The sequence below is a fragment of the Cupressus sempervirens genome, chromosome 4 (genome assembly GCF_028749045.1).
Source record: "Cupressus sempervirens isolate cs-2001-9-10 chromosome 4, ASM2874904v1, whole genome shotgun sequence".
Classification (NCBI taxonomy): domain Eukaryota; kingdom Viridiplantae; phylum Streptophyta; class Pinopsida; order Cupressales; family Cupressaceae; genus Cupressus; species Cupressus sempervirens.
In genome coordinates, this window is record NC_143121.1 from 283271378 (window position 1) to 283415556 (window position 144179).

Here is a 144179-nt window from a genome sequence, read left to right on the forward strand (position 1 = left end):
ACCTTTCTCTAGCTGCTATTGTTATCTCCTCTTTATCAATCAACTAAATGATTCCTTTCAGACCAAAAAGAAATTGTCACACTAGCAGGTAGAAGGTTTGACATTGTTGACAAAATAATAATTGTTCTAATATATGTTTCTCACTTCAAAACAATCTTAGATCAACATAGAGGAGAGAGACTTACATAATATTACATGTTGTTTATGGATATGGGATGATTCCTTTATGATGCCAATATTTCCTCCTCCATATTGAATTTCTATATCATCAAATTGCTAGACATAAATTGCTAGACTTGGTTTTCTAAAATTGTATGGGTTACTTGGAATTTTCAAACTTGAACTGTGAAATTGTATGGGTTACTTGGATTGTACATTCAGATTGATGAACTGACACTTCAAATCACTAGTTTCATGGTCAAAACCTTAGGCCTTTGAAATGTGAACCTTGATTTTGATTTGCGTGCATGGACTATTATGAACCAATAGACACCTAAATGTTCTTAGAGACATCTAAAAACATCTAGACAAATTGATATGAACTATTCAATCTAAATTACAGAGTTTTTGAATCTCAGTACTCTAATCCAAGCCAAGAGCCTTTTGAACATTGACACCACTAAACTACCTAGAACACTAAAATTAATGAACATATAAACCTCCTTGAACTAGTGGAACCATTTTAAAATAGGTTCAATGTGGTTCAAAACCCAAGAGGGACTAAGATATAAACCTCAAACAAGGGTTGTGTACTATGGTGGAGTAGGGGGAAGATTGTAGTGTGAATGGCTAATTAGGCAAGTTGCAAAAACTTAGGGTGTCAATTGAAAGTAGTTTCATTAATTTGATAAGGGAATCAACTTTGAAAGTGGGATTATCAAAATTGGCATGCCCATCCTTATGATAGATGTCTCTATCTTAGAATAGAAAATTACCTCAAATGACAAATGACAAGTGACACAATATTAAATGTATGGAAAATTAGAACATTCACCTATATTATTTTTTAAGGATAAAAATATAATACAAATATAATTTGGTGGGAAAATCCATAAGCTACGTGGCTCCATATTGTGGCTATTCTATCATCCAATAGTGGAAACTCTTCACATTAAATATGAAGATCTTGAAATTAAAAATGATAACTATTAGATATCTATATTTTTTTTTTGTGATAACAAGAATATAGTCTAGTTTTAAGAAAAATAATAGTCTTAAATGTATATGATTAAATAAAATAAACAAGAGCACTAGTTATAGCTATAGAATTCTACTATTACTAATAATGTTAAATATAAGTATGAATTAGCATAAGTGGATCATCTTCTTGATCCTATTACGACTTAATGTGAATTCATCTGATCATTACTTAGATGATTTTATGCATGATATCTTTACTCAATCACTAAAAGATAATATAATCTATAACTACAAATTTTTGCATACTTAGTTTATTATGAATAGTTTCAATTGAATGCAAGGATAATTGCTCGTGTAAATTCAAGACATGAATGATTAATTTAATTTATCACAAATACTATACAAGTGTGTATGTATGCACGTAAAGTAGTTCACATTGTGAACTAATATACATACACACATTCACATATGCATACAATCATCATAATTATTTATCCTTGAACCTGACCAAAGCTATTATATATGAACAATAGATACATGTTTAGAAGGAAAAAGAAAAGAAAATTTAGATAGGTACCTCCTTCCCTTAAAGAAAATCATAGATCAAGGGCACCGAGATCACAAGGACATGACATGATAACAAAATGCAACAATCACAATGGAATGACAACAAAATCCTAGATCTCCACTAATCTTCACCAATGTTTAGAGCTCTCCACCCTCTTTCATGCACATCTCTCCACAATCATTCAAAAAAAATGGGGAATGATTAATGTCATCTTTTCTTTTCTTTTTTTGTTTATAGTCCATAATCCATAATCCAAAAGATCTCTTTCTATATATATACACATACATACATAGACACACGGATATGCGTGTGTGTATATGTATGTATGTATACACACATACACACACACACACACACATATATATACATTTGTATATATATGAATATATATATATATGTACATGTATATATATACATATACATGTACATATATATATATATATACATGTACACATATATATATATATATACATGTACATATATATATATATATACATGTACATATATATATATATATATATATATACATGTACATATATATATATATATATACATGTACATATATATATATATATATACATGTACATATATATATATATATACATGTACATCTATATATATATATACATGTATATATATATATATATATATATATATATATATATATATATATATATATATATATATATACATATGAAAGCAACAACACACTTTCTAAGAGTTTACAATTGTTACAACAAAATTAATGTTTTACAATAAAATGCACCTAAAGAACTATTAGCTAAGAAGAAAGAACATGGTGTTGAAATAGTATAGAAATTACTTGACATGAGAGGTCCACAAGTGAGGGTTTTGACCAATCTTCAAAACTAGAATGCTGAAATGAAAGTTGTCAATGATGAAATACCTATGCTAGAGCTACAACACACTGTGAAGTTGATTTTAGATAAGGTGGATGCATATATTTAGAATGTTGATAATCAATGTTTAAGGAAAAAAAATAAATGACAAGGAAAAAATTTAGAGAGAGACTTCATGATAGAAACAACAACTAGACAACATAGAGTATATTTTTTAAGCCATTGGATAAAATCTAGGAAAGTGTCATGGTAGGTACTATGCCATTGGAAACACTTGTTAAATTGGTCTAGTTGTTGATTATCTGAGTTGATTACTTAATTATTATATGATTAAATGGTAATGTTAGTTATTATCTTGACATACATGAAAACATTATTATTATTCATTATTATACATACATATATACATGAAAACAAAAATGCACTTTCTAAGAATTTATAATTGTTCAAAAAAATTAATGTTTTACAAGAAAATACACCCAAAGAACTATTAGCTCAGAAACAAGAACATGGTGTTGAAATAGTATAGAAAGTGCTTGACATGAAAGGTCTACAAGTGAGAGTGTTGACCAATCTTGAAAACTTGAATGCTGAAATGAAAGCTATCAATGATCAAACACCAATCCTGGAGTTACAACACAATGTGAAGTTGCTTTTAGATAAGGTAGAGGCATATATTCAGAAGTTTCATAATCAAAATTTAAGGTATGCGAGTGAAGGAGAAGGAGTGGCTTTAGAAAGAGAAAGAGAAGGAACAACTTTAGAAAGAGACTACACAACATAAACAACAACTAGAAAACACAGAGGATATTATGAGAGCCATTGGATAGAAGCTAGGAAAGTGTTGTGGTAGGTACTATGACATTGGAATCACTGGCAAGTGTCTTTGAGAATTTACTATCAAAATATCAAATTCTTATAATGGTTTTTGAAGTATTGGCACAATCCCCCTATGATGATCCCAAGCATTAAATTATTATAAAAGTGTAGCAAGGCTAGGAATGAATTCAACATCCTTTGTATGGTTTAGAGGTAATTTCCTTGTGGAAAAGGCTTCTACAAGGGAATGAACCTCATTATTAAGGCATTTACATAGAAGTAGAACTTTCTTCTTCAACTCTTTACACTCAACTCTTCACTGAAGTTATTCTTCAAGTAATGAGAATGGCTGCTACAAATTTCAAGGATCCAAGGGACCCTGAACCTATGCTATATTTTCTAGAGATATGGGAGAAGTTACTACTGGCTTCATTACTCAATAACATTCTGATCATATAGTGATGCCCAAATTAACAACAATCATAGATACTTGGGATTCTTACAAGGAGAGTGTGCCAATGCATGCATGGTTACATCCTTGATTTCCATTATTGGGATAGCATTTAGAGCCTTTATATCCAACCATTCATTATAAATTGGGCATTACACTTTATGCCTAGCATTCAAGTAATGCATCTACATATGTGATTTTATCACCATGGAAAACTGCATTTGATCCCGCTAGTTGGTAACAACTGATTCTTTGTTTGATTGTACCTAATCTACTTACTATTCTATAAAAATTTGAAATCAACCTATCTAATTAGAAACTAGACCCATTTAACTAGGTTATGGCTAGTTTCTTTCTAAAAATATATTCTATGATATATTTTTGTAAAATATCTTCTGAACTCCGTCCATTTTTCTTGGTCTACATTATTTTTGTGGAGGTAATTGAGGTATGTCAGTTAGCATGGGTTGAGTGAGTTTAATTTTTATTTTTTGGATTTTGGAATATGTATACAGTTAGATCAATTTTTCTATCATGCTAAGATGTAATAAAAACCTTAAAAAAGAACTCTGAATATACATGTTTAGAAGGAAATATAAAGAGATACTTATTTAGAAGGAAAATAAATGAACATTTACATAGCCCTTGAAGAAAATCATAATGCTAGGGCACGGAAAAAAAATCCTAGAGCAAGGGAATGACATGATAATGAAATTGCGAAGGAAGCACATATATATCACAAGGGCATGACATGGAAAAATAATAATAGAGCAAGCACATTGCAACGAAATTGCAAAGCAAGGGCACATCAACAAAATGTAGAGATCGTAGCAATGAAATTGTAGGGAAAGGGCATGACAATAAAATACAAATATCATAGCAAAATTCACAACTCTCCACCCTCTTTCATGTGCATCTCTCCACAATAAAAAAAACATAGGGAATGATTTATGTCGTATTTTCTTTTTATTTGTTTATACTCATAGGGGTGTCACAATTATGATGCCAATGTCAATATTGCGATGGTGTCGGGGATAATTGTAAAAAAAATATGAAAATCACCACAAATTACACTATCATCACAAATTATCATCACAATTTGACCTGATGTTGTAGTGAATTGACTTGATATCTTGGCTTGACTATAAATTTAGGTGGTAATTGAGAAACTAAGTTAAATGTTTGTAATGTCCCCATTCCTAGTTATGTTGATTATAATTATGATATATCTTATGAATAGGTCATTTAATTCTAATATCACTTATAATAATACTTGTGAGACTTGTTTGGGCTTAATTATATCTTGTCTCTTACTACGATGTCAAATTGTACACCATCAACTTGTCACTATGAAAGTAATTGATTTATAGATCATAGTTCTAAATTGGATTTGCATACAAAAGGATTTGTGAAGTAATTGGTGATGACCCAACCTCTCACTCACATTGATAATAAATGACTTCTAACTTGGAAACATACTTCTTTGTCATCATTATAGTGTATTACATGTGTTTCATTCTCCCAATTAGATTTTGTAACTATGCTTGATATCTATGCAATGTCAAATCTAACAATCTATAAATATCAATTTTCTATGTTATGTTTCTATCAATGAAAGTATCATTTATTCCCTTATGTTTGTTGCCAACTATATCTCTATAAGTTGGTTCCAATACTTGATCATTGGTACTATTTTTGTTGCACATGGGGAGTGTGATTATGATTCTCTCTACCTTTTGATGTCTTCTATGAATAGAAAATATCGTGTATTTTGCACATATAAATTTTTGGTTGTTTATAATTATGAAAAATGTTGTATGTCTCTTCTATTGGTTCTTAGTATCTTCTAATATCCTTGAGTGAATATATACAAGTCTAGCAACATCAATGTGTCCATCAGTTGTTTACATTAGATATCAGTCCCTTTTTGTTGTTCCAGTTTCCCATTCTATTTGGAATGTTCCTTATATCTATTAATTGTTTTCTCATTAGATGCCCGTCATGTGGGTGCTATGTAGAAATGATTTCATTTTATCTTGTTATAGATATTCTTGTTGTGTTTTCTATGTGAAGTCCATAAGTCCCCACTTCCTTATAACCCTGGGCATGATAGGAAGGACGATGGTTTATGAAAAGCTCATGTCATCCATGTGGCAAATGGTCTAGTTTAAGTACATGAACTCACTAGAAACATCCATTCCTTTCAACCGTTTATTTCTCATATACGTGAGTATAGTATCTAGTCTACAATTACATTGTAGGCTATAGCTTTAGAACTATAGAAACAATAGAATACCAAAATCTTAGAATACTTATTCAATGTTTGCCACCAAATTTTTTTAATAATTTAGTAAGCCATCATAATTGCTGATGTAGGAGGATCAAGATTAAATTTTTGTGGAGATATTATTTTCATGATTATGAATGTGTTGGAGACACATTAGGGAACCTTTCCTCACGATTGCATAGAGATTAGATGCATTGAGTTGAAGTTTGAGTTGTTTGTACCTTGCTATTGGAACTGTGTTTTATGGTTTCTATGTGCCTATTATAGGGCATGTAACTAATTTTATAAACTGAGTTAGAGGCTATGCTTGTTAGAAATGACTAGGGCCTAGATTAATATCTATAGTTTGAAGCATAATTTCTAATTCAATTAGAACTAGGAGATATAGCAATTTTACTTGAATATCAATTTTGGCCATTTAATTTCTATTGGAGGCTAACTTGTGGCATTTCATTTATGTATGGGTATTTAATTTGCATTTTGCGATGACTTGTGGCTTAGATTAGTATAAGTAGGGGTCTTTTGGAGTCTTTTTTCATTAATCCATGGTGGAGAGTAGTTGGAGAGAAAGTTTTCCTGAGTCTATGGGTAGAGCACTAAATGTGAGGCAATTTACAAAAAGATTATGATTTAGTTGGGATGGAATGAAGGATAGATACAAATTTGAGTAGAGCTAGGGCTATAGCTAGAAAACAAGGAGATTTCTTGGTGGGCTTACGAGCACAAGTTGAGATTTCCTTGGTGGTTTCTATCAGATTGTTGTTATGTTGTAGATCCAGACTGGCTAGGATTAGTGTTGTGAGTTGGATCTTGAGGGATCTTGTAGAATTCATTTTGTAATTGTTTTTTTAATTTGGCCCTAACCTGAAAGGCCTTATACCTAGGCATATTTCATGTAATTAGTTATATTTTATGAAAACGTTATTATAATTTTGTATCAGAACTTGCATTGTTATTCTATTTTTGTTCTGTAGTTATTTGCTTACGGATAGAACATCTCCTTTGTGGATTCTCTTGCCTTGTACTACATCAAGTGGTATTAGAGCCTAGTTGTTCCTAAGTGTGTAGAAAAATCATCAAAGTTGAGGTGGTTTACACTAGGACTTGGGTTGGAGATGTTGATTTGATTTGACTTTGATCTGTTGGTGGATTCTTCTTTCTAGAACTCTAGATCTCTTGGTTGTGAGGTGACAAATTATGGTTCTAACTTGTAATTATAGAGTGCTCATAGATTGATTGATGGATTTGAAGATGGAAGACTAATCTCATTATGGAATGATCAAAGAGAGTTTGTGTATTGCATATCCATGGCCATAGACTTGTGATTTGGTTCTGAATTATTTGTGCAAGGTGACAAGTTGTTATTTGACTTGCAAAAAATTTGGGTTTATCACAAGGAGTGTGGGAAAGATTTGTTGCATAGGGTTTGCAAAGATCTTAGAGGATGGATCTGAGAGGATTGGACCCTAAGATGATTAAGAATCTTTGTGATGTGGTGGATAGGAGGTTTTTTGAGATTTTTTCTTAGTTTAAAGCTAGCTTGGTTGATCATGTTAAGGATAGGGTGAGGAAGGCATTGAATGGGTGTTTGTGGAGTTGGAGTCTACCGACCTGGAAGAGAGTTTTCTGGTCATTTTGAAGAGTTTTTTGAGAGAGAAGATGGCATAACAAGGTCAAGCTGGAAGAGGTTGAATTTTTCTATTAGTTTGTGAAGTCTTATGTAGAAGGAATAGAGATTGGTTTTCATGATTAGTTTGTTGGGTCTAACATGGAAATTATAAAGCACTTGATCATGGATGATCTAGATGCTGATTTTGTTTTGGGTCTACATGATACTATGTATCTGTATGTTCCTAAATTTCTTATGGTTTACATGGCTAGGGATTTACATGTTCTTCTTATTGGGGAATTTAATCTAAATGTTTCTACTAATTTGAAGTTTGTTGCTGCTAGTGTGGATTCACTAGTTGTTGATGTGGATGAGGGTTTGCTGATGAACCATTATGTTCAATTTATTCTAGGGTATGAGCATGTTGATTGGGATTTTGATATGTATTTGATTCTAATGTTTTAGTGGATGAAGCATAGATGGTTTATTTTCAAATTTTTTCTATTGACTTTAATGAAGTGGAAGCCTTTGGTAAAGATGAAGTTGGTTGCAGATCTTTCTTTGGGCACCAAAGTATGGGACATACTTTTCTATTTACCTGGGGAGTCAAATGCAGGAGCATCGAGATTGGATTTTGGTGGAGATATTATTTTCATGGTTAGGAATGTGTTGGAGAAACATTGGGGAACCTTTCCTCATGATTGTACAGAGATTAGATGGATTGAGTTGAAGTTTGAGGTATTTGTACCTTGCTACTAAAACTATGTTTTTTGGTTTCTAGGTTCTTATTGCAAGGCATGTAACTAATTTTTGACAATGAGTTAGAGGCTATTATTTTCAAGAATTGAAGAGGGCCTAGATTAATAGATATGGTTCAAAGCATGTGTTCTAATTCAATTAGAGCTAGGAGATATCATGATTTTACTCAAATATAGATTTTGTGCATTTAATTTATGTATGGGTATATAATTCTCATTTTGGGCCAACTTGTGGCTTAGATTAGTATAAGTAGGGGTCTTGTGGAGTCTTTTTTCATTGATCCATGGTGGAAAGTAGCTAGAGAGAAAGTTTTCCTAAGTCTATGGGTAGAGTGCCAAATATGAGGCAGTTTGTTGAAGGATTATGATTCAGTTGGGATGGAATGAAGGATAGATACAATTTTGAGAAAAGATAGGGCTATGGATAGAAAATAGGGAGATTTCTTGGTAGGCTTGAGAGCACAAGTTGGGATTTCCTTGGTGGTTTCTACAAATTTTTGCTATGTTGCAGATACAGACTAGCTAGGACTAGTGTTGTTTGTTAAATCTTGAGGGATCTTGTAGAACTAATTTTGTAATTGTTTCTTGTATTTAATCCTAACTCAAAAGGCCTTAAGGTTGAGCATATTGTATGTAATAAATTATATTTAATAAATAAATTATTTCAATTTAGTATTAGATCTTGCATTGAGTTTCTACTATGTTGCTAATTGTTGGGGGCTAGGACATCTCTTTTGGGGATTCTCCTACCTTGCACTGCATCATTTATGATGGCTAGTTTTGATGGATAGTCATCAGTCCACTAACATAACTATCACATACCTATTGCAACTATGACAAATAGTCATCACACCCATGACAATATTATGGCATACCATTACACTTGTGACTGATACTTTCAATGAATGGTTGTCAGCCCTATAGCACAACCATCACATTTATGGTAGAAGACTAAAAATGTAAGCCATCATAATTGTGATGGTCTACTATCATAATTGGGACAGCCTAAAGATGAACCCTTTCCCTTTCTTCCAAATTGTGACAACTTTAGGCATCATAATTGTGGTGGATGAGTTTTCCATCATAATTTGTGACAACAAAAATCTAATGCCTATTTGAGAAGAGTAAATTCATGGTTCTGTCACTTGGGCAATGGGTGACTGTCACAATTGTGATGGTCCACTATCATAATTTAGGTCCAAATGTAGTAGTGAGCTCATTTAGGTGTCACATATCTTTAGGTGTCAAGTACCTTCAATGACACAATTCTTTCAGAGAATGGCCATGCCTAGCATAGCCAAGCAACAATCTACACTAAGATCCTTCAAAGAATGAGTCCCTTACCCAACACTACAACAAAAAACTACTAAATAGTGATCAAGAATCAACACTCTAATCACCAAGTCCTCAAAATCCAAGGTCAAGAAAATTCCAACATGTAGGATTGTCAACTTCCTCAGCATGCTCCTTCATCAAACATACTAGGTGCAAAAAAATGTTCTTAACAACTCAAAGAACATATTGCATGAGTGAACACATAAATACGAAATGGGTTCTTCACATACATATCCTCCAAGTTATCAACTTTCACAATCTTCCCTTTGTTCTACTTCTACCAATCCTTTCACCAACAATCACATTTATGGTCTTCTTCTTCATATCATTTCTTTGTACAACACAAGTGTATTTTCCATGCTAATCTCTAACCCTCTTAGAATCCTTTAGCTCATCTCGACTCCCAAAGCTCAAGTTCTTCCTACCATGTTCTTCATTCTACAAAAGAATCAGTAAAATCTTCCTACCACCTGTCTCAAAAGTAATTAAATTCTTAAAGAAATCATGTACATATCTTCAGTCATATTACCAAGGTGTATTGAGAAATATGTGACAACTACTGATGTCTGTAATATAATAGAACACTTGATCCTTGTACTACCTAATGTAAAAATAAAGAAGAAATCACTCACTCACTTCCAAGGCATGTTCATCTTGTTGGCTCTTGATTTGACAAGATTTTAGCTACCTTTTAAAAATATAAATAATAACTAGGAATCAACCAAAAATTGTAATAGGTATTCCAAGAACAAATCAAAAGGATAGACTATTAAGATGGTTTGATTCTTCTTCCCTTTGAACTCTAAAAGATTCAAGTAACTGACCCTAGAACTTATAATATCTCTTCCTACTAGAAATACATAGTACAAATTCTTACTTAGTAGATAGATGCCTCTAATTCTTCTAATTCAAGAGTTAGAAAAGGAATAGAAAGTGACTAATTCCTTGTATCCTAGAAACCCTTGAATCAAGTAGAGGCTTACCAGATTCCATCAACCTTGTTGAGTTGTCATTCTGTATGATGCTTAATGGCAGGAATCTTTTTGAACTCCTCTCTTGAAAAGTTAACCCAAGGATCAACTCAAGGTTCTAGGTTATCTTGTGACCTACTGGAATCCACTTAGTTGAAGATAAATTGAATGTTCACAAGGAGGCCTTTGCTGGTTCTAATAAATTTGGATAAGATGTTGAATCTATTCGTTACTTCAAAATAAAACATGCAAAAAGGACTATATTTTTGTATTTTTTTTTTCAATGAATGCAATCTAATAATGCAACTAATATGAATTCCTAAATTAACCAACATGTTACTAAAGAAAATAAGATAAAAAATTAAATCCTAACAGACATGTTAGCTATGGAAACAAAGCATTTGTGAGTTAAGCTTTTGAAAAGATTAGTGGGTAACCAATCAAAATAGGAGCAACACTTCCTTAATTCCACTAATGTAGTCATTCGTGATAATTTAGTAATCATGTCATGTTTCACTTCTCATCAAATCATGCAGCTATGGAAAGTGAGCTCATGCAAGACAAAAAGCTATGAAGCAACAAAATGGTGATCACTTCTTGAACTAGATACATCAACAGAATTTGTAAAACTATAGCAAACATCAAAATGAAAAGATCACACAACCAAAAATAACACAATAAACTTTTAGCTCAATCACATTCCATGAACATACATTCACAAAATATAATATGCTTAGGAAAGAATCACTGCACTCCAAATGTGAGCACCAAAAGCATATATTATTGCAAATTAATTGTAGCCTTGATTACATATTACAATCCTGTATTTATAAGAAATAATCTCCTCAATTTTTATTGAGAGTAAGAGATATCTTAACATAATCATATGCTTCTAAACTAATAAAAAAAAAAATTTATGTACAAACTTACTATAAAATTGGTGCTTAGTAGGACTCCATCCATTTTTATAACATTAATTGGATGAATGAGCCTTTACATGTCATAAAACAAAGAAATTATGAGAAAATAAGAAGATGAGATCCATGAGTTGATGTCGGAGTGTCTAGAAGTGCAAAAAATAGAAGCTCCATCTTTACTAGGCATCCATGGGAGTTAAACTACTGTTAGAATGTGTTTCCCATGCATGGAAAGCTCTAATTTTGGACCTAGTAGTTAATTGTCAATGCACCTCAGAATAAGAGCACCTCGAAAAGAAGTGCACCTCTTACTTCTCCAAAATTCTTCCAACACAGTTCTGCAAAAAGCATGCCACTACACCTGGCACACTAGCATAGCAGTGCACCTCAAGGGTCCAAAAAATGCAAAATTTCACTGAGTGTCAAACATGAAATTCTAGCTTCTGGGTTTTGTTCCCCTTCATGCTAGAGCTATGTTTGGGTGTTTTCCCTTGAATTTCTATATTACCTTAGTGACCTATGCCACATCTGATAAATCTAAGGCATTATATTTATGTTTTACTTTTTACTTGTAATTATATACCTCTATATAGGTTTCAGCAAATTCCCTAAGTCTTGTATCAAGCTCTAACAAACCTTCTTCTATCCTAAATGCCTGTTGAATATCTTCATCATTAGAAAATTCATCAAAAATTATTCATAATCTTTGAACTACCACTTCTATAGGTGTCAAATTTTCTTATGCATGATCTTCAAAAATGTCCAAACATGCATCATTATAGTGCTTCTTAGCTTCCAAAATTTGCTCTCAGGTTTGGTCCTTAAGCTGGTGGATCTCTACATGTAGTGACTCCATTACTTTATTGCTATCTGCTATCTTCTCTATCCAATCATCCATTAAATATAACTCCTCTACCATATATACATCCACAAGCATCCAATACCTTTGGCCTTTTATCGCTTATAACACCTGTAAATCCTTTCCCAAGGTATGCAGCTCATCCATAATACTAAAATCTTGATTCAAAATTACTACTATTTTATCTACATTCTCGTACATGAAATGTAATAGCTTAAAATTTCCTTACATCATAAGTACATATTTCTCCTAAAAAATCTCCCACCATTTTTTATAGGCATTCAAAAATCAGTCCATTTGCACTGCTCCCCTATCTCTCCTTTGAATCGTTGCATTTAGAGTCTCCTTGGGGTTAGTGGGATCCAAAGGGCCAACAACTTCCCTCAAATATCCTTTTGGGATTTTATTTGTTTCTCAAAGTGTTATTAACTCTACCCATCCTATTCTAGACTCCTAAAAACTTCCTTCATCCCTATAGTAACCATTAGCTTGATTGATTCGAAAGTTGACTTCCCAAGCAAAACCTCCTAGATCTAATAATCCTTAGGATTCAGTTCTTCAACATTTGATCCTATAGGAGGGATAGAAGTGTGAGAAAAAAGGTCCTGATTTTGGTCACTCATGATGAAGGCTAATGCTCTTACATCCTTTGGAGGTGAATCAAGTTTCCTTAGTACTTCAATTAGCTCCATTCTATCCTCCTCCTTAGTAGTGAACTGTTGTTTCTTATTTATGATCACTTCCTTTCAAAGAAACCATGGAACATTATGTGCTAAGGACTTTCCTTTTGAGGATGAAGGATTTTTTTCATCTATGCTCTTCCCCTTATTTCTCAGTTCCAAGGTCTTTTCCCTTTGTGATAGCTCCTCATTTGTAGTCTTTGTTTCTCTTGAGCCTATAGTTTGCACCTTAGTGTCCTAGGAAGTTTGCTAAGGTTGTTATTGTATTTTTCCCTCTTTCAACACTTCCTTGATGAATACTTATTGTGCCTCTTCTCCTTGTACTTATTCCTCTTCATTGTTTGGAGGTAGAGGAGTAGTTGATCCCTTATTGACACAAAATGTGACTTGTATTGGGATGATGGTGCTATTTTAGGTCCTTGTGATTCAAGGGGCATCTGAGTCTAATCCTCCTATTAAGGTTGATTATGGGAAAATCTATGATCTTTCTCTTAATCAATTCAATACCTATGAGCATAAAATCAAAATCTGACATCTTAAAGATATTAGTGCCCTCTACATCCTACTCATCTATCCATTGCTACATTTCATCTTCTGATGTAATGATTTTCATGGGTTCATCGGAGATAGATGGAAATGTAGTTGTGGAACTTCTCCTTCATTCCTCTTCTATGGTTCTAGCCAATCAAGTCCTTTGGTTTAAGGGTAAGTTATATTTTGACTCCTCACTATCCTCTTCTCCTTCTTCTCCCTCTAGGATAAGCTTGGGGATTGATGGGAAAGGGATCACCTTCTTGAACATGTTATGTCTCCCTTTCACTAGAGTCTTAATCTTTCTTCTTTTTGGTGATGAAGGAGATGCCTATTCTATTTAATGGGGTGGGGAGACCTCTTGAATTTCAACCTCAGCCCAAGTTTTTCTTGGTGCAACTGGTGGCACTTGAGAACTACCCTGGGCTTGTGCAGCTTCAGTACTCTCTGGTCCTTGTATGTTTTCTTTTCCCTATGGAGGCATTGGGATTTCACGTTCTTAAAGTTCCATTCTTTGAGGAGAATTCCTCTTTCTTTTTCCCTTTCCTCTACCCTGTTGAGCATGATAGTATCCATCTAACCTATCAATTTGGTACATTGTTTCATGCCTTACCAATAATTGGGCTATGAATGTAGGTATTGTGACCTTTTTCCTTCATCCTTTAACTAGGCATGCTTGTGCATGGAAGATTACTTTTTCCAAAACTAGATCAAGCTTAAATGGTTTCTTGTGTTAGTCCTACATTATTTTGATGATATACCTCACCATATGGTTGATATCAGAATTCTCTTCTCTATCAACCTCAGCATTTATAATGGGTCATTCACCAATCTTATCTACATTGAACAAAGGATCAAGTAACTACTCAGAGTCTTGTTGCATAACCATTAGTGGCACCTTTATTTTTAAGGCCTTTTCTACCAAATACAAAGTCATCCTACAATAATCCCTAATGCTAACATCATAGTCATTTGTCGCATTCATCCAATGATCTTCAATAGCTTTTTCATGGCTAAATGCTTTGCCTACTAAATAATGTACTCTCCTGATGCTACCAAAACATGGACTTGGAGAATTGTACTCTTTTAAGGGATATTGATCCCATTCACATTCAAAAGATGAAATATCTTGCTTTTGATGCACCTATAAAGGTCCTATGGTTAGAAGCCATGTTGGACATGTGTTATGTTGCTTTCTAACGCTATCATATGTACACAAGAGTTGTCAAGAGATCTCTAGGAGAAAAAATCTATCATTATGATGCCTAATGAGCTTCTTAGGGTTGAGAAGTGTACCTAGTATCCTCAAATATATAAAAGTTCTGAAATAGATATAATAATCCCTGAGCAATGATATCTATGCCACTGCATCATCTGATAATGTTTTCGCAGAATCCCCTTTTTTGAATCAGATTATAGAAAATATGTAGGCATCATTAATAATTCTATATTCTTTGCTCTACTTTGAGAGCCTCTTCTTTACTAGCTAAGGGTACACAATGTATGGCTATGCATTAGAATCTTGCATGATACCCCTCTTGTACATCCTAGGATAGTCTATCACTCTCTTGGCTAACAAGCACACCAATTATGATGTCATGTAAAATTTCCTTTTGTTCTTTGCTACCTCCAACTATTCACACATATTTTCACTTAAAGTAGAGGTCCAATCAAGTGGCATCTTTTCCATCTTGATTTTCTTGATAAAATGTAACATAAATATATTTAGATGTCTAGTTTCCAGCAAACCCATAACCTTACTCAAAAGTATAATAAAGTATCTAATGTCTTCTTTCATGTATCCTCTATTCATGTCAACTTTTCTAGTCTTCTTTCCCAAAGGATTCTTCTCTATGAGGTAGGATTATTGAATGATCTTAGAGGCCTCCTCAACATGTTCTCGGTACCACCTTTCTACTTGCTCATAGGTAAGCTTGATGAATTGATCTATATGTGGGAGATGAAATACTTTCTTGATCTTGTTGGGTTAGAGATCAAGAAAAATCTCTCTTTTTATGCTCTTCACAACCCTATCCTTAGGGACAAAGTGTTCTACAAGTGTCATAATGAGCTTTGAAGATTATACTAACACTGGGTGCAAAGTTGTATTCACTAAACCCGAGTGAATCAAAGTGGAGACTATAGAAGACCTCTCAATGGGTTTATTGCATATCTTTAGAAATTCCCCTAAATCTATATGTCCCAAATCAGTATCTCTAATGTACCAATTTTCATCTTGAAATCTTGACTTCATTGAATTCCTTGGAACTTAAAGATCACAGGTTTTGGCACCATTTTCTCACCCAAGGAAGATGGAGAGGATGCCATTATATCTACAAAATAAGATGTCCATTAGTTTGGTTTTAAGGAAACATGATTAATTTACACCCTACTACTACACCAGACAAAACCAAAAAAATCTACAATGTTCGAAAACACAAAAATCCCTATTAATGCACTAAATTGTAAAAAAAATGCATGTGCCCATTTTGGGGGAAATTTACAAAGATAAAGTTTGCATCAACGCACCTCATGGGGTGTACTAATGTGCACCTCACTTTTCACTTGGATGCTTTTTTTCAAGTTTTTTAAGTTTATAAATGAAATTGGGTGTGCATTAGTGCACCCAGATAGGTACACTAATATGCACCAATTTTGTTTATCCTATTAACTTTGTTTCATTTGTTTGTTTTTTTATGGTTTTTAGGTAGAAAATTTGGTGCAGATCAATGCACCTATGGAGGTGCACTAGTGCACACCTAATCTTCTTAACATTTCATGTATTAACTTTTCATAGGTTAATTGGAGCAAGGATTGAAGTAGACCTCATGTAGTGCAGAGCTGCACTTTGGGAGACTTTGGCACAAGTAAGTGAAATGAAAATTAGAAGTGGAGAATGAAGGTAAAGGGGGGAGTGTTTATGTAGCTTGGAGTGGTTAAAGCTTCGATGTGAGGTGCATTGTTGTGCAACTATGCACCTAACACAACTTTCATTCCCTCTATAAATAGTTTTGGCACACTAGCACACCTCATAACGTGTGGTGGTGCATTTTCTTTTTGGCAAAAAAAGGTCATCTTCTTCCTTCACTCTTCTTTTCAGAATCTTTGAACCAAGACCTAGACTTGAACCAAATAAAATTCTAAAAAAAAGACTTGAACCTTGGACTAGGGTTCTGACTAACCAAAAAGGAAAGTGGGGGGTTCCCATTTCTGATAGGAAATGGGGCATGCATTGTGAAGCCACAACAAACCTTAGAACATGACTAGTGTTTTATCCATTTGCATTATTTCTTGCAAAACTTGACACATGATATTAGATCTATTTTATCACTTTTTGAAAAGGAAAGCAATACTCAATCTAAATCTCATTCTTATAATAATATTCTTTTGACAATTCTCAATTCTCCAAACTGATATAAATCATTTACATAATCCATTAGATTATTAAAAAAAATGAACTAAGATATAATTCAAAGTGAATTATAACTAAAATTTAATAGACTTTGTAACCAAATTCATCAAAATTAAAAGCAATAGAAGAAGAGACAAGTTCTAGATTAAGAAACTAACTAGTAAGTTCTTTGTATGAAATTCTATGAAAATATACAATTTAGTATAAATTTCTATGAGAAAACCTATACAGACTCAATAATTTAGCTTTGAAATCCCATTAATGACATTTCTAGAGAAAATATGACTATACAACAATGGATTGACTTAAATATCATAATAAATTCATCTCAAAATGAAAACTTGGACCCCTTCTCTAGCCTTGGGAACTCATTTATATAAGGTGAATTGCAACAAGCTTCAGGCTAAGAGGGAAAAAGGACAATTGTCCTTAGACAAAATATAGTTCAACTTGAGACAAAACCCAATATCAACAAAATCATGGGACAATTGATCCTAAATACATGTGGCATTTACTATATTTATTGAAAGTAGTTTCATAATTTATTTCATAGGTACAACCCCAATTGATGAACCACAAAAGTAAGGTATTGAATTATGATAATCTATTTTTTCTATTTTGATAATCACTTTTTGTCATGCATCCTAGTTGTCAGTGCTTTCTGGTGGGGCAAGAGCCTCTTCATTTTTTATTTTTTCAAGCTTTGTAATAACTGTAGACATCTAAATATGATTACATCAATAAGTAATCATATTTAGTCATATCCTAAGACATTATTGATTGAATATTTATTATTTAATTAATTAATCATCATCCTTTAGTTAATTTATTTATTTAATTAACTATAGTCCAATTGATAAAATCAAATGATCACCCAAAATCAATTTATCAATTTAATCCCAATTCCTCTATTAAATTGGATAAATCATCAAATCTATTCAATTTAATTCCATAATTCCATTTTTATTGAATAAAAAATTTAATAAAATATCTAAAAGTCCAAAAAGCCTTCCTAAATCCTATCCTAACCCCTAATCCAACCCATTCACCCATACTAACCTCACTTAGCCTCCTAAATAAACCATCCCATCAAAGCTAAATCACTTGCCCCCTAACCCATCTTCTAAGCTAATCATAATCCTCTTTTAATAATGTGCACAATCATAAACATGGGTTAAAACTTGCTAACCCAAGCCAAAGTCAACAAACTCAACCACACCTCTCACATCCTCAAAATATCTCTTACATCCCCCTTAATGACTCTTACAAAGAATTTATGGAGCCCTTATCTCTTGAGCCTCCTTTTTTGACCATCCACCTTGCCTTCCCTTCATCTAAACCCCCTCTGACAAGTGCCATCTCCCCATTGGTGCTAAATAAGCACAATCTTTGTGCTCTCTTTTGAGTGCATCCTGACACTCCCTCACCATCTCATCATCTTGACATCTTGACCATCCATTCCTTCAAACTTTGGCCTATACATTAAACCTCCTCCCTTCACAAAGTGAATCCACCTTCCTTGCAAAGTTATAATGCTATTATTAGAGCTTATAAACTACCAAAATACCATTATAATGTTGGAATCACTCCATGAATTCATTGTTGAAACCTTTCTTCATTCACTTCATCCATCCATCTAAAGTTTGAGCATAAACTTGTGAGCATACATATCTTAAATTAGGGACAAATCCATTGCATCATGATGTTATACCATTCGGAGCCTACCATTCTTGGTTTTCTTCCTTTTGTGGTGATAACAATCGGTCCTATCTTAAGTGTTTTCTTATTTAGTTTTGTTAATGCTTTCCTTAATAGCTAGTATTCATTTTACACTACTAAACTAGGTGATATAACAACCTCTTGTGCCTTTTCTTCAATATCTTGTGAGGCCACCTTTTCATCTTTCTAATCTTGTTTATGCTCCTCTATCTCAACCTATGAGTCTTTGTTTGATGGACCATATTTCATAAATCATTCATCAAATACTAAATCACTTGGCCAACCCAATTCAATGATCACCTTGTCTTTCATCATAATATTTTTCAACATTCTCTTTGACTCTTTGATCTCAAGGTTGAAAGAATAAAAAACTATTTGGATAAACACAATTTCTTCAACTATCCTAGTGAACAAAATGTTATCTTCTTTATTTATGATGGCATTCTGTAAGGTCACTCCTTGTATGTACTTATTGAATATGAATTTCTCTATTAAATCTATTATAAGAGACTAGAATAGATATGAAGTAATGTTTTTATGGTTTAGATGTCCTAATGAAAATTGAGATTAGTTGAAACATTCATGTTTAAATACTCCATGATTCAAGAACTACTACATTATCTCAACTATTTGAACATTATTTTGCACTAACAATCATATGAGGAGTTTCACCTTATTATGATAATGTTAATTATGGTACCTTGATGACAAGGTTATATGCATTCAAATAGTTTAGTATTTCCTATTGATGGTGGTTATGATGTTTAGGTATATGCATGCTTGATGATGATAATTCTAGTATTTTAATTCAAAATGATGAATAGGTTATGTTATATTGATTATGCAATTACTGGTGATTAAATGTTTGCAAAAATGAGAAAGGATGACTTAAATGGAAGTTGATATTTTGATTAATGTGATTATTGTAGTGCCTACCCCTAGGTCACATTTTTGTTATCATTTTCAAACTCTTTTAGGTCAATTGTATATTGATGACTATTGACATTATTTTGAGATTATCAAATATTATTTCAGATTCAGTTGATCATATGATGGGATTACTTGATACTCCTTACTTCATGTATGTATGATGATTATTACAGTATTTGCAGTTATTAATGATGATTAGATAGATGGTTTATTTTGTGGATACTTACCTCATACTTGCATGTGTATAGTGTGCATGTTTGTTTTCCTTATGTATGGCATTTCTAATGTGGTTAAGGAAGGGAGTCATAGTCACCTGCTAGTTGGGATCTACATGATGCACCACTTCCTGCCATTACCTATTTAGCTTAATATATATTATGTATGCACATGCATGAATTTTATGTAGGTTGTAGGTACTGGGTATTGACTTCCCTGAATTGCCAGGATGAGCGTACCCTATCGTATTATCTCAATGGTAAGAGAGGGGATATAAATTCTCAAGTCCAAATCCAACCCTTTAAGCCATTTATCCTAATTGACAATTAGGACAAGTATCTGAGTCGAGTACTTTCTGAATATGTCAGATGATGTAATTCGTGATATTAAACCTTTTGATTTAATTTTGTATGTGTTTTGCTATGATGGGTTATTATATTTTACTTTATGAGTCTTTGGTGTATTTTTTATTAATTAAGTCTAATTAAAATATTTAATTAATTATTTAATTTAATGGAAAATTATTATGATATTTTAATATTTTATTTTATTTTATTAATTGGGAAATTAATTAAATAAAAAGAATTAAATTTGAAGATAAAAGTTACAAGTTTAAATTTGGAATGTGATAATATTTATTTAATTTAATACTAATATATTTAGAGTACATTTTTAAATAAATGGTAAATAATATTATTATTTAAGTTAATAAATATTTTATCAATTAAGTTTCATAAATAAATTTAAAAGTGGAAAAGAAATTAAAATTATTAAAAGATTCTAGATCACATGATGCGTGCATGTGATTAAAATATATTAAGATAAAACAAGTGGATTTAATAAAATGAGTGCATGAGATTTGAAATTAATAAATTAATTTTAAAAGGATTCAACTGAATATTAAATAAAGAAATTTAATTAAATAAATTAACGTGCATTCACATAGGAGTATATGAGCTCTTAGGAGTTGTCATGTTGACAACATAGGAGTTTGCACTCTAATTATGCACATGTTGTCTACACTTAGGAGCTAGCACATTATTTGAGCACATGGTGTCTACTACATTCTAGACCCTCATCATGTTTATCTTCTTATTGTGGAAGATATGTGCTTAGTTGTCATGCTTATCTCCTAGTTCTTTCTAGACACATTCTAGATGCATCTTAGAGGCCTTTATATAGAGGCTCTCCTAGTGTGTATGGACATCCTCATATGCTTCTATAAGCACTTCTAGTCACTTGGACGGGTTTTGGTCCTTGCAGGAATTGTGAATGTTGGAGAAGGTTCTAAGAGGAGGAGCTTCTCTACAATTTTTTGAGGCGTAGAAAATTAGCATCAATGTCCAGGTAGGCACTCGTGATTATTTTGCATATTTTATTATGCTCTTTCTCTTCCTGTCTTCATCATGCCTGTTATGTGTGTCTGAATAATTCTCTATGAATGAATCTTCAATTTTGTAATTCGGGCATGCATATTGTTTCATCTAGTTATGGGAATTAAAAATATTATTGCAATCTTCCCTTAGTAGAATCAAAATTTGGAAATTGATTCAAGTTGGGTTTGAATTAAAATAGAATCTTATTATTATGCATTAGTTTTATATGATTTATAAAGTAATCTAATTAAATTAAATTAAATTAAGATTAGTTAATAGTAGAAAAAGTGTAATTAATTATTAGTCAATTTTAGTAAATGGATTTTTAAATGAGGGAAAATTAAAAGAAAAGAGATAATAATAAGTGTTTAGTGGAATTAAATAATTGAATTGATTTTACTTAAAATCAATGAAGATTATTTTAAATAAATGTTTGTCCTTGAAGTGTTTTAAGGAAATTGTAAACTAATTAGTTGAAAGTTGATAAGCATTATTCTAATGTTTGAATAATGTGAATGATTTTATCTAAAACTCAATGGGAACTAGTTCAATGATTTAAATATGTAAATAATTATCTTCTGATTATTTTATAAAATTGCTTTAAAATAATAGAGGGATAATTCTATGTTTTATTCGAAAAGATAAATGGGTTGATTTGGAAATTAAACGAAGAATCTTATACACTTGAAGCATACTTGAAATGAAAACTAAAACTTCATATTTGGCTTAACCATGTGATTACAAAAGCAAACTAAAATATGTGTTTGTATATTGTTCTTTATGCTATTCATGTTTGGAATTTAGGTGGTCCTAGAGTGTTGACTAGTTAGGACATCTACCAAAGGTTTGGGAGTTATGCAAATGTGATGGCATGTTGATGTTATTTGATCTTGATCTTTTTAAAGCCCAACCATGGTAATGTGATGGTATGCTTTATGAGATGTTTTTATTTACTATTCATTGATTCTTTTCAGTCTTCTTATGTAAAGCTGAGGTGTATATATTTGTGATATTTGACTTTACCATTTTTGAATCATCGATCAGTTATACTTGGATTACTTTCTAGTCACCTTGATGGGACTAAAGTATTTGATTTAATTCTTGATGATGTCACGTGGTGACATGTTTTGACTCAACCATTTTGGAGTCTTTGATCAATATTATTTTCTTTGAGATACTTTTCAGTTGCTTGTTGAGAATCGATGGATGTTGTGATTTATCATTGATATGGATATTGAGATTTATTTTGGAATACTATATAGTTGCTCAATGAGAACCAATGGATATTGTGATTATCATTAATACCTTCAGTTGCTAATAGAGAATTGTTGTGGTCATTATTATCAATGGATGCTTTTCAATTGCTCATGGAGATTTGATGTTCTTATTGTGGATTATCTTTTGGTATTTTTCCAATCGCTTGTATAGGACCAAGGTGATTTTGTGATTTATGATTCCATGAGCCTAGGGTAGGTTATCTACTTGTAGTGTTAGGAAGTGGCTTGCAATGGGGGTCGAGGTCCTAACTAGCTACTAGGGTAACTCATCGTAAGTTATTTAATAAGTGAAAACATTTACACTAAATGGGAATTAAAATGAGCCTAATAAGATAATTGTATGTTCTCACCCATGCCTCGAGTGCTAGTACAGACTAGGATGGGAGTAGAGAGAATGCTTGGTTGCAACCTGGCATTTTGTAGTATGCCTTGTTAATATGAGAGGATACAAGTGGCCACATAGGGATCACTAGGGGGCCAGGGTCTATTGAGAGACTACTAGGGTAACTCTAGCATGATTCGTGCAGTGACACTTTCCCACTTAATTAGTAGGTTTCCTACATGTCTTGTGTGCCTCTGGGTATAGGTGTTGACCCTTTATGTTGGAACCTTTGAGTTAGCATACTTTTAGGATTCATAGACTTAGAGAGTACTTGTGATCTTGTGTTATGTGATTTGATATCCTGTTTAGGACTTGAGACTATCTCCTCAGCATGGTGGGAGTGGGCCATTTAGGTTCCACACGGTCAGGTGGTAGTACCTTTTCACTCTTACCATTCTGTCTAAGACACCATGGCTAGAGCATTCTTGGTTGGTATTTACCTTCTTTCTATTCTTGGATCATTATGATGGATGTATTTACTGACATGTTTCTTTAGGGTGATGATTAGCATGTGATAGATGATGTTATATGCTTTGTAGGATCATCTTATGCTTTTTTCCTCGCATATTAGATCTCTTTATGCATATGTTGTAGTATGTTTAGGAGTGACATCCCTATTATGATAATGCTGATGATCCCTTCAGTGACTTCGGACGTTACATGCAGAAGGATGGCTAGGGACCACGATGGTCTAATGATGCTATTAATGGTTGGGAGAAACCGCGCACTTAGTTAGTTGTGTTTTACAATAGATAGATATCTTTTATGATGTTTGATATATCTTTATTGATGGATGGATGTATCATGTATGTTAATAGTTTCATTTACTTTATTGTACTTGTATCATGGATTCAAGGATGATGATGTATCTTTATTCTAAATATGTATGTTCCTTTTAGACTTTCATACCCTGTGACATGTACAATGGATGATTGAGCATTCTGAATTTAATTACCAAGAGGAATTTAGAGAAAATGTATATTATGGACATTGGAATTTTTAATTATTCTCTTATGTGGATGTGATAGTTGTTAGTCTTAGTTTTAACTAAATTAAATGTGACTCAACATCTTGGGATCCTTAAGGAATGTAACCTATTATGTATGCTTATAGTTGAATGTATGGTATTTCTTCCACTACTATGTGTCTAATGTAAATGGTTTATCTTTCATGATCTTTAAAAAAAAATTGTTTGGCAAACTTAGTAAAAATTTAGGTTAATTCTTTTGGATCTCTTGGTGGGGCGTTACAATTATCCAAAAGAGTTTTAAATATATGCATGTGATTTTCTCGAGCTACTAATGTGTGAATTGAGTGTGTAGGATTATTAACCATGAGATCCAATCGAGAATCAATAATCAACTCTATGTTCAATCTGTGAAACTAAGGTTGAGTCTAATGAAGAGATGTAGACCTGATAGTTTTCTATTTTATTTGTATCATAATCAGAATATGTGTATCATTCTATAATCGTAAAGTGTTTAATATTTTGTAATAGTGAATCTTATGGTGTCACTTGACACTCATAATTCATATATGTATATCAACATGATAGTTAGGGTTAGCCAAGTAACTTAATCATCTAAGATGGACTAGGTTAGTAACCTAAGACTAATTAGATAGTAACCTAGATTAATTACCCTAATTAGGGTTTAGTGGTAAGTTTGCATTCCTAGGTTTTTTAAAGGTTTAAATATATCAAGCCAATTTAATAGGTGCTAAAATGGTCCTAGAGGTCAAAATTAATGCAAACCAAGTGCCTAGGGGGTATGTGTATGGGTTGTGGGCATTTTCCACACCTCTAGACCCTTTTGTTGACTTTTATGACCACCTAAATATCTCATTTTTTCTTTAGTGCCAAAATTAATCTTCTTCATGAGTTTTCCAAGTTTACATTCCACCAAAAAAGGTTTCCTTAATGATGGGATCAAGTTGGAAGACCCTAAAAGGCCTTAGTCAAGTTTGGAGTTATTGCAATTTTTAGGTGGGTGAGTTAGAAGCGTATTTAGTTGCAAATTTGAGAGTTGAAGAGTGTTCACCCAATCTCTACATTTAAAGAGTAAATCTAGGATTGAAGGAAGAAGAAAGAATAGCTCTTCTATAAAATTTAGTTTGTCATAACCATTTATGAAGGTAGAAATCCTTTAAGTTCTTGTTCTTCATGTTGTGTTTTTTTTCATTGCTTAAGTAGGCCTTCTATGCATGTGTGTGTTTGTATGCATGATCAAACATGCAAGGGATGGGATTGTTATGAGTGTCTTAATTTTTTTCTTTTTGTGTTTTCCATTTTGTTTTATGAGGGAAACTATAAGGGTTGAGTTGGTATTACTCACCCTCGGATAGGGCATAAGTGGCCATTTATAGGAGGAGGGCCTTAGTTGGAACTTTGGGTCAGTGCAGAGTCTCTCCTCATGGTGAGGAGAGGGAGAGAGTAGGGTGATATGGGCTCCTAATTGTCAATACAAACCATTTTGTGTTTTGGGAATTAAGAAGTGAAAGAACAACAGTTCTTGTGATTATTAACTTCAGAAGGGGTATCTATTTTGGTGTCGTGAATGAGTTCCTAGTTTGGTTTGATAATGAACCTGTTATGCAAACCTAGGATGGGAGTATTTGGTTGTTTGTGTCCTTCTATTGAATATGATTGTCTCCTAGTCAGTTTCAATTTTTCATGGTTACCTTGATGTGATTTGCAGATTTTATAATGGCTACCTTGATATGGAGTCAATCTAGAATTCAATATTTTGGTGTTTTGATTCAGATGTCTTGGAGACTTCTCCTTAGGATAGTAATCTTGATGTAAAAAATTATTTTTAACGTTATTTCTAAAACAACTATGAAATTGGGTTTTCTTCCCTGATTATTTCCTGATTGAATCTTTGAATCAAGATTTTAATAAAATGATAGTTCCTTATAGGAGAAAAGTTTCATTAAATTATTATAATGTTTCATTAGTTCTCCCATTGTGATTATTTTTAGTAAATGGAAATAACAAATGCACTTATTAAATATTGATTTGTATCATATCGATAACTCATTGCCTTGTAATTTTGAATTACTACAATGAAAATAGAAGATTGACATTAGTAAGCTCATGGTTTGTGCATTAAGGTATTAAAACCAAATAAAGATAGCATCCTAAGGTTCATGGTTACTTCAATACTCAATTTAATACATTTGTTTCATTGTTCATTTTAAATTTGGATGAATAGAGCTACTTAATAAGTCTTTAAGAGAAAGAAGACCTAGAATAACTAACACATTTAATCCGTGAATTTTTTAAGTTGTTAAATTGATTTTTTAAGCCTTTGAAAATTTAATTTTATTAGGTGAGTATTGAAAATAAATTGATTTTTTCTCAATACTCACCTAATAAAATAAAATAAAAATCATGTAATGCTTCCTAGGAAAGGAAATAAGAAATCCCCTCAAAATGAATGTTACCCATACATTTCCTAGGAGAGCACAATTGCTATCTAGAAAATGTATGGGAAAACATTTTGTCTCCAAAAAGTGTAGCCATAGAATATCTCCTCCTAACAAAATATAATATATTAGAGAAGTGAATAAAATAAACTCGGGCATACATCTCCTTTTAGTCAATATTCAAATTCAATGTGTTTAAGACAACTAAATAAAAATTTATATATCAAAAACAAGTTGGAAGGGATGAGTGGGTCCCACACCACCCATCACCCTCCATCCATCCAAAGACCTCATTGGTTTATGAATTGCAAAAATTAAAAAAAGTCAACAAAAAAAAAATTGAAAATGAAACATTTACCTTCAAACTTACCCACTCACCTTTGTCATTAAAATCACCTTTTTGAAAAGGCCACTCTTTGTTTCATGGGTACTATAAGCTACCCCATTTTAAAGGACATGTCACACCTTGTGTAAGCATGGTCAAACTTGGATAATTGTGCACAATGCTTGGGAGATGGGTTGTGTAGTGGCCAAGTGGCCTAGTTTAGGTTGTAGGTAAGATTTAGGGTTGGTAGTGTATAGGAATATATGTAGGTTATTTTTAAACAAGTTGGTTTTTTTAGTAATTACACCATAGGCATTCCTTATTTAAATGTAAGGACCTCAATTTTACATCTAACGGTAGAAAATCGGGGAGAGCGAATGACTACCATCAAGAGGATTTGAGACGTAGATCTTCCCTTTTTACTGTTCAACAAAAAAGGAGGGTGGTGACATGGGGACCGTTTGTTCATTCAAACTGATGACTATCAAATGTTTGGCCATCGAAATTCATAGGGTCTACTTATTTCCCAGAGGCAATCAAGTTCTATTTTATTCAGCTTCAGTAAAGCTGGCATAGTATTTTGTTGGTATTTTTATGCATTCTAGATGAATATTACTACATATTAGATCATGCGTTACCAATGGTATTTTTAGCTGGACTTCTTGGCTGAGGGGACCAAATATTTCTAGGCAATTCCAGAGCATCTGCTACTAATTTCGAGTTTGATTTGCCTTGAGAAATTTCAATCCAATGTTCTTTTTTTGTCGGTTGATAAAAGTTTAGCTTCTAAGAATGTAATTAAAACTCCCCTCTATCTGAGTTATCTTTCAGTACACATTTAGGAGAGGAACTATCAATTGTCAAAAACCTATAACTCATGTAGTTTTTTTTGGATCAATCAAAAGAAAAAATTCAAGGTTGGGTAAAAGTTGGTTCAAAATATTAGAAAACATAAGAAGCCAAGTAGGGTTTTTGAGTCCTCACGTCAATTGTTACAAAATTTGGATTTGGTTGAGCTGATGTCTCCACTTCTCTTAAATTGGGAGTGTTTAGGTTGAAGTATAGAGGAAATTCTGAATGATCCTTCTATTGATATGAAATTTTTTCTTGAGCCATATTTGGAATACCATTTTGCCTCACCATAAGTGTGGTTTTGGGAATATTTTTTCGACCACACAAGTATAGATTTTGTCAATGGGTTTCAGACAACTTTATTGAATACACATTAGTTTGGTTCAGTCAATCATAAATAGAATATCAAATTTGGACTGTATTGTCGAATTGATTATGTGAATGGTGGTTTGTAGTCAAAACTATTGCTTTTAGTGTCACCTAACTTGGGGTATAATCGGAATAAAAATATTGGTTGGTGATATATAGAAATGGCAGGATTAGTGGTAGCCTAGGACTTGCCTATCCTCCATGGAAGGGAAAATTATGGACCAAAGGGGATGATTCATACTAACACCTATAGTAGATTTGGTGGGCCAAAATTAGAAAATTTGCTAGCACATAGAAAAAGTTGGAGTTTACCAAAATTGACTTGTGAAAGAAGGAGACATGGTGCTATTAATATGTCTTCTTTTATTTCTCTTGTAATTGATAGATGGCTCTAGATTTGTGGGATAACTACAATGGAAGAAAATTTGAAATGAAGCTATCAATTGAAGTGTTTTTGACAATCTAGGGCAATTGGTGCTTATGCACTATCAATGGAAAATACAACACAAGCCTTTTCACCAAACAACAAAAAGGAAAAGTCTAGAAGAGGGTATTCTATAAGATGTAGTGGTTTTAGCACAATACCTAGACCTCCACTCAATAGAGTAGATGATCCATCATTGGCCAATCCCTTACTATAATGGGAGCATACAGGTTGTGGTTGGTTTTTAGTGATCATAGAGTGGGAGGGGGTGATAGTTGAAGATGATTCTGACTTGGAAAATGAGTCATGGTTAGCACTTGTAGAGGAGGAAGGTTAAATACCTCCATAGGCTTACATCTTAAAAAGGGTGGAAGGAATGAAAAGTGAGCATGTTATATCTGAGGTGTTCTGCGGGTCAAGGGATCCATGGAAGTGAGAAAATTGATTGCCAGGAGAGAGGAATTGTATCAAAAAATGCAAGGTGGTGTTCAACAGCTTCGCCCTGGCTCATATGAATTCATAGTTACATTGAAGGATTATAATACACTAATTGCAATTGACTCCACTAGGCCAAGAGAGTAATTGGAAGTAGCAATTGAAGCTATTGGTATGCAAGGGTTCTTCAATGTTGTTGTGGCAACAAAGAATGTGAGTAGGGGTAAACCGGACCTAGAGATGTTCATGTATGTAGCACAACTTTTAAATTTTATAACAAAGTGTTGTATTGTTTTTGGGAACTCAAACACAAGTGCGGAAGCAGCCCATGATATTTGTATGAAGTGTGTTGTTGTTGCACGCAAATATCCTGTGTATGAACTTGGAGCAGCTGATTTGGTGGTGATAGACTTGGATGAACTATCAATTGTTGACCTTAAGAATTTGGCTGATATTGATTCCCCTAAATTTGAACTACTAGAGCCAGAGCCAGAGCTGGAGCCGGAGCCAGAATGGGGACCTAAAGGGCCAATGAGAATTGGGCATCATTATGTTTCTACTGAGGACAGTTGGTAGGCTTTTCATAATTTTATTTCAAAATTTTATAACCTGATAACAATCACATTACTGTTTTAAGGGTCTTTTATTTTTACTTCTTTGACCCTAATGGTGTCATTGGGTGGGGATAGGTATGCACAATTTCTTTGTGCATGGGTCGCCCTACCATTGTAAATAGAAATTGTCTTTTTCTGACTTTCTTCTGTTACTTTCTATAATATATTTTTATCAAAGGGTGCTGATCTAACCATTTATAGTGCCAACTTAGTTTCTTAATTGTTTTCTATGGGCATGATGCTATAATTTCACAGTCAAACTGAGATTCACATGCAAAGCAACAAGCTTTGTATATGCCAAGCAGCCTTTGAGAGTGTTGTAGAAGGTTGCAACATGTGCTACCACTTTATGACATCATAACAAGTATCAAACTCTAAATTGAATAAAAATGTAATTTCAAAGTGGGGATAAATACTACCCTCATGAACATTCTTCAGTAAGAGCAAATAATTTTTAATAAAGGAAGAATATAGCAGTATGGCTTTTTTGTGGTGGCTGAAATGCATCTAGTACAAATTAATAGTTATAAATGTTTTTGTGTCATTATTTATATGCAAAGTGTCTACATGGTCAAGATGGATTGAGGGACTATGTTTCCAAAAGAAAAATTATTTTGAAGATAGAAATATACTCTGATATTTGACTATATTCTATATTGCTACCAATTAATGTATGTAACATGGCACCAAATCTATCTAACTTTCCTTTTTATATTTTGGTGTAGATGCTACTATATCATCTATTATTAAGTATTGGGGGGGATCAACAGGGTGCTAGCATTCATGCATTCCCCTACAATTTTGTGGTGCTTTGATAGGGTGAAGGTCCTTAATCAATAGGGAGATAGCATCTATATGCTCTTTCCTAAGGTAGCGAGAGGGGTTTGGGAAGGGCACTATCACCACTGGTCTTCATTGATCTCCCATGTCACTCTTCTGGTTTGGTAGATGTGGTATGAACCTATTGGTGTTTTAAAATGCACTAAAACTACTAAGCGACAAAATGCTTAATACCAGGATGACAATACATACACAATCTAAAGACTAGCCAATTCTTATTAAAAATTGCATATGCAAAGTATTTGGACCCAACTTCAACAAAATCACAGCTAGTTTTCTACTCTTTTGGCTCTGCAAAACTAGGGTGGGTATACCCAGGTATGATTCAACACTAGAACAACTGTATGAGGAATACTCTTAGTTTCATTCTGATTCTCATTTCACAATCCTCAAACATATACATAATTCTTACTAACTTGATAAACACATCCCATAGAACAAATATGGCCAAGAATTCTTCTATAGATCTACAGATGTTCTTAAAAATAGTGGCTAACTGAAGCTAAAACATTCCATTCAGACAAGTGTTGGCCAGCTTTGAAGATCTACAGGAAGTAAAAGTAAAATTTGATTTGATGTTGTATTTTAATAATCATTTATGATATATTTCTCCTTGAGCTGAATCAACTTGATCAGTGCCTAATCCATTGGGGTTCAGAGTCTATAGCAAGTTCTTAGATCTAGTTTGTTGCCTTACAACAAATTCTATCAGCAATTCTTATCAGAATTCATCATTCAAAACCCTTTCCACTACTAAAGAAACCTTATCACATTCATCAAAGATTTTATTTAATCTATTGAATTAACAGTAGTGATAAATAGATATACAACCTAATTAGATTGCATTCAATTGCACAAGCCCTTACTTATACAATATCAAGACAACCAAGTAAATGGAAGGAGACAAGATTCAGAAAGAACTGATATGGGGACAGTTCACAATTTGTATTCATTTTCTTTGAAAATGGTATATCCTTTACAATAGATTTAGAATGACCTTCAAAAAGAAACATAGCTCATTCTATATTCATATATTCTCAGAAAATTGACAGAGAAAATACATCATAAACTTGCTTTCAAAATTTGGACCAAAAATAGACTAAGCATATTACTTAGAAAAATAGAATTTGGACCATTCTTTAGCCTTGGAATCTCACTTAAATAGTGTGAGATACAACAAACTTCAGGCTAAAAGAAAGTGACAGGTGTCTTCTAAAAGATACTAACATACATCTGTCATAAAAGACAAAAGAAAATAATAGAAAGGCTATTACATCAAACATTCCTTGGTGGGTCCCTTTCTGTTATGCTTCCCAGTTGTTGAGACAAGAAAATATGATCCAATTCTTCATTTATTCTTCATCCTTGGAGTAAGTAGCCATAAGGGTAAAAAGTGATGTATCATCTTCAACTACCTGCAAACTTACTTTGATCTAGGGATTTTCCATGTCTTCATTACTAACTATGAGGGTTACTTTTACCTTTGCATCTTCCTCCTCATCATCTTCTGACATCTATACTAAGAACTGATTTTTCCATTCATTATAAGTAGCATCATCTGGCTAATCAAAATTTAGAGCCTCTCTTTGTACAAGCACTAAAGAATTTGCCAATTCCTCTAAATCATCAAGCTCTTTTCTAATGACATTGTAAAATAACTGTATCTTTAACAACTCTTCATTTGTCCTTGCCCAAAACCAATGGCTAGTTTCACTCATGATGTTCTTGATCCTTTCATAAAATATTTCATCTAACTCCTTTTTCCACTTTTCTTTTTCCTTTATTGTGTCAACAAATTCTAAGGCACAAGGAAATAAAATGAAATTTTCAGCCATATACTTGGAGAAACAAAGTGCTAATCTTTTTTGCAAAGAATCCCTTTTATCATCAAAATCTACTAGCTTATTTAATAAATAAAAAAATTTCTCTACTTGATGACAAGGCATTTGAATGGCAGATATACACATGAATGTGATATCATTGTTTCTCTCCCTCCACTTCTGTGCCAGAGGAGTTAATTTAACCTCATCTCTGTTCAACTCATCCATGAGAGTTGTAATTCTTGTCAACTGATCAAAGAAGGTTGAACATTGTATTTTATCCCTTAAATACATCACACACTACTTCAATTTTCCTTCATATTGATTCTTTAATTCTACCTACAACTCATGTAATTTGATTTTTTCTTCTTCAAAGTCCTCTATAGTATAGAATTGGGGCCTTTCAGGGGTGTCTGGTATTTCAATGATAGGGGTTGCTCCAACAAATGACTGTGAAGGGTAGGAAATTCTAGGTGCACTAGATTCTCCCACTTTTCTCTTCCCAAGAATCTTCTCCATTTGAGATACTTTGTTTTCCAGTGACTGTATCTATATACCCCTTTCCTCATATGCTTTTAAAACTTCTTCAAATCTAACATTGAGTTGGGTAAATCTATCTTCTTCCTTGCCAGATACAATACCACCAAATTTTAGCACTTCTGAGGCCATTCCCATTATTTGCTTGCTACTTACTTCACTAGCCCTGTATACTATCAATGTACCAGTATGTTCTACAGTAGAGATTTCCTGCATCCTAGTTTTATCCCTTTTCTCAATTGACCAAATTACAAGGGCTTGGTGATCATCACTAAATTTGACTCCTCTATGAGCTTGTAATATCTCTTCTTCAGTTTGTAACTAAACATCCTTTTGTTTTCTTACTGAATCAAAAACCATAGCATTCACTATATCCCATTCAGGTAAGATAAGAACTCCTGATTGTTTAACTAATTGCTTCCCGGCCTCAAGTGTAAATTGGGAAAAATCATTCAAAAATTTAGATTTTACCTCTTCTTTAATAACAAAGTCTGGTTTATCTGGTTGCTCTGCTTTTATCTTTTTACAAGTATTTTCAAAATTCCCTATATTTAGCCTCCACAAAAATTGTGCAAATGCTCTAGATTTCACAAAATTTTCATCATCTACAAACCTCTCAGAGTCTTGGACAACTATAGGATCAATTTCCTTACCTTTTTAGTCACCAACAGTAAGTTCCAAGGAAGGTGCAAGGGGTTCTTGTGGTTCCCCAATCTCCAGATCTATGGAAGTAACAATTATATCCCCTTCTCCTCCAATTTGTTTCAATTGTTCCCCTAAAGATGCCTCATCATCTATCCTAATTGGGGATTGGCTCGGGAAGTATTGTTCTGGTAGAGAAGAAGAAGATCCATGTTCTAACTTCTACCTTTTTGGAGCACTGGTTGTAGATAGACTTCCTAGTCTTTTTTCTTCATGAAGAGGTCCCTATTGCACACTCTGAATCATTACATAACCTAGCCTTTTCTGCAAGGTATATTGGCTAGGAGCTACTATATTTTTACTATTAATTCTTTTTTGCACTTTTGCAGCCTTGTATAGCTATGCCTTAATATAGGTAACCCTTTTTTCATTCATAGCTTGTGTTATCTCAGCAAAATTATTCATCAAGGCCTGCATCTTGGCTCCCCAGTATTTCTTTTCCTTCAATGGGTCATAGTGGGGATCAAAAGCATTAATGAATTCAAGAGTTTTGCTAAACACCATCCACTTTTCTTTTCTCAATTCTTGTTCTTGTAAGGTGAAAATGTTTCTAATCACATCTTCATGATAATAGACTTGTTGGATCATGCGAGAAGCTTTTATTCTCTCCCTAAAGATATCACAGAAACCTTCAGGATCAATAAATCTTGCATGAGATTTTGCCATGTTATATTTGTCTAAAAACAACTTCAGATGTTTCCAACCTTTCCTTACAAAAACAAAATCATGGTCCATAGTGACTATTGGAAAAAATGTGCCCTTCCTAGCCAACTCCCTCTCATCTATGGTACCTATCTGCCATAACAGCTCAGCAACTCCTATCTTCAAAGGCACATGAAATGGTAGCACATGAGGTTTTCCCAAAAAACCATACACTCTTATTACTATTGAAACATTGTAGGGAATTATATCCCCCCAGTTATGACTGACAAGTAGCCCTTTAGCATGGTCCTTGGGTCTGACCAATTCTAGCAATGCTTATGGGATTCTAGGGCTATCTCCTCTTAAAAGTAGTCTAAGCTTTGATGCAAAATACCTATCAAATCTTACATAACTAGCATTTGTGGCTTTTGAAGTCATATCCACACTCCACAACTGCACTGGATTCCTCTCTCCATCCTTGGTTGTTTCCAACTCCATACCCTTGGTGAAGAAAGTATATCCTTTGTATAAGCATACATGCATCATCAATGAATACCAATAGAATGGTTTGTTTACTTTTTCGTTTGCTATTCCAACCAAACCATTGTGAATCTCTTTTGCTAGAAATGTTACAAAATCCAGGATAGAGCTCATTCCAAATTGAAGGGTTTGTGCCATGATGAGGACAATTGAGCCTAGAATTTGTTCTGCCTCATCTATTCCAAAAATCTTACAAAGGGAAACATATAATGCCTTAGCCCTTATGTTGAAATGTCTTTTTAATAATGGCTCTGGGGTGCTGATAGTAATTACAGACAAATTACCAACCTTGGCAGCATGCTCCTATAGTGGTCATCTTTTCAAGTAGGTTAATTGTGCATCATATCTAGCTTGCAAATCATCCATATCAATGATTTCATGCACAACATGGTTAGGGTTAAGGTTGAAAACCTCACTGAACAGCTCAGGAAAAACCCTAAAAAGATTGACTCCAGAATGATTTTTTACCCATCCCATGATAGGATCATACTTCTTTGCTAGGTCCATCAATAAATCACTATCAAAGTAAACAGTGGGGACTATCAATTTTCCAATATCAAATTGCCAAACATTGCTCATAGAAGTATCCAATTTTCGCTCTGAAAACCACTTTCTAAATAATTCCAAACCTCCCATGGATACCTGAGCATCTCTTATCCAATTGGCCTTGTCGTAAAAACCCTCCGCTATAGCTACTCTAGGGTTTTTAGGAATTAACTTGCTCCCCTTAGTTATCTTATGTACTGACAAAGGAAATTGTTCCAGAAAATCATCATGCACGCCCCTTTTTGAATATTCAGTTAGAAATCCTTTTGTGGAGGCATCTTTAAGAGTTCAGAAACTTTATAACAGCAAATTCTTAATTCTACTAGTTATAGATCACTTACTTGCCAGATTTTCCCTCCTTTCTCTGAAGTTTCTTTTGTGATTTATGCTAAAAACTTTGAAAATTTCGTGCCCTAGCTCTAGAAATCCTCTCGTACTGCGAAAATCTATAACTCTGCTTTAACAATGGAAAATTTGCGTGCTATATCAGAGTATTTAGGTTGCACAAAGGAAACTCTATATCATATTTATTCCTACAACTGCTATTTTCATGTTATATCTTGAATTTGAATTCTACCCGTTGATCTCCCATGCATCGGACGACTTTATTTCAAAAGCAAAAATCCTTTTAAAACTTTAGGATCTCCAGACATGCATTGGAAGCCCGCTTTCTTGCATTATTTAAAACCCTCACATATTGATAATGCGGGAATGCGGGCACCATCAATTTTACCCTGATCAATGGCAAACCAAGATTTCTTTATTTGGCAGCCCACTAGATCAACTTGACCAATGAAAACTTATCCTTTTGTCCACATGCTTCTGACAGCAATTAAAGTTTCTGTGCCCTTGATATTGCTACTTCCAACTTGGCATACCTATCACCCATGACCAATGAGCGTGTTCCATTTCATTTAGTCTTTTTCTAGAGTGGCATGATTTGGCGTACTTCTTTAAGCTTTGTCCAGGTCCCACCATGCCTGCTTGCCTGCATTATTTAAAACTTGCCCATCTTGATAATGTGGGAATGTGAAATATATTGATCTTTCTTTAATCAATGGTGATTAGAAACTTGTGATGATTGTGCACCCATTCAAAAAGAACGGACTAATGCAATGCTTTCTCTTCATTCCATGTCATCTGACAATCGCCATGGAGGACATACTATAATTACCTTTCTGCAAAAGGCAGGCCCATGATGTCACCATTGTCACATGTCGTAAGCTCACTTGCCTACATTATTTAAAGACTATGCACTTTGAAAATGTGAGAATGCGGGAACTGTAGATCTAAACAAGATCCACAGTTGACGAATATTGCTCATCACATGAAGTTTCATTGATTTAGACAACCAATGACAGCGCAGGAAAATAAAACATGTCCTGAAAAATATGACAAATCTGCAAAAGTGTCTTGATAAATGCTGACATACCAGACCTTTTGCGACGTACTGAATCTCAAAAACCATCACGGGCTACGTGTCACAAATCTGTTTCCCCGCATTATTTGAAGACCTTGCAACTTGAAAATGCGAGAATGCGAGAATCCGTTGATCTTGAGAAAATCAACGACGTTGAAAACCATTTCAACTTGGCATCCTTTTTGAAATAAAATGTCCAATTTGAGCACATAAAAGGTTTATCAATAAGGATAAAAGGTATTTTGATGCAACCAAAACTTTAAGATAAAATGCCACACCAAATTTTTTTGAAACAATACCCTTTGAAAATTATGAAAACTAGGGCAACACAAAACAAAGGTATAAGGGTTTTTCATGCACTTAGGGCGCTTTTATGGATAATTCTTAGGGCCAAGCCCTGAGAAATTAAAAGGAAGACACAACCTACAGAACATGGCATAATTAGGGTAATCTAATAATTTTTAGGATTTCACACAATAAAACCCTAGTCTGCAAGAAACAAAGACTTAACTGATTTTTCATCCAAATATCAAAATTTTTCTATACTGTGAAAAATCACAACAACAGAACTGATCAGTTGGTTCTATCCTATTTCGATAAGATAAATCAGATGGGTAGGGTGAAGGTCCATCTATATTGCCAGATATGTAGGTAGATACATTCTAGCTTGATCCATCCTAACTAATGCTTTTAAATATGATAGCAACAGATAAGTAGATAGGGCTCCCCACTCACCTACCTAGTAAGAAAAAAGAAGTGGACTAAGTCAGGTTACTAGCTTTATACAAGTACTCCCTACTGTTTAGGATGAAATTCTAGATGGTTTTGAATTTATCCTAGGCTACAATCTAGGACATAATAGTTTTTTCAGAATATTTTTGTTGTAGAAAATATTTCAACGAAATAGTTCACTAGTGTCAAAATTGGGTTGAAGATCCTTGATATCCATTTTACAATCTTCAGAGTTGTAGATAGATATACATAGAGATTGGGTACATATGTAAAGAGAGGGGGTAAGGTGGGGTAAGGAGTTTAAGATAAGGGAGGGAGATAGAAAGGATACATATGTAGGAAAGGGGAAAGGAGGCGAGAAGAGATAAGGAGATAGAGACAAAGGAGGGAGAAAGAAAGCCTACATATGTAGGCAGAGGGGGTGGGGAGAGGTAGGGAGATAGAAAAGATTTGTATTTAGGGAGATAGGGTGGGGAAAGGTAAGGAGATACAAACAAGGGAGAGAGATAGATTGGAAGAAAGAAGTAAAGATAGATATGATACAATTTTTCAATGGTGGCTCATTCAGTATGATTTGAAACATTATTTGACTTAAATAAAATTTGAATAGTTAAATGCAAAGCCTACTCTAAATAATATATAGTATAGAATCTAATGTCTTGATATTAATTTAATTAATACTATATAGAAAATATTTGTAAAGGAGACACAAGGAAAGAATGAGAGTGAAAGACAAAGAAAGATGAAGATGGAGAGATGGAGAGAGATAGAGAGAGGGAGAGAGAGGAAAAATATAGAGGGAGTGGTGTAGAGGGAAGAGAATGAGAGAGCAAGGGGGTAGAAAGATGTGTGGAGATGGAGACTGAGAAGAACAAATAAAATGTCTCATTTTTGTTAGTTAAGAACAAATTTTACACCAAAATATGACATACTAATTGCACACTAAGGTGCGATTGCTAGTAAAGTATAGTATGGTAAATATATTAAGTTAGTAAGTAGTTTAGGAATGTTAAGTTAGAATTATGAAATATTAAATTTGGGTTAGTAATATACTAATCATAATTAGATTTTGTTATGAAAAGGTTGTTGTGTAGAAAATATTTATATTGATATTTTGGTATTAAGTAGATTGTTTTATGCTTAAATTTTGGTTAGGATTTAAATAAGAGGGATTAGTATCATGAAGGATATTATTATGTGTAAGTTGACTCTTTTTTTAAAAGTTTATTATGCTTAAAGATTCATTGGTGTTAATAAAGAGTATATAGTTAGTAACTAGTTATGGTTGCTAAAGAGGGATTATGTGTTTAGATTTAGATTTTGTGGTAGAATATTTGTGGAAATTATATTGTCTTATTAAGGAAAATATTTTAGTAATGTGTCTTAGCAATAGTATGTTTTTTATTTGGGGTATCTTAGTTAGAAGTAAAGGTTATATTTAGAGATTGTTTTAATTGAAAAATATTATTAAAATATTATATTATTTTACTAAGGAAATTATTTTAATAATGTATTGTATTAATATCAATTAATTATAAATATATTTTTTAATTAATTCAAAATTTCTAATGTTAAAAGATTGAAGGGTTATTGAGGGAGTATTTCATAGGCGACATGGTAATTATTTAGGGTTGTTGTTAGGAGTTAATTTTAATTCCATAATTGACCTAATACATAATAATAAATGTTATTTGAATTCTCATAGGTTTATCTTTTAATTGGAACTCAATACCAGTATGTTGATATGTCAACCTACAAGTGCATATTAGTACACATAGGGGAAGTGTAATGAATTAGTTTAAAGGTATCAAATCAAACCTAACATAACTTATGTTACTAATCAAATTTTTCTTGAATACAACATCACACCTTATTAAACATGAAATTATAGTTTAATTAATCAAATTAATCAACCCAACCTAATTGTTCCTATAGAAATAAGACTTAGGGTTTCAAACCCGTAAAGTGAGTTGAGATACAAACTCTACATCATCATGAGATGTAACCTAATCTCATTTTTTTGGCCTAGACCTCATGAATCAAAAACTAACTTTATCATGTTGTCATATATCGATATCATTTTTCATAGATTATATGTATTAAATATACGTATTACTACCTTTAAAAAAATTATGGTGTGTTTTTGCCCTAATTTTTGGATATGACACATTCATTCGTTGGTTCAAAACTTCTTTCACTTCATCTCTCCATGCTTCCTTAGGTTAAATATTTGTTGGGCTATTTATGACATGAGGAAAAAGGTCAAAATTTCTACAAGCATGTATGGAGAAAAATTCTCTTTTTTCTCTATAATATTTCAATGGTTTGAACATATGTTTTCTCAATGAGTGTGTTCATATTGATTTTCTCAATTATACTAGACATAGGATGACCATATCATTCTCTCTACCAATCCATGTATCCAAGATTTTCCTCAGCAAAAATTCATTCTTATTTACATCAATCCACATGTTTACTAATTTAGACATTGTATAATGAAGTAATGGCCAATTAACACGGTCAACCAGAAGTAGAAGTGTATCCATAATTTTGTCTTCATATCTCTGTAGCACTTCTACTTGTTTAGCCTTGAGCCTAGCTTTCTCCCCCTCTATATTTATTTTAGAATAATCTTCTAGGTGTAAAGGGGTGGCTAGTATCTCCACAATTGGTCTAGTAGGAGGAGGTGGGGCAGGGGATGATGAAATCAATTTTTCGGAAAATTCCCCTACCTCTAACTACCTAATTTGTTGTCCCTTATACCTAGAAAGCTCACCTTAAGCCTTCATTATTTTCCTTATTTCTTCATTTTAAGTCAAAAGTATTCAAAAATTCAAGAACTTTACAATAGACCCTCCATTTTTCCTTTTTAACCTCTTGCTCTTACAAGCAAAACATGTTCTTGATTTTATTTTTAAGGTAATAGAATTTGTGGTCATGATTTTTTGCCTTGGTCCCCTTTTTGAATGTTTCATAAAATCCTTCAGGATCACAAAATATAGAATGAGATGTATCTATCTTATAGGGGTATAAAAATTTGTATAGGAAAATCCATCTGTGTTTTGTGATCACAAACTAATGGGCTACAATATATGTAGGGAAAATGATACCTCTAGATCTCCTTTTTAGTCTAGCTTCCTCCAAGCCCCCAATTTTCAATAAAATTTCTTCTATTCCTACCTTAAGAGGTATTTAATAATGTTATACATGAGGGGTCCCCTAGTATCCATATATTCTAAAATAGTAGAAAATAAAAAAAGAATGACATCACCCCAACTATGGGAAACCTACAATACATAGATCCTAGAAATTCCAATGGTGAATTTGGAATCTTTGAATTATCATCAAACAATGATGTTCTCAACTTTGATGCAAAATACTTCTCAAACCTGACAAAACTGGCATCATCTACATCCCAAGACATGCCTATGCTCCATAATTGAGTAGGTAAAACCTCTTCCTCATACTTTCTTGTCAAATGCATTTTTTCTTTGAAATAAGTACCTCCTTTAAACAAGAACATGTGCATCAACATAGAATACTAGCCAAAAGGTTTCTCAACTCTTCCTTTTGTAATTTTGATCAATCCATTATGAATTTCTTTAGCTAAATATGAGAAAAAAAAAACATCAACTCCAAAACTTAACAAATGAACCATCATATACATGAAGCTAACAAGCATATAGATTTTTTCAACCTCTATAAAAACCCTACATAAAGATATATACACATCTAGGGTATGTGAAATGAAGAGTTCCTTCTTAAAAGGATCTAGAGTTGAAGATGTAACCAAATTTGTGCTTCCAAGAGTTACCGAATGTCTGCTTCAAAATCAATGCTTGATGTAAACCCTTTGAGCTTCATATATTTTCTCCATTTTATATAAATCAATAGCCTCATGGTATTTAGAGAAAGGATCCATCCTAGAAATTTCACAGATCTCCTCGGGCATTATCATAACTATATAGTCTTCATTTATACTTCTCACACATCTATCAATTAGATCATGTGCTCTTGAAATTAAAGTTAAGAGGCCTAAATCCATAAAAATTATGAGTACAACTAATTTTCCAAGATCAAAATTGAAAGCATTTCCATGTGGAACAAAAATCTTTATCTCTGAGAACACTTCTTAAAATGTTGCAACCCACTTTTGGTAGCCTTCACATCCAAGGTCCAGTTACCCTTGTCGTTTAAACCCTCAACTACCTTAAGACATGGAGTTACATGGACTATCATCTTGTCCTGTGTTGCATCATTCATTGATCCATCCAATTGTTCCAACAAATCATTACACACATTCATCTTTTGGTAATCATTTTTTCCCATGAAGTCTCTTCTGGGCAGAATTTTGAATAGTTTCAAATTTTACTCTACAAAAAGTTCTCTGTGTTTCATTTGCTAAATATTAAATTTTAGGAAAGGAGTGATGATTTACCAATTTGTGACCATAAATCTCCAAACATTCCTAATTCATCGCTTTGACAGCCACCTCCAAATTTCCTTAGCTCTATAACTTTATTTAATTGTATTCACTTTAGAGATGATCTCATTTTGTAGTACAAATAATGTACTTCTTCAATTTTCCTTAAATATCAATCACATTCATGGACAACTTTAATGTAGATCATTTATCGAAAGGACACCAAATGATCCTAATTGAAACTTACATAGATGATTCATTTTCCTTTTAATGATGAGGAGGTCAAAAAAATCACTTCATGCCAAATAGAAGCTTTTTATCTTGTGGACCCTCATCTTGTCACTGAAGACTTCTTGAACAAATGACACATTTTGTCTATGTCACAATAAGTAAAAATCGTGCACCTAAGCATAGTAACATAAAGATTTCCATTGATTTAGAAAAGTGCATGAGTTTTTGTAGAAGGGGTTGATCATGAGAGTCTAAGTCCATGTGTTATACAAGAAACACAAGCACCTAGGAAGATTGGAGAATGAAAAATGTGCACATATTCTATTTCTATCAATAAGATCAGAATCAAGTATAAATTTCCATTGCCAGGGATGGATGATATTATGGATGGTTTTAGTATAGTTGTATATTTCACAAAGATAGATCTGAATAGTGGATACCATAATATTCACATCAGAGAAGGTGATGAGTGTACAACTACTTTCAAGTAAATAGAAGGACTTTATGAGTGGTTAGTCTTACCTTTTGGGCTAACCAATGCACTGAGAAATTTCATGCAACTCATGAATGATGTACCAAAGGATTTTTTGAGTAAGTTTGTTATTGTTCACCTAGACAAGATTTTGACTTTTAGTGAGATGCTGGAGGAGAATTTTTTTTATATTCAAATGGTCTTTGATAAGTAGAGGGAATAAAAGTTGTTGATAAACCTAAAGAATTGCAGTATTGTCACTACAACATTTGGGACCAAATTGTAATGTCAGGCCATTGCCATTGCGATGACTACCAATCGCCCAAGTGATAGTACCACAAATTGGCTCCCACATATGCATCGAACTTTTTTTTCTCAAATTTCAATGGTATGGATGCTCATCATGGATGTGAAGAATTAAACTATTATAACTTGGAAGAGGGAAAGGGAAAGATTTCATCTTCACATTGTCCAAATTGCAATAGTAGACTATCACAATTATGATAGTGTAAGATTTTAGTCTATCATCATAATTGCGATGAATTTGTGATAGTTGTCTTGTAGAACCAATAACTATTCATCAAAAAAGGTCATCGCAAGTGGGACAAGTATGGAATAGTTGTATTGTATGTGAGATGGATATCCATTGGAACAAGTTGTCACAATTGCAAAGGATAGATGAAATATTTTTAAAAAAATTGTTGCGTGTGCAATGTGGACTATCAATTCTTTTTTGCAATAGTGAAGATCGCTTATACATGACTGACCTATATATTTAGTGGGCAGATGTTTAATGTACAAAATACCATGGGATCTAAAAATTTAAACCTATTTGAATTGTAGTAGCACATTGAACTATGGTGACCATTTGCATTGCCTAAAACCAATAGATTCACACAGTTCGTTGTCATGCAATCATAGGTTAATGTTGAGCTTCATTTGGTTTCAAGAATAGTTTAATATTCTCTATTAATTAGGGCTAACGACATGAAGGTGAAAGCTCATTTGCACTCCTACCTCCTAACATGTAAATTCCCCATTAACATCATACCATTGTTTTGATAACTTGTGAATTCTACTCTGAATTAAGAATGCATGTGAAGCTACAGTCTATATGCATGGACAATAGGTGGAGCTGAAAAAATACACCTCATTTACATTTATTTAATAGGTCTATGCAAACGTCTAACAAAAATGCAAACTTGTTGAATTTTTTTAGCTCCACCTAATTTTGTATGCATATGAATTAAGATTAGATATTGAACTATGGCATCCTTCTACATTTCCTAAAACCAAGAGATCCACGAAGTTAGTTACCATGCAATCATAGGTTAATGTTGAGCTTTACTTGGTTTCAAGAATAGTTTAATATTATCTACTAATTAGGCCCAACCATGTGAAGGTAGAAGCTCATTTTGCCTCACACCCCACCCCTACACAACATCTAAATTCCTTGTTAAGATCTAAAATTCATTCATTCCATTAATAAATTCCTTCTTAACATCATACCATTGATTTGATAAACTTGTGAATGCCACTATGAATCGAGAATGCGCATGCAATTGCATTCTATATGCATGGACAATAAGTGGAGTTGAAAAACCCCATCACATTTATATTTATTTAATAGGTCTATACAAACCTCTAACAAAAATGTAATCCTATTGGGTTTTTTCAGCTCCACGTTGGTGGCATATACATATGAATTGACATTGCATATTGAACTATGGTGCCCTTGTGCACTGCCTAAAACCAAGAGATTGACAGAGTTAGTTGTAAAGTAATCATCTTTAAAGTATAAAAAAAGGTTCTAGACCTAAAAAAGTGACATCACTTTCCCATCTTCTGGTGCATGTCATTTTTCCTCATATCCAAAGTAATATTATGCCACTCTTAAGCGAGAATGTACATGTAGTTGCATTCTATATTTATGGACAATAGGTGGAGCTGAAAAAATGCAACACAATTACATTTATTTAATAGGTCTATTAAGTTTTTAAAATTATAGATCATCATGAACATTAGAACTCTAGTGACTATGGCCAATAGAATTTCTTCAACAAGCTAGCACATAGAAAGTATTGATTTTCTTGCATGCTGAGGACATTACCATTGCCTATAAGAGTCAAAGTTAAAATGTTTGTAATGGTCTATAACTTAAAATTCCTAATTAAAGACCTATAAAAAAAAGGCAAACCTATTGCATTTTTATGCTCCACCTAAGGTCATATGCATATGAATTGAGATTTTATATTGAACTATGGCATCCTTTTGCATTGCTTGAAACCAAGAGATTCACACAACTAGTTTTCATGCAATCATAGGTTAATGTTGATCTTCATTTGGTTTTGAGAATAGTTTAATATTCTCTACTAATTTGGGCCAACCACATGAAATTGGAAGCTCATTCCCCCCCAATATCTAAATTTCATATTACTCTTCATGAGCAATGAAGATTGGCTTCCCCTGAGAGTAGCAAAAGTGATGAGGAAATTCTGACTACTCCTAGGGGAAGTGCAACTTCATTGCTCATGACAAATTTGTCACAATTCTTTAGTCATTTTTGTACATCTAGCATGGGTACATCTAGGAATGTCCTCATTACATCCTGCATAAAATGAATCCAATATTATAATGTTCCCCCTAAGAAATAATAGTTCAAGTGAAATAAATACATCAAAAATGACAAATAAAAATAGGAATCTACTTACCAAGAGGCATTTCCATCACATCTATGGCCATGCTATGTGTTGAGTGAGTTTTATTTATTTGTTATTGTGCCAAGATCTCTATGTTTATATACATACATATATACATACATACATAGACACATATATGCGTGTGTATGCATGAATATATACATACATATATACATATACATATGTATATATATGTATATAAATAGATACATACATATACAGAGATCACAAGGGCATGACAACGAGATGCAAAGATCACAAAGACATGAAAACAAAATGCATTGATAACAAGGGTACGATACTAAAGTCCTACATCTTCATTGATCTCCACAATCAATAGTATCTCTTTGTATATACATACATACATATATAGACACACACATATGTGTTTGTATGTATGTATATATAGATATATATACATATACCTATTTATATACATGTATATACATACATGCATACATACATATATACATGCATGCATGCATGCATACATACATATATATACACACACATATATACATACATCTACATATGCAATTTTATCACTTTGGAAAATTATATTTGATCCTACTATTAGGGAAAAGCTAATTGCTCCTGCTATGATATGTTTTTGTAAAATTTCTTGCAAACTCTGCCCATTTTTCTTGGTTTGTATAATTTTTGTCCATGATCTTGAGGTAAGTCACTTAGCATGGGTTGAGTGATTTTTTGTTATTTTATTATTTGGATTCTAGAATATGCATGTTGCTGGATAAATTTTTCTATTATGCCAAGATCTCTCTCTCTATATACATACATAGGCACACATATGTATATGTATGTATGTATATATACACATATATATATATACATATACATATATATATGTATGTATATACATACATACATATACATATATATCAATAATAGTAATATATCTATTGCATGTACATTTGCTTTTCCATTGCTTATAAGAGTGTTTCAAGGTTGGGAACCACTTCAACATCCTTACCATGGTTTAGAGGTAATGTCTTTGTTCTAGAGGCTTCTCCAAGGGAATGAGCCTCATGACTATGTGTTGAGCTCTTGTTTTACATGATTCTAAAAGTCAAGAATTCTTGGGAACTCCTCTCTTGAAAAGTTGATCTTGTGAATTGACTCCAAGGTTTTGAGTGATCTTGTGACCTACTGGAACTCACTCAGTTGAAGATAAATGTGAATGTTCATGAGGATGCCTTTGTTGGTTCATTTTGATTTTGGATGGAATGTAGAATCTACACACTATTTTGAAACAACACTAAAAGAAAACTATGATTTTGTATTTTTATGTTTTTTATGAATGCAATCTAACAATGCAACTAATATGAGTTCCTATTCTAACAAGAAGTTAGCAAAGAAAATAATAGACCTTGAAATCAAATAACATGAAATTCAAATCAAATAATGTGAAATTTAAATCCTAATAGACATAAGCTATAGAAAACAACATGTTGTAAGTTAAACTTGTGAAGGAATTGATAGGAAACCAATGAAAATAGGAGTAGCACTTTGTAGATTCCACTGATGCAATCATCGATGGGAAATTTCAATAACCAAGTGATGTTTTACTCTCCATCAAATTGTAAGGCCACAGAAAGTGCACTCATGTGATACAAAGAAAATGATTTCATCTCAAGCTCATGGCATAGTTTGGTGATTTCTTCTCAAGCTCGATACATTACCAGAACTTGTAAATTTGTAGCAAACACCAGAACTAAAAGATCGCACAACCAAAGACAATGCAATTAACCTCTGGCTTAATCACAATCTCATGAACAAAATTCAGAAAACAATGACACATTCAGGCAAGAATCACTACACTCCAAATGTGATCACCAAAAGCATAATTTTATTACATAATAATGGTGGCCTTTATTACATATTACAATGGGATATTTATAAGAAATCATCTCCTTAATTTGTGTTGAGAGTGAGAGATATTCTTCATGCAATTAAATTACTTTTAAACAATAAAAAAAACTAAATATATACAATTTAACAATCTAACTGGTGCTTAGAGGGACTCCATCCATATTTTATTCATTAATTGGATGCATGAGCCCTTTACATGTCAAAAACAAAGAAAATATGAGAGAAGAAATAGGAGGAAGCCTTCAATCAAAGTAGAAGTGTTCAAAGGTACCAAAATTAGAAGTTGGTCCTTCACTAGGCATGTGTTGAGGTTAAACTGCCATCATAATGCATTTTCGATGCATGGAAAGTGCTATTTTTGGAAGTGAAACTCTAAATTCTAAAGCTATGGACCTACATACCTGCCAAGCTATGAACCTTGATAGGGTAAAAATCTCAAAATTTTATTGAGTGTCAAAATTGAAATTTTGGCATCTAGGTTTTGTTCTTCTTCAACCCAAAGCTATGTTTGGATGTTTTCCCTTGAATTTCTCTATCATGTAAACAATTTTGGCCACATCTAATAAATCCAAAGCCTTATATTCATCCTTAACCTTTTGTTTGTAATTTTCTACATCAATCTAGGTTTTATCAAAATTACCAAGTTTGGTATCCAATTCTAACAATGCTTCTTCAGTCCTAAAGGCTTGTCAGATGTCCTCATCATCAGCAACCTCCACAAAAATCTTCTTCAAATTCTCCACTACTGTCTCTATAGATAGCAACTTTTCTTGTTCCTCATCTTCAAAAATATTCAAGCATGCATCACTTTAGTGTCTCTCTACTTCCAAAATTCACTCTCTAGCTTGGTCCTTGAGTTGATGGATCTCCTCATGTAAGGTTCCCATTACCTTATTGATATCCACTATCTTTTCTATCTAGTCATCAATCATATCTAGCTCTTCTCTGGTATATACATCAATCAAAACCTAGTATCTTTGGCCTTTTATGGCTTGTAGAGTTTCCAAATCCTTACTCCAAGCCCATACTTCATCCATAATATTGAAGTCATGCCTCAAAATTGCTATAATTTTATTCACATTCTCCTATGTAGCATGCAGTAACTTCAAATTCCCTATGATGATCATAACACCTTTTTCCTCAAAACTTTCTTCCCACTGCTAATAGGCTTTCAAAAATGGATCAATGTGCACTCCTCCTCCTCTAAGAATAGTATTCAAAGTCTGCTTGGGGTGCTCAAGACCTAGAGGACCAACTACCTTGGCTAGATATCCCTTTAGGATCTCAACCTGCCTTTTGAAGTGCTTGAAGTTTAGCCTCATCCTATTCCATGTGCTTGAGGACATCTTTGACTCTCAAGGCCATCATCAATTGGGTTGAATCCCATGTAGGCCTCCTTGACATAACATCCTTCAGTTCATAATCCTCAAGACCAAGGCCTTCTGCATCTATGTCTTTAGGAGGGAGATCCACTTGTGCAAACAATTCTTGGTTCCATGTGATGGTGACAAATGCCAATGGCATTGTCTCATGTGATTGAGACTCAGGTTTATTGAAAATCTTTGCAATGTCACAAATTTATTCTTCTAAAGAACAGAATTGAGGCTTAGTACTCCTCATTATGTCCTTCCAGATCCATCTAGGAATGCGTCCTGCTGAGGACCTAGCTCTTGATAATGAAGGAGTATGTTCTACAAATTCCTTCCCTTTGTCACTCCTACTCAGAGTTGTATCCTATTGGAAGGCTCTTCTTCTATAGCCTTAGTCTTAGTAGACCCTTTAGCTTGAACCTCAATGTCTTGGGAAGGTGGTTGGGAATATTTCACCATTTTTCCTTCTGACACTTCATTGGTCACCATTTGTTCTAGTTCCTCTTCTTGTGATGGTTCCTTCTGAACCTATTCTTTTTCTAAACTCAAAGGTAGAGGAGTAATTGAACCTTTATTTACCACCATAATTTGTGGTGGAGATAGAGGAGTAGGATGAAGACTTTATGTATTTTGTGGCATCTGGGTCTAGGATTCCTATTTAGGTTCACCTGTAGGAGTGTCCCTAATCTTATTCCAATCTATTCTATACCTACAAGCATGAAATCAAAATCTAACATTGAAAAAACATCTGTACCCTCTTCACTCCACTCATCCACCCACTACTATACTTCATCTTCTAACGAAGAGAGTTCTAAGCGTTCTTCTTGGGTGGATGGCGGGGTACCCATAGAACACTTTCTCCTTTGTAATTTTGTGGCTCTTGCTAGCCAAGTTCTTCCCTATAGAGGCACTTGTTCCTCTTCCTCTTCTAATTCTTCTTCTTCCTCCTCTTTGTCTCCCTCTGGAATGCTTTCAGGAATAGATGGGGAAGGTACCAATCTTTTGTTGATCCTTTGCCTCTTTTTCATCTGGATCTTAATCCTCTTCTTTTGTTTCTTGGAGGTAGGAGGAGAAGCTGGATCTTCTTGTGTAGGAGGAATGGAAGCTTGTGGAAACTCTCCCTCTTCTAGTTAGCTAGGTACAATGGGAGGCAATTGAGGTTTATCTTGGACTTGAGTAGCTCCAGTATCTTGGGACCCTAGTGCACTCTCTTCCTATTGCTGGGGAGGCACCCATTCTTCAACCTATTCTATTTGAATTCTTTGAGGAGAGGTCCTCTTCCTTTTGTTCTTTCCCTTCCTCTTTGGAGGGTGATAATATCCAACTGAGCAATCAAGCTAGTATACTATCTTTGGCCTGATCGGAGACTGAGCCACAAAGGTAGGAATTGTTTCTTTCTTCCCTCTACCTTTTTCTAGGTGGGCATCTACATGGAAGATTACCATGTTAGGAATTGGATCAAGTGGAAAAGGTTTCTTGATCCAATCCTTCATCATTCTGATGACATGCCTAGCTCAATGATTAATATCATTGGCCTCCTCCCTGTCAATCTCAGCATTCATGATGGGTCTTTCACCAATTTCATCAGCATTGAATAGGGGGTCTAGTAACTCCTTCTTTTTATCTCCTCTGAGATGTTCAACTAAAGAGCCTTCTCTATTAGATACAAAGTCATCCTACAATAGTCCCTTATGCGGACATCATAGTCATTTGTTGCATTCATCAAGTTATCTTCAATAGCATCCTCATTATGGAAGTCTTTTCCTATTAGACTTTCCACTCTCCCAACATTATCAAAATAGGGCTAGGGAGAGTTGTATTCCTTAATGGGATAATTCTCCCACTCCCACTCAAATGACAAAATATCTTGCTTTTGCTTCACCTGATATGGTCCTATGACCAATGGCCATGCCTAACAAGGTCTTCATTAACTCTTTATTTTCTTATATGCCAACTCAATTTCTTGGACAATCTCTAATAGTACCAATTTTTCACTTGGGTATCTTTTGAGCTTCTGAGGATTGATGGAGGCATGAGCTACCCCCAGATATGTGAATGTTTTGAACTAGATGAAGTAGGCTCTAAGAAAGGTAATTTGTGCTTTAGCTTCATCACATAACCTCTTCCCATAATATCCCTTAATGAATTAGATGATCTTAAAGATGAATGCATCATTCACAATTATGTACTCCTTGCTTTGTCCCGAGAGCGTCTTCTTCACTAGCTAAGGGTAGACAATATATGGCCAAGAATTAGGATCCTACATATTACCTCTCTTGTACAAACTAGGATAGTTTTTTGCCCTTGCTGCAAGCAAGTATACCATGTAGGAAGTCATGTAAAACTTGATCTTTTCCTTTACCATCCTCAATTGCTCACACAAGTTTTCACTTACTGTAGTGGCCTAGTCTAATGGTATCTTTGTTGCTCTTATGGTCTCAATGAAGTTGACCATGAAAGTGCTGAGGTGGCCTACTGCAAGTAAGCCCTTGACTTTCCTCAAAAGGATGATAGAGTATCCAATGTCCTCCTTCATGTATTCCTAAGTCATGTCAAATTTTCTTGGTATCCTTCCCCTAGGAGGCCTCTTATTGAGGTAAGAAGATTGTATGATGTCAATCGCATCCTGTTGGTGTTCCCTATACCATCTCTCTGTTGCTTCATATGAGAATCTTATGAACTAGTCTACTCTTGGGAGATGGAAGACCCTCTCAATGTTATTGGGTCAGATATCCAACACAACTTCTCCTGTGACACTCTTGACAACCCTTTCTTCAGGAACAAAATATTGTGCTAGGACCATGATTAGTTCAACTGATTGTACTAATAATGGATGTGATGTTGCATTTACTAGCCTAGAATGAATCAATGAGGAGACCAAAGTTGATCTTTTGGTGGGCTTGTTGCAAATTCTTAGGAATTTGATGGAGACACAACCCAAGAATAGAATGGACATAACAGAAAAGGGAAATTGTATTAACTAAAAAATAAGCTAGTACATTTAGTACAGAGAAAATAAACTTCAAAACATGCCCTAAGGGTTTACAATAGCATAAATGTGGAGATAATTTCTCCTTTTAGTACCTCCTCTCAAACTCCACTCCGAACTACCTTTTACAATGCCAGAAATCTCCTTAAATAGACCCCAGAGGGTTAAGGACTAGGAGTACATTCTAGAAAGTGACAGTAGGCATCCACCGACCAAATAGAAGGTTCTAGAAGCTATGTTAGAAGTCAACGCAAATCTAGAAGAATCAAAAAATGGTAACTGAATTTTCGGGAGGCATAACTTTTGAACCGTAGCTTTGATTGACAAACCGTTTACATTTTTGAAAAGCTCTCGAAGTGCTCTATAGCCCTATGGACACCCTTTGCTCATCCCCCATTTTTTGGCCCTTTTTGAGGTTATTTAATGCCCCTAACCTAACTTCGAAGCATTCTTAGGAGGTCTCCGCAACCCAAAAAACTGCAATAACTTTCAAACCATGGGGCCTTTTGACTTGATAATTTTTTTGGAATGCTCTAAATTACAATTACATTCATCTAGCCAATTTACACCTCCTAATTCACCAAAATGATGGCTCAATTACATACTCCTATTTTTTTAGGATTTACACAAACACTGATAGTATAACTGTGAGAGTTTGAACCTTTATTTGACCCAAATAGGTATCCAAAAATGAAAATACATGAAACAGAAACCAAGCCTAAGTATATTTTTTTGGGTGACACAGGATTGCCCTTATACCTCTGGATGCTCCTGCATCAGAATTATCCCAAATCCATGTGTCCCAAGTTAGTATCTCTAATTTTTGCATAATCATCATGGAATCTCAACTTTGAGGGTACACCTTGGAACTTGAATACGATTGGTTTGCGTGCTACTCTAGATGTGGATGCCATTTGATCACCTACATGTTGTGAGATAAATTTTTATTAGTTCAAAGTAATAAAGACTTGAAATAAAACATAAAAGCTTTAAATTTAAATAAACATAACTAAAAAAAACACCCAATTTGGGTATTTTATTATTATTCTTATATTTTATTTTTTATTTTCCTTTTTCTTTTTAAAATTTTATATTTTTTAATTTATATATATATTTGGGCTATTATAAAAATATGAAATGGAGGTACCTAGGCCACTCCAACATGAAGGTCATAGGCCTGTATGGGCATGAGGGCACCACAGAGGTGCATGGGTGTGAAGCACAGTGCAGGGGTAGAGAACATTGCAGAGGTTTGTTGCATGCGAACATGTGGAGGTGAAGGGTTAGGGGCAACATAGAAAATGGAGGTGATGGAGAGCTAGCACTGCAGGAACCACATAGAGGTCACACACCATGGTGGTGGTTTTTGAGGGTCGTGCACTTCTTTGGGGCCGTGCATCATGGTAGTGGTTTTTTTGAAGGCCACACATGGAGTAGTGTTGAACATTCAAAGGGCATGGCTCATGCACAGTACCAATGGGCTACAATAGACTGTGCAATGTCAAAGGGGCACGAAAAGTGCACAAAACCAAAGGGCCATGGCAGATTAAAGGTCACCACACAAGCACAAGTTAAAGGGTCACTACACAGACACAAGTGAAGCATCATTAGACCGACACAGAGAAAAGGTCACAATGTGGGCGAAAATGAGGGTCAGCTCACCTTGCACACCTAAGAAGCTCTAGAAACTTAGTGCAACAAAAAAATACTAATGAAGTAAGAGTGAGGGAGGGAAGTGGGTTTTATAACCCCCTCATGGTCATGGCCCTATGTAGGTATGCACATGCGTGTGTGCACGTGTGCCAATTATTATTTTTATTATTTTTTATTTGTTTATTTTTATTTTCCAATTTTGTATTTTTCTATTTTTTGATTTTTTCAATTTTTTTTATTTTTTTGTTTTTCAACCTTTTGATGATTTTTTTTCTTTTTTTATGTTTTTCAACCTTTAATTTTTTTTGGGTTTTTTAAACTTTTAACAACTCCAACACTTTTTCTCTCTACTCTCGAATTTTGAGTTCACTTGTCAAAAAAAAAGGTAGGGGGTCCCCATTCCTTGTGAGGAATGGGACGTGTGTTGTGAGACCACAACACTATGGTATTTCTACAAAAGGATAACTTGCTTCTTCAACTCCTTACACTCAACTCTTCAATGAAGTTATTCTTCCAACCATGAGAATAGGTGCTACAAATTCCTGGGACTTTGGGAGACAAGGGACCCTAAAGCTATGCTACTTTTTTTGGAGTCATCGGAGAAGTTACTACTAGGTTTAGTAATTCATAATATTCTAGATCATATGGTGATGCCCAAATTAATAGCAATAATAGATAGTTGGGATCCTTGTAGGGAGAGTGTGCCAATACATGCATGGTTGCATCCTTGGCTTCCATTATTGGGCCAGCATATGGAGCCTTTATATCCAACCATTCTTTATAAATTGGAGAAAGTGCTTCATGCCTAGCATGCAAGTGATGCATCTACATATGAAATTTTATCACCTTGGAAAATTATATTTGATGCTACTAGTTGGGAATAGATGGTTGTTTATTTTACTGTACCTAATATGATGAAATTTCTATAGGAATTTGTAATCAACTTAGGTAATCATCAACTAGACCAATTTAACTAGGTTATGGTTTGCTTCTTTTTAAAAATATCTTCTATGATATTGTTTTGTAAAATTTCTATGAACTCTACCCATTTTTCTTGGTCTACATTTATTTTGTTTAGGACTACCCATATCACATATACACACATTAAACTTGGATTGATTAATGGATGCAAGTTGTTGTTTCAAGGAAGAAACAATTTGAGAAATATTAATGGTAGTAGAATCAATAGAGGAAATAGAATCTAATGACACATTTGATACACTAGGAAGAGTGTCAAAATTAGCTAGAATAGAAGGTTCTATAGGTGGGACATAAAGAACCATAGTAGGAGGATTAGGATAAGTGTAATGAACAATATTGTATGAAGGTTGTGAGATAGGAAATCAAGTAGGTGAAACACTCATAGATAGAGAATAAATAGTAAGACTACTAATAGGAGTATTAAATGGTTAAATACAAGTAGTCACAATAGGATCAACATAAGATAGAATTCTAGAGATAGGTTTGGAAAGAGACAAAGTAGGTTCAACTCTAGTGATATGTAAATCTATTCCTATTTCAGATGCATCTTGAGATGAAGGCTTAATGTGCGTGTGGACAATGTGAGTAAGAGAACAAAAGGATCCATGTCCATCATTAAAAATTCTTTCTTAAGAGCATTAAAAGAATCCATATTATTGGCATTGTGATTCTCTTGATGAATTCAATCATGCATTTTATCAATCTCAATAGCAATCTTATGAACTTTTTTAGGAGGAACCCTTAAATCCTCATCCTCATCATTAGATGAATGAGAAGAGTCAGGCTCCATAGAAGGATTAGGGTCATGAGAAACCATAGGATCACTAAGGTTCCTAAAGAGAGGAGAAGAGGAATCTTGATCAAAGTGAGCCATGAGTCTATAACTTCTCCTAAGGGGATACTATAAGTAGGGCTTAAGGTAATATAGCCCAAGGATGCAAGATTATCAATATACCAAGGATGCACATACATTATAGAGCCAAGGTTCCAAAAAAAAAAAATGTTTCATAAGGACTTATTAACATTTGAATAAATTTAAAACATAAATCCCATTCACATTCTTAATCTGCAAATCCTCTTCATCAATCATCCTAGAAGTTTGTCCAAACTTACTTCTACAACCACTTGTATCATTAGAAATATTAGCTATTCTCTTGCTACTTCAACTACTAGGATCAAATGAATCATACTTATTTCAAGCCTTCATCTAATTAGAAATTTTATTTCTTCTTCCTCTACTCTTAATCGTAACATTAGATTATTTTATTTCAATGGTAGGAACCCCAACCATAGGTTGTTCTATCTTCAAATTTAAAGTCTTAAAAATACTTATGTTCACTACAACATTTGGGGTCAAATTGCAATCATAATTTGCAATGGTAGGGTAATTTCTGGATTTTCATGTTTTTTTTATAATTTTTGTTCAATGCTATCACAATATTGATGCTTGCATCACAATTGCAAGCCTATGTGACTATAAACAAAAAAAGGAAAACATGACATAAAACATTCCCCATTTTTTGATCAATTGTGGAGAGTTGTGCATGAAAGAGGGTGGAGAGCTCTGAGCTCTAAACATTGGTGGAGATTTCATTTTCATGCCCTTGTGATCATGTCATTTTATTTATGTGCCCTTATGATCACTTCATCTTATTGTCATGCCTTTTTGGTCTCTCCATTTCATTGTCATGCCCTAAATGGAGATCATTGGAAATCTAGGATTTTTTTGTCATATCCTTTTGATCATTGCATTTCATTGTCATGCCCTTGTGATCTTTGTGCCCTTTCTCTATGATTTTATTCAAGGGGAGAAGAGCTACCTATGTAAATGTTCTTTTCTTTTTCGTCTAAACATGTATCTCTTTATATTTCCCCAAGCAGGTGATTAGAGAAGGTTCTCTTTATGTATATGTAGGTGTATATAAGTACATAGACACACATATGTGTGTTTATCTATGTATGTATGATATATACAGAGATCTCTATGTTTATATAGATACATACATACATACATACATGTATACATATATCGAGATCACAAGGGTATGACAATGAGATGTAGATATTACAAGGCCACAATAACAAAACGTAATGATCACAAGGACATGACAATGAATACTAGATCTCCACTGATCTCCACAATCCACAAGATTTCTTTATATATACATACATACATATGTATATATACGTACATACATACATATATACATATATACATACATACATATAAACATACATATACACATACATATATACATATAGACATATATATATATATATATACATACATACATATATACATACATACATCCATATATACATGCATGCATAAATAGATAGATACATATATACAAACAAACATACATACATACATACATTTACATATGCAATTTTATCTCCTTGGAAATTTATATTTGATCTTGCTAGGTGGGAACAACTAATTGTTCATTTTATTGTACCTAATGTAATGATAGTTTCACAAAAATTTGTAATCAACCTAGCTAATTAGCAACTAGACTCATTTAACTAGTTTATGCCTTGTTTCTCTCTAAAAATATCTGCTATGATATACTTTTGTAAAATTTCTTTCAAACTCTACCCATTTTTCCTAGTTTTCATTATTTTTGTGATGGATTTTGAGGTAAGCCACTTAGCACAAATTGAGTGAATTTTATTGTTTTATTATTTGGATTCTAGAATATTTATGTAGTTGGATTGATTTTTCCATTGTGCTAAGATGTAATAAGCACCTTACATAAGCTCTTTGTGTGTGTGTGTGTGTGTGTGTGTGTGTTTGTGTGTGTGTAGAGAGAGAGAGATACATGCATGCATATACACATAGATAAATGTTCGAGTAATTAGATATATTCTAATTAACTCTATTTTTGTTAAGCTAAACTTTGGGCATCTAATAGTTAATTCCTTTATTAATTATTATGATGCAACCTAGGTTAGACCTTTTTAGAGTTTTGATCTCCTTTATAAGAACAACCACTCATTGAAAACATTTATTGGGATTGATTAGTTCACTTTTGATAATAGCAATTTCTCTGTTTTCTCATCAAGAATGTCTCATCTATGGATCTAGAAATTCCAGCCTCCATAGTCTTTTGATTCTATTTGTGTGGCAGTTGTTTGCATGCAAATGATTCTTGGGAGTTGTGGGGTTGATCTTTCATCAACTTCAACATGGTATTAGAGCTCCAAATCTTCATTACCCTGTCCTATTTATGAAAAGTTTGGCTTGGCTTTTAGATATGTATTTTCTCTTTTCAAGGGTTTCATTTTTCAAAGTTTGTTTTGTATTGAATCTAGGGGTCACCATTTTTCTGAGTAGTTTGAGCTTTAATGGACAACACCATTACAGTCTAGAGTGCCCAAAAACCCCTATTTTCATATAAAATTTATCCAATTTGGACATAGTTGGAATTTGAGGCTAAATAATATTACTTCTAGATTGGACACATTTCTGGAGGCAAAGATTTTGTGGTTTTTTGGCACATTTCCTAAGGCGGTGATTTTTTGTTCTAAACACACAAATCAAAAATTTTCAAAAAATCAATAATTTTTTGACACATTTCCCAAGGTGGTGATTTTACAATGTTTGGCACAAAAATTGAGATTTTTTGGGCAAAAAAAAAAAGATTTTTCATTACATTAATCAAGTTTTTTGTACATGTAAATCGAAATATTTTTTTTACAAAATTAGTTTTCTTCCCAAATAATTTATGGTGTTGGTGGGCATGCTTTTCATGGTATTTTGGCATGGATCCTGAGGCAGTAAAATATATTTTTCCCTTCCCACACTTTTTTTACCTAAATGTGGTTTTTTGGCCATAACTTGCTCATCTAGACTCTATTGTTTTATCTAAAAGAAGCATTAGAAAGCTAATTTTGAGCCCATCATGATGGTGTAGTTTATTTGGACTTTTGCTTTTTTTTTGGTTTCTAGTTTATGCAGTCAAATTTAGAGTCTCTATTTTGTCCTTTATAAGACATCTTTAGACATTTTATTTTCCAATTTTTGCTCCAAACGCATCCCATCAAAAATTTTCATTTTTTGTATTTTGATGGATATCTTGGTTATTTTAGGTTTGAGGATTGATTATGTTGTTTCAAATGATTTTTCATGGGTTATACTATCTATTGTGTCAACCTTATGTATCTTTTGTTCTTTGTTGACATCCTTTGGTAGTATTTTTGCAAAAGCACTAAGATAAATTGCCACTCTATTACATTTTGGGATATTGCACATCTTTGTATTTTTTTGTACTCATAATACATTATAAAAGCCTTGGGGGTTTCATGTTGGCCATATTTGTCATCTTCTTTTGTCAAGTGAGTTTTCCTTCCATGACATTAGCCTCTTGATGTGCCAATGACTCATGCCATTATAGGTGCTTGTACTTATTTTGCACTCTTGATGTTCCTAGTTCTTCTTTTTGTAGGATATATTGAATTCAAGTTCAATCTTCATGTATTCTCTCTCAAAATTATAGGGGGGCTATGTTGGTTCTATTTCCTTCTTGTTTGATGGAGTGAGCTATGTATTAAGTGATTGCAGTGGCTGGATACCTATTCATTTTGGTGAGATGGATCATTTACCATATAGAAATTATTTCATTCATATTTTTGGAGGCCATGAAGATACCTGCCATATTTGATTGATCAACTTTTCAGACTTAGTCTTCTCTACCAGGTCATGTTCTATATAGTGGAGGTTCTTCAAATCAGTAGTTTGGCAGAGCTTTGCAACTTTTATTTTCTTTAATGGTGTTCTTCATTATCATCTTTTGTTCCTATCTTCTAGAACATTCCCTAGTTTGGAGGCTTCTTCATTTATTTGCTAATTTATATCAACAATTTTTCCATCTCTTCTTAGAGTATGGTTTTCCCCATGTAGTTTTCTCTATTTCTCCTCTTTTCAGAGATTTGGTTATGCTTGGGTACCTCATCAGGCTTTATTTTTTAGGACCCAAATCTACTTTTAGTAATAGATTCTAGGTTTTTAGCTACTCCCTAAGTTTATTTTAAGAAAGGGTGTTAGAGTAATTACATATTTTCTAATTAACTCTAGTTTTCCTATGCTAAACTTTAGGCATCTAATAATTAATTATTTTATTTATTATTATGATGCAACCTAGGTTAGAATTTTTTAGAGTTTCAATCTCCTTTATAAGGATGATCTCTCATTGTAAATATTCATTTAGATTGATTAATTCACTTTTGATAATAGAAATTTTTCTTTTTTCTCATCAAGAATGTCTCATCTATGGATCAGGCAATTTCAGTTTCCATAGCCTCTTGCTTCTCTTCTATGGAAAATGTTTACATGCAAGTGATTCTTGGGAGTTTTTGGGTTGAGATTTCATCAACTTCAATAATACATAGATATACGCATACATACATACATACATACATACATACATACATACATACATACATACATACATACATACATACATACATACATACATACATACATACATACATACATACATACATACATACATACATACATACATACATACATATATATATATATATATATATATATATATATATATATGCATACATGCATACATCTGCATATGCAATTTTATCACCTTGGAAAATTGTATTTTATCCTACTAGTTGGGAACAACTTATTGCTCATTTTATTGTACCTAGTCTGATGATAGTTCTGCAAGAATTTGTAATCAACCCATCTAATCAGAGAATAGACCCATTTAATTGGTTTATGCCTTATTTCTTTCTAAAAATATCTATTATAATATGTTTTTGTAAAATTTCTTGTAAACTTTGACCATTTTTCTAGTTTACATTATTTTTGTGCATGATTTTGAGGTAATTTGAGGTAAGTCACTTCACATGGGTTAAGTGAGACATATTGTTTTATTATTTGGATTCTAGAATATGTATTCAGGTGGATCAACTTTTCTATTGTGCTAAGATTTAATAAGCACCTTAAAAAAATCTCTCTGTATATACAGAGAGATTTTTTTAAGGTGCTTATTAAATCTTAGCACAATAGAAAAGTTGATCCACCTGAATATATATTCCAGAATCCAAATTATATATATATATATATATATATATAATATTTATATATGCATACATACATAGACACATACATATGTGTGTGTATGTATGTATATATGCACATACATATACACAAAGTGAAGCTTATTAATATATGCATACATACATACATAGACACACTTATATGTTTGTGTGTGTGTCTACACACACACACACACAAACACACACATACATATACATAAAGAGAAGCTTCTCTATTCACCTACTAAGGTAAATATAAATAGATTTTGAAGGTGATTAGATTTCTTACATAGTTGACTATGAATTTCTTTTCTTTTCTATTTTCAGAACATAATTATTAGTAATCTCTACTCTTTATATTTGAAGTTACTTGACACCAAAGGGAAATGAATTTACTAATTTTGAGACCTCTCTTGGTTGTTGAGTTGGGCATAAGTATTTTTTCAAAAGAGCCAAAGCCAAAAAGCATATCTCAAGAGGACATGGCTCATGTCCACTTGATGCAGATTGCACAACTAAAAAGGTGTAAATGGGATTTTCGACTCTAACACCAAATCAACAAGTTACCAAATCCTCAACTTTCTCACAAGGTCATAACTAGTTCAAATCCTCTAAATTCTAAATAAAATAAGGCTAGCAACTTCTTCAAGCACCCATAGTCTAAGGATCAAATTCATCCAAATTATGGCTTTAGGATCTAATCCCCACTACAAGGCCAACATGAGAAAAACATAAAAATGGTTTGTTCCAATGGTTCCAAGGCATGAAATAGAATTAAGACATCCACATAACACAAAATACATCATTGGCTTGATTCCCACACTTCCACAATGTATGAAACCCAAATTCACCTAGTAGCCCTATTAGACCTCTCTAACAAGTTTTTGGTGTCTAACTTCCAAAAGTCCCAAAAAAACCTTTTTAAAATTAGGATTCAAGATATCCTTTCCAGAGTTATATCCAATCTTATATCCCCAATACTTAGTTCAACTCCAACACTCTCTTTCCTTCACTAAACAATGTAGTCCTAATTGGCCTAATTAGGACTAGTTTACAAAGGAACTATGGGAAAGTGGGGTCATGGAAACAAACCCAACACTCAAGAGTGTCTCTTTACCTTCCTCTAACTTCCATCCAAACACTCAAACCTCCAATAGGTTTCCTTCTCCTACTATACTTAAAATAGCACACTCAAAAGGTTAATCCTTATAGGCACTTGACCTAGGGTTAGTTAGGAAAAATAGAAAATCACATTGGCCAATATTGAAACCATGGAACCATTGAGAGGACCCATCTAACTATCATTTCCCAAGAGCCCATTAAAAACCAACTATGGGAGTCACATCTATGGGCCCATCTTTGAAGCTTGCACAAAATTATCGTCCTACAAACCATCCTATACAAAAATTGGAATAACTTTAACAAAATAACACACAAATTGATGAAACCAAAAGAAATGAAAAGTAAGAAAAATCTCTTCTTTAAAAAATTGTATAATCATGCCTACCAATCTGTAGAGTATGGAGAAAGTACAAGAAACAATAAAATTGCTTCAAAACTAAAAAATCTCTTATTGTAACTTCTCTCAATCTGTACAATCTACCCTTTGTGACCTCACAAATGAGGTATATATCCTTCTTACATCCATCCTAATGGTTATAACTATTCTTTCAATAGTTTCAACTCCTTTTTAACTAAGTTTCATTTTTTAGTAACTTTTACAATTTTGCAAATTAGCAATTTTGAACAAAAAGTGCAACTTTTGAAATTTTCACAATTTTTCAATTCTAATACTTGGAAAAGGATCCAACTTATTCAAAAACAAATAAAAAAATCTAATCCTAGGCTATCTTAACCAAAATCTCAAAAAGACTCAATTTTGCCCAACTAGCAACTTTGGCTTATAACTTTCCGAAAGGGACCTAGACATGCATGAAGGTGTCTTTTCATTACAACCATGGGTTTTTCATTGAAGACTTATTTATCGTAGCTTGATTTAGTGAGAAACCAAAACATTAAACTAAAATCCACAATAGTGCCTTGCTACTTTACACCACTACTCATGACAAGACTGTTGATATAAACAATTATTAACTTTAAGCTAATTAGTTTAGTTAATGCTTAACCAAACATATTTTATATTAAGTCGTTGATCTCTACAAACATAAATGCATCATCTACTCAATCCTATTATGACTTAATTTGAGTGCATCTGACCATTAGCTAGACAATATTATGCATAAGATCCTTCCTCAATCACCAAGAGATAATATAATCTGTAAGTATAGATTTATCAATACTTAGTTTGGTATGAATAGTTTTGATTAAATGCTGGGATAATTCATTTGTGTGAATTCAAGACATGAATGATTAATTTAATTTACCATAAGTACTATGTAACTGTGTATGTATGCATGTAATGAAGTTCACATAGTGAACTAATATACATATATTATTAGAGTATTTTTCATGTATACTTATTAATTAAATCATATTGATTTAATTAATTAAGTTTCTTTTACTCTAGTTAGTTAAGCTTCATTTAGGTACATTATTAATTAATTAGTAATTAATAATGTGCAACCTAGATTTTTTGTTTAGGGTTTCTATCTCACCTTTATAAGGTTGAGCCTTGTACTTTTCTCATTATCTCTTATGCATTTTTCATTTAAGAGAAACTTTTCTTCTATCTCCATTTTTTTAGCAAAACCCTTGCCTCTACTCATATTTTTCTTCTGTGACAGGTTATTGCATGCATGGATTTGAAGGAATTGTGGATTTTATTGGCTTATTTGCCAAAATCCTACATAGTATTAGAGCTAGATCTACTGTAGCTTGTTCATGATTTAGAGAAAAAGGAGAACGAGGGTTTGGTAGAATAGATCTGGAATTTTTTGGGATTTTTTGAGAAAATAGGGGGGTCACTATTTTTTGGAGTAGGTTGAGGCGAAATGAATATCACGGATGGATCTAGAAGTCATCAAAACCCCTATTTCCATATAAAATTAGTTTGATTTGGACAACATTGCTCTGGGAAGCAAACAAAAAATTACCCAATAGGCCATACGGCCTTTTTCACGTAGATCAAGGCATTTTTTTTTTTTTTTAAATTCAGAGGGTGACCGCTAGCACTCCACCCAGTGGCCACCCCAGTGTTGCTCAAGCACCACTAGTGCTGAACCGAGTAGGCTCCACAGTCGTCGTGCCGCTGTGGCACCACCATTCTGTGATCACCGCCAACACACTACCCTATGGTCATAGTGGCTAAGCTCAGCCAACAACACCACCTCTGAACTAGTGCCACCACCTGTCATGTTGGCATCTAACATCATCTTTTCGACAATTGAGATCAGTTTAATGACTACTGACCTCATTTTGTCGATGGGTACATCATCATTTCAACAAATTACGTCATTCCCTAGCTAACATCATTTTTCTAAGAGTGACATCATCATTTTATTGGATGACATCATTAATTTTACTATTGATGTCATCAATCCAATTGAAGGGTTTTTTTTTGGTGACTGGCTATTGACAGCTCTCATGCCTATATTTTTCTAGAGAGCTCCTTTCTTGAACCTGCAGTTGGTTTTTTGGCCATAACTTGGGCATAAAGAGGTCTTTTTTCGATCCAAAAGAAGCATCAAAAAGTTGGTTCAAAGATGGAGACAATGGTGCTAGTTATGTTTGATTTAAAGTTCATTTGGGCTTCCAATTTTGGCATTGAAGTAGAGGTTTTTGTTTCCCTCTTCTCTACATCCAAAATCTAGGTTCCTTTCTTAGTTTTTATGCTTTCTATAGTTGTCTTTTTCTTGGTATTTGAGGGATATCATTATTTGTTGCGGGGAAATTTTTATTTTTTGTACTTTAATTCAGAATAAGACCCTTCTACTTCTATCTTCTTCTCTCAATGGAAGACTCCTATGTCACCATCCTTACACCACACAACTATCATACTTGGAAAGGATAGATGACTAGATTGCTTATGGAAAAGGGATTATAGTCATGTCTCCATGCAGCTCAACTAGTTTTATAGAGGCCTTATGAGCTTCTTATGCAACATAATAAAATGGATGAGGCAATGGGCCTCATTGCAATGAATATTTCAGAGGGGTTATTGTTTCACCTATATGGTTTGAATAAACCCAAGGCTATGTGGGACAAGTTTTCAACCTTATTTGCCATAATGAATCAATTCAAGATTCTACAGATAGATGTAGAGTTTAGCTCCTTGATTCCTAAATCATTCACCAACATTGAGGATTTCTTGATGAAATTCAAGTCTCTTCGATCTATGTTACAGGTTACAGGAAAGACAAAATTTGATAATGAGTGTATCTTTCTAATAATGTCCAAGCTTCGAGGACCTTATCAGATTTTCACTTCTACTTTCTACTCCACTATGGATGCCCTATGTGCATGACATGTTCTGCCCTCTTTTGAGACCTTTTATGATTGGTTGACTCGTGATCAATTGAAGATCACTCAAATGGATTCTCTTGCAAGTTCACACTCACAGGCATTGATTGCCAAGCCAGCTCAGAGCACACAAAAGTTGAAGTAGTTATCAAATGCCTCTTCTCAACACTCTACTAGCCCACCATCTTCTTCTAAGAAGAAGAAATAGAAGACTAAGAGACCTACATGTTCCTATTGTCAAAAGGGAATACATGATGAGTCACTTTGTTATCAGAAGAAGTTTGATGGTCATGAGAAACAAATAGTGGATTTGCAAGCTCTTCTTTAGAAGACAAATCTTTCCTCTCCATCCTCTTCTAGCTCATATGGGTCTTCTTATCAGTCTTCTTCTATCAATCCTATAGTTGGATAGGATCTTGGAAAGGGTCATGCATTACGGGTTTCTTTCACATCCCCTTCACAAGTCCCTTGGATAATAGATTCAGGTGCTTCTCACCATATTGCATCTTCTAGAGAGATCTTCTCTTCTTTTAAAGCTTCTCCCATTCCCCATATTATCATTGGGAATAACACTATTATGACAGTCTATGGGAAAGGCAATGTATGCATTCAAGATGGCACATTCAATGATGTGTTGTATGTTCCATCTCTATCTGCAAACCTTCTCTCAGTTTATTAGATTTCTCACAGTGGGTCTAGATAGACAGTTGAGTTCACTCTAGATTCAATTTTCATCTAGGATAGTATGATAGGAGGTATTGTTGCTATTGGGACGGTTGATCTTTCCACCCATCCCTACTCCTTTTCACACTTTGGTCCACCTTTACTTGAGCATGAATCTTCTCCTTTAAGAGAGCATCGTGTGGTATAGTTAGGTTTCTTGAACCTTTGTGTGGTTCCTAAGGCTACTATTGTGAATTCCTTGCCACCTCCTCTTGAGCTCTTTTCTGTTTAGCAAAGTTCTTCTTTAGCATTGTTTGATCCTTCAGCTCCATTCATCGAGCTACCAGGTGTAGTTATTGAGGATTCTACAAAGGACATTCATCTCATCTCTGATGATAGTGTCTGCACACCTATCATACCATTTACATTGCGGATTCCCTTTCAAGATCCTCATGTTTACTCCTTTGAGCATCATCTCAGCCTTCTAGTGGCACCTCAACTTTCAAGGTTTCCTCTATAGTGTTCACTATCTTTCACTCCTTTGCTTTGGAGTCACAATGGTTTGTTCATTGATCTAGGGGTTCTTTCATTCTTGGGGGGCTTTGGAGCCTCAACCTTCTCTTATGGGAGGGTTGGCAACATGCATTGTACTTATGGCTTTGAGAGAGTCTCTTTAAGTCATTATTTTTTGTGCTTGCATACTTTTACATCTCCTTTTGGAGAGGATTTTTTTCCCACTAGGTTTTCTCCTTTACTTCACTTTATAGAGATTTCCTTGTACTAGGTACCTGATCAGGCCTTGTTGCTAGGACCCACTTGTTTTCTCTTTCATATATTTTCTTTGCTAGGTAAGCTTACTCCTTGCTCTTTCAGCTTAAGGGGGGGGTATTAGAGTATTTTTTCATTTATACTTATTAATTAAATCATATTGATTTAATTAATTAAGTTTCTTTTACTCTAGTTACTTAAGCTTCATTTAGGTACATTATTAATTAATTAGTAATTAATAATGTGTAACCTAGCTTTTTCATTTAGGGTTTCTATATCACCTTTATAAGATTGAGCCTTGTACTTTTCTCATTATCTCTTATGCATTTTTCATTTGAGAGAAATTTTTCTTCTATCTCCATTTTTTTAGCAAAACCCTTGCCTCTTCTCATCTTTTTCTTCTATGACAGGTTTTTGCATGCAAGGATTCGAAAGTTTTGTGGATTTGATTGGCTTATTTGCTCAAATCCTACATATATACATGCATATATGCATATAATCATCATAATCAGTTATCCTTGCATTTGACCAAAGCTATTATATATCAACAAGAGATACATGCTTAGAAAAGAAAAGAAGAACATTTTCATAGGTACCTCTTTTCCCCTTGAACAAAATCATAGAGCAAGGGCATGAAGATCACAAGGGTATGACATGAAAATGAAATGCAATGATCACAAGGGAACACTAACAAAATCCTATATCTGCATTCATCTCCACCAACATTCAGAGCTCTCCATGCTCATTTGAAGCTCTCCACCCTCTTTTATATGCAGCTCCCCACAATCAATCAAAAAAATGGGGAATGATTAATGTCATGTTATTATTTTTATTTTTTTATAATCCATAATCCATATTCCACAAGATCTCTCTATATACATACATACATATGGGTGAATATGTATGTACACACACACACACACATATGTATATACATACATACATACATACATACATATACATACATATATACATTCATACATACATATACACATACATACATGAAAATAATAATGCACTTTCTAAGAGTTTACAATTGTTCAACAAAATTAATGATTTTGAAGAAAATGCACATGAAGAATTGTTAGCTCAAAAGCAAGAACATGGTGTTGAAACAATACATAAAGTGCTTGACATGAGAGGTTTGCAAGTAAGGGCATTGACCAATCTTCAAAACTTGAATGTTGAAATGAAATCTATTGATGATCAAACACCTATGCCAGAGTTACAACAAAATGTGAAGTTTATTTTAGATATGGTAGATGTAGATATTCAAAATTTTGATAATCAAAATTTTTGGCATGAGAGAGAAGGAGAAGAGCTACTTTGGAAAGAGAAGAAGAATGAGCAGCTTTAGAAAGAGACTGCACAACAGAAACAATAGCTAGACAACATGGAGGATATTATAGGAGCCACTAGATAGAATTGAAGAAAGTGTTGAAATAGGTACTATAACATTGGAATCACTTGCAAGTTTCTTTGATGCTTTACAATCCAAATATCAGGAGGAATACAAGTTATACAATTTTTCATGTATTGCATCTACATTTTTTTATAAAAGTGTTTCAAATATTGGTGCAATCTCCCATGATGATCTTGAGTATCAATTTTTTATATGAGTGTTTCACCACTTCAACATGCTTTGCATGGTTTCAATTTAAGGTCATTGTGCTAGAGTCTTCTATGAGTGAGCTTCATGGTTATGACATTTACATAGAAGCAAAACTTTCTTCTTCAACTTCTTACACTCAAATCTTTACTGGAGTTATTCTTCTAGTAGTCAAAAAAACTGCTACAAATTCTTAGGAGCCAAGGGACCCTAAACCTATGCTACATTTTCTAGAGATAGGGGATAAGTTACTACTAGCTTCAATACTCCATAACATTCTGGATCATATAGTGATGTACAAATTAACAACAATAGTAGATACTTGGGATCCTCATAGGAAAAGTGTACCAATACATGCATGGTACATCCTTGGCTTCAATATTTGGGCCATCATATGGAGCCTCCATATCCAACCATTCATTATAAATTGGGTAATGTGCTTCATGCCTAGCATGTAAGTGATGCATCTACATATGCAATTTTATAACCTTATAAAAATTGTATTTGATCCTTCTAGCTAGGAATAGGTGATTGTTAATTTTATTGTACCTAAACTAATTATAGCTCTACATGAATTTGTAATAAAACCTAGGTAATCAACAACTAAACCCATTTAACTAGGTTATGGTAGCTTTTTTCTAAAAGTATTTGCTATGATATGTTTTTGTAAAATTTCTCATTAACTTTGCCCATTTTTCCTAGTCTACATTATTTTTGTGTAGGATCTTGAGGTAAGTCACTTAGCATGGGTTAAGTGAGTTTTATTGTTTGATTATTTTGATTCTAGAATATGCATGCAATTGGATCAATTTTTCTATTGTGCTAAAATGTAATAAGCACCATGAAAAGGATCTCTAAGATATAACTATTTAGAAGGAAATATAAAGAGATACCTATTTAGAAGGAAAATAAAAGAACATTTACATAGCCCTTGAAAAAAATTGTAGATCAAGGGCACAAAAATGAAATTGTAGAGTAAGGGCATGCCATGACAACAAAATCATAAAGGAAGTGCACAGACATCATATAAGGGTACGACACAACAACAAAATCACAAAGCAAGGACATGGCAACAAATTCATAAAGCAAAGGCATAACAAAAAATTACAAGGGCACAACAATGAAATCACAAAGCAATGGCAGTACAATCAAATGTAGAGATCACAAGGATACATCAATGTTTAGAGCTCTCCACCCTCATTCGGAGGTCTCCACCCTCATTTGGAGGTCTCTACTTTCACATACAACTCTCCACAATCAAAAGAAATGGAGAGTGATTTATGTTGTGCCTTCATTTTTTTATTTATACTCATGCAAGCCTCACAATTATGATGCCAATTTAGGTATTATGATAGCATGAGGGACAATTACAACAAAAAAAAATGAAATTTACCACAAATCACATCACCATCACAAATTGTTGTTGCAATTTGACCCCAAATGTTGTAGTGTGTGAAGGAGTTGGTGTACCTAGGATTTTTAGTTTCAATAGAATGTCTAAAAGTGGACCTAAAGAAAGTGAAGGCTATCCTTGAATGACATATTTTAAAGAGTGCTACAAAGGTAAGATTTTTTCATGGACTTGCTAGTTTATAAAGAAAGTTTATAAGAGGTTCTAGCAATATATGTGGACCCTTGACTGAAACAATGAGAGGGGATAGGAAATAATTTTAGACTATAGGACTAGATAAGAGTTTTAATCTGTTGAAACAAAATGTTATAGACTTGAGCCTATTTTAGCACTTTTAGGTTTTAACAAAGTGTTTCAAGTAGATTGTGATGCTAGTGGTACTACAATAGGAGTTATTTTAAGCCAAGAAGGTATACTTATTGCTTATTTTAGTGAGAAGTTGAATGATGCTAAAATAAAATATTTTATTTATGGTCAAGAATTTTATGCTATAGTTTAGGAATTGAAGAAATAGAGACACTATCTTCTTCCTAAGAAGTTTGTTTTGTATATCGATCATCAAGCATTGTAATATTTGAATAGTCAAGGAAAATTAAACCAAAGAAATTTGAATTGAGTTAATTTTTTGCAAAGTTATATAGTTATATTTAAATAGAGGAGTGAGAAGTCTAGAAAAGTTACATATGTTCTTAGTAGAAGACAACTTTTTTTGATAGAAATATAGATGCTCTTTGTTGAGGATCCTAATTTTGGTGAAGCATAGAAGGCTTGTCTAAAAACTATTACACTTGACATGACAAAGTGGTTGGATTTAAGATTCCAAGATGGTATGTTATTCAAAGGAAGAAATTTGTACATTCTAAGAAGTGCAATGAGAGATAATCTTATCAAGGAGAGGCATAATGGAGGATTGGTTGGACACCTTAGTAGACATAAAACTATTTCTTTGGTTGCTTAAATTTATTATTGGCCACAGTTGCAGAAAGATGTCAAGAAGTTTGTATAGATTTGCAAAGTATGTTAGATGGTGAAAGGAGTGAAGAAAAATATGGGGTTGTATCATCCATTACCTATACCAAAGATGTCATGGGAGGATGTTAGTGTGATTTTTGTTCTTGGATTACCAAGGACTCAATGAGGGCATGAATCTATTTTTGTAGTGGTTGACAAGTTTCAAAGATGGCACATTTTATTCCCTGCAAGAAGACTATTGATGTTGTTCATATGGAAGAGTTGTTTTTTGCAAAAGTGGTGAGAGTGCATGGTTTGAAAAAGAGTATAGTTTTAGATTGAGATACCAAATTTGTTGGGTATTTGTGGCATACATTATGGAAAAATTTGAAGATTGATTTGAGGTTCATTTCACCATATCAGCCATAGACTGATGGATAGACATAAGTTGTGAATCACGATTTGGAAAACTTGTTAAGATGTTTAGTTGGAGAAAAACTAGAAGGATGGGATCTAATTTTACTATAGGAATTATTTGTATACAATAACTCCATCAATATGAGTACTGGTAAGTAACTACTCTAGATTGTATATGGGAGCATTCTTAGAAATACTTCTAAATTGAGACTATTGGATAAAGCATAAATAAGTAGTGTTGAAGCAAAAGATTTTTCTAAACATTTGAAGAACATCCATGAGGAGGTGAGAAAGCATATTATAAAGATAATTACACAGTACAAGGCTAGGATAGGTATGAAAAGGATGAATAAGGAATTTCATATTGGAGATGAAGTCATGGTTTATTTGAGAAAGGAACAATTTTTAGTGGGTACATATAATAAGCTGAAAATGAGGAAGTTTGGACCATGTTGTTGGAAGATTTACTAGGAAAATAGGATACTGAGAGAGGGAGGCTAAATCAAGATCTATAAAAATTTTGTCCCTTAAAAAAACTTTAGTGTATTCATCATGTTTTCCATCTCATATCTTATTCATCCATAACATAACTTGTAAAATCAAATGCTCTAACATGTAGATCTAAGTATCAATTGCATGCATGTAATGTAAATACATAACAAAAAGATTTGGTTACCTAGTTGAAACCCTCCAAGGTGATGGTAAAATTGGGGTGGGGATGACACCCACAAATCTTCACTACTATAGTAATCTATTTAACCTATTAGGGTTACAATTTTGATCACTTCTAATGATATTTCCCATCAGGGTTGTGCATTGTTAATGGTTGTTAAGACTATTAGGTCTTACCTTATGAGAGGATTCTACACTCATAATAAAGTAATGACTTGGTTAAAATATTTTTAAAAGGTCTATTAAAATCACTCTATCAAGAGATTATCCTTGACCTAGTTATGATTTAGTAGCTAATTCTTCGGCGCACTCTACTGCTGAAAAAAAATCACTTTTCATTAAAATTTGATGAAATGAAAAGGGTTTCTTAAGGATATTATTAGCTTTCTATTGATATAATTGATGTCAAATTATGAGTTCAATAAGTGATTATTACTTATTTTCTAATGGAGTTACCTATAAAATATTGATTTATATAATGATTGAAAAAAAATTATTACCTTTCAAATACTATAAACTTTTCAACTAAAAGATGTGCCACATTTTATGCTTTTCCTAATACAAGGAAAACAAAAACAAATCTTAAATTTATAAAGTTTTCAATGAGTTAAGGTGGTCAGACATGAGAACTTTTTATTCCAAAAAAATGATGCGTTAAAAAATTCAAAATTAATTATTTAATTAGAATAAAATTACAAAAAAAAATGCATCACATCTGAGTATGAGTCTACTTATATCTAGAATCTTTAAAAAATTATCATTTTATTATGACTAAGGTGGTTAGACATACACCTACTTCTTATTTTTTCCTAGAATTTCCATACTTTTGCATTGAAATTCTAAATTTTGAGCAATTAAATTATTATTTTTATGAAAAGAGGGCTAAACATTTAGAAACTATGTTTAATTTACTATTTATTATATTCTTAAAAAAATTTGATATAAGGTTTGTGAAAAAGTTGAGATTTCACATCAAGTTGACTAAAATTGGTGTCTTGATTTTTCATTGTCACAGAAGGCTATAGTTTGGCCCACCATGATCCTACACATACCCATATTTTTATGTTCTATCCTTCACTACTTGTCAAGGTTTTTATCTCCGTTCTACAATAAAAAAACTTGACTCTTTTGTCTTCTTCATAGTCTTAACACTTTCACACTTAGATCTTCTTTGTTATTGCATGAATAACTTTCTCACTCTTCTTCGTACACACACACACACACAAACACACACACACACACACACACACACACACACACACACACACACACACACACACACACACACACACACACACACACACACACACCACACACAAAAAAAAATGGTTTAGATCTATCTATTTAAATATAACTAAATAGTTTTCTAGACACTTCCCTTTTTGCCTCTTCATCTAATTGGTTGATTATGGCTCATAGGGATAGATATGATCCATGTATTAAAGATGTAATCGCCTTTGTAACAACCTCTACAAATATTAAATGTTATGTTTGTAAAATGGTTTACTTCAAATTTTTTATCATTTTTTACTTGAATATCACCTTTGTATTTCTTGGCACATACTGTCTATGATACTCGTCACTCCCTATTCTTGTTGTTGTAGCTTAGCCTCAACTGTACTTGACACCTTCTGTGTAACTTGAAACCAATATACTCTTACTACTTCAAAATCACTAGGCTTGACTTATACAAAAAATACTTAGTGACCAAAGACTTTTTTAGCTCCTTAAGAGATTGACATATGCATGTTTATTTACAAGTCTTTCACATGACTCAACCTATATAGAGTCACTCAGTTGTAGTGACAACTCACTAACTCTTTCTTATATATGAATAAGTGTTTGACACTAATAGGAAACAAGATTTAGAGATACCAACAATCTCCCTTTTTGACATTAGGGGAAAAAACACTTTGTCATGATTACATCACTACAATAAAAGAATAAGAGTACTCCCCCTAATCATATGACTAAATGACCTTCAAAACTTTTATGAACAAAACAATAAATAATAATATAAAAATACATATAGTACATGACTCTAAATAGTCTGATTATGTCTATACTATGTCTATACTATGTCTATCCTCTAAATTCTTACTCTTGTGTACTCCCTAATCTCATTACTATCTCATTTAGTATGTAACCATCAATATTACATTCCCCCTTCTTTTTTTTGTCACTATTGGTTTTGGCTAGGGTTTAGTGGGTGGAATCAAACCATATTTTTCAATGAATTCTTTGTGTACCTAGTTGATAATGGAAAGAGCATGATCCCAAGGTGTTCTTGTTGATTCCAATACATGAATCTACAACTCCAATCTTACAGCCAAGTCAATTAAAGTGTTAGCAATTGAAAGATTATAATTTTCTTGAATGCAATCCATTGTTGATTTCAATTCATGTTGCATAACCTCCAAATGAGGTATCAATATTGACTAGATTAAGATCAATTTGGCACACTTTATTTTAAATTTTTTGTAACTCGGCCAATTTACCTTGTGCAAATAATAGCTTATTATAATGGTTTGTACTAGATTCAACTAGCTATGAAATAGACTTGCACATTTACTTCATTTAAGCCTAAATCTATTGTAGTATTTTTTGGAAAGTATTTGTAAATATTGGTACATCAAATATTATACAAGTTTTCTATCTTATGTACAAGTTATTCTACATTTTTTACATGTGCCTATAGTTCAACCTTACACTCGGCAATCATGGTAGATATTTTCTCTATGACCTTATTTTCAATTTTCTTTGTTGATCATCTCATTAACTTTTCATTTGCTTCAATATCTCCAACATTTATTTTTTCAAAAATCTATACAAGTTGGGAAATAATTGGGGCTTTCCCATCAGAATTTTGTACATCAAGTGCATCAACAAATATATCCTTTATTTCATACAACACTTGTCTTTGTTGCTACTCTCTTCTAATTTCTTCCTATTTCATTTTCTTCACCAAAATATCCTATAACATGATTGTTTTCTCTAGAGACATATTTTCCAAGTCCCATTTTAGCATCTAATGAATTCATCCAAACTAAAAAACAAATATAAAGACCTATCCTTTATTGCTTTTCCTTTTCTCATAGATAAAGTGTTGCTACTCGAAAATGTCTTTTTAGGAGTAGGTGATTGGGTGTCACCACTCAATCTTGTCTATACTTCAGTGCTTGGGACAAAAACTATAGCACTCAGCATTGTATTCTCTTCTCCTTGACTTTCTTACTTTCTTCCCTGACTATGATATCCTAAAACATTTTTTCCTTCTTGACCTTTTATAGAAGTTTCCACACTAGTTTCATTTTCCTCTTTCTTTTCCTCTTGCTCTTCTCCTTTAGCATCTAAGGGATTATTTTGCTCACCAACTAATGTGTCAAGTGTGGTAACATGAATAGGTGAAATTCTTCCTTGAGGGCTTGGTACACCTAAACTCTCTTCATCATTGTGACCATCTTCAATCTCAATTTCTTTCTCCCATTCCAATCCTTTAGTGGATAGGCCAAAAATTCTTTTCCATAATAACTCATTTTTTTGTACTACAACATCGATTTTATTCCAAAGAATCATAAGAATTATAAATTTAGGAAGAAATTGGCTACTATACTTGTCCTAAAATAGATTGCTAATCTTTTGAAAACTTGGGCATAATGTTGGCCAATGTGCCTTCTCTTATTTATTTTTCTACTTCATATGCTTGTTGTCACTTCTTCTCTAATGTATTTTACAAATCAATTGGAATCTTCTTCTCAAGTTTAGTAGGAGCGATTTTATTATTAGCCATAATATCTATCATAGCCTCCTCTACTTTAGCTTTATCAATGTTATTCAATGTATCATACTTTACAAATCTAAAACTTGATAAACCTGCAAATCTCCTAATATTAGCACATACATCATCCAAAAAATTAGTCTTTTAGACACTATGACTCAATGATGTCCAATTCATTTGATTATGTATCAACTACATCATCCGCTTTACCTTTTTTCTTCTTTAGCAACCATCTTCTCTTTGGCTGGCTCACCAAGGCTTGAGTTTCCTTCAATTATGTGTTGGATTGACTTAGTCTAGTAATCTTGACTTCACCTTTCTTCATTAAAGGATTAGCAGTATTTTTTTCTACCCTAGTTCTTGGCTTGGTTGGTGCAAGAGGAGAGAGGGGTTCCACTGCTAACTTCTTTATAACCTCATTTGCCTTAGGCTTTATTATTTTAATAATTTTATCCTTCTTTATAGGTGGAGTAACCACTATTGAGGATTTACCCTAATCCTTTTCTTTTTTTTCTTCCTCTTCCTCATCACCATTGTCTTTTTCTTCATCTTCACCAAGACCTTGTGTAATCTTCAAAGGTTCCATTCCTTTACTATGTGTTTCAAGTTTCTCCTCTAGGTCCTCAATCATTTTCTTTCTTTTCTTTTGTTTTGAAGTTATCTTGATGTCAACTATGATTCTTGCTTTAGCTTCTTCATATTTCACAAAGGGTTCTTCTTTTGCTTTAATCTATTCTTTAAGTAGTGCATCAATATTTGCATTCACATTTTCATTATCAACTTCATAATCAAATAATTTTAGCCATGCTTTCCTACGCTTCATCACATGTACAAATGTATTATCTATATCTACTAGAAATCCTACACCATTATTGTATTTCATTAGTAGCTCTATTGGGATTCTCAGCCTTTTCTTCATCTTTTGTTTAAACTCTTCAAAATAAATATCCATAACATTCTCAAAATTTTCTAGTAGTTGAGTTATGTATTCACTAATCTATCTTGTGACAGGTTTTCCTTGCTCCCAAACAATATTTCTAATAGCAATAAAATAATTCTAAACATAAAAGAAAATGCACATTATGAGTGATCTAAACTTACACATTAAATTCTTCACCTTTCTTATGGATGTCAAGTTTTCTTCCAATTGTGATATTTGCAACTTTGCAAGTTCATATTCATGATCCTTCTTGATAATCTTCCATGTTTGATCAATTGTCATGCATTACACACTATTCAGTCTACTCAACTAATAGAACTTGTGACAAATCACTCTCACTGGGAACTCAATAATTGGATTAGTGATGGTAGAGATGGAAAAACCTCATCCATTTCACTTGGCTTTTGTGTTAGCCTCAATTTATTCTCTTCTTAAACAACATACAGTCTTCATTTTATCCAATGTGGGATACTATGCAACCTTGTGAATCACCTTATTTGATATCTCAATAGGTCTATTTTCTAGCCATAACTTCATATCATGGATTATTCTTATTACTACCTTAATCCAATATTCAATCTTCAAATTCCTCAAAAAATCTAGGGCACAAGTTAACCCTTTCCTTTCAATAATTTTTAATTCATCCTTTACAACTCCATCACACAATTTTTCATATGCCTCTTGAATCTCATAATCACCAACTTCTCCAGTATTACACATGCAACAAATTCGTACATCATGAATCATAATTACTTTAGGTGGTATAAAAGATAACACACCCATTTAATCACCTTTTATAGAAATTTCAAGAATAGCTCTTTTTTTTTTGGTGGACAAACATCACTCTTCACCAAGTGCATCCTTGATTATTTCCTACAGGTGATGAAGCTACCATATTTCATCATTAGGGTTTGAAAATTTTCCTCTAAACAACTTGACACAACTTAAATCTTCATTTTACTAATCTTTCACCTTAAAATCACATTTGCAAATTGCTCAAGTCTGTTTGTCACTCAAAGTGCTATGTAGTCTGAAAATCCAAATTCTAGGTATGAAAAATCTCTTCAAATTTTTAATATATACTTCTCTTTTCTTGAATTAGGGTCTCCATTAATTTTGTGTTCATTGTGGGGTGGAATCTTGTTGTTCTAGCTAATACTATTCCATAATTCAATCTCAATCTTCACTATATAGCTTGGTATATTCCATCTAACTCAGCCTATACATTAGTTTAACATTTGAAGTACCCAGTCCATATTGCAATGCTTGGTCAATATACACAATTTTATTGACATTCAAAACTCATTATTTAAATGATTCATTTGCATTATTTTTTACATAGATCAATTCTCATGCATCTTTACTTATGCAAATATGAACTTTAGCATATTTATGTTAGGAATTGATATAAGATATATCATCAAATATATAGTTCCTTACATAGCTTTCTAGATCAGTTAGAAGTGGTGTGATCACCTTCATGTTTTCATTTTTTCCACTGTCTCTATCTTCCATTATTTTCTTCCAAGCTTGATTCATGTCAATCTTTCTTTGTTCATAATTCACTTTTTCTTTGCACTTGCTGAGTTCATCATTTGGTCTTCAGGTTTGATTCCTTCAATTCTTTTTCCCATGTCCAATCTTGTGACAATTAGAAAAAACTTTCTTAGGTGCGTTCATGTTTGTCCAATAGAGTTTTTCCTATGATCTACATTCATATGCTCTATGTCCAAAATTTTGACAATTTTAAGAATAACATTCAAATCTAAGTGCATTAGATTTATTCTTCATTCTTGAACTACACTCATGTATTAGATGTGCTTGCTTCTTACGATTTAAACAATAACCAATAAACTTAGGTTTAGGGTTTTGCATGCCATTTTTGCTCCTATAGATGTTAGTAGTATGACCAAGTATTCCCCAATGATAATATGTAGACCTTCCTTTTGACTTTTCATCTCTTCGTTCTCCACTCTTTGATGATTCTCCTTCTTTAGTAGATGAATGTTGCTTTATATGTTCTTGTATAGAAGTATTGCTAGATGACCAAGGCAATTTCATTAGTTCTTCAAGGTACTTTATTGCCTCATTAGGTTTGTTCAACTTATCCACAAGTTCTTTGTTAGTATTGAATCTATGACCTCAAATTTTGTATTTTCATTTATTTCCTGTTTAACTCTTGATTTACAAGCATCAATTGATTCATCATGTCTAGTTGAGTATTTGTAATCTTTTGCACATAAGATGACCTTTCTTCAAGTCTAATAGCCATTTTCCTTTTTTCTTCCTTATCCTTTTGTCTTCCTTATCCACAACCTTATCTTCTTCAAATTTCTTCATTTCTTCATTCCCTTCACATAGCATTACTGACTAAATTTCATCTTTCCTCTTTAATCCTCTGACTTCTTCATGTAGGATAATGTTCTTCTCAAGTAGATATGCAACTGTTGCATCACCTCTAATTGAATTTCAATTGTCAAATAGTCCTTCAGTATCAACTTCTTCATAATTCATGTCATTTAGCTAAATGGCCATATCCTTTCTCTTTTTCAAAGATTTTCTTAGTTATTTTCTTGCTACCTCAAGTTGTTATAGTATGAGTTGGATGTTAATCACTTGATTGTCAATAACCTTTTCCAATTTGTAAGCCTCCATTTTCTAATATTTGAACTCTCAAGTTGTTATAATTTTTTAAGAGAACCAATCCTTTGATACCAATTTTTGGAAGACTTAATTGGGAACCAAGATATTGAGAGTGGCGGGGGGGGAAGGGGTGAATTAGGTTCTATAAAACTTTTATCTCTTAAAATAACTTTAGTGTATTCACCATATTTTTGATCTCATATCTTATTCATGCATATCATAACTTGTAAAATTAAATGTTGTAACATGTAGATCTAAGTATCAATCACATGCATGAAATGTAAACACATAACACAAATATTTGGTTACCTAGAAACCTTCCAAGGTGAAGGTAAAATTGGGGTGGGGATGACAACCACAAATCTTCACTAATACAATAATAAAGTTAACCTATTAGGGTTATAATTTTGATCACTTATGATGATCTACCCCATGAGGGGTCTTCCCTATTAAAGGTTGCTAATACTATAATGTCTTACTTGTGAGATGATTTTACACTTATAATAAAGTAATGAATCGATTAAGAGATTTTTGAAAGGTCTGTTAAAACTACTCTATTAAGAGATTATCCCTAACTCAATTATGATTCAATACCTAATTCTCTGGTCTACACTTTATTTCTCATTAGAGATCTCCTCTCTTTAATTTTGATATGATCTTCAATCTAATATGGGTATGTGCAGATCATGCTGAGCCAAAAAGTGGTAATATAAAAAAAATAACTTGTCATTGAAAGTTGATGAAATGAAAATGGTTTCTTAAGGACATTATTAGCTTTTCATTTGTATAATTGTTATCAAATTATGAGTTCAATAAGTAATTATTACTTGTTTTCTAATGGAGTTACCTATAAAGTGTTGATTTATATATTGATTAATTTTTTTTATAACTTTCAAATGCTATAAACTTTTCAAAATTTGAAAGATGAAATTTTATGCTTTTCCTACTACAAGGAAATAAAACAAATCTTAATTTTATATAGATTTGAATGAGTCAAGGTGGTCAGATATGAGAGTTTTTTATTCAAAAAAAAACATTATGTTAGAAAATTCAAAATTATTTATTTAATTAGAATGAAATTACAAAAAAATGCATCACATCTAAGTATGAGCCTACTTCTTATATCTAGAATCTTAAAAAATAAATTATCATTTTATTGTGACTAAGGTGGTCAGACATATACCTACTTATTTTTTTCCTAGAATTTTTTATACTTTTGTATTGAAATTCTAAATTTTTAGAAATTAAATTATTATTTTTGTGAGAAAAAGGGCTACCATTTTAGAAACTATGATTAATTTACTACAAATTCTATTCTTAATTTTTTTTGATATAAAGTTCATAACAAGTTCAAGATTTCACATCAAGTTGACTAAAATTGATATCTTGATTTTTGATTGGCACTTAAGGCTATAGTTTACCCCACCATGATCTTGCAAATACCCATATTTTTGTGTTCTATCCTTCATTGCTTGATAAGGTTTCTATCTTTGTTCTACAATTATAGAACTTTACTCTTTTTCCTTGTTTGCAATGTTCATACTTTTACACTTAGATATGTTCTATGATCACATGAATAACTTACTCACTATTTTCCACACACACACACACACACACACACACACATAAAAAGAGGGTATAGATCTATCTATTCAAATATAACTAAAGTGTTTTCTAGACACTTTCCTTTTCACCACTTAATCTGATTGTTTGATCACCACTCATAGGTATTTATGATCCACATCATAAACATGTAATAGCCTCAGTAAGAACCTCTATAGATATTAAATGGTATATTTTTGCTAGCCTAAAATGGTTTACTTCAAAGTTTGTATCATTTTTGACTTGAATGTCAACTCTATGTTATTGGGCACATAATGTTTCTGATGCTGGAGACTCAGTGTTCTTGCTACTATAGCTCAGTCTTAATTGTACTTGGCAGCTTCTGTGTAACTTGACATCAATATGTTTTGACTACTTAACAATCACTAAGATCATCTTATACTGAAAATAATGGACAATCAAAGAATTTCTTGGGTCCTATAAAGCTTGATATATATACATTTATTTACAAGTCTTTCATATGACTCGGCCTATATAGAGTTGCTTGATCATAGTGATGACCTACTAACTCTATCATATATATGACTAAGTGTTTGATACTAATAGACAACAAGATTTAGAGATACCAGCACAAAAGTGTTAATTCGAGCCTATAGATTAGAATCTAAGGATTTTTAAAAATAGTTATAATAGAAGATTGGAGCAATGATTTAAAAGTTATGGCCTTCTAGATTTGAGCTAATTAAAAATTCCAAATAAATGTCAAAGGTGTATTTGGCTGAATGTATATGTATTGCTAGGGTCTATCGGCCCTAGGTATTAAGTTTAAGTGCCTAGAACCTTCCTAGGTTGCATAAAATTGTCTATTTAAGAAATACCTATTTATTGTCTACGATAACTCTAGGTGATAGTTTATAGCTTTTTCTTATAAGTTATTGTAATGAAAGAACCAGGTGGGTTAGCATATTTTAATTTTGAAGTTTGTAATTCTATATTTGTGATGATAATAAGATGTCCATATTATTTTCTCACAAGTTGATTTAATTTATTTGTTTCTGTTATGTGTTTAATGTATTCAAGGGAGCACCCTTCATCACTTGGACCAATGAATTGAATGGGCCTAACCTTGGCTACCTTTCCCTATACTTAAAACTATGATATTACTTAGGTGGTGTAACTACCATTACATGAGATCATATTAATGAAATTAAGCCAAATGGTTATTATATATATTTGTATAAGTATGGTCTTATAACTAATCTGCTAGCCAATACTCCTAGTGTGAAGTTTCCAAATAAATTGTAAAGTATGTATTTGGAACCATGTCTTGGTTTTTTTAGGTGTGAGTTCAAATGATGATTATTTTTCTATGATACTTTACCAATAAATAATTTGAATTTATACTTTATGTAAATATTTCTACTATCCCTTTTAAAAAATTGAAATATCATGCTACTATTCCAATGATTAAACATAAACATATTTCCTTGAATGGTCTATTCATACAACCACAAATATGTCCACTTATAGATCACCCTTGGTGAATAAATTAAAGGAAATACGAAAAAATAAAGAGCTTAAACTATTTGAGACAATAATGGTTGTATTAACCAAACATAAAGGAAAGCATAAATAAAGTATAAACTAATGTTTCTTCTAGAATAATGATAAAATCTATGTATTATTTGAAATCAAATAATGCAAATGACATGTTAAAGTTTAAATAATAAAAGTTTTTATCTAATAGTAATTCATAAAAATAATAGTTTTTTATGATATATCTTAATATTTTGAAGAAGATTCTTGATATAAGGAAGAATAGTCCTAAAGGAAACTACACACCCTTTAGTGAAAATGTACAACTAAATTATAAATTTTTGCCTTAATAATAATAGCTCCAAATTCATCAAAAGGAATATATTAATATATCCAAGATGATTGATATAATCCTTCTCCTCATAAGTTTTTTAATTGGTCTACAAATGAAAAATTGCATGCTTACTTTTATAGATTTTGTCTACGATCACCTTCATGTTGTGAATATATGTAAATGGACCAATATCCGATTATTGTTATCGAGCATGTCTGAAGTTCACCTATATTTTGCTTCTCTAACTATTCTATGTATTCTATCAACTCTCAATAAAAATTTTGATATTTCTTGAGAAATTCTTAGCCTTCTTAAGATCATTTAGGGAGATAGAATCCTTTTTTATTCCTATTTGATAGTCTAGTATGTTCTCTAAGGAATTTGTATGTCTAAGAATTCCAAAATTTATTAGGGCGAATCATGATAATATTATCCTTGTTTAAATATCTTAGCCATTAGATTATACGCTATTTCCACAAGTGTGATTTCTCTTTTCCTTCAAGGTCTTATCAAAAAATGGCTCCTAATCTCTAATAGGTGGTGTACTATGCCACCAAAACCACTCCCTTTATTTTTCATAAGATGACCCTTCTCCCTCCGAGATATGTTTTCTCTATCTTACATTTGATGCTTATCTTCCTCTTCTCTATCATAACTTTCTTTATAAGCAACCATTTCTCTAATGATTTATTCAACATGTGCTCTATTGAATTTGGCCACATATATTCCTATATTTACATTTTCCAATGGATAAATTTCTCTAACACCCAAAACCATAACATTTTAAAATATTTTATTTATTTCTATAAGAATTGGCCTCTTGTCGTGAGCATGAAATATCATTGGAGAAAAATATTATTCTCATATTCATAACCTAACCTAGTTTAAATCCTATCTACATCCTTGGGAAACACTATATAATAAGTCCCTATTATTAGATCCCTTTTTGTCTCTATTGCTTTCCTCCATGCACTCTTCTAATATACTTATCAATATTCTTTTAAATATGGCTCTATTCATTGGGTAGGCATGAATTGTGGTATTTTTTACATTAAGCTAAAGAAACTAGTGCTGGCATGGAAAAAAGAACAATGTCTATTATATCAATATTGGCATTTATGTTGGCACTCAAATGAATTCCACTTGGATGAGAAGGCACAAAACTAGGCACTATGTTAAACTATATGCTTTTCAACCCATCATTTTTTTATTTTCCTAATGTGTTTCTCATTGGTACACTATGTTTTTTTAATGTCAAAATATTTTGGTCATTTTTCCATGTTCTTATGGCCACATATCTATTTTTTTCTTAGCCTTACACTTTAATATTTATTATGTGCATGATCTATGTTGTGCTTAAAGTATTCTATTGTATCCTCATGGAGGTTAAGATAGATGAAAGCTAGTGGTTGTGAGGTTGTGTGGTGGTCAATGGGCACTAATAAGCATAATATTGTTTCCTTGTGGTTGTTAGTAGGGGAATTGTTTTAAGGCCCATTGTCACTACCTTACAACTTATCATGCAGGACTAGGTTTTGGACTCTAAAGAAGTAAGGATGTTATAGGGGGAACTTCATATTTTCTTATCTTTTCATTACAATGGGGTTAACAAATTGATATGTTTATATGTCATGATTCAATTAGGTACTTAGCACTAATTTAAGAAAATTGGCTTCCTAAGCCTAGATTATTGTTAAGAAGAAAAGTTGTGAGCTTGTGATGAACTAAATTGATAACCTCTTATTTCTTTATCAATAAATAACACATCTCTAAGGAGACATGAGAAATATTACATTGCACCAAGCTATGTGTCATGTCATAAAAAACTCATGAAGATCCCAATACACATTTTTTGAACCAATTCAAGTGACATGGTGTATCTAGGTAATGAGTGAGGATAAGAGAAATTTTAGGATACACTATCACATGGGACCCACAACCTCTTAAATAATTAATTATGCATGTTTGTGTATAAATAGGCTAAGTCATTACGACCTTGTAGGATAATTTGTAGTTAAGGAAAATAGTTGCCATCTTGCAATGAAATGAATTGATAAGCAAGGTTGGGTAAGTTACAAACTTCTAATATTTTATATAGGCTACTTAAAAAAATATTTAATATAATATTAAGAAATAATTGGTGGAAAGAAGAATCTGAGAAGTGGCATCATTGTTATTGGAGTATTGCAATCTTTTCTCTAAAAATTATTCCCTTTTTAGAAAACCATTCCTTAGCATTATGAATGATTCACCACAAAAATGCTTGTATATCACTTGTAACATGGCCTAGTATAACCCCATTTTTCTATAGTAAAATCCCTATGTAGCCTTGTAAATCCCCATTCTTATTACTCAAATAAAGAAACACTCCCTTCCAATCATGAAAATCCCAAATTTTGACAACATAGAACTCTTTTTGAATTTTTCCTTCTTGTATTTAAACCATTTCTAATGCTTTAACGATACAAATAATGAAGAAACAAATATCCCAAGGGTTAAACATATCCCAACAACTTCAGCGACACTTGAATCCCTTTTAGTGTCGCAATTAACTTATTATAACCAAAGGAAAAGGGGAAAATGACAAGTTTACAACTATTGGGATAGTTGCAAATCTTGGGATACTTGTTTCTTATAATTTTTTTAGTTTAAAATAAGATAAATAATTGAATATGGGAAGCAAAAGATACAAAATGAGTTATGTGTGTTGTCTAGATTTGGATATTTTAGGATTGGAAGAGAGTGTTTCTTATTTTAGTTCTAAGGATGTTGCTTCCTAAGGCTAGAAAAGAATTTTACTATAGCAAGTATAGGTTAAACCAAGCCATTTTGCAAGAGATAGATAAGTATCATGGTGCTTAATGTGTTGATAATATAGTCATGCCCATAAACCAGGGCAAAATACACAAACGATTTTTTTTTAAAGGGTATATTCAACTAAGTTAACATATAAACATGTGATCCATCATCAAGTATATTGCAGAAGGGTGATAACATGGTGTTGTTAGTTTAGGTGCATAATTTATTTGATTAAACTCTAGTTAAGGTGTGACATCATATTCAAGAGATCATTAGGGTTCCATAGTTCTTGGTTTAAGGTTGGATTAAATATTTTTAGTTGAATAAAGTTAGATTCATAAGATTTCATTGACATGCACATGGTGTAACATCATAACAATGGTGCATTTAGGTTTTCACCCTAATTGATAGTTTAGTCAAACTTAATTGATAATTTTTCAATTTTAAATTATTATGTTCATTAAATTTCATAAGTTACATTAGGTTATTATGTCATCTTCTATTTGTTTGAGTATGTCAGATCGAGCTCCTAGGTGAACTAGTATGCATCCTTTCAAAAGTTTACCTATGACCTTGGTACTTAGTCATGATTAAAACTATACTCTAATAAAACTAATTAATCATTAATTGTTCCTCATTAAGCCTTACTCATTATTAATTTTATTTTAAAACATAATCCAATTTACTAAATCAAGATGTCTAGTCAACTTGACTTACAACATCTTTGAACATTACAGGAACACTTGCAACCTAATGACACCTTATAACCCAACATGAATAATCATTAAATTTATAACTAACTAAATATATAATACAAATAATATAATTTTTTGATTCATACATTATTTTAAATCTACTTATACATTTACCCATACATTGAAAAATATTAGTTTACCTCACAATATTATCATCTTTATTTAACTCTAATATTACACCTATAGGCTAATATCCCAAAATTATTTTACAAAATTTACTAAATCTAGTGTATTTTAAATAGAAAATTCAAATTTCAATGTCCCACCAAAAATAATTAATCCCACATCTAAACTCAATTAATTAAATCCTAACTATCTCCTAAATACTACCTATTTAAAACTCATTTAAAATTATAACTTTATTAACTCTTAACCTCTCCTACTTGATTAATACTAAAAATTACTTATTTAATCATCAAAAACTAATCATCTACTTCCTACCTTTATTCAAACTAAATAATTCTACTTACCACCTAATCATAAAGCTATCTTCAAAGCCTAGCATGTTGTCTTGGGCCTTTATTTTTGTTGACCAAGGAAGCTCCCCAAATGGTACACATGGGTCATTCAAAACAAGGAATACATTTAAAGAACAAGGGAAAAGGTTTAATAAAGTTTAGATGCATTTCACTATTTGTTTTACACAATGTATCTTACTCCTCCTAAGTCAATGTACCAAACCTGTGACCAAGTACACATGGCAATGAGGGATAAGCGAAAATGAATGGGGTGGTTAATTAATGTAAAGTTTTATAGGTAGGTACTTTTTGGTGGGGAGAGGTGGTTACCAAGAATAGATATTTTGTATATATATATATATATATATATATATATATATATATATATATATATATATATATATATATATATATATATATATATATATATATATATATATATATATATATAAAGTTATGTAGTTTATTTAGAGAGCATCTACAAAGATTATTCTGTGTCACAATATTGGGAAAAAAAAATCTTTCCCATACAAATTCTAGAGAGCCTTTTTTTCTCTAATACATGGGGTTGTTTTATTTATTTTCTCCTTTTTACAAGGTGTTTCCTTCCTAGTAGTTTTATAGTGGCACAGTGTATCAATATTTTCTTCATTTTATTGAGTGGGTTTGTAAATACAATACTGATATTAATTTTGCATCTAAGTTTGGAGTGATTTTAGGTTTTTACATATATTGTATCATAAGGTATAATTCATTAATTTTTCAAAATTTAAACTAGCTAAAGTATTAAGTTGCAAGTAGGATGGATGTATCTTAATCAAGCATTGGTTATATCTCATGTTCTCAAGGATGAATTATTGCATGTATAAATTAAATAATTCATACATCGACATCCTATAACATGAAATTTTAAATATAATGAATTAAATCCAAGATTTCATGGAGGAAATAGATAGTGTTCAAGTTGAAAGTTTTTGCAAAGAAATAAACTTGAAAGTAAGACATGATTTTAAATCCAATAATACTATATAACATAACTTGCTTATTTCATACAATAACTGCATTTATATTATCAAAATTGGAGTTACAATATTTAATCCATTCCTTTCATATTAATTTTCAACATGAATGTACAATACAATAAGTGGAATCACAATGGAGAAACCTCTAATACAATGACATGAAGAACACCATTAGTACCCCAAAAGCTTGGTTGCTCCATCATGAGGACCTATCCAAGAAATCTACAAAACACCAAGAACAACCATAGAGAGCTCACACCTCCCAACCTAGGCCTTGAAAAGGCACCCACCAAGCTAAGAGAAATTGTAACTAACCAGGTGACAACCAAATCAAACCTCACATCTTGACACACAACATCAGAACACCCTTCCATGGATTACACAATTGGGTACACATCAAACCATAACTTAGGGGTGAATGTGGACTACCCTGTAGGAGATTTCTCAATGTAAAACCATACAATATACATGCCCTTTCAAGGCTATAAATTCACATCAAATTTCACACTTTCTCCTCCTTATCCCCCAAAAGTAAGATCATTGTCATTGGCATACAAGGGCCCATACACCTTGCATTTCTTCCCTCTCCTCACCATAAGTAGAGACTCTACATAGTATTGGTGTCCAACTAACCCCTTCCCCTGTACATGGCCACTTTTTCCCTATCTGAGGGTGAGTAATGCTAACACTCCCTTCATAGTTTTCCCAACAAAACAAGAAAAGGAAATGAAAAGGAAACAATACCCATCCCTTACATGATAACAACACAAACACAACTTTACACATTCAACAGAATTACACACACAATAAAGCAATCAACAAGATGAACATATCCATGGCAATGGAGAAACCTACCTTCACAAAGGTTATGGAAAGAATGAGTTTTGAGATGAGGTTATCCTTTTCTCCACTACTACATTTGGACCCAAATTGTGATGGCCTATCATCGCCCAAATGACAATACCAAGAATTGGCTCCCATCAGATAGACATAAAACTTTTGGCATCATAAATTGTGATGGTAACCTTATTTATCATAATTGGGATTCCAAATATTACCACAATTTGGTAGAAGATAGGGCCAAGAGCCTATCATCACATTGTCATAAATGTGGTAGACCACCATTGCAATTACAACATCTAACAGTTTCACTATGTTGTCATAATAATGACACCCAACCGTTGATAATCATTCGTCATAGTTGGTGTCACAATTTTGATGGTTTCCAATAGTAGTTCCATGGGTGTGATAGATATCCGTCAGATTTATCCATTGTAATGGTGATGACCATTTGACAGAAATGTTGTTCATCCAATGTCGTTCTATCAAATCAGGTCATCAAAATTATGATGGCCTGCTAAAATATTTTTAAAAAAAATTGTTGTTGGAAGAGGAAGTGCAAGAGGACCCTTCAAACAATGATGTTGTGGAGGGGGATTTCACAATCTTGTTTATTAACTAATTAGGTATAAAAAACAAGAAATTGACCCTTAATCTTTTCTACTTTTGAACTTATAACAAACTTCCATCATCAACATGATGAGACCATAGACTTACAATGCAAATGCCCACATTCAAGGTGAGCCCCACAGATTTCAGACTCTTTTTCACTATGGATCTAGAAAATGTTAAGTATATGTTCAAAACTAAAATTGATAACTATTTGAAGGTCATTGTTATGAATTTTTAAAAATCTGTGACATATAGTGAAATTGGACTTATGATTTAAAATTTTCTTTTTAAAATTTGTTTTATTTTGTTGGCATAGTATTTCTCATGAGAATTAGTGTCAATTTTTGGTTGATGGTGTTTTTAAAACATATGGCCAAGTGTAGAGACTTCAACACAAATCTACAATTTTAACTTGGCTCATTTCATCAACATTTAATAAATCCTTACATAGATGTGTTTCATCTTATCTTCAATGTGCATGAAGGCTGAAAAAAAAGAACATTGGCCCTTTCCTTTAGATCACCTATTATTGGTCCATTCTCCAAAGACTAGGTCTTACTCCATCTAGGTACCAAACTCATCATTCCCAAAAAAAAAAAATCATCATGATTCATCAGGAGAATTAATTGATTTTTGTCAAAAAACAAAAAAAATTGGTTTGGTTCAATATTTTCTATCCACAATCATGATTGTGTGCAGAATATTTAAACATACAAGCTAAGAATATCACTTGAGCCATGTGTAATGGCCTACCCAGAGATCCTTGGAACAAGGATTCAATTCAAGCAAAGATTTTTATTTTTATTTTACAAGTATGAATGCACATGTCAACATGATACAAGGATCATACAAATCACAACGAAAAACTTAACCACCATCCCGACAACCAACAAATCTCCAAATGCCACAGTTGACCAAAATGACCAATGATGAAGAATACATAACTGAATTCAAATCAAACACATTCTAAATTCAAAATGCAACACCAAAGGACTAAAGAACACCTAAGAGGGTATCGCAAACAACTCCCAAAAAGTGCCCGCTACCTACCTAAATAAGTCTTTGCAAAAATCCAACCGATACTTTAATACAACACTGGAAAGTATCTCGCAACATTCCTAAAGGAGGGTGACACTTTCAAGAACTAGGTGATACTTCTCTCAAATGCATGCAATATTTTAAGGGTATTGTATGATAGTTCTTACAAGGAGGTGCAACATTAGAAAGTATTACACAATATTTCTCCAAGAGGTGTGCGATAGAATCAGGGGATGCATGATACAGTTTCAATGGGCATGCGATACAATATTGTATCGCACCATGCTGATAAATGGTTTCCTAGGAAACTCAAGAAAACCACTCTAAGGGTTAAACAAGGAATGAAATGGAAAACAAACTTCCACACTGGGGAGTACCAAATCTACAAAGATCAAGGAGCGAACACTCAAGTGCATAAACAACAAGATCCCATGAAATAGGAAAGAGGAACATCTATCCATCTAAACCAAAGTAGTAAAGAACATACTAAAAGAAACATCGTAGTGAATAGAAGTAACATCACAATGTACAAAAATAACATCACAATAACTAAGCAACCAAACTAAGTATGCAGTTCCTCCCAATCATCAATAGCATCATAAGACCATCATGGATCCTAGCCATCCCCCGCACGTAACATCCCAAGCCATCGATTAGATCATTGGTACTATAGTAATAGGGACATCACTACTAAAACATGCTACAATATAAGCATAAGGAAATCTAACATGCTAGACCAATAAACAATAGATAATCTAATACAACAATTCACATCATCTAGTCATATGCCAAACATCATAATATGGGAATGCATCAAATAAACTAACATCATCTAAACATGATATCAAAGCATTCCAATGAAAGCATAAATCACAAGAAAGTATATTTTGAAACCTAAAGTATTAAGTGAAAACATCCAACAATAGTCGCACTAGGATAAAAGACTATCTCTATACACCAGTCCCTAGTAGTGGTGAAGGTAGCTATGCCTCCCAACCACGTGGCACCCATAGGTCCACAACCATTGTTTTGATAGAGATAATGATTCAACCACAAACACAAATAAAGCATAACATCCATGGCTAACACTTATGCTAGACAGTATGATGGCTATAGCCAAGAACTTAAGATAATGCAAGGAGTACAGGTCCTAGTTAGAGACTCAATAGGCTACTAAGTAGGGGCTGACATCATGGAGAGTCACTTGGCATCGACAAGCCCAAGCTAAGACCTATGTAGATTCAACTCCCTCAATGGAAGGCTCATACACTATATAGATTCAACTCCCTCAATAGAAGGCTCATACACTGAAGCACTAGTTTATTATCTTTAGTTTTATTAACACTCACACGTTTTAGTTAGTTATCACTTACTTAAAACTTCCTCTTCCAACCCTATGGCATCATGACACCAAGCTACAAGATAGACACCCCCTCCATATGCTACCCTACCCTACCCATGCTCATCCTATGATAAGTGCCCATGGACATGCATACTCCCATTCCAACCCTAATGATCATAACTTCCAAAAGTACAATAGAAGGTCAGGCCTAGCAAGTCACTCGAAAAATGTACATGCACATACTCATGTGTAGCACACCACTATCACAAAGATCATAAAACAACAATTAGATGAGAACACAATGCAAAAGATAATACCCAACTAAAAGAAACATGGGAGGATGGATTTTACACGAATCTTAAAACCAATAAAACCATACATCATGAAATCACTCAATCGGCCTCAATTTAGGAGTACCTATACGAATCCTAGTGATGCAACAAGACCAAACATCATGAACTCACTCAACCGGCCTCAATCTGAGAGTATGGATTCTACATGAATCCTAGTGTCCAAGAAACAAAAAGAAAGGTCCAAGAGAAACCATAACAACAGGTATAAAAATCACTCAATCGAACACAATGTTAGAATTAAGAATGTGACACTCATCCCAATGTAAACACAAAAGTGCAACAAGGGTCGGACTAATATCCAAATGGATAATCCAGGTCTATGACCCAACCCATGCCAAGAAGATTTGAGAAAATAAGGTGGCACACAAAATGAGGTAAAAAACCCAAAAAATGGAAAACTTTGAAATTAAAACCCATTTGGCCTTTGGGAACAAAAACCCCAAAAATCCAAAAAAAATGTTCGAACTTTGTATGCAAAAATGGCTAGCATAACGATGCATAATCCCAAACCCTCATCACGAAAAATAGGGAAATATTCACACCCGCCCAATCAGGTCAAACTAGCACACAAAAATGGAGTGGAATACTAGTTCTCAGCCTCCAAACAAATGGCTACCAAAAATAGAAGTAGAATCGGAGCTGAAACAATAAAATAGGAAAGCCCTACCTCACAGCCAAAAGGGAAAAATGAGAATCTAAACCATAAAATAAATAGCTCATAGAAGTAGCTTAAAATCACAACAATCCAAGGTTTCCCCAAGCTGGATCCAACAAGCTTAATCTTGTGATGATCTCGCACTCGTAGCTCCCACAATGAACAAAACAATAAATCCTCATGAAGAGTATTTTGGGTTTTACTCTCCAACTTTCTAATTAAAAAGTGAAAAGTGAGGAATTAAATTCCTTTTTGGATATTTATTCACTTTTTAAGTGAATAATCGATTAGAGAAAATAACTAGCCAACCTAGTTAAACCCTTAATCAACCCAAATAAGAATATGCTATTCTTAGAAATAGGAATTCATCTATGGAAAAGCTGCCAGAAATTAAATTAAATCAATTAAAAGGCCTGAAACGCCAAAAACACATAAATTGCCTTACCAACTTTCATGACAATGTGAATCTCTAAATGCACAGACATGCTAACTGGTCTAATTGCATAATGCAAATGAGTTTGGATTTAATAATCATCAAAAGGTTTAATTAAAAAATTAAAATAAGGATACGTATAGTAGTCTAACATCTATGATACTAAAATCAATGTATAACATCCAACCCTCAAGTCATCTCAAAAGTAAAACATAACATAAGTAACAAATATCTCTCAAATCAAAATATAACAAGATAAATGTTCGTGGCACATAACCAAATAATCCAACATGGACAAACCATTTCTAATCATTTAAGCATTTAATAAAGGTTGATTAAAGAACAACAAAAAAACACTTAAAACACATGAGTGAACACCGTCATAAACATGACTAACCACTACTACAGGAGCCTAGTCCAGTGTAGTATGGTAATTGTACACAATGCAATCTCTGCACACATCTCAAGGTAATCAAAAAATAACCTCATGATACCACATCGATCTTGGTAACCACTGGCACAAACCTCAGTAAACCATAAATCAAAACATAATCTCATAAATCAGCCAAAAGAAAAATCAAAGCAACTAATATAGAAACATAAATCCAATCACCTCAATGGTGTAAACCACTCATGGTCACAATCATGATCCCACACAACAATAGATCAACAAGGTTGCATCCATCAAGATAACTTATAGAAGTCAAATGGGAGAGGCACTACACCATTAGAATGGTTGAGCATATTAGGGACCTTGATGATCATGTTTTCCATTGGAAGACTATATGTCAGTGAAAATCCAAAGATTTCATAAATGAATGATTAAAGTGGAATTTTGGGTTAGAGTGACTTTACATGAAAGTAAACCCTTCTTTTCTATGTTCTTGTATTCATGCTTGCATGAAAGGAAACACTTTACAGCCAAAAAAAGAAATCTAATTCATAAATCAATAAAACAACAAATCTTTCCCTTCTTGTAATTACATGTAAATAAATTATAACTAGAAGAAAAACAAGTACATCAAAGTAATGATTGAATAAACTAACTTTTCCTATTGCTTTTAGGCGAAAAAATGAATGTTTTTATATTACAATTTGTTTACTACTTATTGATCTTGATTTTAGTGCTTGGATGAAGGAGTTATTCTTAGTTCAAAAGAAAAATTATTGATTTACTAATTTCCATTATGTTGTTGTTTGTTGGTTGGTTTGGTTTGCTCTATGACTAATTTTCTTTTAACAACAATTTTGCACAGATAAATTTTGTCTACTAACAATAATTTAGATCTACATCTATCTAATCTAGCTGTAAACAAAACTTGTTTAAAAATTAAAACATGAAAAATTGTATGCTACATGATATCTAACAATTAATCTACTCTACAATGACATGACTTTATAAAAAGTAAAAACTTAAATTCCACACAGGACAAAGAGTGATCCAAGATGTAAAATAAATTGTTGGTGCAAGTTGATCCTTAGGGACCTAGTTGTTCTCCCTGTCCTCTTCACTCAACTAAAGACTCCCCTCTATTGTTGAAAAAAAGATGGGAATAGTAGGACCAACTTGACACCAAAGTGGATGAAAGCAATGTTGCAACTATTAGCAATGTTGAGAAAGAAGCTTTCAAGGTATTTAAAATTTTCATAGTTGACAATTAAGTTACATTGAAGGGAGTTAAGGTCATATGTATTTGTACAGATGTTGCAAAAGTTGTATTAAATATATTATAACTTAAAATAAAATAAGCTACAATGTATTTCTTCCCAAGAGTTTTTATGAGCTCAAATCTGCTAAACATACCAAATTTGTAGAAGAACAAAAACCCAAGAAAACACTTATAAAATACATAAATAGAATGAGGTCCCAATTCAAAGGAGCTTAAGTGAGAAAGAACATAACAAAAAAATAGCTGGAACTAGAGTGTGAGAAGCATAAAAGTTGATGAGTTGAGCACATGCTAAGGTTCATAGATACCAAAATAAACCTTGCATTTACCCCCTTTGACAATAATTCATTTACAAAGGCTATCATTTTTATTGCCATGACATACATGATAATGATTGTGCCAAACTGAATATAAAGGCGCAAACATGCAACAAAATGGCTTTTTGAATGAAAACACAGGAAAACCATCTAGCAAATAACTTAACAAGAAAAAGACAACAACAAGACTATTGTAGAGGACTAACAAGATGCTTCTACCAAATCAAAATTAATTGAAAATTCAATTTATTTCTATGCCATGTAAGGTCATGTGTTGTGCCATCAAGTTATTTTTATTATAAATAATTACAATTTGCATGAGCTACTAAGAACCATTTTTGGTGATCAACTTACCAATGACATTTTATAGTTCAACAAAAGTTACTATCCTCAATTTGTTGGGAAAATTATTTCAGCTTAGCAGAACCATTTTTTTCTTCAGCAACAGCATAGCTTATTGCATTTACCCAAAATGCAAGCCTCAATGTTGTCTCCTTGGGTATTTTGTTATTGTAATTTTTATATGAGATTTATGCACATTGATAGTGGAAGTATTTTTTGTTGATTTGATTGTCAATTCTCATGCGAAATCTCAATTCAAGTCTAATGTTATGAATTAAGCTTTCATTATGTTTAATGATGAATGATTTAACAATGTTATGATGTGAATAATTGAAAATTTTCTATAGTTCTATAAATTTCCTTATTTTAATTTTTGTCCCTTACCATCCTCCCCATCCAAAAAACTTGGGGGATAAAAGGAAATACTAGATCAAGGTTTGTGTGAGATCAAAAATAAAAATCCTTCGTCTAACAAATGATTTCACCCTATGCCAAAAGGATGCATTAGAGATGAGAACACATAGCCATTTAGGTAGAAACAAACACAAAATGATGTGAAAACACTAAAATAAAATTGGAAAATATAATAGTGAACAATCAATAGAAAATTAAAAATAAGTCCCAATGAGAATGTAAATACAAGATGAAGAATCCAATGATCTATTTATATCAAAATTTAATGAAAGTTGGACCAAATTATAAGTATATGAATAACACTTCTCTGATAACACTTGTTTTTATATCATACAACATAATATAAAGGTTTTTAACGAAAAATGAAAAGATATAAAAATAATACCATCAAGGGTATAGGATTTTTTCCTTAGTAAAAGAGATGTCTAATGAATATTTACAATAGTAACTTATAGAGCAAGTTGGTCCTAAATCTGCAAATCAAGCCTAACCTTGCTCAATCTAAGTGAAAGGAGTTAGAAGAAAAACCAAATTCCCACTCGTTTATACTATTCCAGAACCTGAAAAGACTTTCTAAATATGAAATTTAATTTGGGGGTCATTTAGGATTTGTCAGATAAAAAACTCAAATACCTCATTAGGAGGGATAATTTTGTCATGTCTCTTTTAGCCCTTACTATAACAAATTGGATTGTGGGTTTTTTCGTGGACAAGAACCAAAGTATCTATGGTTTCATGTTGGGTTTAAGTAATATATAAAAACATTCATTCTCTATGAGAAATTCTAATATGATTATATCCTAGTTAGTAAAGCACTTGTGAAAAGTCAGTTCTTGGGAAGGAATAGGATTCAAAGTTTGTTTGGTTGGAGAGTTTCCAACTCTACTAAGAATTGTTGAATTGTCTTGTTTGATTCCTTAGGAAGGTAGCCAACAAGTCTTAAGTGATTCTTTAGGAAGGCCACTAATCAGTAGACTATTGGATGGTCATTAAGACCTTGTTAAGAAAAAATGTGTTTCAGTAAACTACAATCCCCTCTACGTCATATTGGTTTCAAATCCATCATTGTTGTGATTAGTTTGGTATATCTTAGTCACCAAAGAATCATTATTTCTAGAAATATCAGAGTTTAGCACAATGACTAAATGTCATAATGCAATACTCTTATTTTAGTACTTAGCCAATGGAGAAAGTGGTATCACAAGGACTAAAAAGATCATAATTATCATATGGAAAGGGCATAGTTACAATATTGGGCATCTCTTCTTCAATATTATACATATATGTTGTATGGAAAAGTAGCAGGCAAAGAACCACTCTTTATTTAGACTTCTCCAATATGTGCCTAGAAAAATCTAGAAAATTCTATTGGTTGAGCATGGAATAAAAGACATTTTTTTTGTTGTAATAGAGTTGTGTTGTGTTATATAACTATTTGTGTATTTTGTGTTTAAGATTATGTTTTGTTCTAATAGATCTTCAACCACATTTTTTTTTAGACAAGTCCCATAAATGCAGTTTGGGAGGGGATGAAAATATTACCGATGTCTATCCTTTATTTCTAACAGATCAAGTAATGATCTGATATTCATGCATAAAATTGGTCAATAAAGGATCGAATACAATAATTTTTGATGAAAGGGATCGAGTATATTATTCATTCTTCTTCTATGTATATCAATGACCTGAGCTTGTAATAATATTGGTTAGAGTTAACTAATTTGATCTAGGCCTTTGTTATGATTTGATTAGTTTATAGTGAAGCCATGACATGAATAGACATGGCTCCACATCATATAAATTATAATTTAACCAAATTATTTTGAAAATAAAATTCAAAATTCAAATCAATAGATATCATAGATAAACCTACCTAGAGATGTAGCCAATGAAGTTTGACTTTTTCATATTATAATTTGCAACAAGGATTATAAATTGTGAAATTATAAAAAGCATTTTGTGTTATATAGAACACATAGTGAGAGTCCATTCTGAAGGGACTAGCGTTTCCCACTATCAAAAAAATGAAACATAGGTTCAAGTACAAGATGTATTGTGGTGGCCTCCTTTGCTAATTTGGCCATGTTTTGAAGAAAAATCTTTGACTAGAATTTAGGATCCTCTTCTTCCTCTCTATAATATTATTTAACATATCACCGCGCTCAAAAGAAATAATGAGAATAGTTCATGAATCAATGTATACTTTAGAATTATCTAATATCATTTGTTTCCACTATTGAAATTCTTCTTCATGTCTCCCAATTTACAACAAAAGTTATCAAATGTAATTAACCATGATTACAGATAAATATAAACAATAGAATACCTTGGAAAGGAATAATTTGAGGCATTCCCATAATTAGCCATTCTTTTGAATACTTCACACACTACAACTAAATTTCATAAATAAATGAGTTTGACTATGGCATCCTTTTGCGTTGCCTAAAACCAAGAGATCCACATAGTTAGTTGTCATGCAATCATAGGTTAATGATGAGCTTCACTTTTTTTTTAGAATAGTTTAATATTCTCTAATCAAGACCAACCATGTGAAGGTCAAAGCTCATTTGGCCACAACTCCACCCCCCCACCTAACATCTAAATCCCCTGTTAACATCTCAAATTCATTCATTCTATTAATAGAATATAACATTCATGAATTATCACCTGATAACATTCACATTAATATTGAAACACAAGATTCATTAGAACATTCACATGAACATTGAATAGAACATAAATAAAACATCTATACATAAACATCAATAATTATCAAATAGGTTACATAAATAAGTTACATAAGTTACATGAATCATTTTTTTTCCCTTTTTTTCTTTTTTTTTTCCTTCCCTATATTGTTGTAGAGGCATATTCACGTCATCATTGATATTTCTTCTCACGCATGAACATGCACTCAATGTCCTTTGCAAAGGAAATTCCTCTTCAATAACAAAGAAAAGGGTTAAATTTTAAAAAATTGAGACTTTAAAGATTTTAAAGAACATTGTAGTGCTCTTTACCTTGTCCAACCACATCATCTTGACCATCAACTTGGTCCTCAATACGCTCATTAGGAACAACCTCTACATCCCCTGCAACTACAATACAATTTTTTTTTAAATCTCAACACATATTATAGTTAAATTTTTATTAGTACACCAAATTTAATTTAAAATGTTTACTTGTATTAATAATTTAGAAATAAAAATTTGAATAGAAAATATATACCTTGAGTACTACAATCCACATTCAAATTGCCACCTCCATGGTGCTCGATTGATGTCTCAAGATTGGCAAGCTACAATCTAATATAAATAATTAGTGCATTTATCAGCAATATATACATATCAATACAAGGCAAATAGGCAAATACTCAAAAATCTTAATCATTCATTTTGATATGTGTGTGTGTGTGTGTGTGTGTGTGTGTGTTCACTTTAAATTTTTTTAAAAATATATAATCATTGTTTCCTTACTTTAAACAAATATAACATCTTGTTTTTTGGATCTTAATATCAAATACAATGATTGATAAGTATAGGTGATGGCTTCGTGCTGCGAATCTGCGTCCTGCGAGGCTAGGGCCTGCGTGCCCTATGCCTGATGATCTCAAGCATTTTTTGTGGGGCTGGTGCTATTGGTTATGTTATCAGCTACGTGTTGGGGTGGTGGTCTATGCAGGAGAAGTGGGGGAGTTGCAAGGAGAGCGGTTGGAGTTTGTGTGGTGTTGTGGCCGGCCAGGGTGAGGCGCACAGAGGGATTTCACTTTCTGCAGGGGTGTGGGGGGCACTAAAGGGATCTGGTGGGCTAATTTCAGGTTTTAGCTTGGAGATTTTACCTTTGAGTCTGAGCATGGGGTAATCGAAGGCCCCTGGGGCTCAAGTTTTGTCTGATGATTTGGAAATGGCTGATGCATCTTTTCAAATACAAGGAGGGGCTAAAGGCCAGATGGACAATATCCCATCTGGAGAGAACATGGCATCATCAAAAGGTTCTATCCAAATTAAGAAGACGAATGGGTGTTTGGAAAGATCTGATAATTGACCAGTGTTGATTATTCAACCAGAGAAAATTTTAGAAGATGTGGAGTATTGGGGCAAGCATGCACTCATATGTAAGTTTTTGGGTCTTTGACTCTCTCTCCCTATGTTGGAATCATGGGCACATCAGATTTGGAATCCAGAACGGGATATGGAAATTCTACTGGCAGCTAAAAACTATGTTATGGTTATTTTCTCAAGCATGTCGGACAGGAACAGGGTTTTTGAAGGAGGCCCATACTTCTTTAACCAAGTTGGACTGTTCATCAAGCCCTGGCACACTAGATTCAATTTCGCTGAGGAGATCCCATCTTGTGTCCCTGTGTGGATTCGGCTTCCATGTCTACCACTAGAATTTTGGAGAGAGGATATTCTTCATTCGATATCTCTTTTGCTTAGGAAACCAGTGGGGTCAGCCACCCAAAACAAAGATCAAAAGGTAATTTCATATGCACGAATATGTGTGGAAGTTGATCTTGTGAATCCACTGCCTGATTCTTTGGAAATTTGCTTAGGCCCTTGCTCTTGGATTTAGTAGTTGGACTATGAGTCTCTACCCTTCAGATGCAGGATTTGTTGTGAGTATGGGCACTTGCAACACAAATGCCCTCGAAATAAATTTTCTCAATCTCCAATAGCCGTGATGCCGACCCCTAAGGATGTCAAGGGTAAAGCCCCTATGCCAGTTGGTCCCTCTATAGATAAGGAGGGTTTCATCCTAGTGAAGCCGCATAATAGAGGAAAGGCACAGAAGCGAACTTGGACAAATAGACAAAGTGATGACACCTTCAACAAGTTTAATGTGCTAGAGAACTTGATACAGGAGGAAGGTATACCTATTGAGATACCCTTGGGTGATGGTTCTCTTTTGGAACCCTAGATAGAAGAAGTTGGGAATCTAGTCCAAATTCCTGAGGAAGCACAAGGCCAACCAGTTGGTTTAGATGGATTGGTTCAAGGGTTATGTTGTGATATTCCTGGTAGCTCACATCCTCGTGACAGTTTAGATATCATAGCCTCTACCCATCCTGGCAAGAAAGAAGTGACTGACAACACAAAAGGTTCTAAAGCTGCATCCACATTGGGCTTATAGTAAAAGCCCTTTAAAAAAGGGACCTCAAAGAAGTTTGCTAAGAGTGGAAGGAAAATAGATCAAGAGAAAGTTAAGATGATGGGTGATACTTTGGTTGAAGCGGGGTTTGTGAAGCCCATTGACTCCCACTTCTCACAATCTTCTAAATGATTTTTATTTCTTGGAATGTTAGGGGGTTGAACAAAATCCCTAAACAAAAGGTTGTTCATAGATTGATAGATTCTCACTCTCTAGATGTTTTTTTCATTCAGGAAACTAAACTTTCAGTTGATGAATTGAATAGTTGTGGGCCAAAGTTATGGCCCCATGGTAGCTGGTAGGCAGTAGGTGCTCAAGGAAGCTCAGGTGGTCTTGCTTGTCTCTAGAATCCTAAGAAGGTCACTCCCCTATGGTGGACTATGAGCAGGTCTTCCATCTCTTTTGTGGCTTCTCACTTTGAGATAGGTGAAAGGTGCTTGCTTTCCAATATTTATGCTCCTACTGATTTGGTTAGAAAATATCTTATGTGGTCTCATATTATATTTGTTCAATCTTTAGGTCCTTTCCTTCCTTGGATTGTTGTTGGAGATCTTAATGCTGTAACTAATCTTGAGGAAAAGAGGGGCGGGACTTTTTGATTGGGTCCTTCTTCTAGTATGCTGAGAGATAATATTAGTTCTTTGAACCTTATTGATGTTAAACCTGGTTCTAGTATATTCACTTGGAATAATAGAAGGATTGGGATGGAGGCTATCTTTGAAAGGCTTGATAGGTTCCTGGTTTCTTGTTTTTAGATGAATATTAGATGGTCTACCAGTTCAAAAATTCTTGATTGGAAAGGCTCTGACCATTGGCCTATCAGGCTCTCTGTCACCCCATTCAAGACTTCTAAGAATCCCTCTTTCAAGTTTCAGCTGATGTGGTTAAGGGATCCTTCCCTTTAGGATCTTATGATAGCCTAGTGGTATGAGGGTAGGCCTCCTCATGGTACTTCCATGTACACCTTTGAGAAGAGGCTTCAGCATGTGAAATTCAGGTTGAAACAGTGGAATAAACAGTGTTTTGGAAACCTTCAAAAGCATTTAAGAGAAGCCCAGGCCAGGTTGGACAGTGTCACTTGCCAGATCAGGGACCATGGAATGACTCCTGATTTAATGTTTGAAGAATCCTCGACTTTGAGGGAGGTTGAAGAATGGGAGCTTCGAGAGGAAATATTTTGGAAACAAAAGTCTCAAGTAGATTCGTTGCAGGAGGGAGATAGAAACACTGCTTTCTTCCACAACACTGTTAAAGCTTGCAGGTTTGGAAATTCCATTACTTCTCTTGTTTCTTCTTCTAGAGATCATCTCTTTTCCAAGGAGGCAATTACTTTAGAAGCCACTAATTACTTCTCTCAACTCTTCTCTAAGGAAGAACCTATATCCTTGGTGGAGACTAGGACTATTTTAGATTGCATTCCTCATCTTGTGTCTGACAGTATGAATAGAGATTTGATGAAACCTGTTATGCTCGAAGAACTAGAGAAGGTGGTATTTGGTATGAAGAAAGGTAAAGCCCCGAGCCCAAATTGATTTCCCATAGAATTTTTCTATGAGTTTTGGGAGATTATTAAATTTGATCTTCTAGAAGTTGTTCAGGAATCATATCATAATAAAAAAATGCTCAAGTCTTTGAATGCTACTTTCCTGACTCTCATTCCCAAGATTGATGGAGCTATCAGGTTGGATCAATTCAGACCTATTGCTTTATGTAATGTCATGTAAAAAATTATCACAAAATTAATTGCTGAAAGGATTAAGCCTTTTCTTGCCTCTTTGATATCCAAGGAACAAGGAGGTTATGTTGGTGGTAGACATATTCTTGATGGAGTGGTTATTGCTTCGGAGGCTATTCATTCTATGGCCACATCCAAGGAAAAGGCTATGTTTATTAAGCTAGATTTAGCTAAAGCTTACGACCGAGTTAGTTGGGACTTCCTGGGTCGTGTACTTCTTGCTTTTGGATTTGATATGGAATGGGTGGATTGGGTTCTCAACTGTGTGAATTCCACATCCTTTTCAGTTCTTATTAATGGAGAACCTACTGATCTATTCTTTGCTTCTTAAGGGCTTTGACTGGGGTATCCTATCTCTCCATATCTATTTATCATTATGGTAGAGGCTTTGGGAAGATTTATAATATCTCAAGCAGAACAGGGACTTGTTCAAGGGTGGAAGTGGCACAATGATATTCTAGTGTATACGCACCTCCAATTTGTGGATGATACTGGATTGATGGGTTTGGCTACCATAAATGAAGCAAGGAACTTCAGAATGATTTTGGATACTCATCTGAAAGCTTCTGGACAATAGATTAATGAAGGTAAATCATCTATTTATTTCTTTAATACTCCTCAGTCGATTCAGGTCTGGATTGCTAGAATTCTCAAGTTTTAGGTTAAATCCCTTCCTTTGATTTATCTTGGAGTACCATTAGCCCTTGAGACTCAGCTAAAAGAATATTGGCAAGGTCTGTTGGACAAATTTTGTAGCAAGGTGAGTCACTGGACTCATAGATGGCTCTCCTCTACTGGTAGGGTCATCCTCCTCAAGACTATGATTTAGGCTCTTCCCATTTATAGGTGTCTGGTCCAAACTCCTCCTATTGGAGTTATGAAAGATTTTGATGCTCTGTCACGACAATTCTTTTGGTCAGGCAATCTCCTCTCTTCTAAATGGAGCTTGGTCAATTGGGACACTGTTTGTCTGCCTAAGTTTGCTGGGGGATTAGGCCTGAAATGTATGGCTCTTAGTGTCAAGGCTCTGGCGGCCAGGTTATATTGGAGGTGGTGCAAGAATCAAGAGCAAGATTGGGCTAAAATTCTAGCCCATAAGTATTTCCCAGGAGTGGATCTTCAAGATATTCCTAGATTGGAGCTGGATTGTAAAGGATCCTTTATTTGGGATACTCTTAAAAGAGGTGCTCCTCTCATCAAGGATGACCTCTTCTGGATATGTAATAAGGGATCGAGTGTGTTATTCTGGCAGGACTCCTGGGATGGCTATCCTCCCATTCTCTCCAGCTATCCCCACCTTCAGCTTCTATGTCAGATTTTTTTAGCTATAGGTTGGACCAAATTTGTTCACTTCAAAACTATGAAGAGATGTGGTTTGATGGTTGTGGCTAGTTGGAAGGATCCTCAGGATTAGCCCCTGGGGGGTTCCTCAGAGAATTGCGCTGAGTTGGCCAATCTTCTCTTTGTTAGGTTGTGCAGCTCTTCTAAGGACAAAGACATCCTAGCTTGGGGTCCCATCCCTAAAGGTATTTTCAGTGTAGCTCAGGGGTATGCTCAGATGGATAGTCAATGTAATGAGATTCAAGAGATTCCCTGGTGGCGAAAGGTTTGGAATAGATTCTCATGGCCTACATGTAATTTTTTTCTATGCCTGGTTGCTCAAAAAAAGTGTCTTACTTGAGATAACCTCCAAAGAAGAGGGTTTCATGGTCCTTCACTCTGTCCCCTCTGTAGGATGCATGGGGAAGATGTTTCTCATTTATTCTTCTTATGCCCTCTCTCTAGAGAAATCTGGCATAGGTGGTGGGAGGCATGGTGTCATGGTTGCATTCATGCTAAATCTCTTATTGAGTTTTGGGATAGCCTAGGTAGACCCCGTGCGAAAACTTCATTCCTCTAGGTGGTCTGGGTTGTTGAACCTTCTTTCATTCTTTGGAATCTTTGGCTAGAGCGAAATCGTCAAATTTTCTGTAACTCCATCCTAGAAGTCACTAAATTATGGCAGTTGATCTTAAGCAGGCTTCAGGAGACTATCTATGCTAAATGTGATGTGACGAAGCCAGTGGATCTTGATGAGTTCAAGATAGTTAGGAATTTGGGATTGGTGGACAAAGGATTGGGAAGTAGAAGTAGTAAGAGATCTCAGCCTCTAAAGAGAAGAGTGTGTAGGCTAGGGAGATGGAGACCTCCACCAGTTGATGTCCTAAAGATTAACACTGATGGCTCCTCCCATGGGAATATTGGACATGCTGGTGTGGGGGGGATTGGGAGAGATGCGGATGGCAAGGTTTGTTTCATATTCTCTATTCACAAAGGATTTCATTCCAATAATGTGATGGAGGACTTGGCCATTAAGGTGGCTATGGAGTGGGCTTGCTCTCTTGGATGGAGGAGAATAGTGTGTAAATCAGACTCTCATATTGCTGTGGACATGATACGTAACTAGAGAATACAGGACTATAACTAGCATGTTGCCTCTCTTGTTAGAGATATTCTTCACTTGAGTAGCTTTGTGGATGAGATCTCCTTTTTTCATATTCCTAGGGAATGGAATGGAGTTGCTGATGTCTTGGCAAAATGGGCTTCGGAGAAGGGAGCTGGTTTGGATATTTCTGATAGGGATAATCTTCCTATTGATTATGTGGGGATTTTTGAGCACTTAATGGAAAAGGATGGAACTTAATGGTTTTGGGTTGTGGTTTGACGGATTAGGCCTGAGGCCTTTGTAATTTGGCTTTTATTGAATAAATTTTTACCCCTTTTTTCAAAAAAAAAAAATATCAAATACAATAATTCAGAAAGTACTCAATTTAAAATAAAAATCAATTTACTTATTTACGTCATTGATAGACCTAACAGAAGAACCTTGCACACTCATTGATCAGAGTTATTTAGCCATGATTATATAGCCTTTTGTGTAGCCTAATTTCTTGTCCTCTTTAGAGATTTTTTTTTTTCAAACTCCACGCCCTACAATTTTGCTTTCTATCATGAATTTTTTTTGTAAACAATTTCATCAAGACCAAATTGTTTACATATTTGCATATAATTTTTGAGTTACTTATACTTACAACTTGTGGAAAAAGTTTTGAATATCCACCCAAGCTAAGCTTATGCAACCAGTGCTTCTTTTTTCTTGCTTTGGTTGCCTTTGATGTGTCAAACAACCTATGTGAAGTTTGAAATATGTTAGATCACATAAGTATTAAGAGTGATTATTACATAATTTCATTCTTAATATTATGATATACCTTCTTTCCTTGGGTGGTACTATTTTTCTATCATCTAATGTTTTTTCTTAGTGGCATCTTTTATAAGATTCTCCCACTCAATAATGGGAATATAGGGGGCCATAGATAACAAGGGTTTTTTGCAATTTGGGTCCTGTAATTGAACCTAACATACTTCAAAGATTGAATTTCTTTCTTAAGGATCATATGTCTTTGAAAGATATTGGGTCCAAAAAGTGTTGTCATGGCATAAATGAGTTGGTCCTTTAACTTTTTCACTTGCAAATTCAACCTTTTAAGAAAGTAAAAAAATGTTAGATTCATAAATGAACTAATGCTAGCTTTTAATTTACTTGAAGAAATTAATCAAATTAATGAAATGTGATCTATAAATGAAATCAAAATATGATACACTATGCGTATGGTCAGCCCAAATATATGCAAACATTCATCATTAAGTTTTTCATAGAATATATTATTCCCTACAAAATAATAATGTGATTAGCAGTTATTACAAGGGACTACATAGGAGGTTAGTGCATTTTATTATGAGTATAAGATTGTATAGTAAAATAAATGATCAATCTTTAAAGTACTTGGAAGTTGGGGTACTTTTAGGGGAAGACCATCTTCATTGCTAACAAGAAATTGATCACAATTCTTTAATGTCCCATACATCTAACACAAGAACACCTTGGAAGGTCCTATTCACCTCTTGCATAAAGTGAATCCAATATTACAAAATTCCCCATAAGAAATAATAGTTCAAGTGAAAACACATGAAAAATGAGAGAGAAAAAGAGGAATCAACTTAACAATAGGTGCTGCCACTGCATTTGTTGTCGAGCTACATGTTGCCAAATTTGTAGTTGAAAATGCCTATTTGGTTCTATTCCTTGTACCAAGTAGCTTAGTGAATAGAGGATCAATGTTAGGAGCTGAAAAATGAGATTGTTACAGCAAAATAAAATAAGATTGTTAGAGCTATTAAAAAAAATTGTTCAAACAAAACACAAGTGTAGGATAGAACATACAATGTACTTGAACCACTTGAAGTATCATCCTCTAGGGGATTGCCCCTGAACATCCTTATCATCCTCTAAAAAAATAACACATGCATTTTGTTTAATGACTTAAAGAAAACAGTATACTATAAAAACCCTTATTGAACTTTTGTTATAATTAAAAACTACATTAATACTTATTGTATATGTGTGAACTAGGTTCACCAACCGATCAATCATATCTTGTGATACAGGAGTCTGAGGTTGAGTTAATGCCAATTGTGATAATGTTCTTCCTATATCATCAATCAACTTTTTCAATGCAACTATAAGATCAGAAGCTAATACAAAATCAATAATAAATTTAGCGAGCTCATCGTGTGGCTCCTCATCCTCATGGACTACTTTTTCCTTTCCCTTGTCCTGATCAACACTCATTTGCAAGAGTAGTATTATTAGCTCTATATTTAAAATCAACCCAAAATATTAGTGAAGAATAAAAAATAATAAAAAATAAACATTAACATATTTCTTGTATCTAATTTGTACAAAAACAATGAGTTTTACCTATTGGGAAGAAGAACCATCAACACCATGTCTATCTTGTGGTTGTTGATCCATACTTTAGCCCTAAATTTCAAAAAAATCATTGAGACATGTTAAAACATGTGTTATTATTCTAAGTTAGCAAAAAAAATATACAAATTTAATGGAGTGTTTAGCTTCATTGCTTGGAGTAGATTTTAAATGTCCATAGTGTGTAACACCTCACCCATGATAGTGGATTCGTTTGTATCTATGGGATTCAAATTGTAATCAACGAGAAGCTATTCACCTCCATGTATCTATTTTATTACACATACAAATACACAATTTCCCTCATGTGCTTCAAATATGCAATTGGGTCACTTCTTAGTTGATGTAAGTCGTGTACTATTTATAAAACCTACAATACTCCCTTATGTTTTTGGCCTTCCATAAATGTATATATCTATTTTTTTACTTTTTTCACTAACTTTTTTTTGTATATAATTTTCCACGAGTGCATACCTACACATACTTTTTTTTAATCTAACAATCTACACCCAACTACTATAATTATAGCAAGGTCCAACATACTCCATCAATTGAAAAACCTTGTTGTAAGAGACCTTATGTCATCCATGGAAAATAGGTGCAAAAAATGTAATGAGGATGGTGCTATGTGATATATCCTCTCCCAAACACAAAAATTAGTGCTTATTGGAGGAAGTTCATTGGAGACCCATTGTTTCTATAGATGTTTGTACCTAAAGGGCACATTGAAGTTTCCTTCACTCTCATCATCATGTAAGAACATGAGCCCCATTGAGAAAGGAAAAAATTCATGTGTTTATTGAATTTATTTCTGATATTTTGACCTCAAATTGATCTCCTTGATTTAGACGTACTAAATGTCTCACTTTCTTCTTCTATTTCGATATTTTCCTCTCTCGAGGAGGAAAAATCTTAAAAATACCTATTCGCTAGTACTTGCACTCCACAAAATAAGAGAGATAGGTGTAAATGTGAGAGATATTTTACAAATGGTAAAAGTCATTAATCTCCATGGGGTGTTCTAACTTATACCTGATGATTCATAAGACTAAGTGGGATGCTTGTGAAAGGGCTTCATGTTTCTACAATAGTAAATCAATTGTCTTATGTTAGCTAAAAAAATTATGATACATATACTCAAAATTACATCAAATATTAGTATCACATATGAATTATAAATAGTAAAAGGTTATAATCATTATCATCCTCCTTATCATCATCATCATGATCAATAGAACCATCATCATTGTGATTAGTAGCAGCATAATTTGCATTAAGAGCATCATCTTCTTAATGTTTATATCTATACATATGGTTTTCAAAGAGAAATTTGGTGTAATTAATGTGTATATCTATAAAAATATTGGACATATTGTACATAATGTTTATATCTGCACATATGGTCTTGAAGGAATTTTTTGGTGTATTTATGCCTCTTCATTTTGATTTTGTTCAAGGGAAGCCAATCAATGGTAATAGAAAATAAGAATGTATTTTCTAAGAGTTTACAGTTGTTCAAAAAAGATAATGTTTTACAAGAAAATGCACCTAAAGAATTGTTATCTCAAAAGTAAGAACATTGTGTTGATATTGGATCTACCTTGCTAACTCTTAATGGGTTGGGCTATTATTATTTGTCAACATCACATTCACTTTGATGGGCATGTTAGGGAGGTGATCTCATCTAGTTCATCCTCATGACTTTGAAGTCCTTAATCATGATCCTAGGTGCTCAAATTAATGTCCAAGATATTTGCGCCTTATAGCCCTATTTCATCATCATTTGAAAGGGCTTCAATATCAACCACAAAATGTCTCTCAATATGTTTAGAGGTTTAGAGGTAATGTCATTGTGGAAGAGGCTTGTACAAGGGAATGAGCCTCATGATTATGGCATTTACATGGAAGAAGAACTTGCTTCTTCAACTCCTTTCACTCAATTCTTCAGTAAAGTTATTCTTCAACATCCTTGGCTTCCATTATTGGGCTAGCATATGGAGCCTTTATATCCAACCACTCATTATAAGTTGGGGAATGAACTTCATACCTAGCATGTAAGTGATTCATCTACATATGCAATTTTATCACCTTTAAAAACTATATTTGATCTTGCTAGCTTGGAACAACTCATTGTTCAAACTATTTTCAATTGAAAATTTATTTTTCCATCTTCAACTAGCCTACATCCTTGATTCTCCCAACTTGATTGTTTCTCTATTGTTATATATTTTAGAATAGATTTTCAATTTCTTTCTCTATGGTTTTATGATACATATAAAATCCCATCTCATCTTAGGATAACACTAAGGAAAATGGTTGAAAATATATGAATTAAAAACTTAAAATGGAGTTCAATTAAATAAATAATTTGTGTGTCTGATGCTATTTAATGAAATACTAAACCAACTAATCATCATATGCTTATAACAATCAAAGTATGCACAAAGTAAGATCTTGGTACATAAAATTTTAGAAAAAAATAGAGGGAAAAAAATTCAAATAGAGAGTCATATAGTATCTAACTATAATTATTAATTAAACATAATATTAGGGACAACCTTGTTTACAATGTAATATCATTCTATGTATTTTGTTAGTTCGCACCAAAATCAATAATAGGAAAATGAGAAAGATAATATCATACTATTAATTTTAAAGAATACACTAGTTTTATGTGTAAATCATTCACTTTCAAGACTTAATTGGAAAACCTATGTCCTGCATAAAGTTTTGAAAAAGGAAGGGTCGCAATAGGCCATATCCAAATATATAATGATATCCAACAACTGTCAAGATATAGCCATGTATAAGAACTAGAACAAGAGAGCACCCATGCATACAAACTATTACCTTCAAACCACATTTAAATATGAAACCACCCACAATTAAAATTGGAACTAGATACTAGGGATCTTTGTAGGGAGAATCCAATAAATGCATGGTTACATCCTTGGCTTCCATTGTTGGGCCAATGTATGGATCCTTCATAACCAACCACTCATTATAAGTTGGGGAATGTGCTTCATGCTTGGCATGGAAGCGATGCATCTACATATGCAATTTAATTGCCTTCAAAAATTGTATTTGATCCTACTAAATGGGAACAACTGATTTTTCATTTTATTGTACCTAATATGATGATACTTCTATAGGAATTTGTCATCAACCTAGCTAATCAACAACTAGACCCATTCAACTAGGATATGGCTTGTTTATTCCTAAAAAATATGATATTCTATGATATGTTTTTTTTAAATATCTTGCGAACTCTACCCATTTTTTGTGGCCTGCATTATTTTTGTGCAGGATCTTGAGGTAAGTCACTTAGCATGGGTTGAGTGAGTTTTATTATTTTATTATTTAGATTCTAAAATATGTATGTAGTTGTATCTTTTTTGGTAAAGTCAATTTTTTTTTTATTGTACCTAATTTGATGATAGTTCTACATGAATTTACAATCAACCCAACTAATCAACAACTAGACCAATTCAACTAGGTTACAACTTGTTTCTTTCTCAAATATTTGCTATGATACATTTTTCTAAAATTTCTTGCCAACTCTACCCATTTTTTGTGGTCTGCATTAGTTTTGTGTAGTATCTTGAGGTAAGTCCCTTAGCAAAAGTTGAGTTAGTTTTATTATTTTATTATTTGGATTCTAGAATGTGTATGGAGCTAGATCATTTTTTCTATTTTAATAAGCACCTTATAAGAGATCTCTCTGACTATATAAACAAATACATGTTAGAAGGAAATATAAAGACATAAATGTTTACAAGGAAAAGAATTTTTTAATTTTTTTTATATATATACCTCTTCTTGCCCCTTGAAGAAAATCGCAGAGCAAGGGCACGTAGATCACAAGGGCATGACATGACAATGAAATCATAGAGCAAGGGTATGGAAATAAAATGTGGAGATCATGAGGGCACAAAAACTAAATGCACTAATCACAAGGGCATGATGAAATTTATAGCTCTCCACCCTCATTTAGAGCTCTCCACCTCTTCCATGCATAGCTCTCCACGATCAAAACAAATAGAAAATTATTTATATCGTATTTTCTTTTCTTTTTTTTATATCGTGTTTTCTTTTCTTTTTTTTATGCTCGCGGGGGCATTAAAATTGCAATACCAACATCTGTATTGTGATGGCATTGGGAATAATTTCAAAAAAACATGAAAATCACCACAAATTACACTATCATTGAAAATTTTCACCACAATTTTACCCCAAATGTTGTAGTGCTCCTTCCAATTCCAAAGCTTGACTTCTCTAAGAATAGAAAGTGGTAGAACACCCTCTAACTCTTCAAAGGGACTCTAAATAGCCTCCAAACACAACCACCCAAAATAGAAATAACTCCAATATTGACTCTAAACCTCCTTTGGTCTTCCTACTTGTCCCTATTATGGAGACAACTTGTTAGCAAGAGTGTGAACTTGTGTAACATCATGGAGATGATCTATTTTAACAAAAAAGGGAAATTGGGATATTTTAGGGGTCATTAATGTTGTTAGGAAGTTCTAGAAGTGTGGAAAAGGTTTGTAACCCATACCCACACCACTTGGGTACTTGGATTACATTAAATTTGGCTTCTAGTATCAATATATGACCTATACAAGTATCAATATATGACCTATACAAGTGACTTGAAATATTTGATCTCCAAAATCCTTAGGATGTAACATTTCCACTAAACCCTAATCAAGGGAAATTAATTTAGGTTACTAACTAAATGAGTCTTAGGTTAACGGGTTACTTTTCCAACCCTAATTGACATGTCAGTACACATATGCATATAACGAGTGTCAAATGACACCATAAGATTTACTTTTATATAACATTTGACATGCCGCAAAATACAAAAATAATCATGTACATTCAAATTATGATACAAATTAAACACTTGAAAATGAGGTTAAAATCACTTTATCGGATTCAATCTTGGTCTTACAACTTCCATATAGTGTTCCATGGTTAAATTTCTTGCACACTTAATACAAATATTAATGGTTCAATAAAATAAGATTTATATATATATAAACCAAATTTACATAATCAAATTGATCAAAACATTATAAATTTCATTTAAATAAAAAAAATTCATTTCTACACACAAATTTAACATCACTAATTCAATAATTAAAGTATTGACCTATTCATAATCATGAATCATTTACTGTAATACACCATCATAATGAATGCATGTACATCAAACATCAAATAACATAATTAAGCATTTTAAAGAAAAGTATCACACAACATAAATAATATAGATAATGTCTAGTGCATCAAATAATGTCTCAAACATATTGAGTCATAATGTGTCAAAATAAATGTATTAGATGTGCTATAATAGATCAGGGCAAGGCCTCACAGCTTCCCTCACTAGGCATGAACTTCCTCCTAGAGTTCATGAAAAGGTATGGGTACTAAGATCTCATCTATTTTGCATCCTCTTATGAATTTTTGTCCTCATCAAAACAATCCCACTGGACCCTAACCTAGTCCAACTCTTGGGCTTAGAAATCTAGGGTCCATCGAGCAATACAGATGGGCTCCAAGGCTAGTTATCCATCCAACTCCACCTACAAGGCATCCCAATATATAATGTGAGACTCATCATATATATATATATATATATCCTCTAAGTATAGAAACATAGAACACATCATGGATGGGTAACAGGTTAGGTGGCAAAGCTAAACAATTTGCAACTAGTCCTATCCTCTCTAGGATTTCAAATGGTCCAACAAACTAAGGTGCCAACTTAGAGCCCTTTCTAAAATGATTCAGACTCTTGTGTGGTCACACTGTTAAGAAGAATTTGTCTCCCACTCTATACTCTTGATCAATCTGCTTTGCATCAACATACTTCTTCCTATCCTATGCCTCTCTAAGGCATTGTCAAATCAAAACTACCTATTGCTCCATCTTTTTGACTATCTAAGGACCAATAGATACTCTATCCTTGATCATGTCCTAACTTAAGAGTGTTCTATAAGGTGTTCCATAAAAGGCCTGATAAGGTTACATACCTATAGAGGAATGGTGCCCATTGTTATAGGAAAACTTGATAAAATGTAGGTATTCCTCCCATTTGACCTAATGGTCCATCATATACATGTGCAACATATCCTTCAATACATGATTCACTCTCTTGGTTTGACAGTCAGTCTAGGGATGCTACACTATACTAAAATTGAGCCTAGTGCCCAATGTTGTCTATAGCTCTCTCCAAAATGCTGATGTGAATAGTGAGTCTCTATCTAAGATGATCTTATGAGGGATGCCATGAAGTTTGACAATGTCCTACAAAAATACCTATGCTATGTCTCATATTGTGAAAGTAGTACGCATGAGTGAGAAGTGGGAAACCTTGGTCAATGTCTTAATAGTCACCAAAATGGCATCGTGGTGGTGAGAAGACATGGGAAGACCAATAAAAAATTTCATAGAGATAGTATTCCACTTCCACTATCGAATCTCATGAGGTTGAAGAAGCCCACTAGGATGATTGTGCTCTACCTTCACCCTCTTACACTCGAGGCATCTCACAACAATGCTAGAAATCTACACTCTCATGCCTAGATAATGCTTTAACTACCTTATATCTACACTCTCATACCTAGCAAATGATATAATTGTCTTAGATTTAAATGTAGCTTCCTAATGCTAGGGTGTACTATATAAGGTGCTCTATGAGCCTCAAGTACAATGCACTTGGGAAAACCCCCAATGGAAGGTACATAGATATGTCCTCTATGATGCAAAATTCCATCAAAATCTAATGAATACTCTGAATACTTCCCTTCTAAGATTCTTTGAGAATGCACTAACTAACTAACCTCTATAAATAGCTCATCTTCTAGCAAATGATGTAGGATATGTTCTTGCAAATTGGTGCACATAGTGATAGATGAAAGATCATGGCACCTTCTTCTTAAGGCATTGAAAATCATACTCATAAAGAAATTCCATCCACCTTCTCTTCCTAGCATTAAGGCTTAGCTTGTGAATATGTAATACAAACTTTGATGATAGGAATGAAGCTCGAATCTATGACCTAGAAGGAAGTGTGTCCACCTCACTAAATCATGTACCACTATTGCAAGATCTAGATCATGAGTAGGGTAATCAATTTTGTGATTCTTCAATTTCCTAGTCTCATAGGAAATAGGTCATCCATTTTTCATAAGGACTACCCCTATACCATCTAATGATGCATCTCTGCACAACACAAAATCTACAAAAGGATCTAGCACTGCAAGAATTGGTAAATTTGTGAGGGCTCCCTTGAGCTCTTGGAAAGATCTGTCACACTTCTCTATCCACTCATACTTATTCCCTTTACATCGAAGAGATTTGATTGGGTGTGCCAATCTAGAAAATGTTGAAATAAAGCATCTATAGTATCCTGCTAACCCCATAGAACTCCTCACCTCAGTGACATTGGTGGGTACAGGCCAATCCATGATGGTCATAATCTTCGGTGGATCTACTAAGACCCCATCAACTGATATAATGTATCTCAGGTCTTAAGAATGTACACTTTGACAACCTACCATTTAACTAGTTTTCTCTCAACTTCTACAACACCTATCTCAAGTGCTTCTTATGCTCTTTCTCATCATGTGAATATATGAAAAAATCATCTAGGAATATTACTACAAACTTATCCAAAATGGTACAAAATACTCCATTCATGAGGCTTATAAATACAGCTAGAGCATTCATGAGGCTAAATGATACCAGAGTGAACTCATAGTAACCATACCTCCTACAAAATGTAGTCTTACAGATATCATTCTCCATAATCCTCAACTAATGATAACCTAAATTTAGATCTATCATTGAGAATACTTGAGCACCTAGTCACTGACCAAAGAGATCATCAATCCTAGGAAGTTGTATCAATTCTTAATGGTTACTTTTTTTCAATTGTCAATAATCAATGCACAACCTAAGTGATCCATATTTCTTCTTTACAAAGATCACTAGTGCACCCCAAGGAGACACACTAAGTTCAAATATGCCCTTTCTCTAAGATATCTTCCAACTAGGTCTTTAGCTCACCAATCTCATTGGTAGTCATCGTATATGGTGCTCTTGATATTGGCTTAGTTCTTGGCACAAGATCATTGTGAAAATCAACTACTCTAGGTGGAGGTAAAAAATAATGGACCCCTTTGAATCCCCTCTGGATCCTCCTCTCTGTCACAAATGGTGATAGCAAATAATTGACATCCTTTTTGCATGTACTGCCTAAGCTGCATAGTGGAAATCATACAAAGAGATATAGGTCTTTGCATGTCAAAGATCACCCTATAAATCCCATGCTCATCTATACATTCTACCCTCTTCTATCAATAATCCATCTTGGCACTATGGGCATAATGCCAATCCATACCAAGGACAAAATCATATGAACCTAGAGGGGTAATGTGTATATCAAACATCGTGGGCATGTCTCCAATCTAACTCTGACAATTATGAACCATAGAACTAACTAAGACTCTAGCTCCTAAGGCTAACTCTACCTACTAATTGATATCATGTCTAACTATTAGTAGCCTACAATGATCTACTATAAATGGAGATATAAAGGAGTTAGTAGCTCCAAAATAAAATAAATTAGTTACCATACTACCTTGTATAATACCCATGGCCTTGATAATTGTGGCTTGATGATCATCTTGGAGGCTATCAACCACTACAAACACTCTATGTGATCTACCCATACCACCAACTGTAAGCTCTGAGGTAACCCCTCTCTAACCATTGGATGAATGTCCCTACAAACACTCTCTAGAAATGTGACTCAAGCCACTAAAAGTGTAGCACAGACTACATGTATAAAATTGTACACCTTGTGATCTAGAATTTTTGGACCTCCAATCCTACTAGACATACAATAACCACCCCTAGAGGACTATTGAATCCTTAATGACTATGTCTATAGGGCTTGTATCCTCTAATCTTGTTTAAGACCCTCTAACTTCCACTACTTCAGCTTAAATCCCTAATATCCCTATGATGGTTTCTATCAGAAATCATGTTGTGGCCTCTTCTACTGAGACTATTGGCCCTTAAAGGATCCTATTTAGTAGTTTTGATTCCCTTTCCACGGAGGTCTCTATTGTCCTAACTGCTAGGTAGGATTTTGGTTGTGAGATTGATCTTGAGACTCATGTCTACCATGAGTATCCTCAGTAACTAGTGTTATCTCAACTACCTATCTAAAAGTAGTAGGCAACACTAAGCAAACTGTAACCTGAAGAGAGAAATTAAGGCCCATAATGAAATGATGGATCTAGAGTTTCGTGTCCTTCATGTATTCAACATAAGAAAGAATCTCAAGAAATTGGCTCTCATATTGGTCTACTTTGAAGCCCCTATATTGTAGAGAATGGAACTCCTCTATCTACCTCTATTTAAAGTTCTTAGAAATATACCTCTCATAGAATGTGGCCAAAAATGTCTCCCACATGAGGATTGCAATCCTCACTCCTCCTATTGACTCCTTTAGTTTCCACCATACTGAGACATTCTCCCATAAAAAGATAATGGAAAGTTATGCATTAATATTACTTCCATGAGGAAATTATCCAAAGAACTATAGTAGACTCTATAACCAATCCTTTGCTACTCCACCATATGTAGAACCCCAAAACAATGGTGGTTGGAGTCATAATAAATCCCTAATCTTATTGTTGGTACCTTTGTGAGGTTTGTCAGGTGGTGGCCCCATTTGATGGACTCCTCTATGGGGGACTTATCACTAAGTGATGGCCCCTAATCTCCATATCACTTAACTTGTCTTAATGGGGGACTCCTACTACTCTCTCTAACATCCATGTTGCCTTCTCTTGGTACTTGTGCTTCCTCTTTAGGAATCTATTTCTTGATCTATACTATGGGTGCCAATCTTTGTTGGACTATCCCAATTAGGTTCTGGAGGGCATCCAAAATATCTTAGTTAGGGTTCAATGGTGATAGTGGAGGTGGTCCATCCTCCTATTTTCCCTCAACTCAAGTAGCTTGATGATTTCTTCCTTGTTTGCTAGCGCGTATGACAACATACATCCTACATAATAGTTTGAGTCACTAGTACAAAAACAACAATATGTGACTAAAAATTGTATATATGTGACTAAAATCAGTCAAGTGACTAATAATAGTTAATATCCAATCATTTATAACACTACTAAATATACTATTAAATTAGTAGTATATTTTAGTCATAGATCAAAATCAATGACTAAAATTGCTTAGTAGTATATTTAGAAGTGTTATAAATGACTGGATATTAACTACTATTAGTCACTTGACTAATTTAAGTCATTTTTTAAATCTTAGATTTAGTCGCACATTTACCCATATAATTAATAGTATATTTAATCATATATTTAATAGTAAATTTTAAAATTGATTTAGTCATATATTTAGATTTATATGTAGTGATCTATTTGGTCACATAATTAGTATATTTATTAGCATATTTAGTAGTATATTTAGTTATAGTAGGGCATGATGGAATCAAACCACCATCCTCCTACTTTAAAAACAAGTGCTCTTCCATTGAGCTAATACCCTTTGAAGAATAATCATACAATGTGTATAGCATTGTATGAGTACATTTTGTAGCATATTTAGTAGTATATTTAGTTATAACAGATTATGTATAGCACTAGGAGTTCCAAAGCTAGATGACTTGAAGTTGTTTTCAATCCTATCTTTCATTATATCAAGTATTGCAAGGAGTACATTAGAATCTATGCCTTTCTCAGATTGTTTAGCTTGCAATATCTACATAGTCAAGTTCTTGCATTGAGGTACAAGCATTGCTCTTCCACTTATGATGTTAAGTGTTGCCTTAAATTTTGATGTAACATCATCAAGGTCATGCATCAAACATGTAGTAAAACTATAGATTCTACATCCACCCTTTAACCATGTAGTTACACAAAATAAATGCTTTTTTTTTAAGGAAATAATAGACGAAAAAAATTATTATAAAGTGTTTTTCATTTCAAAATAAATTGCTGACCACTAAGCCCACATGACATTGTGCATAGATAAGACACAAAAGAATTTATTTTCAGGAGTAATAGTAGCCAAAAGGAAGTGACTGAAAATGTGTCAATAACACTAAAACAATAATTTCTTATATAGAAAAATTCAAAATTTTCCTTGAAGCCACATCAACGATCACAAATAAGTATGCAAAGTGTTCCATAGGCATGAATTATATTTCTATTGTTAAAATAAATTATCTTTAAAAATTGGACAACTAATTCCACCCACATTCTTTGGAGGTGACAACTTGTAAGATTCCATGTGAGAGAGGCTAAAGGGGTTTTATAGATTATTGAAAACTTAGTTTCTCTATTTTGTTGGTTAACACAAAGGTCAAAGTAAAAATTCATATCAAAATTTTAAGTACCAAATTACAGTTATATTTTATTACTATGGTCCACATGGAACATCATATAAAAGGAAACTCAGTTGATAATTAAGATTGAACAAGTTACTAAGGTTGTTGTAGTTGAGGCTAATGATGCTAGGTCTGTTGAAGTTATGGTTGTTGTTATGTATTGGACTATTGCACCTGAGGCTGTTGTTGTTGTTGGGGTTGTAGCATTTGAGGCTTTTGTTGTTGATGAGGTTGTTGTAGTTCTGGTTGAGGATGTTGTAGTTTCTTTTGTTGCTCAATTTTTTTCAGCATGACTACTAGTTGCATGATAACATAAATCAGAAACCATAAGAAATTGTGTCATTTTTTTTTTTAAATGATAGCATTTTAACTTAAAAGAGTGGCCTCTACTGAGTAAGTTGCATAATCTAAATAGCTAATATTAATCACAAATTTTCAAGTGAAGCTAACAAAATTAAATAAAAGAATGTTGCTTAAAACCTTTCTTTTGCCTATCACACTATTATAATAATACGTGTATCCCTCTAAAGAAGTATTTCCTATCTAGACACAAGTCAATGGTGCAGAACTAGGGACAGTAACTGGTGTGACAACTAAAGTAGTCTTGGTTTCAGCAGACACAAAAAGTATATTGGTGGAGCTAGTTGTCGTAGTTCCTTGCAGTTGTGCTGAGAATGTCCATGGCTCTATCAAAAACATATAACAATGTTAATATTATGCCACATTGACCATCAAAAATAAATCAACAACTAAGTCATAGATGCATTACTGACTTGTTATAGTCCAGCTTATTATGTTGGAGTGATGGGGACACAACCTAGCTCAGAATGGACACAACAAGAAAGGGAAAATTTTATTTGCTATGAAAATATGCTATTACATGCAATACAGAGAAAATGAACTTCTACACATGCCCTATGGGCTTACAATAGCACAAATCTAGAGATAAATTCTTCTCCCAATACCTTCTCTCAAACCTCGCTCCGAACTGCCTTTTACAATGCTAAAAATGTCCTTAAATAGGCCCCAAAGGGTTAGGGATTAGGAATACGTTCTATAAAGTGCTAGTTGGCATCCACTGACCAAATGGAAGGTTCTAAAATCCGCGTTAGAAGTCGGCACAAAATTAGAAGAATCCCAAAATGGTAACCGAACTTCCAGGAGGCATAACTTTTGAACCGTAGCTCCGATTGACAAACCATTTACATTTTCGAAAAGCTCTCGAAGTGCTCTATAGCCCTATGGACAGATAACTAATCCCCCATTTTTTGGCCCTGTACAAGGTCATTTAATGCCCTGAATCTGACTTTGAAGCATTCTTAGGAGGTCTCTAGAAATCGAAAAATTGCAATAACTTTCAAACCATGGTGACTTTTGACCTGATTCTTTTTCTAGAATGCTCTAAATTACAATTACAATCATCTAACCAATTTACACCTCCTAGTTCACCAAAATGATGGCTTAATTACATACTCCTATTTTTTTAGGCATTTTCGTATATCCTACGGTGCTCAAATACTCTAACCTAGAACACTAGTAGTGGAACTGTGAGAGTTGGAACCTTTATTTGACCCAAATGGGTATCCATAAATGAAGACACATGAAATAGAAACTAAGTCTAAGTACAATTTTTTTGGGTAACACAGGATTGCCCTTATACCTCTGGATGCTCCTGCATCAAACACCCAAGGTAGATTGAAAAGTGACCCAATCACTTTATGGATGGTAGAGGGAATCCCAAATGGGAAACCTCAGCTACTGATATCCAAATTGAGTCCTCAACCGGTCGGCTTTTCCACTTAACCAAATACTCTTCATACTGCCTATTTCTGGTACTCCTTCCCACATGATGATCTAGAATGTCTTCTATCTCCTCCTTCTTAGAAGTAGGAATCAGACATGGCTCTAACATCATCTCCTCATCTGTACCATCATCATGATACTCTATTAAGTTTGCAATGTTGAAAATAGGAGAAATGTGAATTCCATCTGGTAACTCCACTTCATATGCATTTCCTGAGTCGTGTTTCTTCATAATTTTGCAGGGGCCAAATTTCTTCATCTTCAGCTTGTTGTAAGTATCTACTAGAAATCTTTCCTTTCTTAAGTGTACCATGCCTAGATCCCCTACTTGGAACTCCTTATATCTTCTCCTTTGATCAGCCCTAGCTTTATACTCTTGATTCATCTTGGTAATGTGTGCCTAGACCTCCTCATGTAGGCACTTGATATGTTTAGCAAACTCTTATGCTTCAGCACTTGTCCTCTCCCCTTGCTCCATCTTCCTTAATTCTAGTGTAGTCCTTAGGCTACTTCCATATACAATTTGGAATGGTGATCTACCAGTACTCCTATTTACAGAGTTACTGTAAGAAAATTCTGCTTGTGGTAGAATCAAATCCCATCCCTTGGGCTTATCTCCAACTAAACATCTTAGCAAATTTCCCAGACTTCTAGTTACCACTTCTGTTTGACCATCAGTCTACGGGTGATGTGTGGAACTAAATTTCAAGTTTGTTCTCAACTTCTTCCACAATGTCCTCCAGAAATACCCCACCAAATTAGTATCTCTATCAGAAACTATACTCCTTGGGAGACCATGTAGTCTCACTACCTTTCTAAAAAACAAGTCTGCAATATGGACAACATCATGAGTTTTGTGGCAAGGAATGAAATGTGTCATTTTGGAGAACCTACCAACCACCACAAATACTGAGTCATTACCCTTTTGTGTCCTCGATAATCAAAGAACAAAATCCATACTTATGTCCTCCCATGGCTTTGATGGAACAGGAAATGGCTGATATAGTCTAGTATTGTGATTAAATCCCTTTGCCACTTGACAAACCTAACAACTTTGTACAAACTTCTTCACATCCTGTGATATATGAGGCCAAAAATAATGTTCTCTAAGAATGGAAATGGTCTTGTCTTGACCAAAATGTCCTGCCATCCCTCCATTGTACTTTTCCTTAATCATATTTTCCCTCATGGAACTCTTTGAAATGCATAATTGACTGCCCTTGAACAACATACCATCCTGAATCAAATAGTCTAGCCACTTGGTTTTGTCTATAGTAACAGGCTCTTTACAAGCTTTCCACGCTTCAGCAAAATTAGGATCCTCAAGGTACAAATTCTTGAGTTCATCAAACCCAACTACTTCAACCTGCATTACTATAAGAAAAAACTGCCTCCTGCTTAATGCATCTGCAACCCTGTTAGATTTTCCACTTCTATGCTTCAACACAAATGTATAGCTTTGCACGAACTCTACCCACTTCATATGCCTTTGGTTCAATTTACCTTGGCTATTTAGGGACTATAATGCCTGGTGATCAGTATATAAAACAACTTCATTTGGCAATAAATAATGTCTCCATTTCTTTAAGGCTTGAACTATTGCATAGAACTCTTGATCATAAATAGAATACTTCTTCTTCGCATCATTCAATTTTTCACTAAAATATGCAATAGGCTTACCTTCTTGGCTCAATATAGCTCCAATAGCATTGCCACTAGCATCACAATCCACCTAGAACACCTTTCTAAAATCTAGAAGTTCCAACACAGTTGTTCTGTCACCTTTTTCTTCAGCAATTCAAAACTTCTCGCAGCTATTGCACTCCATTTGAACTCTTTTCTATCCCCTCTTATTGTGTCAGTCAGGGGTGCACATATGCCACTGAAATTCTTAATGAACTTTCTCTAAAAGCTAACCAGACCATGAAATGATCTTGCCTCCATAGAAGATCTTGGAGTAGGCCATTCCAAGATGGTTTTTACCTTCTTTGGATCCATTTTAAGACCTTTAGATGATATAACAAACCCCAAGTAGACTAACTTCCTTTTTGTAAAGATACACTTCTTCAAATTAATTAACAGTTTCTCTTCCCTTAACCTTTCAAGGACACTACAAATATGTAATAAATGATCTTCCAAAGTCTTGTTGAAAATTAAAATATCATCCATATAAACAATAACAAATTTTCCAAAGAACTTCTTAAGTACCTCATTCATAAGCGCATGAAGGTGCTTGGGGCATTCTTCAATACAAAGGGCATGACTAACCACTCATAAAGACCCTCCTTGGTCTTGAAGGTAGTTTTCCACTCATCTCCTTCTCGTATTCGTATCTAATGGTAGCCACTTTTGAGATCTATCTTTGTGAAGTATTGAGCTCCACTCAAATAGTCCATAATATCTTCCATCCTTGGCAAAGGAAATCGATACTTGATGGTTATCTTGTTTATAGCTCGAGAGTCTATACACATCCTCCATTCTCCATCCTTCTTTGGTGCCAATACTATTGGTACTGCACATGGACTTAGGCTCTCCCAAATCAAACCCTTCCTCAATAGCTCCTAAACTTGTCTATTTAGCACCTCAGTTTCAGTAGGAGTCATCCTGTGAGTAGCCTTGTTAGGAAAACTAGCTCTTGGGATTAAATCTATCTGATGACTAATTTGCCTTACTGGTGGCAATCCTTCTAGAACATTATCAGAGATAACATCTCCAAACTCACCTAATAAATCTAAAACTTCAAGTGGTATTTCACTACTACCTACCTTATCTTTTCTAGGAATCAAAGCAAAGCACATATGCTGATGTTTCATGCCATCAAAAAACTTCCTTCCATCAACAAGACAAATCCTAGCACTGCTACATGCCTTTTCACCTTCCTTCTTCATGGGCTTTAGTTTGTGGCAAAATCCATCCTTTTTTATAGAGTATGTGTTTGCATGACCATCATGTACTGCATGCCTATCAAACAGCCACGGTCTATCCAATAATAGATGGCAAACATCCATTGGAATAATATCACAGAGAACTTCATCCTGGTAAGTCCCAATTTTTAACTTCACTAAACCTTGTTCACTTACCAGGACCTTATGATCATCCTTCACCCAAGCGATCTGATAGGGTTGGGGGTGTTTCTCCCTCTTGAGCTTCATCTTAGAGACCATCTCCTCTGATACCAAGTTATTAGTGCTACCACCATCAATGATCACATCACAACATTTATCCTCACACTTGCACTTGGTATAGAATAAACTCCTCCTTTGTCCTAGTTCAATCCCACCACTTAGTAGGACCCTTTCATTTACTAAAGTCTCTCCTCTTTCTTCATCCTTTGAATGTGATGATTGTGCATCCTCATCCACATGAGCAACCCTAGCTTGGCCTTCAGTTCTCCTATCTATCCTTCCTTGACATTGATGGCATTCAAAGGCATGATGACCTTCTTCATTGCAATGGAAGTAGGTACCATGGAAGCCTCCTCTTCCTTTTCCACATCCTCTACCTCTTCCTCTCTAATTTCCAAAGTCTTGATCATGGGAGTGGTTAAAACCCTTGTTCCTCTAGTTCTTGCTAGTACCCACATCTTCATTTTTCTTTTGGGTCTCATTTTGACCTCCAGATGACCTACCACTGCCCCTTCCTCCTTGACTATGCCCTCTTTGTCTTCCTTCAAACATTTTATTTAGTTTCTCTTCAACTCATAGGGCAAACTGGTATGCTTCTTCAACACTGATCATTCTTACCAGACTTAATTCCTCTTGGATGCTAGGTCGCAACCCACTATTATAACGAGAAACCTTCTCCTTATTTGCTTCTGCATGCCCTGCTCTAATAAAAAGTTAGTAAAACTCCTCTATATATTCCTGGACTGATCTTCCTACTTGTTTTAACCCATTCATCTTCTTAAATAGATCAAGCTCATAGTCAATAGGAATGAACTGCTTCTTCAATTTGTCCACCATATGATCCCACCTTGTGATCTTATCCTTTCCTCTTCTATTTCTTTCCAATTGAACCTCTTGCCACTAGATCTTGGCATGGCTTTTCAGTTTGGCCTTTACAAACTTAACCCTATCCAGATCCCTAATATCCTCATATTCAAAGTATTCTTCCAGCTCATTGATCCATTCGATCAACTCATCTGGTTTCAGATTTCCTGAAAATACACCCACATCAATTGTAGGTCTTTTCCCAAACTTAGCAATGGCCCTAAAAAGCCTTTCCTCTTCCTGATTCAAAACTTCCTCATCAACTTCCCCTTCTAGTCCAAATTCTTCTTCATTGTCATTCTCACTTTCGTCACCTGCAGCAATATTTTCTCCCCTATGGAGCTCCTCCTTCTATGCTTGGACTTGCCTTTGGAGGGCTCTAACCTCCTTAAGATTAATAGTTCTATCCCTTCCACCACACTCTCTTCGTGGAGGCATCTTCAAACCCACAACCACACAGTCTTGGTGCAAACTGTCTCATAGTCGGCGCTATGTCTACACACTCAGGAAAATTCGCTCTGATACCACTTGATGGGGACACAACCCAGCTCATAATGGACACAACAAGAAAGAAAAAAATAAAATAACAGAAAGATTAAAAACATTTCTTGGCGGGTCCCTTTCTGTTATGCTTCTGAATTGTTGAGACAAGAGCACGATCTGACCTTACAATCATTCTTCACTTTCGGAGTACATACCCATGAGGTCTGTAACTGATGTATCATCTTCTGTTACCTGCAAACTCACTTTAACTTGGGGATTTTCCATGTCATCATTGCTGATTACAAGGGCAACTATTACTTTTGCATCTTCTTCCTCATTGTCTCCTGACATCTGTTCACTAAACTGATTTTTCCACTTATTAAAAGTATCGTCATCTGGCCAATCAAAACTTAGAGTTTCTCTTTGTATCTTTATTAAACAATTTGCATTTTCCTCTAAATCATCAAATTATTTTCTCATAGCAGTATAATACAATTGTACTTTTACCAGCTCCTCGTTTGTCTTTGCCCAAAACCAATGGCCAGTCTCACTGATGATGTTTATTATTTTGTTATCGAATAATTTATCCATTTCCTTTTTCCATTTTTCTTTTTCCTTTACTGTATCAACAAATTCTAAAGCACAAGGAAATAGGGTGAATTTTTCAGCAAGATATTTTGAAAAACAGAGTATCAATCTTCTCTGTAAAGAATCTCTTTCATTCTCAAAATTTTCTAACTTATTCAATAAATCAAAAATCTTTTCAACTTGATGATATTTGGACTACAGATATACATATAATTGTAATATCATTATTTCTCTGTCTCCATTTCTGTGCAAGAGAATTTAGTCCATCCTTTTCTTTATTCAACTCATCCATGAGGGTTACAATCCTTGTCAACTGATCATAAAAAGTTGACCATTGTATTTTATCCCTCAAATATGTCACACCCTGCTTCCATTTTTCTTCCTGCTGATTTCTAAATTCTATCTGCCACTCATGTAATTTGGTTTTTTCTGGTTCAAATTCCTCTGCAATATAGAATTGGGGTCTTTAAGGGGTCTCAAGTATTTCAATGATAGGGGTTAATCCAATAGATGACTGTGGAGGATATGCAATTCTCAGTATACTTGATTATCCCACTTTCCTTTTTCCAAGTATCTTCTCCAATTGCGATACCCTATTTTCCAGCTCAATTCTCCTTTTTACCTCTTGATTATAAGCATCCACCACTATTTCATATTTACTATGCATATCAATCATTTCCTTCTCTTCTCTTTCTGCAGTGGCCAAGGAAAATTTAGAATAATCCACATTCATGTGGGCTGCCTGTACATTTGAAGTATCAGCAACTCTCCTTACAATGATACTCCCTATTAGTCCTGAATCATCAGGCTATGATGAAGTAGTCCTAGATCCTCTTCTCAGAGACCACATAACAAGGGAAGCTTGATCATTGCTGAATGTTGTACCCAAGAATTCCTCTTTATTTGGATCCTGTAGTCCTAAATTATTTGATACAGAATTAAAAATTAATGCATCAGCAATATCCCAATTGGGCAATAATAAAATATTTGCATTTTTTACCATCTGTCTACCCTCATCAGGGGTTATATTCTGTAACTCTTGCATCATTTGTTCCTTTATTTGATTTTGAATGGAGGCCTCATCCATTTCTGGATGCTCTATTTTCATATTCTTACACCTTTGCTCAAAAATGTGCATGTTTACCCTCGATGCAAACTGATGGAAAGCCGTAGATCTTACAAAACTGTTATTAGACAAAAAATGCTGACTGGCTTGTTCAAAAATAGGGTACAATTCCCTTCCTCTGAAATCTACTACAGTTAATACAAAACTTGGCATAGGGGGTTCCTGGGGGTTCCCTTCATCAATTTCTGCTTGTGTAACAAAAATTTCTCCTTGTGACCCCATTTGTTCAAATTGCTCATTGGTGAGCTACTCTTCCTCAATTCTCATTGGAGTTTGAGAAGGTGAGTAACCTTCATCAGGGGATTCTTCTTCCCTTATTATTTTTCTTCTTTTGGGAGAAGGTGCAGGGGGTCTTTCTTCCAGGACAGTACTGGTAGATTCAACTACCTATTTTTCTTTGTGTACAATGGGCATCTGCTGCCTAACAATAGTATATCCTGTCTTCTTTCGTACCACCAGTGGACCCATTCCAATGTTGGGGGTGAAACCCAATTTTCTCATAACCTCTCTGGCTTTATCTAGAAACGAATCAATAAAATGTTGTTTCTTCTCATTCATTACTTCCATTATCTCAGAGAAAGTACTCATGAGCTTATTTATCTTATCTGCATTGGTTGCAGCATTACTAAGAGGACTGTAATCTTTGTCAAAACAATTAATAAACTCCAAAAATTTTGAATAGACTCTCCATTTTTCTTTCTTTATTTCTTGCTCATGGAGAGAATATTCATTTCTTATTTTATCTTCAGGAAAATAGAATTCATGCTGAACTGGACGAAGCTTGATTCTAAGTCTAAGAGCAGAGTTAAAGAAACCTTCTGTATCACAAAAATGAGCATGAGACACTGCCATCTTATATTGATCCAAAATTTTGTGGAGAAAGATCCACCCTTCTTTAGTTATCACAAATTGGTGGGCTATAGTGCAAGTAGGAAAAAATGATCCTGTTCCCCTTTTGTGCAAAAAGGCCTCCTCCACTCCTCCCAACTGCCACAAAAATTCAGCTATCCCTACTTTTAAACGTACCTGATAGGGTAGTACATGGGGTGTTCCTTTGAATCCATAGACCCTAATGACAGTTGAGACTAAATATGGGATAATATCTCCCCAATTATGTGAAACTTTTAGACTATGGGGTTTGTCCATAGGCCTAACAAGATGCATTAGTGCCTTAGGAATTTTGGGATTATCACTCAATATGAGGCATCTTAGTTTGGAGGCAAAGTGCTTATCAAATCTAACAAAGCTAGCATTTTCTGCTTCCCAAGTCATGTCTGCACTCCATAATTGGACTGGCAGTGCCTCCCCCTCTTGTTCCCTATTTAAAACCATTTCTTTACCAAAATAAGTGGCCCCTTTATAAAGAAACATATGCATCAATAGGGAGTACTGACCCCAAACCTTTTCCACCTTGCCCTTTGCAATCCCCACCAATCCCTGGTGAATCTCATTAGCCAAGTAAGATGCAAAATCAAAAATTATTTCCACACCAAAAGAGGAGATTTGGGTGATCATATACATGAAGCTCACCGGAATAAAATCTTCTTCGCCCTCTTCAAAGACTCTGCACAGGGTCCTATATATCTCTACTGCCCTGGCATTAAAGCATGATTTCTTGAATGTTTCTTTAGAAGATGATGTTATGGTTGGGAGGCCTCCAATCCTGCCTATGTGGGCTTTCAGTGCACCTTGTCTAACTACATCCCTTTTGGGCATATATTCTTTTTCTAACTCTATCAAATTAATGGGCACATGATACATAGTGAGAGGTCCCAGACTGAAAACCTTCCTAATCTCCTCAGGACTGATGGTAACTAAAGCCTCACCATCCATTCTTCTCACTACCTTAGTGGCTTGGTCATAATTTTTTGCTATAGCTTCAAGCAGGTCAAAATCCATAAACACATTTGGGACAACAAGCTTTCCAAGATCAAAATTCCATATATTGGCATGAGGGGCATATAACTTCCTTTCTGCAAACCATTTTTTGAATAAACTCAAACTAGTTTGAGAAGTTTGAGCATCCTGAATCCAATTACCCTTATCATACAATCCATTAGCTATCCTTAGCCTAGGGTTCAGTGAGGTTAACCTCTTAACTTGCACTGTTTCTACAGTAGACTCAAGAAGCAACTCAAGCAAATCATCATGGACATTTCTATCCAGGTAGTTTATTGCACCTGAAAATCCCTTCTTCAGAGGCATCTTGGGCTATCTTTTTAGAACTTAAAAGCTTTTGAAGATTATGGTAGTATTACTTACTTGAATTCTATCTCTTTTTTCCTCTGTATTCCTGCAAATTTTTCACAAATAGACAACTTGACAATTTTTATCAGACCTTGGCACGCTTTTTTTCAGTAATGGCTTCTGCACAAGAATGGCTCCAAATCTTTGCTCGTGTGAGATGAAACTGATGAAATCTCTCTATATTATACTCTATTTTTCCTCACGGACAAAGCTTTCTTGTCTAATTAATACAGAGAGTGGCACTACATTTTTCATTTAAAACTGCGTCGTCGATCTTCAAAGATCCTACGATCATGTGGTGCAGAGAGAACAACTAGGAGTTGTATTTGCCATGTCAGTTATTTTACCCAATGAGAACTTGCCACGTACATAATTCTTTCTTTGATGGCATTTATATTTGGACCCACTGATGACTGAGAACACATGTCAACATATCGCCACTTCGTTATGCATAAAGAATGAGGACCTTGCCATAGCGAAGTGGCGACAATCATTGATCTGATCCGAAAATGATCGAAAGATATGCTACAGGGCTTCTTAAGAAGGAAGGTGGCAGGCCCAACTCGCTATGTCGCTATAATTATCTCCCTTGCAACTCTTCATAGCGAGGAGACGACAGCCGTTGATCACTTACCAAATCAAAGGTGAGGAAAAAGCACAGGATCTCCTGATTTATATTTGCTATGTCGCATGGCTTAACAAGCATGCAACTTGTCATAGCGAGGTAGCGAGCTCCGTTGATCCACTTCAAGCTGACGTTCAAGATTTTTTGTACATTCAGTCAAATAGGCATTAATGAGAATCGGATCTCTGCATAGTTGGCACATGTCAAAATTTACCATAGTCATTTATCACTCCACGTCACCAAAGATCTTGCCGATCTTTTACCATTTTACGGGGCCTCGCTAACTCGCTAACGGTGAAGCACCTGAATTTTTCGATAGTGAGGTAGCGAGTTCCGGCACTTAAAAGGATTTCGTGCCGAAAAATGCAAGGGTTACCCAGCAATCACTTCTGTCAATTAAAACTGATTCTGACAACGGTATTTATGATTGGTCATGCCACCTGGTGTAATTATGATACAAGCAAGATGCAATGTCATCATCTTCAGATTTTCACGTGGCCTCGCTACTTCGCTAACGGTGAAGTGCCTAATTTTTTTGATAGCGAGGTGGCAGAACGTCCAAAAAAACCGTCATTCTGGCTTTGATGTCAGATATTCTAGTGGGTCCCTATCCTTTTTGGACGGTAACTTGCAAAGTGCACTTGCACAATAAATCATTTAATAAGCAAATCTCCGATTGCCGTATCTTCACTTTATAGTCTCGCCTCTTAAAATACTCAACACTTGTTACCTCGCCATACTTAATAAGCATGGAACTTGTCATAGCGAGGTAACAACAATGGTAGATCTAGTCAGATCTGACAGTTGGGAAAAATAAGAAGAAAGGTAACCCGAGAGAAAGGAAAAGGAATATGACAGCATATTCGTCTCTTTTGAAAATTCAAAATTTCGTGCTCGACAATTTATGAATAGAGATGATATAGGGTTTACATGATGATTATTTCTTATGGATGGATTATCCAAAACCCTATGCTTCACTTGGGAATAGAACATTTGACTTTTCTATGATTTAACAAAAAACTTCTACTACACAAAAAGTCAGACCAACAGTGGCTCTGTCTGGGGATGATAGACTACTTGAGTCTATGCAAGAATTCAGAATCTATGGGAGAGCAGACCACACATCCGGTAAGGTGACAACTTCTTCAGAGAGCACAAGGCAACACACAAAAACAAAGACCCAGACTGTACAAGGATTTACAGAAAACAAGATGACAGGAAACCCTAAAGCTACTGTTTTTGGAAGAAAATAAGTATTTTTTCAAGAAAAATACCTCTTCAAGAACTGTCCATGATCTGGCAATTCAAGAATATTATCAAATATATCTTTGATTATGTAAGAATCTTCACCCCAAGCATTCTCAATGAGATATGGGCCTAACCAAATGGGATCAAATTTTCCATGTTTTCCTTTATCTTCAATTCTGGCATTCCACATTAAGACTAGGTCTCCATTTTCAAATTTCTTGTTTACAGTTCTTTTATCATAGAGTGTTTTGACTTGCAACTGCAAATTTTGGTTCCTTAGAGATGCTTCTCTTCTGGCTTTGGTCAATCCTACCAATTCATCCATTCTTTCTTTCATTTCATCAGTAGTATCTTCATCATATGACTGGATGTAATTGTATAGTCCCATCAAGTTGTTCTGGGGCATTCTAGCTTGAATTCCATACACTAAATCAAATGGAGCTACCCCAATTGCCTTCTTTACAGTTACTCTGTCAGCCCATATTGCCAACTGTAACTTGGAATCCCATGCCCTTTTATTATCATCCAAGGTTCTCTTAATGATTTTCAACAGGCTTTTATTTGTGGACTTAGCTTGTCCATTCCCTTGTGGATGATATGGAGCAGATGATGATCTTGTCATTCCATATTTATCACAAAACTTGATGAACTCCTCAGACCTAAAACACATAGCATTATCTGTGACAATTCTCTGTGGACATCCAAATCTAGAAATAATATTATTCAATAGGAAATTATTTACCACTTTACTTGTTGCATTTCTGGTAGGGATAGCTAGTCAGTAGCAATTAGAATCCAAGAATAGCCAGTGCTAGACTTGGGGAAAATTTCTCCTATGAAGTCCAGACCCCATTGTTGAAAAGGTGCTTGAGAGTCAACTGGCTTTAGTGGAGTATTTCCTAAGAATTTCAGCTTTCCAGCAAACCTCTGACAAGGATCACATTTCTTAACCATAACTTGAGCATCTTTGAACAAAGAAGGCCACCAGAATCCAGCTCTTATTATCTTATGCGCAGTAGTTTTGGCCATGTAATGTCCTCCACATACTCCAGCATGCATTTCTTTCAAAATCTCTTTTGCCCTTTCTTTGTCGACACATTTCAACAGAACTCCCTCAAAGTTTCTCCACCATAAGTTATTTTGAAAAATTACATACCTGATGGCTTGCAATTTAGTATTCCTTTTTTCATTATCAGGCAGATGGGGAGGAACTTCCATATGTTGCAAGTAATGTATAACATTGGTGTACCAGTCACACTGGTCCATGTCGCAGAAGTCAGCTCTGAGATCATCATTTACCAAGTTTATCTTATTAGCTTCTAGGTTAGTTTCGGCCATGAGTTTGGCCAAACCTTGACCTCTTACTAACTTAGTTATCTGCATATCAATGTTAAATTCTTGGATTCTATTGATCCATCTACATCTCCTTCCTGACACTTCCTGCTGAGAGAATATATCCTTAACTGCAGCACTAGGTACAAAAGCAATAATAGTAGCACCTACCAAATAACTTCTGAATGCTTTTACAGCCTTTACCAAAGCATATGCTTGTTTTTCATTTATTTCATACTTCAGCTCAGCATGCTGCAGGGATTTGCTGAAAAAGGCAATAGGCTGCTCATATCCTTCTTGATTTTTCTGAAATAAAACTGCAGCTACAGTATGGAATGATGCAAAAAAAAAAATATGCATGGGTTTTGCATAATCTGGGGTCCTCAACACTGGAGCATTCTTTATTGCAGTTTTTATATCTTGGAATGCCTGTGAAGATTCACCATTCCAATCTATGACAACTCCTTTCTTGAGCATTTTTGAAATAGGTCTACTAATTTTAGCGAAATTGGTAACAAACCTCCTCAAAAAATTAACCTGGCCAAAAAAGGAATGTATACCTTTCACATTTTTAGGTTTGGGGATTTTATCAATAGCTATTACCCTTTCTAGGTCTATTTTTACCCCATCCTTAGACACTATGTGTCCTAATAACTTTCCTTCTGTGACCCCAAATGAGCATTTCTTTGAGTTTAAAGATACCCCATATTCCAGGGCTTTTATAAAAAAAATTTCCAAGTGTTTGCAGTGATCTTCAGCCTTGTTAGAATACGCTGTAAGATCATCCTAGTACACAACCATAAATTTGTCAATATACTCATGAAATGCTACATCCATGGCTCTTTGGAAAGTAGCTCCTGCATTAATCAAGCCAAAAGGCATCCTCACATACACATATGTTCCCCAAGGGATTGTGAAGGCTATTTTGAACTGTTCACTTTCTTTTACCAGAACTTGATTATATCTAGAAAAGCCATCCATCATTGACATCAATTCAGAGCCGGTCACTTGTTGTAACATGGCTTCCATATTAGGTAAGCCATAATTATCTTTTAGAGATGCAATGTTTAGATTTCTAAAATCAACACAAAGCCTAATATATCCATTCTTTTTTCTCACGGGAACCAGGTTTGAAACCCAAGTGGAATGCCTAATTGGTTTGATTATTCAACCATCTCTCAGTTTTGTCAGTTCTTCCTGCATTTTTGGGGCAAGGGTAGGATTGATTGGCCTCTATTTTTGCCTAAAAGGTCTTACATTTTCCTTCAACGGTATGACATGCTAGAAAAGATCCTCCCTATAAACTTTAAGGTCATCATATGACCAAGAAAAAACATGCATGTACTTTCTAAGTAGGTCAATCAATGCTTTTCTAATTTCAACAGGCAAACCTTGGCCAATGTAAACCCTTTTAGGAACTTCATCCGTACTCAAATTTATTTCTTCTAGCTCCTGGGGTTTGGGGTCATTTACTCCCGATTTTACTCTGTCTTGGCTATCAAAAATATTTTCCAAGACTACCAACCCCTTCGGCATCTTATTTGTTTTTAATTGCATTATTTCTTGACCAAAAATGGTTTCTTTCCCATTTATGGTTTCAATCAGTCCATTGCAGTCCATCTCCTGACCATGGTACTTGTCTTCATTTAGTAAAAAATTTGTAATATCTTTGTCATCTTCAAACACCTGCCACTTTTCAATGTTGTCAGGTATAGAAGGTCTGTTTTGGACCTCAATCTGGGAGATTCCTACAAATGATATTTCTTTTGGTTTGATGGCTACATTTGCCAAAAGATCAGCCATCTTATTCTAGGTCCTATCTCTCCATGAGATCCCAAATGCATTAAAGAATTATATTTGATCCCAGACTATATTTCTATATTGTTTTAATCTCCTATTTTTTGAGGAGTAGGTTCCTTTGATCTGAGAGATGATCAGTTCAGAATCTCCTATGACACACAATTTCTTAATTTTGTGGTGTGTGGCCACTTTGAGTCCTAGCAACAATGCTTCATATTCAGCGATGTTATTAGTGCAGGAAAACTTCAAGGTGAATGAATACCTGAAGGTGTTATTTTCAGGGGACACAAAGACTACACCTGCCCCTACACCCTCTTTAGAACTAGCCCCATCAAAGAACATTGTCTATAATTTTGGTGAATTCATGCAACATTCAACCTCATTTTCAATGATATCAGGCAAGTTTTCCACTTCTTGAATAATTAATTCAGCCCTAAAAGCATTAATCCTGGTGTCTAGGAAACAAGTGGTATCTTTGTCAATTTCTTCACCTAAGATGTGGTTAACCCTTGGTTCCCTATTTACCTTGACAGCTTTGTCCCCTATATGGAAGGTGGCATAAGTAAGGTCACATTGTAGGCTCCCCCCCATGGCAGCACTCCATTTTCTGGAAAGTAGCATCCCGTAGTGTGGAGGTATATCTACCACAAGGATAGAAATGGTTAATTCTACCTCAGGAAATGCAACCAGTTTGAATGGTAAGGCATTTATAGTACCTATTACTGGAACCTCTCTAGCATCCATCCCTCGGCATCTACCTTGCTTAGTATCCACATTCAATCCTAGGGCTTCCATTACTTTGAAAGGCATTATAGTGTTGGAAGCTCCAGAGTCTATCATACAATTTTTTAAGGTTTTCCCTTTTATGATTAGACTAAGGAAAAAAGGATCAATATCTTCTATGAATGCAACTGATGAATCATCTAAAAACATCTGAGGAATCTGGGATATAATACCACTGTCCTCTATTATTAATGGGGTCTTTTGGGCTACAGCTTGATCATCAATAATATTGTTGTTTTCTATTCCACCCAACCATGACAAAGCCTTATTCTTATGCTCTTCAATTCTAAAAAGCTCAGACAAGGGAACTTTTACAGTAATTTGAGATAACATGGAAATCATATCAACAGGTTCAACCACAGTAGGTTTTACAATAGTACCTGGAATCGAAGTCTTTTGAGTAGTAAGCACCACTTTTTGCTTGACAACATCCGGTTCTGATTTCTCTGGTTGCACTATTGTTTTTGTTGCTTCACCTATCTGAAATTGAACCTTCTTCTTTGGTTCCCATTTCTGACCCTTGTTCTCCTTGATCTTAGGCACATCTATACTGACTTTCTTGTGTTGATCATTTATCTTATGAGTGGTGTCTTTGATGAACACACTAGATGGCCTTCTTGCATCATTATTTATTGCTCTATTTCTCAAATTATAATTACTATGGACTTGTGAAATAATTTTGGCTGTAATTCTATCAATTTCCTCCTTGGAGGGGATTCTTAAATTTGTGAGACCTATGTCAGAAAATGTATTGCATACCTTATCTGTATCATTCTCTTCATCATCTGAAAATATTTGCTGATGATGTAACTGGTAAGCAATTCTCTGGCTAGTAACATCATTCTCAGGTTCTTCTGAATTAGAATCTATCAAATCATCACATGTGTTCACCATATTGCAGCTTATATCATCATGGTTTTTCTCTTCAGTTTCTTCTTCTGCTTGCACTCCTTGAGCTTGGGCGAACGACTGGGCAACAACACAATAATCAGCAGAATGAGGTGATTGGCATATAATGCACCATGGTACATCATCATTCATATTTACAGCGTTCCTTTGCAGGGGGTCTGGAGTACCCTTATCTTTCATATTTTGGGTCTGATTGGGAACTGGTTTACCATCTTTCCACTGAGTTGTGTAAGGGTAATTCTGCATCCTAGGCTATCTATTGAAATTTTTGTTATTCACAAGGGTTCTCTCAGCAACATTTGGCTTATTGAAAATAGTGGGATTCATCTTCTTGAGCATTTCTAAAACATGGCCTATAGTAGGTTCTTTAGGCTTTTTTCCTATGGGAGTTTTGTCACCCTCCCTTTTACTATTATTCTTAGGATTAAAAAGCTTAGGATCATCCCTCCTTCCTAGTTTGCCAGATGCCTTTCTATTATTTTCTATATTCACTGCAACTCTATAGGCATCTCTTAAAGTTTTAGGATCCTTATCTCTCAGTTGATAGGCCATTTTACTATCAAAAGCATTGAAATAGGTTGTGAGACAGACGTCTTCATTTAACCTCATAAACTGAAAAAGTTTGTACATCCCCTTTTGAAATATCACATTGAAATCAAATGTGGATTCATTTGGATTCTTCTTGATATTGTTGAACTCATTCAACATGAATCCTGCATTAGTATTGTCCCCATATTGCTCTTTGAACAATTTCTCCAAATCACTCCATGAAGTAATACTATCATCAGGCAACCTCCTAAACCAATCCCTTGCATCCTCTGTTAGTGAATGCACAAATAATTTCATCACCATGTCCTCATGTTCAACTTCATAATCATTCAGCAATACAATGAAAATCCTCAAATGTTCTTCACCAGTAACAGCATTATTTCCAGAAAACTTAACCACTTTATCCCTTAAATCAAAAGATATGGGATGGGGGGCACCAGGAATACTGGCAAATGATATTTGTCTATATTTTTCGAGGTATATAGGTTTCTTTTGGAAACCAGGAACATTAGAAGTACTAGCTATATTAGCTTGACTCAGGGGAGCAGCTTGGGACAGCTGTGGTGGGACAAATGGGACTTGAGTGCCAATATTGGAAGATGAGGTAGGAGCAGATTGGGGTACTTTCTGAGTCGAGATTATGGGACCACTAATTGGTGTAGGATTTGTAGGTGGGATAGACAAACTAGGCCATGAATTCAATGCAAAATTAGACTTTATGAATTGGATTTTCCTTCTGGTTTCTGCAGCCTGAGCTTCATTCTCAACCTTCTCAAGTTCTTTTGCAAGGTCTTCCCTCTCTTTTCGAGCCTTCTCTAGATCTAGATCTAATTTAGATATGGAGGGTTGTATAGGTTTGCTCGGTATAGCTTGAGGCTCATTTATTTGGATTCCTATAGCCTTGCCTTTCCCTTTATCTGGAACTGTTCCAATGGGCTCTACCGAATCAACTTGAATGGGTTTATAAGCTTGAACTTGATAAATAATTGGTTATTGCCTTTGATTTAGGCATTTCTCCTGTTGTTGAACTTTAGCTCTTAGATTATCAACATCTCCAAAGACATCCTTATGGAGAGTTGTGGTATTCTCTTCTAATTTTTTATTTTGCTCTTTCAAAGTAGCCATCCTTCTTAGCAGAGTATCTCTTTCTATTATTGCATCCAAAGTGGCTCGCTCCCTCTCCTTTTCAAGACGAATGCGTTTAGCTTCTTCCTCAGCAATCCATTTCTTCAAAAATCCTATTTCAGATTGCACTTCTTTAGAGTCTACAGAGGTTGCCTCGGAATCAACAGGGTCATCCAGATCTATAAAGTTTGCTTCCATATAAGAGGCTACTCTGAGATTAAAAGGATTATCAGATGAACTCCTAAATCCTAGCCTACAATTTATATCTGCTACAGGCTCTGGTCTTAATGAAGCAATTCCCATAGTAGATACGTCCTTGTCTTGAAAAACTCTCTCATCTGGTAATGTGGTACTGAAAATACCTCCTAAGAGTCTTGTAGTTTCGGATTCAGAGCTAAGCGAAGATGACTTTCTTCCTATTATTGGTTGATAATGGGAATTTACAGAGGCATTACCTCTAGGCTTCCAAGTAGGATTTGGATCTGTTCTTTTCTTATTTTGGTTCTTCCTACCACCTTGGGGTAGATCAGTATACATTGATACATTGGGATTGGCTCTCATGTAAGCCCTTGTGTTTTTTCTCTTGTCATCCATATTCTTCTTTTGTTAAAATAAGCACTAGCTTCAAAACCTTAACTGAGTCGCCACCCTCTTTCGAGAAAAAATATAATAACACTTTTACTGACAGAAAGAAAACAATACACAAGTAGGAACAAAAAATACGGCACAGACAGACCAATCACTGATGTTGTAAGACTGCAACTCTTGCTTGTTAGATAAGAAACTTGGATAAGCTGGATGCGTCAGTGTGTAGCAATGGTATTTGGGTTATATCTTCTTTAAATCCTCAAGGTTTGACACTAAAGATTCCCTTATAGCCACGGGAAAAATAAAGATCACACGACACACACGTACATAGTAAGACTAAAGACAACTGCAGTACTTTTTACAGATGTGTTAGACAATCCCCAGCAAAGTCGCCATTTTGTTGGTGTTTTTTTTAGATGTTAAAATAGTGCTAAAACTACTAAGCGACAAAAGGCTTAATACCTAGATATCAATACATACACAACCTAAAGAATAGCCAATTCTCATTGTCACTTGCATATGCAAAGTACTAGGACCCAACTTCAACAAAACCTCAGACGGTTTTCTACTCTTTTGGCTCTGTAAAAACCAGGGCAGGTGTACCCGGGGATGGTTCAAAAATGGAATAATTGTATGAGAATTATTCTTAGCTTCATTTTGATTCTCATTTCTAAATCCTCAAACATATACATAACTCTTACGAAATTGGTAAACACATCCCTTGAACAGATATGGCCAAGAAATCTTCTATAGACCTGCAGATGTTTTCAACAGCAATGGCTAAATGAAGCTAAAACATTCCATGCAGGCAAGTGCTGGCCAACTTTGAATATCTTACAGGAAATAAAAGTAAAATTTGATTTTATGATGTATTTTGAAAAAACCAGTCATAATATACTTCTCTTTTGGCTGAAATACTTTCGATCAGTGCCTAATCCATTGGGGTTCAGAGTCTATAGTAAATTCTTAGATCTAATTTGTTTCTTTGCAACAAATTCTTATCAGTAATTTTTATCAGAATTTATCATTCAAAAATCTTTTTCAATACCTAAGCAATCTCATCACATTCATCAGAGCCCTTATTTAATCCATTGAATTAATAGCAATAACAAATGGATGTACAACCCTACTATATTGCAATCAATTGCATAAGCTTTTACTCACACAACATCAAGGTAGCTAAGTATTTAAAAGGAGACAAAATTCAGAAAGAACTGATATGGGGATAGTTCATAATTTGTATTCATTTCCTTTGAAAATGGTATATCATTTACAATAGACCCAGAAAGACCTTCAGAAAAGAAGCACAGTTCTTTCTACATTCATGTATTCTTAGAAATTTTGACAAAAAAGTATACTACAAACTTGCTTTCCAAATGTTTGGACCAAAAACAGGACTAAGCACAATACTTAGTAAAAATAGAATTCGGACCATTCTTTAGCCTTGGGATCTCACTTAAATAGTGTGAGATGCAACAAGCTTCAGGCTAAAGAAGGTGATAGGTGTCCTTTCAAAAGAAAGACAAAAACAAAATAACAGAAATATTAACAACATTTCTTGGCAGGTCCCTTTCTGTTATGCTTCTGAATTGTTGAGACAAGAGCACGATCTGACCTTACAATCATTCTTCACTTTCGGAGTACGTACCCATGAGGTCTGTAAGTGATGTATCATCTTCTGTTACCTGCAAACTCACTTTAACCTGGGGATTTTCCATGTCATCATTGCTGATTACAAGGGTAACTATTACTTTTACATCTTCTTCCTCATTGTCTCCTGACATCTGTTCACTAAACTGATTTTTCCACTTATTAAAAGTATCATCATCTGGCCATTCAAAACTTAGAGTTTCTCTTTGTATCTTTATTAAAGAATTTGCATTTTCCTCTAAATCATCAAATTCTTTTCTCATAGCAGTATAATACAATTGTACTTTTACCAGCTCCTCGTTTGTCTTTGCCCAAAACCAATGGCCAGTCTCACTGATGATGTTTATTATTCTGTTATCGAATAATTTATCCATTTCCTTTTTCCATTTTTCTTTTTCCTTTACTGTATCAACAGATTCTAAAGCACAAGGAAATAGGGTGAATTTTTCAGCAAGATATTTTGAAAAACAGAGTATCAATCTTCTCTGTAAAGAATCTCTTTCATTCTCAAAATTTTCTAACTTATTCAATAAATCAAAAATCTTTTCAACTTGATGATAAGGCATTTGGACTGCAGATATACATATAATTGTAATATCATTATTTCTCTGTCTCCATTTTTGTGCAAGAGAATTTAGTCCATCCTTTTCTTTATTCAACTCATCCATGAGGGTTACAATCCTTGTCAACTGATCATAAAAAGTTGACCATTGTATTTTATCCCTCAAATATGTCACACCCTGCTTCCATTTTTCTTCCTGCTGATTTCTAAATTCTATCTGCCACTCATGTAATTTGGTTTTTTCTGCTTCAAATTCCTCTGTAGTATAGAATTGGGGTCTTTAAGGGGTCTCATGTATTTCAATGATAGGGGTTAATCCAATAGATGACTGTGGAGGATATGCAATTCTTAGTGTACTGGATTCTCCCACTTTCCTTTTTCCAAGTATCTTCTCCAATTGAGATAGCCTGTTTTCCAACTCAATTCTCCTTTTTACTTCTTGATTATAAGCGTCCACCACTATTTCATATTTACTGTGCATATCAATCATTTCCTTCTCTTCTCTTTCTACAGTGGCCAAGGAAAATTTAGAATAATCCACATTCATGTGGGCTGCCTGTACATTTGAAGTATCAGCAACTCTCCTTACAATGATACTCCCTGTTAGTCCTGAATCATCAAGCTGTGATGAAGTAGTCCTGGATCCTCTTCTCAGGGACCACATAACAAGGGCAGCTTGATCATTGCTGAATGTTGTACCCAAGAATTCCTCTTTATTTGGATCCTATAGTCCTAAATTATTTGATACAGAATTAAAAATTAATGCATCAGCAATATCTCAATTGGGCAATAATAAAATATTTGCATTTTTTTACCATCTGTCTACCCTCATCAGGGGTTATATTCTGGAACTCTTGCATCATTTGTTCCTTTATTTTATTTTGAATGGAGGCCTCATCCATTTCTGGATGCTCTGTTTTCATATTCTTACACCTTTGCTCAAAAATGTGCATGTTTACCCTCCATGCAAACTGATGGAAAGCCCTAGATCTTACAAAATTGTTATCAAACAAAAAATGCTGACTGGCTTGTTCCAAAATAGGGTCCAATTCCCTTCCTCTAAAATCTTCTACAGTTAATTCAAAACTTGGCACAGGAGGTTCCTGGGGGTTCCCTTCATCGATTTTTGCTTGTGTAACAAAAATTTCTCCTTGTGACCCCATTTGTTCAAATTGCTCATTGGTGAGCTGCTCTTCCTCAATTCTCATTGGAGTTTGAGAAGGTGAGTAACCTTCATCAGGGGATTCTTCTTCCCTTATTATTTTTCTTCTTTTGGTAGAAGGTTCAGGGGGTCTTTCTTCCAGGATAGTACTGGTAGATTCAACTACCTATTTTTCTTTGTGTACAATGGGCATCTGCTGCCGAACAATAGTATATCCTGTCTTCTTTCGTACCACCAATGGACCCATTCCAATGTTGGGGGTGAAACCCAATTTTCTCATAACCTCTCTGGCTTTATCTGGAAAAGAATCAATAAAATGTTGTTTCTTCTCATTCATTACTTCCATTATCTTAGAGAAAGTACTCATGAGCTTATTTATCTTATCTGCATTGGTTGCAGCATTACTAAGAGGACTGTAATCTTTGTCAAAACAATTAATAAACTCCAAAACTTTTGAATAGACTCTCCATTTTTCTTTCTTTATTTCTTGCTCATGGAGAGAATATTCATTTCTTATTATATCTTCAGAAAAATAGAATTCATGTTGAACTGGACGAAGCTTGATTCTAAGTCTAAGAGCAGAGTTAGAGAAACCTTATGTATAACAAAAATGAGCATGAGACACTGCCATCTTATATTGATCCAAAAAAATTTGGAGAAAGATCCACCCTTCTTTAGTTATCACAAATTGGTGGGCTATAGTGCAAGTAGGAAAAATTGATCCTGTTCCCCTTTTGTGCAAAAAGGCCTCCTCCACTCCTCCCAACTGCCACAAAAATTCAGCTATCCCTACTTTTAAAGGTACCTGATAGGGTAGTACATGGGGTGTTCCTTTGAATCCATAGACCCTAATGACAGTTGAGACTGAATATGGGATAATATCTCCCCAATTATGTGAAACTTTTAGACTATGGGGTTTTTCCATAGGCCTAACAAGATGCATTAGTGCCTTAGGAATTTTGGGATTATTACTCAATATGAGGCATCTTAGTTTGGAGGCAAAGTACCTATCAAATCTAACAAAGCTAGCACTTTCTGCTTCCCAAGTCATGTCTGCACTCCATAATTGGACTGGCAGTGCCTCCCCCTCTTGTTCCCTATTTAAAACCATTTCTTTACCAAAATAAGTGGCCCCTTTATAAAGAAACATATGCATCAATAGGGAGTACTGACCCCAAACCTTTTCCACCTTGCCCTTTGCAATCCCCACCAATCCCTGGTGAATCTCATTAGCCAAGTAAGATGCAAAATCAAAAATTATTTCCACACCAAAAGAGGAGATTTGGGTGATCATATACATGAAGCTCACCAGAATAAAATCTTCTTCTCCCTCTCCGAAGACTCTGCATAGGGTCCTATATATCTCTACTGCCCTAGCATTAAAGCATGATTTCTTGAATGGTTCTTTAGAAGACGATGTTATGGTTGGGAGGCCTCCAATTCGGCCTATGTGGGCTTTCAGTGCACCTTGTCTAACTACATCCCTTTTGGACATATATTCTTTTTCTAACTCTATCAAATTAATGGGCACATGATACATAGTGAGAGGTCCCAGACTGAAAACCTTCCTAATCTCCTCGGGACTGATGGTAACTAAAGCCTCACCATCCATTCTTCTCACTACCTTAGTGGCTTGGTCATAATTTTTCACTATAGCTTCAAGCAGGTCAAAATCCATAAACAAACTGGGGACAACAAGCTTTCCAAGATCAAAATTCCATTTATTGGCATGAGGGGCATATAACTTCCTTTCAACAAACCATTTTTTTAATAAACTCAAACCAGTTTGAGAAGTTTGAGCATCCTAAACCCAATTACCCTTATCATACAATCCATCAGCTATCCTTAGCCAAGGGTTTAGTGAGGTTAACCTCTTAACTTGCACTGTTTCTATAGTAGACTCAGGAAGCAACTCAAGCAAATCATCATGGACATTTCTATCCAGGTAGTTTATTGCACCTGAAAATCCCTTCTTCGGAGGCATCTTGGGCTATCTTTTTAGAACTTAAAAGCTTTTGAAGATTATGGTAGTATTACTTACTTGAATTCTGTCTCTGTTTTCCTCTGTATTCCTGCAAATTTTCCGTGAACAGACAACTTGACAATTTTTATCAGACCTTGGCACTCTTTTCTTTCAGTAATGGCTTCTGCACAAGAATGGCTCCAAATATGTGCTCATGTGAGATGAAACTAATGAAATCTCTCTGTATTATACTCTATTTTTCCTTGCGGACAAAGCTTTCTTGTCTAATTAATATAGAGAGTGGCACTACATTTTTCATTTAAAACTACGTCATCAATCTTCAAAGATCCTACGATCATGTGGTGCAGAGAGAACAACTAGGAGTTGTATTTGCCATGTCAGTTATTTTACCCAATGAGAACTTGCCATGTACATAATTCTTTCTTTGATGGCGCTTATATTTGGACCCACTGACGACTGAGAACACGTGTCAGCATATCGCTACTTCGTTATGCATAAAGAATGAGCACCTTGAAATAGCAAAGCGGCGATAATCGTTGATCTGATTCAAAAATGATCGAAAGATATGCTACAGGGCTTCTTAAGAAGGAAGGCGACGGGCTCAACTCGCTATGTTGCTATAATTATCTCCCTTGCAACTCTTCATAGTGAGGAGATGACAGTCGTTGATCACTTACCAAATCAAAGGTGAGGAAAAAGCACAGGATCTCCTGATTTATATTTGCTATGTCGCATGGCTTAACAAGCATGCTACTTGTCATAGCGAGGTAGTGAGCTGCGTTGATCCACTGCAAGCTGACGTTTAGGATTTTTTGTACATTCAGTCAGATAGGCATTAATGAGAATCGGATCTCTGCATAGTTGGCACATGTCAAAATTTACCATAGTCATTTATCATTCCACGTCACCAAAGATCTTGCTGATCTTTTACCATTTTACGGGGCCTCACTAACTCGCTAACGGTGAAGCACCTGAATTTTCCGATAGCGAGGTAGCAAGCTCCAGCACTTAAAAAGGATTCCGTGCTGGAAAATGCAAGGGTTACCCAGTAATCACTTCTGTCAATTAAAACTAATTCTGACAACGGTATTTATGACTGGTCATGCCACCTAGTGTAATTATGATACAAGCAAGATGCAATGTCATCATCTTCAGATTTTCACGTGGCCTCGCTACTTCGCTAACGATGAAGTGCCTAATTTTTCCGATAGCGAGGTGGCAGAATGTCCAGAAAAACCATCATTCCGGCTCTGATGTCAGATATTCTAGTGGGTCCCTATCCTTTTTGGACGGTAACTTGCAAAGTGTACCTGCACAATAAATCATTTAATAAGCAAATCTTTGATCGTTGTATCTTCACTTTATGGTCCCGCCTCTTAAAATACTCAACACTCGTTACCTCACCATACTTAATAAGCATGCAACTTGTCATAGCGAGGTAACGACAATGGTAGATCTAGTCGGATCTGACGGTTGGGACAAATAGGAAGAAAGGTAACCCGGGAGAAAGGAAAAGGAATATGACAACATATTCGTCTCTTTTGAAAATTCAAAATTTTGCGCCCGACAATTTATGAATAGAGATGATATAGGGTTTACATGATGATTATTTCTTATGGATGGATTATCCAAAACCCTATGCTT

The 144179-nt window shown here is 34.1% G+C and overlaps 1 pseudogene; it reads left to right on the forward strand.

Moving 5' to 3' along the window:
* Positions 1-28230: 28230 nt before the first annotated feature.
* Positions 28231-98707, forward strand: LOC149561098 (5-amino-6-(5-phospho-D-ribitylamino)uracil phosphatase, chloroplastic pseudogene; annotated as a pseudogene).
* Positions 98708-144179: the final 45472 nt, after the last annotated feature.